This window comes from Lissotriton helveticus, chromosome 7 (genome assembly GCF_964261635.1).
Source record: "Lissotriton helveticus chromosome 7, aLisHel1.1, whole genome shotgun sequence".
Lineage (NCBI taxonomy): Eukaryota > Metazoa > Chordata > Amphibia > Caudata > Salamandridae > Lissotriton > Lissotriton helveticus.
Genome location: NC_136068.1, coordinates 25202347 through 25346525, shown reverse-complemented (window position 1 = coordinate 25346525; position 144179 = coordinate 25202347). Strand labels below are relative to the sequence as shown.

Genomic DNA, 144179 nt, shown 5'->3' with positions numbered 1-144179 from the left:
CTAACTGAGGCACAGGTGAGATGCAGGGTTCTGAGTCAGACTCACTTCCACTTGTATGTTCTGCGTTTATACTCCAGACAGATGGAGCAGAGAAGCCCCTTTCAGGACTGCTGTGTGCAGTTAGCTTTTCTGAAATGTCTGTGATGCCAGCTCTACTCTGCTTGGGGAGCCAGCCCCCCAGGCCAAGAGCTGGAACAGAGAAGGGCTCGAGCCATGCATAGTTCGACCACCTGCTTAAGCATGCCTTAAAACAGGTCCACATCTCTGCTCTCTCCCAGCCCACCCTTTCATGATATGGCCCTAGGCCTCAAGAATAAAAAGTAGACAGTGAGGGCTCAACCTACAGCTCTAAGTAAAGCATGTCAAAGGAAGAGAACTGATGTAGGTGTAAACCACACCTCACACATGTGGCTTTCCTTCCACCAGGTGTCACTTCCTGTGGTTTGGCTTCTAGGTCTGCGGCCGGTGGTGCATCGGCTACAGCCCAGTGGCACACCGCTTCTTTCCAGTTTCCACAACCCTAAGACTCTTTTCTGAATTATATATTCTGAATGTGATTCTAATCTTAACATTATATACATGTAATTAAATGTTCTTGGTGAAACGCCATGACATTTAGTTTAATACATTCCATGTTAAAGAACAAATGTCAACTTTAATACTGAACCTCAGTGAACTTCTAGACATGTCTGATGTACACATGATGACATCTCCTGTACATCTCATGACATCTGCTGGACTTGTCAGCTATACGTCTCATGACATCTGCTGCATTCATAAACCACTGCATGGCACTGAGTCTGTAGGGAGCTCACAAGATCAATCAATCATCCCATTTGATACCTCTCATCAGGCGAAATTCTACGAAGTTTGGGCCTTGCACCTGGCTCTCCATTGAGCAACACTCTGCTTCCTCTTTTCCCTCAAATTTCTCCAAACTGTCAAAGCCTGCTTGCAGGGTCATGTCCCTCCAAAACATCGAAGGTAGAGTGTCAACGGTTGGAAGTCTCTGGCCACAGCCGGGGACAGAAGGCCCAAAAAATATTGGGTAGGACTAGTTGAAGGGAAAGGGGGAGTTGGAAGAGGAGAGTCTGCAAAAATCCATCACAGCTCCGTGTGAGGCACAAGAATTAAGGCACCACCGTATCCAGCCTAGTGACCAAGCTGACAACACACAAGGCTAGGGGAGCAAGTAAGTCCAATCGTCCAATCTTGGAAACTGCCATATAAGAAACACATTGGGCCCTGTGACAGCTCTCAACCCCCAAGGTAAATGACAATGGAAATAACCAAATTATGTGAGAATCAAGGGTAACTTCCAAGATAGCAGCAAAAGAAGCTTTCAACCTGCGCAAAAATAACCCTCCATGAACATGTCATAGTCAAGACACCTGGTGCGGTTAGGGAGGGCCCTACTGCACACTTCATGTTGGGATTAGTAGGGTATACGCTGCGATCACCTACAACACCTAATTACAGCATGTTGCGCTCTCCCTCACTAGGGACGGCAGGATATTAGATGTTCAGCAACAACCCTGGAACGTTAGTTAAGGAACTGAAGGAAGTTGCCCTTAGAGGCCATCTAGGTTACTTACAACCACCTGCTATGCCTTCCAAGAATGAAGAGTCGGTCAGACAGTAGAGAATACAAACAAGTTTTATTAGCAATACTCTGCAGAGGAGTCCAATCTGACCTGCACCCTGAGGGACTGACCCCCCCAACAGTCTGCAACATGTAATGATTATTCCCAAGAGCCTCCATCGACGACCACAGTGAAAAGTTACCGGCCTGGGCCGAACATGGACAAAGGAGGCACAGAAGGATGAGCTACCACCTGCCAGATGTGTACATGCTATCTGCAATTCAAGTTCACTGCGCTGAGTCTCAGCGTCGCCTAACATAGAAGGAGAACCACACACTCTGGAAGGTATGTGAGGACAGAATGGCCTATTCATTAGTAAGTTGGGAAGCAGCCTTGAACAGAAGAGGAATTAATAACGAAGTACAGTGTTCTGTTGAGGCAAGCAAAGCAATACTGAATATTGAGGGCTAGTTTGGACACAGCCTAAGTAGCCTAATAAGGATTACAAAATACAAAATGGAGTCACACTCGCTAACTGAAGCCTGCACATTACGGGGATAACTTAGTGGATTACATAACGTGAATACAAACTGTCAATTTAGCCACACACTGCTAACCTAATATAGCATGAAAAGCGTGCATTACAGGGATGGGATTTTCAAACCTAACAGACCCTCCTTTTAGCATGGGTGGCTAAATGCTTTACTGAGGTTATTCTAAGTGGGGAGAAAGAGAATGCATAGTCATTCAAGTTACAAGGGAGAGTAAAGCAACACATGAGTATCAAAATCTAGTATTCAAAAATGCCCTCATCAATGAGCATCATGTCCTGGATATCCTGCATCATCATAGTAGAGACCTTGTTATTACGTCTTGACAATTTAGGGGTAGGGGTGAGTTTACTCACACAATAGGTGCAACAGGCTGGAAGGCAATTGATACATAAGCAACATGTATAGATGATACCTGCGATAGCTATTTGTACAAGTAGTATCTTCCATACCACATGATGTCAGCAGACCCCAGAGCCACCGTGTGAGGGAGCATGAACCATTATCCTGATGGATATCTGAAGCAAGTCTGTGTAATTTCTGTATTGCGGAGTACACATTGGGGGCGTTGTCAGGAATGTACACACTACAGCTGCTGATGATGACGTGGCAGGATTCGCCCCCATCAGCAAGAATGACATCTAAAACCATCCAGTTTTGAAAAGCAACACGCTCATAGCCTGAAGCTTGACTGTGAGATTAGTCAGTATACCTTCAGTAGTACTAATAACTCCCTCGACTACTCTGGCAAGACGACAAATATTACGACTATTGGACATGGGACCCCAGAATGGCAGAATGCCCTTCATTATGTCAGTAAATTGCTGCAGGGAAGCATCTGTCTGATCTACATCTTCTGGATTGACAACTCTTTTAACTCGATGCAAATGGAGATCCCTACGCTGTAGCCAATGATCCTTGTGATAATTAGACGGTGCAATGTAAACAGGAGGTAAAAGGAAAGAGACATAACGCCGGCCAGACCACCCCCTGGGAAGCCATGTATAAGCCTGTTCCCCACAAATGAAGTATACATTCGGAGGTGTAAGCAAAGGTGGGCTACTAGTAGAGTTTAATCGGTCTGTAAAGTTACAACTGCTCGGACCTACTGGAATGTTCCCTGAGTGTCCAACAAAGAATGTAGCTGTTGCATTGATCACAGGGACGGGCATGGCTTTGTCTTCAGTGATATTTAGTTCCCGGAAACATTTAAAGTATTCTGTAACATAAAATCCTTGGAAATCCAGCAATTCATTTTGTTACCAAGTGACATTCTCATTAGCTTTGAACACTGCTTCATAATCAGACTGTACCATTTTCATAGCTTCAGCATGATAGTGCATGTACACCATAGAAAGCAATTGGAACCATGCCTCACAGCTAACCAAGTATGACAGCGGCAATGACACCAGTAAATCATTATTATGCATCACTGAGGAGAGTAACCCACACACCCAACAATTTGTAGTATTAGCAGTAGGGTGGACCTGATGAAGCATCTGCAGGAAAGCATTCTCAAAATAGGTCTGCCTATGTTTCTCTTTGTGCGGGGCCAGTGTAACAAATAGGTGCTCAGGTGGAGCTGGGGTTGTCCCTATCAAGGGGAGCACAGGATGCTGTTTTTCTAAATACCAGACCACCCCAAATATTGTTAGCGTTACTATGAGGATGACTACTACTACTACTACCCTACTGCCAGTAGACCAACTAGACCACACAGGAACATTCTGCTGTAATGGAGGGGCCACATGGGCTGTTTGTCCTTCATGACTGCCCGGCCAAATGGGTACCTAGGAAGAAACCTAAGGAATTAGAGCCACAAAAATTCAACTAACCAGAGGTGCACAAGTCACCCAGTGTCGTTCAGAGCCTCACTGGTAGGCTCCTATTGTTTATCATTGTGGTGCTATGAAGCACTCCCACGGGGGAGCTGCGTGATTGCAGCTCTTGCTGGAAAACAAATCCTCTTCTTTCAGGATAGGGCACCCTCCCTCATGGGCAAGAACCCTCAATGATCCTGTCCAGTGCCCAGGGCAGTGCACCAGTGTAGCTCACTCTAATCTAATGCAGGCACCTACGCCCTAAGCTAGATTCCTTCCCTGACTCCTGGACTGTTCCACTGATTCACCGTCCTTCTTTCAGGGCTGCAGGTTATACCTGGTGACTCCAGACACTGTCTTGTCAACAAAAAAGGGTTGAAACTCAGGGTCAGATGGGCATTGAGACGCAGAGCCTTGTGCACCAGAAGCAGGAATATCTGGGGCGGCCCTTATCTCAGCGGGACCGCCTCAAGCATGGCCACGTCACTTTCATCATCTGTCTGCACCCACCTCAATTGGGTATCAGAGAAGGGAACAAAATGGGTCACTCGCTCCTCTTCCTGGTCAGCAATGACATTGAGGACCCACCGATTATACAGAAGCGGGAGAGGCCCCTCCGGCCTTCAAGCTTCATTGCAGTTGTGGTGGCGAGCAGAACAAGAAGTGACCCTTTCCACCTTTGTTCCAGACAGTTCTTCCATTGAAAATTCTTTACAAGGATGAAATCCCTGGGCTGTAGCTGATGCCCAGGCCCCTTTGGTACTGGTTGGAGTGTGGCGTGAATCTGTTGGTGGATAGAATGAAGATCTTTAGTTAACTCGTACAGATAGTCTACAAGCAGGCGGTACTCTATCTCGGAGAAGCGATTGGGTCTTGGGATGCCACAGACGTTGGTGGGGTGCCCAAAGACCACCTCATACGGGGACAACACTGTTCTAGAATGCGCTGTAGCCCTGGTAGATAACAAAGCCAAAGGTAACCATCTGGCCATCGCAATCCTGTGCTTTCTTGAATCTTTACTAACTTCAGTTTGAGAGTACCATTGTGCTTTTCAACCAGGCCTGCTGACTGGGGGTGGTTAACTGCATGAAACATCTGCTTAATATGCAAGCCTTTGCACACCAATTCAATTACTTTTGAATTGAAGTGACTTCCTTGTCACTCCAGATCACCCGTGGCAATCCATAGCGTGGGAAGAACTCTTTTAAGAGTGCCTTCTCCATTGCCATGGCCATATTCTCTTTAGGGGGGTACGCCTCGATCCATTTACTGAATGTGCAAATCACTATGGGCACATACTTCAAATAGTGAACTTGTTCCATGTCCGCCAAAAGGAAGGAAGGCGGTGCAAAGTTACCTGCGGGTGTAGGAGTGCCTTTTCCACGATTATGTTTCAGACAAACAATGCAGTGCCTCACTAGGTGTGCGGCTACCTTAGAGATATTATCATTGTGCCATACTGGGTCCAATAGCTTACAGATTCCTTTGGCACTAATACGTGCAGGACCGTGGGCCATGGTCACAACAGGGAGCATGTCTGAATTGGGCAGCAACCATCCCTTTTAAACAGACAGGTCAGTCCAGCACCCATCCTCATCCAAAAGCTGTGTACTCTCCTCCCACATTGCTAGTTCATCTACGGTCACCTCACTCTGTATTTCCCTGACAATTTCTAATGTGTCCTTGAACATTCCATTGTCTGGAACCCACCTAGCGGGACCTGCCACAAACATCTTTTTCATCTTCGATCTAGCTGTCTCCTTAGCTGCCTGATCTGCAAACGCATTTCCCCTTCCAACATCATCTGTCACTGCTTTATGAGCACTACATTTTATTATTGCCAACTTATCAGGAAGTGTCCATGCTGACAACAGTCTATGTATCAATGGGCCATGTTGTATTCGAAACCTGTGCCAGGTCAAGAATCCTCTCTCTGCCCAGAGGCGCCCAAAATTATGGGCCACCCCAAAGGCATACTGCCTGTCGGTGTAGACATTGAAAGTCAGTCCCTCACTCAACTCACAAGCCCTAAGGAGTGCTACAACTCTGCAGCTTGGCCCGATTGGTATGGGATACAGGATGTCTCCACTACAGTGTGTAACGTTGTGTTTGCATAAGCTGCAGTGGTAGTGTCATCTGGTAGTTTCAAACAAGAGCCAACGACATATAGATCCCCTAGGTGGTCAGATAAGGGAATATCAGTCAATGTCTACCAGTCCTTTTGTTTCTTCCTCAGTCTGAAATAAGCAATCATGGGCATAAATTGTTCTTTTCATCCAAAGGGAGAGGTAGTAACGTGGTTGGGTTCAGAGTGGCACAATGTTTGATGATAATGTGCGGAGTGAACAATGTTAATTCATATCCAGTCAGACGCACACTAGTAAGGTGCTGCATCTTTGTCTTATTCAATGGCGTATCCACAGCATGAGGTACCATTACTGTGAGATGGGTATCAAGGATGAGCCCTGCCAATTTTCTGATAGAAACTGCCAATGGAATGGCAGCTCTCAGGCAGCTCAGGAGAGCTCTGGCAACATTATCAAGAATAGCAGAGAAATAAGCACAGGGTCTCTGCTTACCACCAAAACCCTGTGTTAGAACAGAAAGTGCACAAACATCCGCCTCGTATACGTAGAGCACAAAAGGTTTCTGGTAATCAGGAGTACCAAGCACAGGAGCAGAGCAAAGCACAACCTTAAATTGCTCAAAAGCTTTCTGAAATGCAGGCATCCAAGGCAAGGATTCATGCACTTCTTTGGTGGTCAGATAAAGGAGAGATTTCATTAGTAAGGAATAGTTAGGGATCCAGTGACTACAATACAAGTTTATACCAATAAAAGCACGTACCTTGTGATGGGTCTTAGCAACAAGCATATTAGTAATAGCAGCTACGCGTTCAGGTGTTAGTCTGCGACCCTCCTTCGACAGTAGGTGACTTAAATAGGTGACCTCCTGTCGACAATAGTAACATTTTTAAAGTGACACCTTGTGTCCATGGGGTGCTAAAAGCAACAGTAATTTAACTGTGGCCTCTTTACAAACATCTTCAGTGTCTGAAGCCACAAGGAGGTCAACAACATACTGCAACATGGCATTACCAGGGGAAAGTTCCAAAGAATCCAATTGAGCTTTCAAAGCTTGGCTATAGATATTGGGACTTTCTCTATAGCATTTTGGAACACAGCAGAATCTAAAGCTCCTTCCGGCAATTGTAAATCCAAACAGATAGCTGCTATCTGTAAGGACTGGAATGCTCAATAAAGCATTCTTCAAATCGATCACAGAAAATAATTTTGCTGATGGGGGATCATTATCAAGATTGTGGTAATGTCTGGAACCACAGGGTACTGCGGAACCACTATTTTTTCACCTCTCTAAAGTCAATGACAAAGTGGTAAACATCAGGGTGAGCATCAGAAGAATCCAAAGGTGTCTTTTTAAGAATGGGGCTATTACACACATTCACCACTGTCTCCTCAACCACACCCGATTTAATCAAATCCTGTATTATTTGCAGTAAGGCCTTTTCTCCTGCCTGGTATATCTTGCACTGAGGAATGCGTGGCAATACAGCATTGTCCTTAATCTGTATAGAGACCTGTGGGATCTGGAGTAACTCCACATCCATGCCTCCCTTAGCCCACAGTGTACGTGGCACATCTTTGAACTCAGCAGGGAGGGGGGCATCTTTTGCGAGTTATTGTTTGGCAGGGGCCCCCTGCGGTCCAACAGTCATGTAAACGCCGTCTGGAGAACAAAAAATTATCACATGTAACCTTTTTACCAAATCCAATCCCAACCAATTCTCCCCCTCAATTTGACGTTAATAAAAATAGTGAATCAACCGTAAAGGGACCAATAGTCAAAGCAAGTGGTTTGGAGATGGGGCTAACAACTGGCACGCCTGAGAAACCCACAAAACATTGTTTTGGCCAGACAGAGCTGCCCCCGGGACCAGTGAATGTGAAACAGAGCTATTCATAGCCACTGTATCAACTAAAAATTTATTGGTCGTACCTTGTAAATCCGCAGTAACATAGGGTCGGTGCTGTTCTACAGGCACCAGAACTGGTCCCTTGCCCTGTCCCTGGCTATCCTAGCTGTGAGACATCCCTGTCACTTCGTCCATGTCATAGGTATCATGATACTACTGCCTCCCTCGGGGGTCGTTAAAATAGTTTCCACTCTGCCTATTAGACAATGTGTTCTCTAATCGCATCTCCCCACGGCCTCCTCCTCCTCTTCAACGTCTTTTAAAACCCCGACCTCTCGGGGCCTCACCTTTGTGCAATAACTCCAGACACTCATTCCGCCAATGTCCCTCTAGCTTACAATATACACATTTATTGAGCCGAATGGGTGCAGTCAAAGTACCACCCCTGCTGGTCCGAAGCAGCTGCTGGGCCGAACCCAAACTCTTCCTCTTCCACTTCCCCTAGCAACTTGCTGCATCAACACCCTCGTCTTCAAATCCTTTGACTTTTTCTCCACCTTTTCTTTATCCTCATTCTCTCTATGCTCGTAGTACTGTGCGATAGTCAATTTACTGATGGGGATGAGGTCGTCCAAGTACTTTTTGAAGCCTGCAACTAGTTGTAATCTCGGGAAGCAAGTTAATGACAAATCTGTTAACAAACAAACTAACACCACCCTCCTGGGACAGGTCCTGACCACTAAAGTCTAAAAACACCCCTTCAAACCTAGTAAAGAAATCAGATACACTCTCGTCCTTCTTCTGACGACATGCAGTCAACTTATCCCAATCCACTTGTCTTGGTGGGATGAGGGAGTGCATGTAAGTGATAATACACCCGGCATAGGTAGGAGCTCTGCTTTCGGCTTCTCGCCAGGCTTGCACTCCTTCTCCCAAGCCCTGATGTCATCCCATGTGCCACCCAACTCCAGTGCATGATCATGCTTATGAAGCTGCCTCCATATATCAACTGGTACCAGCAGATCGAAAATTAACTCTATATCAGCTAATGTCATCTCTGTGGAGGAGGTTGCCTCCGTCAATTCTTTTTAACATGCAGTAGGGTTTTTCCGAGGGTTCAGCAGCTGGCTCTTTAGGGATAGGACCTCACTCTCTTTCAAGGAGTATAGATCTACTGTTCCTGAAACCGAGCGTCGACTCGTGGTCTTATTACAGTGTCCGTGGAGTCGTGCAGTTCTGGTATTTGAGGATGGTAACTGGGATGGACCTCCATCATGGGATGCTGTGTCCCTATCGTCGGAACCTTTTGGAGCAATCTGCTCCGGTAGCCCACCAATGTTGTTACATCACTAAAAACCTCATTTGGAGCCATACCTGTAGCATATACCCTATCCCGTATGTCATAGATGATCTGGGGTGCAACGCCCTGAAAACACTGCTCCCACAGTCCTATCAATGTAGCCGATATATGCTTAAGAGCATGCTGATATATGAATGGTTCATAATCTTTCATCACACTCCACACATCTTCCACACTATAGATCGGGCTTGGAGCCCACTGAGCCACCTGATTCGCCACCATTTGCTTTTCCTCATCACCCAAAGTAGAACGCACCAAAACCTTCTCCATACCGTCTAGTGCTGCTGCCCAATTCTCATCATGTATTCCACATACAGGGGTCTAACAATTCTGCAGTGTTTGGAGTTTCATACTTGAGGGAGAAAAAGCAGACGAAGAGACAGGTATCATCATGAAAGGAGACAGTGTTGTAGGAGTGAAAGGAGGTGTAGCGGTAGATGTGGAGTCAGTAGACAGAACATGAGAGCTAACGGCTCCCGCCCCTGTTACCGGCGTGAGCAGAGAGGAATCAGGTGGGGCTGGGGCCGAAGCAGTCTGGCTAGAAGCAGAAATACTAGAGAGAGCTGCACCAGGGGAAGAGGTCTGAGATGTTGGAACCTGTGGGTATATTCGCTCAGGAGCATAAGGTGGAGACGGGTGAGAATCCAATAGCTCTTCAACAAAAACATCACCTTCCTCTCTAGTAACATAACATTTATCAGTCTGCATTCGAAACTTCCTATCTACACATCATATGCCTTTCTCTATCTTTTCCCTTTCATAGGCCACTGCTTTCTGTGTTATCGGTTGTGTCTGTCTCTTTCGGGCTCTTTCTCTGCTCCCCTACTCCTTTGTTTTGCTTCCTTCTGCCATACTCTTAAAAAATCAAACATCAACTGCCTGCTCTTTTTAGCGAACAAGTTGTCCTGTAAGAAATTAAATTTTTGCCCATTGAACAAGCCAGTGAGTGGCCATTGTAGCTTAGCATTGTCCATCATATATTTATTCCACATCGTGCTAAACATAATAGGGCCAATACCATGCTTGACGTATACGTCAACATTTGGGAAACCCTCCGGAGGCGCAGGCTGATTTTTTTCCAGTCAGGCATTAGTGGAACAATATCGACATCCAAAACGTCCTAGCTTACTTTAACAAGGTATCTAAATATAGGACACATACGCTGTTCCCAACGGACAAGTATAACATCAGCAAAGAATAATTAAAGAATAGATAATTTATAAGAAATTGTTCAAGAACCAAACCACAGCAACCCGTAGACTGCTCCCTGCAGTCCAGAGAGTGTACCACATTCTAGAAGATGGGCTCTAGCCCGAGACCTTTTCAAGAGTAGATCAAATTACCAATTGGCGTGGCAGATTGTTCGCAAACAGTCCCAGACCTTTTCAAGGGTGGGCCAAATTTCCAGTTGACCTGGTATACTGTTCACAAACACTCTGTGTCTTTTAAAAGGATCCGCAAACCAAGACGGCCCACAGCCCGTACCAAGACACAGCCCGTTGGCTCGTGCTGTTCAAGCAAGGCAGTCCAAAAACTGCACAAAGACAGTCCAGAGACTGTCTGGTATCTTATTCAAACAATATTGTTAGATTTCAAGTTAGTGAGGCCTTTACCTGCAGAAGTCCAAAGTGTGGATTGAGCCTGTCTGTCTTATAGGAGATTCTGAACAGGAGAAGCAGCTCCCCAGCCCCCAGCCCCCACCCCCAGGCCAGCAGACCATTGGCTATTCAGCTACCAGGCAAATCTGGGCCCTCTCCTCACACTTACGCAGGCCCCTTACGGCTTTGCTGGGTGCACCCCACATCATTCTCCTCCATCTTGTGAGATGCAGCCTACCTGTGCCCCAGATTACAGTGAGCAGAGTACAGGAAGTGGTAAGGAGACAGACTAGTGCTGTCTCTTCCCCAAAACAAAAGTTCTTAAAAAAACAATGTTACCTTCCTTTGATTACTGTCTTTGACTGTGGTTGTTACAGTTTAAAATTGTAGTTTTAACCTGCCTGTGATAGCATATTTTATCGACTGTTTTGTGTTTTAAACTTGTGGTTTTCCCTGCCCATGATTGCTTCCATTTAATATGTTGAATTGTGGGATTTGCAGTCCAAACTCTGTAGTTTATCCTGCTCATTCTTGATGATAATTCAGTTTTCCCTCCAAAGTTCTCCTTTGCTCTGTGCTAAGACCTGTGTCTTAACCCCTTCGATGCTGATGACGGAGCGGTTCCGTCATCAGCATCGGTTGGGCTGTGCTGATGACGGAACCGCTCCGTCATCATCACAGCCCTCGGGGGGAGCGCTGGCGCTCCCCCCCTGGGTCATCGATTTTTTTTACCAGTAGTGGGGGTGGCACAGCGTCGCGATCCTGCACCAGAAATGCCCCACTAGACACCAGGGATTTTTTTTTTTAGAAAAGGAAGCGACCCCTTGGGCAAGGGTCGCTTCCAGGGGCCTCATTATTTGAAATAGACTTTTCTGCCCCCCTTGGGGGCAGATCGCCCAATTTTGACCGTGATCTGGACCCGAGGGGGGGGCAAAAAAGCACACTGGACACCAGGGATTATGTTTTGTAATGAAAGGAAGCAACCCCTTGGGTAAGGGCCGCTTCCTGGGGGATGCAATTTTTGTTTAGACTTTTCTGCCCCCTGGGGGCAGATCGCCCGTGTTATGGCGTGATCTGGACCCAGGGGGGGGCAGAAAAGCCCACTGGTCACCAGGGATTATTTTTTTGTTGATAGGAAGCAACCCCTTGGGTATGGGTCGCTTCCTGGGGCATATTATTTTAGTTTAGACTTTTCTGCCCCCCCTGGGGGCAGATTGCCCATTTTTTAGGGGAATCTGGACCCAGGGGGGGGCAGAAAAGCCCACTAGACACCAGGGATTGAGTTTATATTAGCAAAGGAAGCGACCCCTTGGGCAAGGGTCGCTTCCAGGGGCATACAAATGTAGTATAGACCTTTCTGCCCCTCCTTGGGGCAGATCAGCTGTTTTTTTACCATTTCTGGACTCAGGGGGGAATAGAAAAGCCCACTAGACTCCAGGGATTGTTTTTTTTTTATAGGGCGCGACCCCTTGGCCAAGGGTTGCTTCCTTGGGCCCATTTGTTTTCAAAAGTATGTTCTGCCGTGTCTTTATTTGGCCTCTCTGCCCTCCCTAGAGTTGCTTCCAGGGGGCCGACGCTTCTAATGATTTATATTCTGCCCCCCATGGGGACAGACACCCCATATGTGACATACCCTGCGACTAAGCATGGGCGGATTTTGCGAATTGGCAATCCGCGAAATTGCGTATTTACGGATTCGCAATCCGCAAAATCCGCGAACTCTCGCGAATTTGCGGATTTTCTTTTTTTTGTGTTCGCAAGGATTTCTGCCAGTTCGCGAGGATTTTGTACCAGTTCGCAAACGCTAACTTACTTTTCGGGTAGCAACGGTCACGAACATGTTGTTTCTACATCTGGTTCATCACAGCACCCTCTGTTTTACCACTGCCACCCTCTGTTTCACCACTGCCACCCTCTGGCTCACCCATGCCACCCTGTGGCTCACCCATGCCACCCTCTAGTTCATCACTGTAGATTATGGGTGGAAAAGCACACCTGCCCTGCCTCAACTGACATAAATGAATTAGGGGCTGATTAATGTGTTACTGAATTTGAACTTCCTGGCTGGAACCTGTTTCCTTATCTGTAATTGCTTTCTCTGAGCCTGCTGTGAGGGTCAGAGCAGGGTCATAGAACAGTTGCAAGTAGGCAACTGAACTCTGAAGGGGCCCCTCAGGAAGCACTACAGGGAATGGTTACTAATGATAAGATTGAACTTTTGCACCTGCTCAGTGCTTTCAGTTTTGCAAAAATCCAAATATCCAGCAGCATCCACAAAAAGTAATCCTTCCAGGCACTACAGGGAATGGTTACTAATGATAAGATTGAACGTTTGCACCTGCTGAGTGCTTCCAGGTCAAGATCCAAATCAAAGTGACCAGCACATGAAGAAAGCACTGAGAGGAGCCTGCTGGACAGGAACAGGACGTTGGAGACTGTGGGGCACTTCCTTCCTCCCACCCCCCCCCCCCCAAAATGGACTCCTTGCAAAAAAAAGTGCAGGCAAATGTCAACCTGAGGAGTTATTCTGATAAAAATCATAATTTTCAAGGTTTATGCTGCCTGCTGGTGGATTTCTTGTGCGAAATTGCAAATTTTGCTATCTCGCAATTGTGAGATTGTCGCTGCCCGCCGCATCTATGTTTTCGCAAGTGTTTACTCCCGCGAAATTGTATAGTATTCTAGTTGGCAAGTGCGACCAAGCAAAAAAATCCGCTTCGCACGGATTTACGAATTTTCGGTAAGTTCGCGAGAGTTCGCGGATTGCGAATTTACCGAAAATCCGCAAAATCCGCGAGCGGAACGGATTTTACGCCCATGCTTACCTGTGACATAGCCTGTTGTCACGTGTTGTAATGTGTGTTGTTTTTGTTTCTTCTAATGTGTATTGTTATATTTTCTCTTTAGATTGTTGCAGTGTGCGGTTCCGTTACTGGTGGTTCTGTTGTTCTGCTGTTTCTGTAGTTGCATGTGTTTGTTAAGAGACCTTTTTTTGTTCAATTGTAATGTAATTGTTTATTTTGCAAAGTGTGTAGTAATACGAGTATGTTTGGTTTCTGTTTTTTGTGATTGTAAATCATGTTTTGCATTTGTTTTTGTTGTGTACTTCTGTAGATGTAAGTTTTTTTTTTCTTCTTTCTAGTGGGATATCATTGCCTATTTGCTGTGTCTTTGCAGAGTAGGTGCTGGTGAATGTAGTTGTCTCTTGTAAGTGTATTGTATATTTATTCTAAATATAGATATTTGCGATAAAGGCTTATATTTTTTAACTTACTTTGCACAGTGTTGGGGTTGTTGAGTTGTTTGTGCAGACTCCTTTAGTTGTAAGGATAATGGCTGGCCGCCGGATTACTGCTCAGCAAGTTGTTGGAATGCTTTTTGATTCTTCCTCTGACCATGGTCCAGAGACTGATTCTGATTCTGAGCCAGAGGTGGGAGGTGAAGATTCAGGTAGTGAGTTTTCTCTACACATGGCTTCATCTGAAGATGAAGACACTCTGAGTGCTGATGAAGCTACTTTTGGTGTGGATGAAGTGCCTGTGGTTGCGGAGGACATTGCTGTGCCAATAGTGCGGCAAGAGACATCTGGGCTGCAGCCTGGGGCTGCTAGTCTTCCAGTTGGTGTGGTGAGACAAGAGGCAGCTGGGTGGCAGCCTGCGGCTGCAAGACTTGACGTGGAAAGTTCTGACCTCTGGGTTGCACCAGGCATGGTGCAGCCGGCATTGCCTGAATTTACTGGTGTTCCAGGGTGTAGGGTGAACACTGAAAACTTTTTGCCTATTGATTTTTTCAAGTTGTTTATGGAGGATGTGTTTTTGGCAGAGATTGTAGAGCAGACTAATTTGTATGCTGAAAATTTTTTGAGGGTGAACAGTGCCAGCCTTAAGCCCCACGCAAGAGCTACCTGGAGGACTCCCACAAATTTGGAGGAGATGAAAAAGTTTTTTTTTTTTTTGATGGACTTGCTTAGGAAACCATCAATGGCTTCATATTGGTCTACTAGTCCCTTGATAGCAACAGCTATATTTCCGGCACTCATGGGTCGTGATAGGTATTTGCTTCTGCTTCGGATGATGTATTTTGTTGACAATACATTTGCTTTGGCACAAGATCACCCTGATTGTGACCGTCTTTTCAAGATTCGGCCTGTCATTGATCATTTTGTTGATCGATTTCCTGAGATCTTTTATCCTGGGAAAGAAATTGCAGTGAATGAGTCTTTGCTGTTATTCAAGGGCCGCTTGGTTTTTCGGCAATACATTCCTAGTAAGAGGGCACGCTATAGAATTAAGCTTTATACGCTGTGTGACAGTGAGACTGGATATGTCTCTAATTTCAGGGTGTACACTGGTAAGGAATCCAGGATTAACCCCCCTGGTTGTCCGTCGACCTTTGGAGTGACTGAGAAAATTGTGTGGGATCTTGGTCGTGGATTTTTTAACAAAGGCCATCATTTGTATGTCGATAACTTCTACACTGGTGTGCGGTTGTTCAGGGAATTGGCCAAAGTGGACACTGTTGCTTGTGGCACAATCAGCTCAAACCGTAAAGGTTTCCCAAAGAACTTGTTTGTTGAAAGCTTGCTCGGGGACAGTGCAGTGCATTGCGTTGAGAGGAGCTTCTAGCTGTGAAGTTTTCAGACAGGAGAGATGTCTACATGTTGACTTCCATACATGATGAAAGCACTGAACCGGTGACTGTTTGGGGTCAGGTTGCAGAAGCGCGCAAACCTGTGTGCATAATGGACTACAATAAGTACATAGGTGGTGTTGACAGAGTAGATCAGAGGTTGGAACCATATGCTGCTCTTCGTAAGGCTTACATTTGGTACAATAAGTTGGCTATCCATCTTTTCCACTTGGCAACCTTCAATGCTTTTGTTGTGTTCCAGAAATCTTGTCCCCAGTCAAAGATGACTTTTGTAAAGTTTCAGGAGTCTGTAATAGGCAGCCTTGTTTTAGTGGAACAGGCAAGTGTTCCTAGAGTTGGAGTGGTGGAGGATGTTGCCAGATTGAAAGATCACCACTTTCCTGATCAAATTCCTCCTACAACCTCAAAAGACTTTCCCAGTCGGAGATGTAGAGTCTGTTGGCGAAGAGGATTGCGGAAGGAGGTTCGTATGTACTGCCCCGACTGCCCTTCAAACCCCGGGCTGTGTGTACCTGCTTGTTTTAGATTGTACCACACACAAAAGAATTTTTGGGAGCATCCATGAGTGGTAAAGTGAACTGGTTGGTCTTTATTTTTTAAAACTTATTGTTCAGTTTTAAAGTTGGCATTTGTGTAGTTTTTTTAGATTTAGTTGTTGTGTTAGTAGATTTGTATCAATTAGCAATTTGTTTTTGTTTTTCTTTTATTTTAAAAAAAACTAAAGTATGATGTTGGTTTGCGTGTAGTGTCCATTGTCTGACGGTGTGCATGGTTTGGAGCTTGGCTGCCAGTGTCTGTGGACTGGTGCTTGTCTGGCGGTGTCTGTGGACTGGTTCTTGGCTGGGGGTGTGCGTGGTCTGATGTTTGGTTGGCGGTGTGCGTGCTCTTGCACTTGCCTGGTGTTGTGTTTGGATTTGTCCTTGGCTGGTGGTGTGCGTGGAGTGGCGCTTGGCTGGTGGTGTGTGTGGAGTGGCGCTTGGCTGGTGGTGTGCGTGGAGTGATACTTGGCTGTCTGTGCACGGAGTGGTGCTTGGCTGGCGGTGTGTGTGGAGTGGTGCTAGGCTGGATGGTGTGCGTGGAGTGGTACTTGGCTGTCTGTGCACGGAGTGGTGCTTGGCTGGCGGTGTGGTTGGAGTGGCGCTTGGCTGGATGGTGTGCGTGAAGTGGTACTTGGCTGTCTGTGCACGAAGTGGTGCTTGGCTGGTGGTGTGTGTGGAGTGGTGCTTGGCTGGATGGTGTGCGTGGAGTGGTACTTGGCTGTCTGTGCACGGAGTGGTGCTTGGCTGGCGGTGTGTGTGGAGTGGCGCTTGGCTGGATGGTGTGCGTGGAGTGGTGCTTGGCTGTCTGTGCACGGAGTGGTGCTTGGCTGGTGTTGTGTTTGTGGAGTGGCGCTTGGCTGGTGGTGTGCGTGGAGTGGTACTTGGCTGTCTGTGCATGGAGTGTTGCTTGGCTGGCAGTGTGTGTGGAGTGGCGCTTGGCTTGCGGTGTGTGTGGAGTGGCACTTGGCTTGCGGTGTGCGTGGAGTGGTGCTTGGCTGGTGGTGTGTGTGGAGTGGCGCTTGGCTGGATGGTGTGCGTGGAGTGGTACTTGACTGTCTGTGCACGGAGTGGTGCTTGGCTGGCGGTGTGTGTGGAGTGGTGCTTGGCTGGATGGTGTGCGTGGAGTGGTACTTGGATGTCTGTGCACGGAGTGGTGCTTGGCTGGTGTTGTGTTTGTGGAGTGGCGCATGGCTGGTGGTGTGTGTGGAGTGGCGCTTGGCTGGTGGTGTGCGTGGAGTGGTACTTGGCTGTGTGTGAACGGAGTGGTGCTTGGCTGGCGGTGTGTGTGGAGTGGCGCTTGGCTGGATGGTGTGCGTGAGTGGTACTTGGCTGTCTGTGCACAGAGTGGTGCTTGGCTGGCGGTGTGTGTGGAGTGGCGCTTGGCTGGATGGTGTGCGTGGAGTGGTACTTGGCTGTCTGTGCATGGAGTGGTGCTTGGCTGGCAGTGTGTGTGGAGTGGCGCTTGGGTGGTGGTGTGTGTGGAGTGGCGCTTGGCTGGTGGTGTGTGTGGAGTGGTCGCTTGGCTGGTGGTGTGCGTGGAGTGGTACTTGGCTGTCTGTGCACGGAGTGGTGCTTGGCTGGAGGTGTGCGTGGAGTGGCGCTTGGCTTGCGTTGTTCATGGAGTGGTGCTTGGCTGGTGGTGTGTGTGGAGTGGTATTTGGCTGTCGGTGTGCGCTGAGTGGTGTTTGGCTGGCGGTGTGCATGGTCTGATGCTTGGATGGTGGTGTGGGTGGACTGGCGCTCGGCTGGCGGTGTGTGAGTAGTTACTTTCTGTTGGTCACTACACACACTGCTAGTTGAGTGACACTCCACGCAGTCCATCATTTTGTGTAGTTGCAGTGTCAGAAATGTGGGCGTGTGAAAGTGATGGGCCCTTGAATGGCGCTGTCTGCTGGTGTGAGTGCTGTACTGTGATGGGTCCGCGGCAGGCGGTGTGAATGTTTTGTAAGTGTCACACGTACGAAAGGTGCATGAATGGCCTGTAAAGAGGTTGGTGCCTTGATGTGGCTTTACAGTTCACGAGCTGTGAGTCAGTGGTTCAGTTTATCATACTTTCAACTGTACGCAGTGTATTTAATTTTTGTGAAATTACTTGCGAATACAATTGTATGTACTGAATCATCACTCACCCTCATGCCAAATCCAACCAGTATGTGTGTGTGCTTGCGGATTAGATGGCTGTGCAGTAATATTTGTCTTTTTTTTTTTTGAAGTAGGGTGTACCTTGTCCCTTATTGTGAATGTTGTAATGTGTTGCTTTTCCTTCCGGATGGTGTCAATGGTCTGGTGTGTATCAGGTATGAAAGGTGCGTGAATGGCCTGTAAAACAGTTGGTGCCTTGTCGTGGCTTTACAGCTCACGAGTTGTGAGTCACTGGTTCGGTTTTCATGCATTTATTTATTGACAGAGCATTTCATTTTGTTGAAATATCTAGTTAATAAAATGTTATGTACTGAACCATCACTCGCCCTCGTGCCAAATCCAACTTGTATGTGTGTGTCTATGAGGAATAGATAGCCGTGCTTGAATGTTTGACTTTTGAGTAACTCTGTTAAGGTGTACATTATAGTTATAAATAACTTACTAAATTTAGATATTATTGTTAAACCATGGGAGTATATGGTCATGTCTGTCTGGTGAATTCTATTGTCTTTTTTTATCCACAATCTCCTGCAAACTTGAAATTGTCTGTCACAATTTCCATGCAATATTGTCCCAAGAATCGCACGGTCTCAAATTGAAAACTCAATTAATTCAAAACAATTTGGTTTTGCAAGGTGGTTCCATGAGCCCAAGAGCTATTGGCCAGGGCTCGGCGGGCATCTTTGGAAACTACCAAACCCAAACAGTTCTGAAAACCAGACACCCGGGGGAGTCCAGGGAGGTATGGCATGCGTGGGTCCCCCAATGTTTTCCTACCCAGAAATCACTGCAAACCTTACATTTAGGTTAAAAAAACACTTTTCCATACATACATTTTTGCCTGGGATCTCAGTGCCGGCACAAATGTCCTACCACCCAGCGTTCCCCTCGATCTCCCGAGTAAATTGATACCTCACTTGTGTGGGTGGGACAAAGGCCTGTGACTAAGGTGAGGTGCTTAATTTGTCAATCCTAAATACTACAATTTTTAAAAATTCATTTTTAGCCTGTTCTGCTTTGGGGCACCCACACAAGTGTGGTATCATTTTACTTGGGAGAACAAGGGGAACGCTGGGTGGTAGGACATTTTTGCCGGCACGGAGATCCCACGCAAAAAAGTTTGGAAAAGTGATTTTTTTTACCTAATTTTAAGGTTTGCAAGGAATTTTTGCTATAGGTTATTTTACATTCTCCACCGTAAGATTTGGACCTTTTCCTGTTGCCACTATGCCTACCCACGCAAGTGAGGTACCATTTTTATCGGGAGACCTTGGGGAATGCTGGGTGGGAGGAAATTTGTGTGTGCCCAGTGATGCCACGCTTTCCCACGCAAAAATGTGTGAAAAATCTGATTTTTTTCAGCAACAATCGAGATTTGCAAGGGATTCTGGGTAAAGGAACTTTAGAGGATCCACGCAAGCCATACCTCCTTGGAAGCCCCCAGGTGTCTACTTTTCAGAAATGTGTGGGTTTGATAGGTTTCCCTAGATGGCCGTCTAGCACGGGGGCAAAAACCCAGGTAACCCCTCTTGCAAAAGCTGGTGGTATGACAATGTCAAAACCACCAGCTTTTGCAAGAGGGGTTACCTGGGTTTTTGGCCACATGCTAGGTGGCCATCTAGGGAAATCTACCAAACCCACACATTTCTGAAAAGTAGACACCAGGGGGCTTCCAAGGAGGTATGGCTTGCGTGGATCCTCCAACGTTCCTTTACCCAGAATCCCTTGCAAATCTCGATTGTTGCTGAAAAAAATCAGATTTTTCACACATTTTTGTGTGGGAAAGCGTGGCATCACTGGGCACACACAAATTTCCTCCCATCCAGCGTTCCCCAAGGTCTCCCAATAAAAATGGTACCTCACTTGCGTGGGTAGGCAAAGTGGTGCAACAGGAAAAGGGCCAATTCGTACGATGGAGACGTAAAAATTACCTTTAGCAAAACTATCTTATTTTTTGGGGGGGTCACCTGAGCTTTTTGCCCGTGGCTTGGTGGGCATCTTTGGAAACTACCAAACCCAAACAGTTCTGAAAACTAGACACCCGTGGGAGTCCAGGGAGGTATGTCATGCGTGCGTCCCCCAATGTTTTCCTACCCAGAAATCACCCAAAAAAGAAGGTCGTTTTGCTATAGGTTATTTTAAATTCTCCAACGTACAATTTGGACCTTTTCCTGTTGCAGCCACTATGCCTACCCATGCAAGTGAGGTACCATTTTTATCGGGAGACCTTGGGGAACGCTGGGTGGGAGGAAGTTTGTGTGAGCCCAGTGATGCCACGCTTTCCCACACAAAAAAGTGTAAAAAACAGATTTTTTCAGCTAAAAGTGAGGTTTGCAAGGGATTCTGGGTAAAGGAACGTTGGAGGAACCACGCAAGCCATACCTCCTTGGAAGCCCCCGGGTGTTAACTTTTCAGAAATGTGTGGGTTTGGTAGGTTTCCCTAGATGTCCGTCTAGCACGGGGCCAAAATGGTACCTCACTTGCGTGGGTAGGCATAGTGGCTGCAATGGGAAAAGGCCCAATTCGTACGGTGGGGACTTAAAAATTACCTATAGCAAAACTACCTTCTTTTTTTGGGGGGGCACCTGACTTTTTGGCCCGGGGCTCGGCGGCCATCTTTGAAAACTACCAAACCCAAACAGTTTTGAAAACTAGACACCCGGGGGAGTCCAGGGAGGTATGGCATGCGTGGGTCCCCCAATGTTTTCCTATCCAGAAATTCCTGCAAACCTTTATTTTAGGTTAAAAAAACACTTTTCCATACATTTTTGCGTGGGATCTCCGTGCCGGCACAAATGTCCTACCACCCAGTGTTCCCCTTGATCTCCCGAGTAAAATGATACCTCACTTGTGTGGGTGGGCTAATGGCCTGTGCCTAAGGTGAGGTGCTTAATTTGTCAATCCCAAAGACTACAATTTTTTAAAATTCATTTTTACCCTGTTCTGCTTTGGGGCACCCACACAAGTGAGGTATCACTTTCCTCGGGAGAACAAGGGGAACACTGGGCTGTAGGACATTTGTGCCGGCACGGATATCCCATGCAAAAATGTATGAAAAAGTGTTTTTTAACCTAATTTTAAGGTTTGCAGGGTATTCTGGGTAGGTAAACCTTGGGGGACCCACACATGCCATACCTCGCTGGACTCCCCTGGATGTCTAGTTTCCAGAAATGTGTGGGTTAGGTAGGTTTCCCTAGATGGCCACCGAGCCCCGGGCCAAAAACTCATGGCAACCCCCTTGCAAAACCCGGTTGTTTAGTGATAGGTTTTTTTGATGTCGCCTCCTTAGGTTTGGTGCCCTTGCCTATCGCGGGTCCTTGAGCTACCCACGGAAGTGAGGTACCATTTTTTTTGGGAGACCCAGAGGAACGCTGGGTAGGTGGAAATTTGTTGATCCACGCATATTCCAGAACTTTCCACCACAGAAATGTGAGGAAATTGCATTTTTTTGTCAATTTCTTAGCTTTGCAAGGGATTCTGGGTAACAGAACCTGGTGGTAGGTAGTCGAGTCACCCCATCCTGAATTTCCCTGGGTGTCTAGTTTTCAAAAACATATAGGTTTGCTAGGTTTCCCTAGGTGCCGTCAGAGCTAGGGTTCAAAAACTAAAGGTAGTCTCTTTGCCCAAAAAGGGCACAATTTCACTGCGAAATTGAGGTGCGACCACGTTGCGTTTTGCGCTGTTTCCTATTGCAGGCACTAGGCAGACCCAGGCAAGTGAGGTACCATTTTTTTTTGGGATACCCGGGGGAACGCTGGGTGGGTGGAAATTTGTTGATCCACACAGATTCCAGAACTTTTCACCACAGAAATGTGAGGAAAATGCATTTTTTTGTCAATTTCTTAGCTTTGCAAGGGATTCTGGGTAACAGAACTTGGTGGTAGGCAGTCGAGTCACCCCATCCTGAATTTCCCTGGGTGTCTAGTTTCCAAAAATGTATAGGTTTGCTAGGTTTCCCTAGGTGCCGGCAGAGCTAGGGTGCAAAAACAAAAGGTAGTCTCTTTGCCCAAAAAGGGCACGATTTCACTGCGAAATTGAGGTGCGACCACATTGCGTTTTGTACTGTTTCCTGTCGCAGGCACTAGGCAGACCCAGGCAAGTGAGGTACCATTTTTTTTGGGAGACCCAGGGTAACGCTGGGTGGGTGGAAATGTGTTTATCCACGCAGATTCCAGAACTTTCCACCACAGAAATGTGGGGAAAATGCGTTTTATTGTCAATTTCCTTGCTTTGCAAGGGATTCTGGGTAACAGAACCTGGTGGTAGGCAGTCAAGTCACCCCATCCTGAATTCCCCTGGCAGTCTAGTTTTCAAAAATGTATAGGTTTGCTAGGTTTCCCTAGCTGCCAGCAGAGGTAGGGTGCAAAAACTACAGCTAGGCACTTTGCCATAAAAGGGTCCATTTTTAACTGCAAAATTGAGGTGTGACCACGTTGCATTTTGCGCCGTTTCCTGTCGCAGGCACAAGGCCGACCCACACAAGTGAGGTACCGTTTTGATCGGTAGACTTAGGGTAATTCAGATTTGTATATAAACTGTTATTACCAATTGAGTTTTCATGCATTTCTCCCTTCCCAATGAAAGACATTATGTAAAAAAAAATCTTTAAAAAAAATTACCAATAATTCTCATGCTAGTATGATTATTCCCAATTTTGAAAATGTGCAAATATATACTGTTTCTAAACTCTATAATTTGTACCCAATTCAGAAATACATAGGTGTCTTTCATACAGATTTTTCCATGTATACATTTTCCAAGAATAAGTGCTCCATACCCAGTAAATAAAAAAATACCATTGCAAGTTGCTGCTCAGTTTTTGGATCTGTGTTCGTCGGGTTCTTGGTGAAACTACAAGTCCTATATATCCCCACAACCAAGAAGGTCTAACGGATGTAACGGTATATTGCTGTCTAGGAGCTGTCAAAATTACAAGAAGTTATAGGTGAAAACGTTGAGACAAAAGGCTGTTTTTTCAACAAATTTTCAATTATTCCAATATTTAACTGTTAGTTTCTATAAAGAAACCATCATGGATTTAGACAAATGGCCCCTTTCTGAATTCAGAATCCTGCCTACTTTTCGAAAATGTATATCTTTCCAGGATCCATTATTGCTTTCAAACTCATTTCTACCATTAACTGGAAGGAGGTTGAAAGCTCTAAAAATAGCAAAAATAGGCAATGTCCCAGAAAAATGCAAAAACTGTGTGACAAATGCTGGTTCTCTGACAAAAGACTGTCATTCCCTAAAAGCTGAGAAAATGGAGATTTCAGCCCCACAAACTCTTTTTTGAAAACATTTGCAGGGAAAAACCCAGAGGCTTTCATTTGCAGCCCGTTTTTCCCATTTTTCTGAAAAAAACTAAAATGTCACTGTATTTTGGTTAATTTCTGGGACCCCTCCAAGGAAATCCACAAACCCTGGGCACCTTTAGAATCCACATGATGTTGGAAGAAAAGGACGCAAATTTGGCGTGGATACCTTATGTGGTCAAAAAGTTACAGGGGCCTAAGCGCGTACTACCCCAAATCGCCAAAAAAAGGCTTAGCACAGGAGGGGAAAAGGCCTAGCAGCAAAGGGGTTAAAACAATGGCACCCCCAGCCACCATTGTGTGTTCCCAAGCCAGTGAAACCAGCCCCCCTGCCTCCGCACCTCCCCCAGCAACAGGGATATTCTACATCATAGGGTGCTTCTGTGAGCTGTTCAAACTGTGTTTGCTGGGGACTGTGCACTTCATTTTGTGGCCAGGAGAGGGAGTAAAGTTTTATTCAAACAGTATTATTAGATTTCAAGTTAGTGAGGCCTTTAGCAGAAGTCCAAAGTGTGGATTGAGCCTGTCTGTCCCCTAGGAGATTATGAACAGGAGAAGCAGCTTTCAATTCCCTGGCCAGCAAACCTTGTCTGAGGTCGCTAGGACCTTATATGGTCTGCTAGTGGTTGGTACATGTGTACACTGATTGGTGGTTTTATCTGGTGTTTCTATTGGATTAGGGTTAGTGCCCTCATTGGTTGGGTATTTGAGGGTTCTGATTGATTTCTGGGTCTGTGATTCAATCAATGTAGGGTTGGGACTAGGGCTAGGGTTAGGCTTTCTATTGGAAGTAGGGACTAGGGCTTCCTGTGCCATTGGTTGCTTGGACTTGGGTTGGGACTACTGGTAGGGCTAGGGCCTCCATTGGACGTAGAGATCAGGGTTTTTGAACTGATTGGGTGCTTGGACTAGGGCTAAGATTAGCTGTAATTTCCTGGTCTCCTATTGGTTATAGATTGTAGGGCTAGTGTTGTGATTGGATAGTGTTAGGGCTAGGGTTCCCATTGGCTGAAGGGATCACCCGATTACTAGGGCTATAAAAGGCCATGGTTAGGTTGTCTCAGCTAAGCGCGCAGAGGACAAGGGCAGTTGCCTGTTTGAGCCTGTTAAGGGCGGAGAGGACAAGGGCAGTTGCCTGTTTGAGCCTGTTAAGGGCAGAGAGGACAAGGGCAGTTGCCTGTTTGAGCCTGTTAAGGGCAGAGAGGACAAGGGCAGTTGCCTGTTTGAGCCTGTTTGAGACTGACCATGGTCAGGGCCAGAAATGCTGCTCATTAACCCATTTGGCAATACCCAGCCCACACCATCCACATCCACAAACTTATGGTACATATGGTTCTATATATTTATCACTTTCTTCTATTTTAGCATTTCCAATGCACTACCCAATTCCTCAGCCTATACTTCGCTCAATAAATACCCGCTGAAGTGATAAAACCAGATACCTGGCGATTCAAATACATGTTGAAACTGCGCAGGTGGTGTTGCTTAATTACAGCCCAGCTATGCACACCTTGAAGCAACAGGTGAAACGCTGGATCAAGCTCCCCCTCTCCTTAGCAGGGAGGGTGGCAATCGTCGAAATGGTTGTTCTCCCTAAGTTTTTGTACTTGTTCCAAACATACCCATCCCCTTACCCAATAGTTTTATTCGCACTCTTCGATCACACTTTATTAGGTTGGTTTGGGGTGGGAGAAGAGCGAGGGTCAGTTGGGACACTTTGGGCCAGATGTAGGTAATTCCGATTTACCTACTCTTAAATACCAAATCATACCGATTCGGTATTTAAGAGTAGGTAAATTAGAAGTAGGCAGATGTAGTTAATTTTTATTTTTCATTTATCAAATCTGTAAGATTCGGTATTTACCGATTCTGTAAATACCGAATCGGTATTTCCCATTGATTCCTATGGGCCTTGAAGCCCATAGGAATCAATGGGAAATACCGATTCGGTAATAACAGAATCGGTAAATACCGAATCCTGGCAGGGGGAACGGGGTGTCATTTTGAAACCCTGTAGCACCCCAATTGCAGGCTTGTGTGCCATGTGGCACACATACATGCCCTAAGGGCATGTCTGTGTGTCACATGGCATAAGTGTACATGCACATATGTGCATGTACACTGGAATTCGGTATTTTACCACCCAATAGGATTTGGTGGTAAAATAAGAAATCCGAAGGGCCTGTGGCACTGCAAACTGTGCCACCTACATATGGATTAACAGAATCGGTATATTTACTGATTCGGAAAAATACCGAAGTGGTACATTTACAGAATCGGTAAATATACCGATTCTGTAAATTCCGAGCCACCTACATGTCAAAAGCCAAATACCGGTCGGTAACGGCCGAAATCGTCCGTTACCGACCGGTATTTCGCTACCTACATCTGGCCCTTAGACACTACCATACAATAGGGGTGGACTGGGAGTTCCAAATCTTCATATCTACTATTTAGTTGCACAGTGCAGCTATGCACACTCATGGTATCACCCAGATCCATGTGCCTATTCGAAGTTAGAAGTCGACTTGGTTTTCCCGGCTCCACTTCAAACAATCTTGCTAAAAGGGTTCCCAAGAGACCCCGCAGGCATTCAAACAGTATCTACCACCTGTTGGGTTTGGAGGAAAATTGCACGAATAACTGGCGGTCACAATTTATACTCTTTAGCGTTTCCATTACTCAATAACCCTTGGTTACCCATCACCGAAGAAAAGCAAGTACAACGTGCCTTGGTTAAATACTCCCTAGACACTTCTAGTGAGTTATTTACAAACAGGCATGTGTTTCACAGTACAGCGGACATTAGATTTAGCAATGCGTCTTTTATGGACCATTTTCTTCTCAGCAGGCTTCGCAGCACACTGCGGGCGTTGGTTTCTGACTTCTCACTTGAACCATAGTCATTTGTACCTCTGACCTTGTTCATTACGAGCAGCACTGGGGGGGGGGGCATCTAACTTCCAAGTTCTATAAGGCCTGCATGACACTAGTCCTTACTAGAGATGCTAAAATTTGTGAGACCTGGGAACGTGACTTGGGACATCCTATAGAGCAGTGTTTCCCAAACTGTGGTCGGCGGACCCCCAGGGGTCCCTGACACATTCCTGGGGGTCCGCAGGCAGCAGTTTTGAAAGCACTGCAAAGTATCTTGTTTGAATAGAAGTTTTCAAAGAACAATAAAAGTGTCAAGTGCCAGTGATTAAAGTCCCTGCTGGAGAGAGATGAGAGTTTTGTCCAGCAGCAGCTTTGACTTATCTAATGTAGCACAGAGGGTTGATATGCCTACTGCAAAGAACATGTACCATGCATTTTAAAAAACACTATTTGACAAAACTGCTTTTGTCAGACAGATTCTATTGTTAAAGTGCACTTCATAAGTGACAATCGTAATCTAGCACAGTGACCTATAAACTGTCATCAAACAGCTGCTTGCAAACTGCAAGGTACAAGTTTGTGACTTATGTTTTTTCCCAGTCTTCCATTATCCTGATGCTGCTAAAAAGGTTTACTTGGGTGGAAATACATTTTTATTGTTAAAGTCAATGCTAGCCACTGTGTTATGTTCTGAATACTGTGTTTGTTCTTCTCCAGACCAAGCACTCTGTAAAAATGCCTTCCAGTATGAATGACACGTGAGTTCTACACCTTGTAGTCCCCTTTGAATTATGTAAAACATTTTATACACTGATTTACACGTATGATTCACTGTCTCTATATGTGTGTGATGTAAATTGCTCTGAAATCATACAATGGAATGAGAGCTGCTATAAAATATGAAATATATGTGACAGAGGGGATAGGGAGAGATGAGAAACACTGTTGGAGGGTGATAGTGGGGGAATCATTGAAGAACCCCCAAAAAGATTTTCGTATTCTGGTGCATAGTCAGGTCCTCATTTAATATCTTTAAAGCTAATACAATTTAATATATAATGATAAATGTGTTGTAGACTGCACCATTGTTTCCTAAATTTCTTAGGGGGGAGAGCCTCCCAAAGCCCCCTTTGTAGTGGTCAGGCTCACTCACTGCACTTGGTGAGCACCGTATGGGGACTGGTCTGAAATCATTTGCCAGGGCTGCTTTGGGTTTCCAGTCTGGCCCTGGCAGGAGCAGGAGCCTCGTACTGCGAAGTAAAACTAACCAATGAAAAGTTAGTCATGGAGATGCAGCGCCAACCTTCCCATTAACCTTTTTCGATTTCTTGCAAATTCTTTCAATATAAAATACAACAGAAGTGGTGGAGAGCGTGGTTAGCCTCCTTGGCTTAACAACACACTCCGCCACTTCAGAAACGCAGGGCTGCACCAATAGTACAAGAATATGGTGCAGCCCAGTGTTTTCCCTGCATTGGCGCTACACTTCTCAGGGGAAGATTGTTTATGTACAAGAAAGTTCCCCTTCCTGCACATAAAGAATCTTGAAATGTTGTTTTGTCACTTCTATGTGTGCTGCTTAATGCACCACACATTCAAGTTAAAAAAAATTAATTTTGTTTAAAGATTGAAGTATTTCACCTTGTTTTGCCAAGTTAAGACCAGGTTTTGCATGGCCTTAATTTTTGCGCTGCCTCCCATTTACGATGCCCTTGTAAATAGGGGGCAGCGTCAAAATCAATGGGTGTTGCAGGGGAAACAACCACAGCAATACCCACTGCCCACTCCTTTCACGCTAAGCATTGGGTGAAAGGGGGTCTTATTTACAAGGCACCGTTAAGCCATGTTAAGTGGCTTAACGTTGCCTTGCAAATAAGGCGAAGCCCCTATCGCCACGGGAACGTCTCAAAAAGTGATGTTCCCATGGTGATAGGGGCTTGTAAATATGCCCTTAAAATCATTAGTAATTAGAGTATTTGTTTTGGGTGCACACGTGTGTTCATTTTTTTCGAATTAATGTTTTAATGTTTGAAATTTAAATCCTACAAATTGCTTGGGGGTCCCCAGCATCCAGTGGTGACTCAATGGGGGTCCTCAGGAATCAAAAGTGTGGGAACCACTGCCATAGAGGATTCCAATTGGCCCTTATGCTGCACTTAAACAAAGGAAGTCTCCCTGAATAGTCACCACAAACTGATTCATTTTAAGTTCTTATGGAGAGCCTACATGTCCCCCTCCAAACTTAATTCACTTGATCCCTCCAGACCTCACAGATGCCCTAAGTGCGGGACCCTGCATGCTGACTTTTTCCACACAGTTTGGAACTGTGAGAACATTGAGGGGTTCTAGAGAGCAGTGTACAGAATCCTTTCACAGATGATGGACCTGGACATACACCCTACACCTGAAGTGGCCCTACTAGGTGACGTTAGTAACATTCCCAAAATAAATACACCGCTTCACCTCCATTGCGCTCCTACTTGCTAAATTTGAGTTAGCTCTACATTTGGGCGATACATTTGTTCGCACTGCCAAAGCATGGTTAAACAGTTTCATTTATTATAATACTAATGGGGAATTATTTGCATCAACACTTTCCCCGAAGTCGAGGCCAAGGGATATTTGGGCGCTCTTAAAAGACTACCTACAGGAACTTGATGCTGGTAAGTTGTAGACGAAAAACTGTTAAATAAAGTTTTTTTTTTTAAGTCTTCTTTGATTGCAAATTTTTCATTACATTTGGGCAGCCAACGCATTTTGTCCAAGGATGGACTTCTTCAGGGCAAAAAGCTGAGTGAATTGCGATTCAAAATCTCCAGAACTTAAGTCTTCACAGCAATAACCATCCATGAGCCATATATTGGTCCTTTGGATCAAAAAACAAGTACAGTTGTGGTCTATCTAAAGGTCCTTCAATGCAGAATGTCACAAATCCCAATAGGATATTAGGGGAGAAATTTTAGCCCCAATAAGGGAACCTCAGATTCCTAGGAGCGTGGTCCATGAACACATTCGGTTGGGAGTCAGTCTGACTCCGACTGCCGACCATTGAGGATGAAGTTTCTCCCCTGATACCCTATTGAGATTTGTGACGTTCTGCATTGGAGCACGTTTAGCTAGACCACAACGCTACTAGTTTTATTTGACTGTGTGAGTAGCTGTATGGGTGAGTGGGAGTAGGAGTGGCTGTATAAGTGAGTGGTTGATTGTGTGGGTAGCTCAATGGGTGGGTGAGTGGGTGTGTGTGTGTCTGAGTTGCTGAATCAGTGACCAACTGACTGTGTGAGTGGCAGTATGAATGGGTGAGTGGGCGGTTGGGTGTGTTAGTGACTATATTGCTGAGTAAGTTTGTGTATGACTGGCTGTATGGGTGAGTAAAGGGTATATGACTGGCTGTATGGGTGAGTGTTTGGCTGTATGAGGGAGTGTTTAGATAAGTGAGTTGCTGAGTAAGTGACTGTATCGGAGACTGATGTTTGGGTGAATGCATGGGTGGGTGTGTAGCTGTGTTCAGAGGTTGTATGCATGAGTGAGTATCTGTGTAGGCGGTTGTATGGTTGAACAAGTGTTTGTGTGAGTAGCTGTACAGGTGAGTGTGTGTCTGAGTGAGTTGTTATATGGGAAATTGTGTGGGTTTGTGAGTAGCTGTATGCCTGAGTTAGTAGCTGTATGAGCACCTGCACAGGTGAGTGAATGGGTGTGTGAGTGACTCTGTGGTTCTGTGAGCGTGTGTGTGTGGTTGTATGGCTCAGTGAATGGGTATATGAGTGGTTCTGTGGGTGTGTGAGTTGGTGTATGCGAGATTGTGTGAGTGGGTGTGTGAGTGGTTCTGTGGATGATGTCATCACTGATGTCATCAGTGATTCCATTTGAGATGTCATCAGAGATGTCATTAGTGATGTCACTGACTGTGTCAGAGTGATGTAAGATATAAGGTCATAAGCAGGGATTGCGGAGGCATAAGTTATAGTTAGCTCAGGTGACTATAACTGCTGAATGTTCATGGTTTTATATGTTTAAGTGTCAGCCCAACTATAACATCTAAGGTTTTTTTTATTCTATTTTCAAAATATAACGTCCCTACACCTTTGTTTTTTCAGTGAATTTTTATGGTTTTTCAAACGCAGTGGGAAGTACTGACAACCCACCACAATCTTGGAACACTATGCTATAATAGGAAAACAAGCAGTGGCCTCTTATAACATGTGGAAAAACGCAGAGAAAGCTGTGAAAACTTTGAAAGCAAGGAGAAGGTAAAGAAATAAAAAGGGAAATCGCAAGTTGGAAAAACTGGGAACTATAGTAAAGGAAAAAGATGTCATGCAACAATGGGGGTAAAGCAAGGAGAATGTAATACTAATATTGGTAAATAAACACATTGCCATTAAAAAAAATAGGCAAACACTGAACAAAAAAGCGGATAGAAAGTGAGAAAAGGAAACCGTAAAAGTGATATATGAAGAGAAAAGAGACCACTTTAAAAACAAGTGAAATGCAAGTAGAAGCACACACAAAAATGGGGATAAACCAAGGAGAATGCAATGGAAGACTGACAGAAACAGCAATGTAAAAGCAATAAACCAAGAAGTAGTTAGTGACATTAGGTTGAAAGTAGTGAGTATTTGATTCTATGATTGTAATAATTTTTTGGGGTTCCGAGGTACTTCCACAAACATAGATGGGTCCCACTCTATGGGGTTTTCATGACTACACAGATCTACTGCAACGCTCAGCCTGGCACCATGTGACTTTACGGTTAAAGTCTCAGAAGGAGAGGGGGCCATGTTGAGCCCCCGCCACAGATCCACAGATCTCACACGTGGCAAAAAACAGTTTTCTGGTATTGTGCATGCTTTCCCCACATCTATTACACAAACATGGAGTCATGAGAGTTGTAGCCTGACCGTCTCATCTATTTTACATGCAACTTTTCAGCCCCGGGGACATTTCCCCGATGTATAAAATGGCAGCCACAACTTCTCTGCGGAGTTGCGGTCAGGTGTCAAGACCTTGCTTCGACACGTGGAGCAGTGGAGCCACTGCAGGCAGATCCACGCAGAGTCTGTGTCACTAGATACACAAATTTACATTTTCCTTATGCATCTCCAAAACTCCTGAATGGATTTACACCAAATAACAACAAGCTTTTGCAATGCTATAGGTCTTGCATTTGTTAAGGTTATAGCTTTTGAGGTTGAAAATGACAATGTTCTTTTCTTCTTGTTTTCTCTGCAGTGGAGTAATTATATTTGCATAGTGCTATTGTAATTGGAATAAAAAATAAAAAGTAAAAAACATTGTCAACAGCAACAGCTCCTACTTTAACAAATGTGTTTGTTTGAGTATTCACACGAACAACAATTTAAATCGTACTTAGTGATTTATTATAATTTGTTAGTGCGACTCACCCCAATGTAAGGTGTGAGAGCACTTTGGATCACATGCACACATGGACAATGAATTACAAGTATGTAAATGAAATACAGGGTGCTACAAAAGAGAGTTTCAAGATGTAGGGGTTAGTCTTTGCTGGTAAAAATGATATGTAACAAGTGAATGGCTGGTAGAAACAGTAAGTCATGATTTAAAATGTAACACGGTGTTTAGTCTTGTGGATACTAATAAAAGGTTATCTGTCAAAAATCGTAACCCACTTACTGATCCTCATAAAATGAAGCTCATCTGCATGTATGGAATGTCCTTTGGGGGAGACATTTACTATAACACGAATAGAAAAAAGTATGTTGTCGGAGACTACTTTGACTCCGCCCCTTGCAACTCTACCCTCTTTTGTAGCCACACCCTAACCCTAAAACAATGGTTTTGTGGAGTAAATAAAGTTTTTCCAGCACTAAAGCAAAATATGCTTTACCAAACCACCTCAAGCTGTTCGCTCGATCTAGTTACTCTTTGCCTCTGTCCGCCACATCCACTTCACAACGACTGGAGACCGCTCCTTTTTGATCCTGGCTGAATGTCATTGGAAGACCCTACTGCTGCAACTGGAGTTGTGGTAGTGGTGTGTGGCATGTGTACTGCAGACTAAGGGAGGGTGAGGGCTGCCCCAATATGAAAAAAAGCAGACACCACGTCCAGGTAAAAAAACCAGCCTTGGCATAGCCAATAGGTCTCGCCTTTGGGACCGTATAAGTATTTAAATATGCTGCAAAATAGCTTGGTGCAATATGAACTGTTGCATGGCTAAACACTTATAATGCCATAAAGGTGAGACCTATTGGCTTTGCCAATAGTTGTTAGAACTGCCGGTGCTGGGCACGTTAGAACCCGGCCCACTCAAAGCCCTGCTTGATTGTGTTGGGTAGGTGGCTGTGTGTTGGTGTTTTTATGGCTGCATGTGAGTTATTTGCTTGTGTTTGTGTTCTCGAGTGCTGTTTATATGCTGGAATTATTTAATCCACGTGTGCTTCTTATGTGTTCTTGTATGCCTGTAGGTCAGTGCGCATTTTTGTGTTTTTTGTGTGCATGACTGCTTGCATATGTGTTGCAAGTTTGCACACGTATCTCTGTAGGCCTACTGCTCTGACTGCCAAGGAGCAGGTATGTGTGGTCATCGCTGTCCGTGTTACATGCTTCTGTATGCATTCACTATACAAAATCCAAACTGGAGGCCTTTGTCCATGCTTGAAAGCTGCCCTTGTTGTACCTATAGATTGGGTGTGGCACAATGTAGTACTTTCATTTGTAAGACCAGTATTATTCACCTCTAAGCATGGGCGGATTTTGCGAATTGGCAGTCCGCGAAATTGCGTATTTACGGATTCGCAATCCGCAAAATCCGCGAACTCTCGCGAATTTTGCGGATTCCTTTCACACTTATAAGACTATTATACAAAGGACTTATACAAAGGACCAATCTTTAGGGTGGCATTATTAAGGATCTGGAGACAGATGGCGACTGAAAACTCATCACTTTTCATGTTTGTACCGAGACAGGTTTATATGCCTTCAGCCGACAAATGTGCCATTACCACTACATAATATTATCGCATCGCTAAAATCACAGCACATACCCACAGAAACGTTCAAAGGGGGAATTAAAAGGAGCTAACTACTTACAGGGCCATTAGCATGAAATGTCGACAGTTTGATTAGGACTCATTTAGTAGCTTGCAGACGGAAGTAACACACAACAGGCGCTTGGTTTCCCTGGAAATACAAAATAACACTGCATCGCCACCTGCATACACGCCGACTACGTCTTACTCAAACACCAGTAAAAAAAAAAACCTTCACGATCTTGCCAAAGTCTACTTAAAGCATTCGGAGTAGGATCATTTAAAGTACAGCTTCTTCCTCTTTCATGGCAGCGCCGAAACATTACTGGACAAGCACAAGCGCGCGTGCACGCCTCTCGCGGATGCAGGGAGAGGGGAGAGAGGAGGGGGCCTGCACGATTCTCATGCGGGAGCGAGCAGCAAGGCGTGAAAATTGATAACATATGGCGCCAGCTGCTTGCTTCCGCAAGGGAATCGCCAAACGTGCATGCATTGCCATTGAAGGCAATGGAACGCAAGCACGTTTTTGGGTGAAAAAAGGAACCAATGGCTAAAGGTTTCTTTCCTAAACAACGCATGCGCGCTGCGTAGCCGAGACCTAAAAAAGGCACACAACATAGAGGGCATAGCTGGGGGAGGGAGAGGGAAGGGAGAGGGAACAATGGCCTGATGCATAAAAAAGATATAAGCCGCAAGGCACTTGGAGGGCTGAGGAGGCAGGGTCCAGACAGCAGGACTGCAAACGCAGAAAGGCCGCAGGGAAAAGAATATCCTGTATGCACGACAATCCTTTCACAGAACCAAAGCAAGCTAGCTGAGCTCACAAACTGGTTATTTTGACCTAGCAATTCTCTGAGAGCTGGTCAGAACCGATTCGGAAAGACCGAGCGGTTTACAATCCGACAGAGAACATCGTAATTGGTCTGATTGTAAACTGAATGAGGCCGTCGGAAGGGTTCCGACAGAGTCTAGGGGGATCCGACTTTCGGACGAGGCTTTCCGCCCAACATCATAATCAGCCCCTATATAAGCACTTCAGCAACTGGTAAACGTTGACTTGTTCCAAGTGAGTAAAATAAACACAGTTGTAACAATAAAACAAACTCCTAGACTTTTAACTTAAAACTAAAAATGCCACCACCCCAAAAAGCTGACCAAAGCTGTATTTTTGACAAATAACTAAAACAAACATTTTCTCACCAACAGAAAAGGAAAACCCACCTGAGCCAAATCTTGACATCAAACAGAAACAGATGAAACTACTGTGCATCTTAAATCAAAAGCACATATGTAAGTATAAAATATAAAATGTGTTGGAACATGTTAATTTACATTAGCCAACACAATGAACATTTTTAACAAAGAAATATTTTTAAATTATGCTACTTCCTGACTAAATGACAAAAAGAGCTACATATATAATTTCTTCAAATCACAAAAAAGCAAACAATTGCTTTCACAGCTGGGGAGTGGACAGGTACTAAGTATTATGCAATGTAATTTGGCATGTGATATTACGGGAGGACTACAATGGAAAAACAAAATTGCGATGAATGCCAGAGAACACAACTATCCACCACATGTAATTGCAATAGTGAGGCATGTATTTCAAGCTTTAAACCTGGCAAGCACTAATTTCCAAGAGCCCACTACTAAAACTTTTAAAGTCATACTCTCTAAAGTACCTGACCACATTATAGATCAACTACCAGAAATTTCTACTTTAACATGACTAACATCAAGATATGAAAAGCTGCAAGTCAAACCTGTACTGCCCCAAGAAGATACCAATACATACAGATTCCAGAACACAGCCACTACACATGAGGAAGAAACCATCCTCCTACACAACAAATACAATAATGACAGAAATATAAGCATACTGAAAATATCCTCCTAAGAGTATGCCAATGTGAAACGTGGATGATGAGAGGACTTTTATAATGCACTGTAGCAAAGTGAAACTTATTATGATCTTTTAAACCACATCAAAATAAAAACTAACAACTACTCTACACACAAAATGATAGAGGACTTTGAACAGGCATTAATACAAACAATATTTAAATTATACACACAAGCAGCTATTACCACTTCACCCAAAGCATTTGGAATCCTTTGCAAAAATATGCATTATGCGGATAATATGTCACAAACAGCCAGTTTGCCTTCGCAATGGAAAAATTAATAGCTCTGGCATATGTACCTGTAACAGATGCAGCTAACCACTAAAACATTCTAATAGCAGACTCATTTTGCAAAACAACTTAACAAAAATATAAGGTCATTATTACTATATCAGTCGGACATGTATCAGAATGGGAACTGCCTGACTAGTAGTTGGCAGTTCAATCTGACAAATTAGGATGCAGCCACTCATGAAGCGGTCAGAAACTTACATTTTTCCATTGATTTGTCAAACGGTGCCAAAAATATTGGCAATTCAAAAAATGCTTTTCCTGTGGTAACTAGGTCCTAACTTTAACTACCTATTGGTGACCACCAGTAGGTAATATATATACAATGAAAAAACAAATATAGAAGATTAGTTATTGTTAGGAAAACTTATCCCTAAACAAACTAAGCTTTAACTATAAAACTTTAAAAAAAATCCAAAGTTATAGTTAAACCTTTCGTTTACAATTTATCCAACACCTTTAAATTATTGCAGTAGAGGACATCCTTCTACACTCTTGTCAGCTCCCAAACCTGACATCAGAGCTCTATCTCATAGTTATCATTTTGTTGTGGCCCTTTATTGCTGGGGTCATGAACCACCTATCTCCGCTTAAGTGAAGGAGTAAAAATGGTGTAGAATGCAGTTGCCATGGTGCATTGCACCCCACCTGGTTCAAAACTGCATACTCTGGGTATGTATGTTTGATGCCATAGGTCCTGGACATACTGCTGTCAGCTGCAAGATTTCTGGGTGTGTTTCCTGAGGTGCAAATATAGACAAATAAAGATGAAGGATTTTTTTGGCAGCTAATCTCAGGCATCCATGCTGCTTCCTGAATAACGGCTGACCGCCTCCTGTCCTTTTGCAGTCCTCAGTGCTGCGTGGACCCAATCTCCTTACTGTGGGGGTCCCTAGACACTCTATCACTGTTGGGGGCAGGTCTTGATTGTCATTATGGTTCCCCATGACAGCCCTGGTCTGCTCTTTGTGACTCCGCCAATCACAGATGTGAGAAATTAGGCAGATGTTGAGTGGGGAGAAAACAGCCTAAATCCCTGAAGGGGTGAACTACTAAAGTCACTAAATTAAGTACTTCTCCTTAACCCTCTGGTAGCTTTGCACAGAGGTAGTGCTAGTCAGCCTTAACTTAGGGGCACTGTGTAACATATTTATGCAGCACACAAATACCAATGAAAGAAAAACTCAATACAATAATGAAACATAGTGTAAAGGCCTGATTTAGATCTCATCCGCTGAAAAATGTATCCCATAGTATATAATAGGATTTATATTTCAGCAGAAGGGATATCAGTCACCGTTGTGATTGAGTAACTCATCTGCCGAGATATAACCAGGCCATTAATTTTAAGAAATGATTTGACTCAAAATGACAAAAGTCTAATCAGGAGAACCAAAGTTAAGATTTCTTTAAAGCATAATATGTAAAATTGCAACTGCAGACATCTAGTCACGCAAGACGGAGGCAAAGTCAAAAGTTATGGCCGGCAATGATGGGTCGCAGCTTAGATACAAGAAATGGATTGGCCCCAGTCTGTGTTTACCTTCGGACTTAAAAGAACTTTCAAAGAAAAACATCTGAGAATGTAAAGTTCAGCAGGGCAATGCTGCAGCTGATATCCGAAGAGGTGTCGTCAGCATCGGGGAGCCAATGGACAAAATTGCAGTAAAGATTTATACGTTCAGACTTAGACTCCTTTTTGTAAGTCTAACATCTCCAGTGAGATGGTGCTACAGGCTGCTGCTGACGAAGGCTCCACAAGGCAGGATACCCCTTCTGCAAGAAGCTGCTGAATGGGATTTGCTGCTACCATGAAGTTTGGCCAACCATTGATACACCTTGGGTGGATTGACAGGATGGTAGGAGCAAAAACAAAATGGGTGTAGGCCCAGATCTCTGTACTGGATTGAATGTTTGACATTGTTCAGCATTCTGTCCATTATTTGTTCTTTTTACATTTGTCATCCCAAGTGGGAGGGGTATGCCCCGAAGTGGGTCCCATATGATCCATGCCACTTGAGTTAAGCTATCCTGGCTGATATGGGGCGAAACCCCGAAACCTGTCCCAGGATGCTTTTTTCCGGTTCAGGAAGAAACTGGTCTGGCAGTTCGGGCTGGACTGTTCCCATAGGGAGCAGGGTCAAGACTGATTTGCATATGGCTGGTTTTAAACTGGGATGACACGGGGAGCACAAAATGATGGATGTAGGCCCAGATCTCTGTACTGGGTGAATGACATTGGTCAATATTCTGTCCAACAATTGTTCTTCTTCCTTCTTCATTACAGAGGCCACATGCCGTTAAACTAGTTTTTGTTGTTTTAGGATCATGCCCCTTTTGACCCCCTTTACCTGTTCCATCCCACCTAAAACATTGTTAAGAAGACAAGTGAAGACCACACCTTATTGCCTTCTGTTGGCTCTCCACTGGAGCTACTCCTGCCCCAATTAGAGGTTGCATGATTAATAGAGGATTGGCGGGCCCTGTTTAATTACTCATCCATTGCAGTGGTATGAACTAGCATTTACTAAAATGAGTATACCAGGAGGTAACCACAAGCATTTATTAGGATCTCTCCATGGTATACTGTGGAGAAGTGTGGCTCAATGGTTAGAGTGGCAGACCTTGAAGCAGAGCTCTGGCCCGGGACCAGGGTTCGATTACCGCCTCGGCGGATCTCGGGCTAAAATTCCTCTGACCGGATATTCTCGCCTCAGTGCCTATTCTAATCATGGGTCTCACTCTGCAACTCTGAGCAATAGCTTGCGTAATCTCCACAACGGCCTCAACAGCACGAGGATGCCTGGTTTCACCATGGGGGTGCCCAGGAGTGGACACTTCACAAGGAAAGCCAGGAAGGGTTCCTTAGCGGTATGAGTACAAGCGCCGGGAGACCCGGTCCGGGTAGCTGCGCGATATACAAGTACAAAAACATTTACATTTACATTTACATGCTTAACATAAGACACAAGCATCAAGGTCTCTGTAGGGTGAACTAGGGAGAAATGACCACCCAATGCGATTGTACTATTAGCATGGGTTCCCTTGCACGTTGCTGACATCAGATTTTAACACAGAGGTCATATTAGGTGAAGTCAGTGGGAACCGTCCAACAGCCAGTAGATGTGCAGTACAATCACTCTTTTTGCTTTCCTAATCAAATTGGATAAACAGGGCTCCCAGCATGTATATGGAGCCAAAGCCCCTCTCCTGGCAATTCTCAGATATCTCTCTGTCAAGCCAGACCATAAAAAGCTGGCAGTAAAGACCCCGATGGTCTTGCTGCTGGACATGAGGCTTTTTGAAACTGCCCCAGTGAGTTAAAAGATGGATCCAGGAAGATGGGTCTATTCCTTATCAACAGGACGGTTGTAGGGCGGGATGCAACACTATGGACCAGGTATTATAGTAAGTGGCACTTGGCATGTAATGTAATGTAATATTGCATTTATACCGCGCAGCTGTCGCTCCAAGGAGCATCTAGGCGCCACTGTTGACCAAAAGATCTATACCACGGTCAAATTACTTATGGTAGTTTGTCCGGCTCTCACACTAGTGCTCTAGCGCGGATGTCCTGTAAGTTAAAGATCCAAGTTTTCAAAGCCTTTCGGAATTCTACTTCCCGCTCTAGTGCCCGAAGGTGAGGGGGAAGAGTGTTCCAGGCTTTTGACCCTAGAACTGGTAGTGATTTACCTCCTCTCGTGCTAAGTCTGAAGGCTGGAACAGACAGCTGATTAGCATTTGAGGACCGCAAGGTACGCGTAGCATAATACCTAGATATATTTCCCCTTAGGTACTTCGGCCCTTGGGAGTGGATGGCTCGAAAGGTGATAATCAGGATCTTAAACACGACCCTTTTGATTATCGATAGCCAGTGCAAGGTATTTAATGCGGCAGATGCTGATGATCTCTTAGGCCATTTCAACACCAGCCTAGCTGCTGCGTATTGCACCATCTGAAGTTTGTGAGTGACAAGTTTATTGATCCCTGCATATAGGCTGTTACAGTAGTCTATCCTTGATGTTACAAGGGCGACCGTAACCGATTTCCTAGCCGCCAAAGGAAGTAGATCAAAAAACTTCCTTAGTCCCTTGATGATACAGAAGCAGGTCCCTGCTACTGTCAGTGCCTGTTGCTTGTAAGACAGGGCGGTATCAAAATTGATCCCCAAATTACGGGCCGAATTGGTGGTATGGGGTGGTATCTCTGCCTTCTCTGGCCACCACAGTTTGGGGACAAAATCGTTTTGTGGACCCATTGGCATGATCTCCGTCTTGCCCGTGTTACATTTCAAATGGTTCTTCCCCATCCACTCGAATGTAGCCGTCAGGCAACATTTCAGGTTTTCTTCCCAGTCCTGATTATCTTTATCAAGGACCAGGATCAGTTGAGTATCATCGGCATATGCGACTACGTCAATACCGAATGATGATATCAACCTGATCAGAGGGGTGGTATACACATTGAACAATGTCGGGCTCAGACTAGACCCTTGTGGTACTCAAGTCGTAAGTGATTTTTCCTTTGAACAGAAATCACCCAGGGTGACCACTTGTCTCCTGCCACTCAAAAAGTTCTTGATGCATTCCAGGACCTTACCAGTAATGCCAGATGTTGCTAGCCGGTCAATCAAGATGGCATGTGAGACCGTGTCGAAGGCTGCCGACAGATCTAATAAGATTAGGACAGCCTTCTTACCCTGGTCAAGGGCCATACGAATGGTATCGGTGGTAAACAGGACCGCTGACTCAGTAGAGTGCTGTGCTCTAAAGCCTGATTGATTAGGGTGCCAGGCCTCGCTATCCTCAAGGAACTTGGTAATTTGTTTATTTACGAAAGACTCCGCAATCTTACAAAATACGGGGAGTAGTGAGATTGGTCGGAGATTTGATAAAGTGGTGGGGTCCGACAACTGTTTTTTCTGCAGCGGTTTAACCACTGCTAATTTCCATTCTGAGGGGATTTTGGCTGTAGCCAGTGATGTATTTACAATTTCATTAATCGCAGGGTTGACAACATCAACGATCAAGTGTAGGAGCGCAGGGAGGCATGGATCAAATGGTGACCCTGATTTGGCCGCTAGTATTGCCCGATGAGACTCCTCCAAACTGATTGGCCGAAAAATCGCCAACTGGTTCACAGGACAGTTCTCCATACAGCTACCTCCTCCAGACTCTATGACAGGGATGGCAAAATCCTTCGTGAGGCCCTGTACTTTTTCCTCAAAGAAGTCTGCAATGATGTTACAGTGATTCTCAGGGGGCGGGATTTCTTGCACTAATGTCTTGGGGTATTAAAGCTATTTACAATCTTAAAAATAGCTTTTTGTTTGTTGCTTGCAGTTTCTATAGCTGCAGTATAAAATTAGATTTTTGCTTGTTTGATAAGTGCATGATATGAACTCCTTGCTGTTTTGTAGTTACAGCGCTCCTCTTCTCGGTACTCTTTCCGCCACCTACGTTCGGCTCTCTGTACCTCCCCTTGTTTTACTTTGTGTGACTGATCAAACCAAGGTGCTGATAGTCTCTTATGGCCTGAAGGTCATTAACCGAATGGCTGTTGTTTTCTTGATTTCTGTGCTGTTTTTGATAAGGTGGAGATGGCAACACTTATGTCCAGTATGAAGAGAGGAGGAGGCTGTTGACATTTACTCCACTCAGAGAAGGGGGGTACAGTTGGACATTGAAAGGCACTGCCCGGTAAGCAAACTAATCTAGTTACACTCTGTACAATGTTACTGCTAGCTAATGTCTTTTAAAATACTGTTTCTACTTTCTCCCTCTTCTTATAATGCTTACGTCCCCATTATTTAATATTCTCCTTCCTTTGTACTGGTTTCTTTATAGGATGAATCACCATTTGTTGAAATTATTGCAATTTTAGTTCAATATACCAATATTTTTGTTTGTATATATTTTTACATACTAACTAAACATGTTATTTCCAGTCTTAATAGTTAATAATCAGTTGATGTTTAATTACAAAATATAATTGTTTCTGAACAAAATTCATAAGAGGTGATCTTCTGGTTCTTAATAGCATCAACGTTTCTTCTCCAGCGTATAGAGTCCTCTCAGCCAAAGCATCAGGGCCTAAAATGAGGAAACAATGATAGATTAACATTTTCAAATGGAACTCTTGTTTTCTTCAATCCTGACTCTGTGGTATATGGTTTCTTTCATTTTTTAGGTAGGCATAAAATGCAGTTTTACAGGTCACCTAAATACTGCTGCTACTACTACTTCTAATAATAATAATAATACTCATAACCATTATTTTAATCATGTTCATAAAATACCAAGATAAGGTTGGTTGCCTGAAGGGCCATTCACATTCTGAATCAACTTGTAATTAGCATATATAGAGTGTTCAAGGGGTCGGCCTCCTTCAGCCATTAGCCTTGGTGCCAATGTCATTCACAATTTGCATCAGTCTTTTGGAGTGTAAGAATGCGTGTGTAAATGAACATTTTACTGCTTACGGCAGCACAGAGTTTAACTGTCCTGCAGTTTTGTGAGCTCTCCCAGAGAGTCACCTGAATTACACCTCCTTTGTAAACCATTGATGCCTCCATTGTAAACTATTTTGTAAACCATTCATGCCTCCTTTGTAAACCATTGATGCCTCTTTTGTAAACCATTGATGCCTCCTGTGTAAACCATTGGTGCTTCCTGTGTAAACATTTGATTCCTCCTTTGTAAACCATTGATGCCTCCTTTGTAAACCATTGATGCATCCTTTGTAAACCATTGAAGCCTTCTTTCTAAACCATTGATGCCTCTTGTGTAAACCATTGATGCCTCTTGTGTAAACCATTGATGCCTCCTGTGCAAACCATTGATGCATTTGGTGTAAACAATTGATGCTGTATGTGTAAACTATTGATGCCTCGGGGGCAAACCATTGATGCCTCCTTTGTAATCTAATAGTATACATGGTGGTACAAATACATCATGTCTCATGAGCAATTCTCCTTCAATGGTCAATTCATGAGCAATTAGTTTATAATCTTTTATTTTATTATTCAAATTCCTAATTGGTGTCCAAGCATTAACCACTTATCTGATTCAAAACAATATCCTTTTTTATAGCTTCCATCCATTTATTATTACGGATAAACCCCTCACACCCATCAATGGCATTGACCACACACACAACACACTCCTGGACTGACATATTAATTTTTTCATCCACTTCTTCAATTGGTGATCTAGACAACTAATTACCCCTTCTGTTTAATCCTCCAGATATATGTCTAACAGCAAAATGACCTTCCTGTAATCAAGACATCAACCTGATCAACCTTGAAGTAGCAGTTGTAGTTCCTCTACTACAACCGTCAAACATAAACAAAATTGGTTTATGATCTGTTACTATTTCAAAACTTTTCCCCCATAAATAGCTTTCCAGTTTGTTTTATAGCCCACACACTTACCAAGACTTCTTCCCCAATAGTACTGTACTTTTTCTGCACCTTTTAGCCCCCTTCGAAAGAAAGTCCACAGTGTATTCTTTGCCACCCACTACCTGGCTAAAACCAGCTCCTAAGCCTATGCCACTGGCATCTACTGTGATGATATTCCTATCATTGGATCAAATGATTTAAGAGCAGGTGCGATTAAATGGCCTGTTTGATGCCCTGGTAAGCTTTCTTTTACTCTGGTTCAACAAAAATTATGTAACCTTCAATAAAACGTACATGATATTCACTCATTCTAAGAAATTACTTTAACAAACTTTGTCTTTGAAGGTCCCTTCCTTACAGCCTTTATTAAATAAGGTTTTGTAAATTTACATTTAGATTTAGTGAGAATAATACCTCTATTTTCAATTATCTTCAAAACCTTGTTCGAAATGTTGGTCTGTTCTGGTACACTCTTTGCATGAATCATAATGTCATCTTGGAAGGTGTGAAAAACTTGCATGCCCTCAAAAAAGATATTAACAGTCAATAACCTGAGCAAAAAACACACAAGTAAGAAGCAAAAATACAGACCAAGTCTCAGTCCTCAATCTTTTCTTCTTGCTTTATTGCAAGGTTCTGATACATCCATGTTATAATATTCTTAACACTTGTTGTCCAAGCCACAACCCATGCCAACACGTGTTTCGTCTATACGGCTGTAAGCCATAGACTTCATCAGGGCACTAGAAAAGTTATACAGTCATACAATCAGGATGGAATCATAATAGTCCAAGACAATTCTTAAGTTAATCCAGCGAAGAAGGTCATTTCACGCATTAGATCAATCATTAACAGGACCATAAGTTCAGAGGAAGGTCACGTAAGACCACAAATCCTTAATACGGCATCACGGTTGAGAAGAAAATCCCTCCTGTCTTCAGTGGCGTGTAGCCCGATAAAGGATTTGTGGGTTTACGTGACCTTCGCTGGACTTTAATTTAAGGATTGTATTGGACTATTAGGATTCTATCCTGATTGTATGACTGTATTCGTTTGATTAACTTTTCTAGTGCCCTGATGAAGTCTATGGCTTACAGCCATATTGACGAAACAAGTGTTGGCATGGGTTGTGGCTTTGACAACAAGTGTTAAGAAGATTATAATATGGATGTATGAGAACCTTGGCATAAAGCAAGAAGAAAAGATTGAGGACGGAGACTTGAACTGTATTTCTGCTTCTTACTTTTGTGTTTTTTGCTCAGGTTGTCGACTGTTAATATTTATACTACTTGTGGACCTAGGCCTGCATATTTACAGCGCAGGGTGGTCACTGTACGATAACCTTAGTGCATCTGTATACATAGGAATATTTGAATTGCACAAACGTGTGTACTACTTTGCGCGGACTTCCCCTTCTGCATTTCCTTCTTAAGTTTCCCTCAAAAAAGATAGTCTGTTCATTTTTGGAACACACTGGAGCTAATGCTAGACCAAAAGGTAGAAATACACCTTGATACACTCCAAATGATGTAATAAAAGTGGTTAAATCTTTTAAACTTCCAGCCAACTTCGCTCAATGATCAGTAGATAATAAATCAATAATTGAAAAGTATTTTGTACCACTGACTGAATTACACATCTATTTTTTCGGAAGTGGATGACAATCCACTATGATGTTTTTATTTAATGATCTAAATTTGCACAAACTCTAAATGCACGATTTTTTAGGTTTGGCCTGCACAGCGCATTTGGTGTACTTGAGAAATCTATTGTTTTTATATAAACTTAAAAGGGCCTCCTCTCCTCCCACTCCTAGCTTCTCATTGGTTCCTGTGCATGCCACTTATCTTTCCTCCATTTCTATTGGCTGTAGCATATGTTCCTGCATTTACCAATGCTTGTTCTTGTCTGCTTCTTTTATCAGTTTTCCCATTGCCGAAATAATGTTAATATCCGCTTTGGCGGAACTGTATTTCCATAAACTTTTGCCCCTTTTTGCTTTAATATAACAATTTAATACCCGGGGAGATTAAGTGATTTGCATAGAATCAAAGGATGTTGTGAGGCGCTGCCGAGACTCAGAGCGGGATCCCCAGCTCTCATCGTCGAGTTCCTTCTCCTGGACGATGACTGATAAAAACACTCTTTATTCATTACATAGGTGAAACCGATGCATTACCAATGCTTGTCTTTATAGTAATCACTATTGTCGAAACCCACTCTGATAAGTCATTTGGTTCTATTATACCATCTTTTCACATTGTACTTCATAGTTCTTTCTGACTGAAAGTGGTACTTTATGAGTCACTGGTATGGCACTTTCTTATGACTTGATATGATGGGCAAATGCTTTTACGCAACTAATATGTGTGAAACATACCTTATCATGTTGTTCCAACACCTCTTCAAGTAGCAAATCCTGTTCTTTTTGCTCTACACTGAGAATAAGCATATCTCTTACGGGACACCCCGTTGGGGTAGCCGTGCGCTATATAAAATACACTAAATAAATAAATAAAATAAATAAAAGTATGGGATCCTCAGAGACAGGTTTTAGCAAAATACCTAGTTTACCAATATCCTGCTATCCTATTGTATCTCTTCCCCTTACTGTCCCAAACATTTTTATGGAATGTCCTTTGAATTCAAATGTCAATAAAGTATTCTAGCATTTCAATGTCAAATTCTCCAAATGCTTTTGGATTGTCATCTGACTCTATCAATTTCACATTCTTCCACAATCTATAAAATGTATGATCAGCCAAAACTGAAATTGGAGAACCTGAATCAGCCATTATAGATAATTCTACTTTACCTATATGCACTATTACTAATGGACCTTTACATTTTCTTAATTTTGAGTCAACAGTAAGATCAATGTTGGAACACATTTCATCATCTAAATCATCTACTGAATTCACTTTTACTGTGCGATCTGGCCTGGTATTTCTACAAACAACCCCAAAATACCCCGCTTTTTGGCACTTTATATATATTTTTCCAATAGTTGGACACCCTGAATGATTTCCTAAGTGATTTTTTAAGCCACATCTATAACAATTAAAATACTTTTATTGTTATGGGTTAAGGCATGGTTTATCCTGAGGCTTCTTTGGTGCATGCATGCGTATCAGAGTGCTTGGGTCTATCAAGGATGGCTGACTTCCGCTGGCTGCTTTACGTAAAGAAGTCTTTTGAATACTTAGGCACAAAAGAGTTGTATGACAATCCGTCCCTATTATGGCAACCACAAAAGATATAGTAAAATGTACATTGCACTAATAATGGGATAACAGAAGCACAAAGCATTCTATCAATAGCAAGATATGAGCCACTCTGGGAGACGAACCATGTCCATAGGCGGTATCGATCTCTTTTTAGATTTTACACAATACACTTTCTTGTAGCCTTTCCCTATTAAAAACTGCTAGTCCCAGGAGCTACCAAAGTGTTGGTAGGATCAATCATCTGCACAAAATTACTTGCCATTTGCTCCTGTTTTGTCCTTTATATGAGGCCCCATGGCGAGACTTTTTAATACCTATTTTACGGAAATTTAATTTTGTACTGTATCTAGAAGGTCTATGGTACTTACAGCGCCTGGAAAATGAAGATGTTTGTTCGGAAGTTATTAAAGAAAAGTTTAGCACTTTGAAAGAGATATGAACAGGTTTCATAGGGATAATACCCCAGGTGACCACAGTACTATCTAAGCTACATCCCTGAGATGAAGTAAACTGGGATATTATAAATTAGCCTGTTTTATAAGTCACAGCATCGAGCATGAAATCTTAAAACTACAGATTAGAATGTTTAATATCTCAAACAATGATGTCACTAGTAATTTCTGCATATGCATCTTTGAAAAATTATAGTACATATCCAGCGTTGTTTCAAATGCAATGTGAAATTCTGGTTTGTGATGTAATGTTCTTAAATTTCATGCTTTTATGGATTCATGTAAATCCGAATAAAGATTTTATGACTATGATAATGAATTAGAAGATATTTTTACAAAGAATTTGTCTGACTTTTGTTTCCCCTGTACAGTCGTAAAAGTTCCTCCACTTTTTTTGATTCTGTTTTCTTTTTATGAACAACACAAACCGATTGATGTTGTGTATTTACTAATGATAACATTTTTGTAGATAATAAAGATCTTTCAATGACTTTGGTTATGTCTAAGATGTCAATAAGTATTGGATTTCGACATGCCAAAAGTCTTTCATGTATTTTTTTAGAATTAGAGTGAAATCCATAAGACCTCTCAAATACATATCCATCATGTCTTCAAATTCACATGAAGCTGCTAAAAAAAAATACGCAAACCCCCAATGTACTCTTCAATAAGTGCTTGCTCCTGTTGTCTTCACATATTAATAGCTTGCCTTTCCACCATACCATTTGGTGCTTCAATAAACTGTTTTTCCATTCTTTTTCCTACTTCCTCATATTCATTTAAAGGTACCTGCTTCTATGTTTGGTAGGTTATCAAAAAACCCTTTACCTGCCGTACCTAACAAACCAGACATACATGCTTTTTTCTGTTCAGGATCAAACGTTTTGCCATCAATAGCAATTAAATAATTTTCAAATGAATTGTGCCTGTTTTTCCATCTCATTACTGGTTTCCCTGGTGACTGAAGAAATAGTGGTGGTTGATTGAATATATTGGTATTAGCCATGCTGATTAATAACTTGTAGAGGAATGCTATAATAACAATAATAATAGAACGCCCTCTACTCTATAGATTTCCGCAAAATACACTGTAACAATAGCGTGTAGATCGCTGTTGTTGACTGCACTGAATTAAAGCATGCCAATTGCCGTTTTAATTGGCACTATAAATCATGCAGTACAGTTAAACCTTTGTGACACTTTGTGACACTTTCTTTAAATAAAAGCGTGCCAATTGCTGTTACAATTGACACATTAGTAAATGTAGTTTGAGCAGTAAAGACTGGATGGCAGTGTCTGCTCGACAGTTGATATTTCAATAACTTTCAGTTTAAAACACCATTAGAAGTATTCACATTAGGTGTGCAAATCACCATTGTAAACATGAAATGGCTAGTAATAAAGTTTGTAAAATGGTGTGCATATCACAGTGAAGGTACCAGCTGCAATGTAAATATTCCGGTATTCTAAGTTGGCCGCCGGTGCTTTCAGCCGTACACATGGATTTCTCGCTTACAGGCCGGTACTAGAATATTTTTACAGTGGCTCCCGCATACGTCAAACGTTAGGTTCTAGACAACAACGGGCTATCTCATGTGCTGTGCCCGCATTTCAAAAGAGCGTGACAGTTTCCGGAAATGCCTGCCAAGAGCCAACCATGCCAATTGCCACACATACAATGCCGATCTCATTGGTAAGTCCGAAACTGCAACAAGCGCCCATCCCTGCGCTTCGGCGCAAATAGAAACAAGCATTGGCATAGCCAATAGGTCTCGCGTTTGGGACCTTCTAAGTATTTAGTTATGCAGCACAATTTCCTTTGTGCAACCACATCAACTGTTGCATGGCTAAACACTTATAAGGTCCCATAGGTGAGACCTATTGGCTATGCCAATGCTTGGTATGGTTGTGTGTGTGGTTGTGTGTGTGTGTGTGTGTGTGTGGTTGTGGTTGTGTTTGTGTGTGTGGTTGTGTGTGTGTGCTTGTGTGTGTGGTTGCGTGTGGTTGTGTGTGTGTGTGGTTGAGTGTGTGTCTGTGGTTATATGTGTGTGGTTGTGTGTGGTTGTGTGTGTGGCTGTGTTTGTGTGTTTGGTTGTGTGTGTGTGGTTGTATATGTGGTTGTGTGTGTGGTTGTATGTGTGGTTGTGTGTGTGGTTGTGGTGGCATGTGTGGTTGTATGTGTGTGTGGTTGTGTGTGTGCTAGTGTGTGTGTGGTTGTGTGTGTGGTTGTGTGTGTGTGTGGTTGTGTGTGGTTGTACGTGTTGTGTGTGTGTGTGGTTGTGTGTGTGGTTGTGTGTGTGGTTCTGTGTGTGTGGTTGTAGTTGTGTGTGTGTGGTTGCGTGTTATAACTGCTGCACCCGCCATAGCGCTATGAGATCTAAAGCGCTACATAGGTGCAATCGACGAACCAGTCGCCAACATGCTGTGCTTTTAACGCCTCAACCGCTGTGGTTTTTCTGCTGTGGTGCGGGCGTTCTAAAGGGTGGGTGGGGCTGCGTCGGCAGTTGGTCGTGTGCAGCACTGGTGAGGGAGTGGCCGACGGGAGCATGGAAGGGGTTAAAGAGAATGTGCCAAAGGTTTCTAGCTTCCTCATCATGTCCTCATGAAAGCGTCAACAAAAGGACTCCCTGAATGGTGCAACGGACATGAAGCAGCCGCTGCGATCAGAAATAAACACTGTGAACATTGTCCAGTTTCACGTAACATTTCCTTAATGTTCCTTAAGTCACAAAACAGTAATACTAAAAGCATCTCGAAATAAACTATGTTGAGATGTTTCATAAATCACAGCTTTAAGGTTGCTGAAAACCCTGCCATAACACATAAAGTTCCAAATGGAACTTGTGCCCGTAATAAAAGTCAGCCTTGGCCAAGCTTAAACATAGTTTGCAAACAAATACAGAAAGCTGACAAAGACAAGAAGGGAGTGCAAATAATGAAAGTAAAACGGCTACAAGTTAGCGCGTGCCATACAAAGGCAGGAAGCTGGCAAGGAGGGAGTGATAGAAGGGAGGGGGTAAGGGAGGGCCTTAAAACACACAATAAAAGAAGCTAAATGGCAGCTGTGCACGTCACACGTGCGCGTGAGAGCAAGCTGGTGGCCGGCAAAGTAGCACTTTTCTAAGCAGCTACTAAATGTCTCGCAAGTCAGCGCATGCGCTGGCTCAGGCGAGACCTAAAAAGTACATACATTTTGTCATTCAAGCACTTTGTAAACGCCAAAAGTTGACCTTGTTAAAATGCTAGAAAATACTTGCTTTTCTGAAAGAAGTGTTTCTTGGTGGGCCTTGGAATCCTTCTTCTCGGTTAGTGCACAGATCATTGCCAAATTGAGGCGTTTAAAAGATACCGCAGCTCCTTTTAATATTTATAAATTATTAATTTATTTATATCACATAATTACAAAAAATCCCACAAGACGAAAGCATCAAGCAGTAGGGGTGAGTCCTCTTGAACAATACTCCTTCTGTCACCACACATTATAAATACCCCCCAACAATATTCCAAACCCCGTATGACATAAAAACATTTTACACTTTACTCACCGATACAACAGCAAATAAAATGTGAAGAGAGGCTCAGAGCGTGGCCCACATCCTGTGGGATATATGCACAATATTGTCTGACACAATGTTGTTCTGACAAATTATCGTATTATAATGAATAATCTGATGGACAATATTTTAGCACACAATATGCCTTAAGACTTCTCTGTCAGAGACCCCACTCAGAGGTGTGGCAGAGAAGTGAATAAATTACCAATCGGAAGAGTGAAGGGTCCCTGAATCTTTGTTTTCAAAACAAAATCCTGCTGTGGAAGTTTATCATAGAAAATATAACAAATTTAGCTAGTTAACCCAAAAATGACATTGTCTCTTGTTCAACAAAGCTTCACTACAACCACATCACCGACAGATGCATTGAAGGCCATAAGATCCCCGCTGGCAGGCAGGGTAGGCAGTGATCTTCTAACAGGACAGCAGCTAAACTGTCCGGTCTAAGGGTTTAAATGACCCCCAAAGACCTCCTTCAATATATTAACCAGACCTTGCTTAAGATAAAGAAACAATAATAAATTGAAATGGAATATTTCATCTTTTACCTTTTGATCTGCTCGTAGGTTGCTCGGTCTCCATGTTTCAACTCCTGGAAATCAAAGAATCAAGTATTAGAAATATAAAATATTTTAGTAGATTCCCTTTGCTCTAGGCCAGCATCAGATGTTTATATGCTTCATTTATAATAGAGGGTACAGTCTGGGAATAGTATGGCACAGTTTGGATAGGAATGTATACACCAGCAATTGGTGGATAGCTCGCCCACCTTCTTCATGATTCCCTGTGTCATGCAACGGTGATGGATTAAACCCAGATCTGTTGACTGGGTGTGAGTGTTTGATTGGTTCAGATGCTCCATCCATCACCACCCCCTTTTGTACCGCTTTGGCCGCCATAAGTGTGGCAGGGTATGCTCAGACGTGAGTCACTTGCTCACCTTGCCACTGGATTCAAGCAAGCCGGGCTGAAGACGGCTGTAATGCCAGAAACCGGTCCTCGGATGCTTGTTTCCGGTCCAGGGAAGGCATGGCTTGGCAGATTGGGCTGGACTGTTCCCATGAGGCACCGGGTCAGACTCATTTGCATACGGCCGTGTCTGAACTGGGGTGGCAGAGTGGGCTAAAGAACGGTAATGGGTCAAACCCAGATCTTTTGACTGGGTGTGAGTGTTTGATTGGTTCAGATGCTCCGTCCATCACCACCCCCTTTTGTACCACTGTGTCATGCAGAGGCGTGAATGCAAAAAGGACAATAGGCTCAGCTGTCATAACTCAGAGAGACACAGACTCCATGGATCTGGAACAAACAATGCCCCCTATGCCAGGAGCACAGCTGGGATGCCTGGGGCCCTGGTGCAAGCATGGAAAATGCCTCCTTAGGCTGCTGTTAGGGTTGTAAAACACATCATTGTCAGGGATCAGGATCAATGAACTTCTTTGGGCCTTTGGTCCCTGGTGCCACTGTACCTGATGCATCAATGGTAGCTTCATCTCCTGCCCTATACACTTGTGTGAAACCCCCCAGTGTGTCAGGAACATTCAAGCTTTTGTTTTACAAAACTTAGAAAGAAACACCTGACACGATGACCGGACAGACAACTCCTCATTGAGCGGAGACTAGCGTTCTCACAAGCCTTCTGTTAGGTGAACACACACTCAATCATTGCTCAGTTAATCTGAGGACTATGATTTGTTGGGATTTATTGTTTTATCTGCTGACGTTGCCAGATCATGAGTTGGAATTCAGCCATTTATCCTTCCGACACATAATTAAGAGCAAATACTGGTACTAACATCTGCTATGACATGGAGAAGTGCGCTATTAAGAATTCTATTAACACAAATATTAATAATAGTTAGTATTGTTGTTATTGCATATTGTTTCTCCTGTCGGTTAGTTTGCATCAGTTCTTGATTTATGCTCTGCTGATGTTCTCCTCCCTGAGACTCCTCATCTCCCTCTGTAACCTTCAAAGTTGAGGACCAAGAACATCTGCCCTGCCTCTGTTTCCTGTTTCTCTGTCCCTCAGGCAGACAGACTCCTCCCCACAGTAACGGCACCACCACTTCCTGTGCCAGGGATATGCTTCCTGTCTCCAAGGTGGAATACAATAATGACTGTAATTTAAAAGTCATGTGATGTCAGAAGGTCTGATCCTTGTACTGTTTTATGTACTTACCATGTACGCTGGGTCTGCAGCGGAGCCGGGATTCTGTAGGAGAGAGAAGGAAAAGACTTAGTGCATGTAACAAATATAAAACAGGAAGAGAGCATCTGACATCAATAGAGCATCCTGTCCTAGCGGCCCTATGGCTGGAAGGATAGTACAAGAATAAACTGACTTTCACCTCTATAGCACCAATTATACTTCACAAAGCAAGACCTCTCCCAAGTTCCCTGATGTGGAAGTCAGGCCTATCAATAAGGAATTAAGGACAACACTACATCACAAATCAACCGATAGGAACCCGATCCTACATCAAAAAGATCTACACCCTTGGTCTTTGCGTGATCATCTGCCGTATGGCCAGCTGCTGGGGATCAAAGGGAACTGCTCAAGGAATGAGGACTTCAAAGTCCCAGCAACATCTCTGTGTGAGCAACTAAGGGAAAGAGGTTACCCCAAAGAACTCCTGAAAATGCCAAATTGAGGGCTTGATTTACACCAAGGGAATGCGTCTTATCGAAGAAATTCAAGGAACCCATGACCAAATTGGTGTGTGTCTCTACCTGTGGACAATATACAAACCAATTCCGCCAAATTATCCTGGAAAATTGGCACTTGCTCCAAAATTTGAAATGCCCGTTTGAAAGACAACTCTTTGCCAAGAAAAGAGAGAATTGCGCATTGGCCAAAAACTGGTGAGGGTCGACTGTACCTCAAGACCAAAGAAAAAGGACCTATGAGTCCATTGGAATCTGAAACCTATTGAGGGCCACAACATATGTGGGAACTGTGTATCATGTGAAACAACATGCGAAGGATCTTTGTTTGAGCATAATACCATCAAATAGACTCACAAGATGTTTTCGAATTGCAAAACAGAAAATTTCTTTTATGGGATTACATGCCCTTGTGAAAACTGTATATTGGAAAGACTAACCAAGAGATCCGGTTGAGAATAGTCCAACATCAATCAAGAATTTGCATTAAAGTTGCAAATGCTCCAATGGTGAGCCCCTTCATACAAGCAAACTATAGGAAAAAGGTCATAAAATGGACAGTCCTCTGAGTAGTCAAACAAACACCAAGAGGCGGAGATATTGAAAGAATCTTGCCATACAAAGAAGCTTACCTCATCATGAGATTCAACAGCGCTATGTTTGGCCTTAATGAAATATCAGAAATGTATAGAACCTAAAAGAGACCATTTTGGAATGATCATCACAGGAACGTGTTTGTGCCCCTAATAAGATGTTTCACTGCTTCACTAATAAAGGACAAATCACAGGAAAGCCATGGTCATGCAAGAAACTGAGGAAAAATTCAAAGTGCTCAAAAATTCCAATAAAATATGATGGACGACAATTCAACTGAATATGTGCGCTCATGCTTTCAAAAATTATTTGGAGCAACCTCCATTGTTAAAAGACTTTAGTGTCAAGGAATATGTAATGAGCCCAGATGTCTGGACATCGTTCCTGAATGCTCACTCAGCATGATGAAATAAATCAATTGGTGCACTGATAATATTGATACAAAAGGTGTGCACAAGCTTTTGAGTTGAAACAAAACAAATTAATGTTTTGTAAAATGCTCACACGCTGAAAAAACACAACATGAACCATCATGTGCACATGTTTCCAAAAATGATTATGTTAAAAGACTTTATTGATAAGGAAAATGTAATGACCATAGACCCGTGATTACCCTATGGTAGCTTGGCTCAGAGCTCTCAGGCTTATCTAAAGAGGCAATGTGTAAAGTACTTGTGCAATACATACATACACCCAGCAATACAATGAAAATGCCACAAAAAGACTCCACACAGGATTAGGAAAATATAATTTATTTTTATAAATAAAACAGGCCAAAACGACAAAAATCTGATTAGTGGAGCTGAACTTATGCATTTTCAAAGAATCATTCAAAAAGTAGTGCTTAGAAGCATATGGGCCAAATGGGTTACTTGAGGTTTCTCTGGATCGGGGAAAATCCTAAGTTCAGGTTGACTGCGATGGAGGGCAGGCCAGATACAGGACTCACATAGGTCCCACTCAAAAAATACCTTGGATGGAGCAAGCGTCGACTTCGAAGACTTGGTGTGTCTGTTCAGATCCACGAAGGTAATGAAGACTACATTGACAAACCCCTTTATGATGCCGGCACTGCATAGTTGTCAAGGCGCACTGTCTGTTGTCATACAGCCGCATACTCAATCGAAGTGGTGTTGTTGATCGGCTCCTGCGTTGAAGAGCAAAACATCATTTTTTGATCAGCACGAAGTCGTCGCTACATGGTTTTGATGGTTCTGCACATAAGAAGCTCACTTTTAAGGAGCCAGGACTGGATTGGCACCACTGGGCAGAGCCGGACTCACAGATGGCAGAGTTAAGGTACTGTTGCAGATTTGTAGGAAATCTTTGATGGCTCTAACATTTCAAAATAGGAGGCAAACCAGCAATTCTTTGTAGCCATACTGATTTACGTGAGATGGGTCCAGCCCTTGTCCTCAGCAGGAAATGACAGCAAAGCAGAAAATCAGTTATTCCAAAGGAGTAGTCAAGCAGAGTGGAAATTCTTGTACTACAGCAGTCTTTGCTCCAGGCAGAGGTCTTCACAGGTCCAGTAGTATACAGTCATGGTAGAGTCAGAGGCCCAGTACTTCTACCCAGTTTTGCCTTTACAGTAGGAGTAACTTCGAAGAAGGCCTCTGAATGCACTGGTCCCCCTTTTTCCCCAGCCCTGGAAGAGCTATCAGAATTCTGATGAATACAGATGAGTTCTCTGTCACACCCGCCCTTCCTGTCTAGAGAGAAATGCAAAAAAGAGTAGCTGTTATCCACCCCAGACATGCATTGAAGACAGGCTGTAAGGCACACACAGCTTTAAAAGAAGAGAAAGGTCCACTTTCTAAAAGTGGTACAAAAGGGGGTGGTAATGGACGGAGCATCTGAACCAATCAAACACTCACACCCAGTCAACAGATCTGAGTTTAATCAATTACTGTTCTTTAGCCCACTCTGCCACCCCAGTTCAGACATGGCCATATGCAAATCAGTCTGACCCTGTGCCTCATGGGAACAGTCCAGCCGAACTGCCAAGCCCTGCCTTCCCTGGACCGGAAACAAGCTTCCGAGGACCGGTTTCTGGCATTTCAGCCGTCTTCAGCCCGGCTTGCTTGAATCCAGTGGCAAAGTGAGCAAGGGACTCAGACGCGAGTCCCTTGCTCACTTTGCCACTGGATTTAAGCAAGCCCGTGTATCTGCCAGACATAGGCTAAACCAACCTCCCTAATCTATGCTCTTCCTGCACAGAGAGAAAGGCCTATGCACTTTGTTCCATACAGTATCAACATTAAAAACAATAAAAATATGAGTACAATGGATTTGCTATTATGAAGCATTATTTACAGGACTTCATCACTGCCTGCTACTCACCACTGACTGTTCCTCACGATCTTTTCGCTCATTCTCATATTGGGTATCAGCATTTTTGATAATGCTGGGATTCTGGTACACATTTTCATCTGAGACAAAGAAAGATGGAATCATTACTTTTGTGTCACATATGCAGAGTATATAGTATATAATATACAGAAGATAAATTAAGGATAATTTTACCTTTGTTTGTGTCCTTTTGTTTCAGATGTCTCTCATAATGAACCACAATCACTGCCACAATGATTGCAGCACCTAGGAGAACTCCACAGGCCACGCCCAGGGTGGTCTGCCAACAGGTGCAAGGGGCGGGGCAAGGTCTGCCTGTGGGAGGAAGCAGAATGAAAGCAGCCAGTGAGTGTCTTGATTATCTACACTGGATCGGAGCACCTGCAGTGGAGCTGTGGCAATGTTTAGAGTGGGTTGCTGGCCATAACGCCATCTCACTAAAGATTTAGGGATGGTGAAAGAACATTGGCTGTACTAAATGGACATACATGAGCAAGAGCATATGGGCACTGAGAAGAGAAATACATTTTCATAAGTATATGGCTAAATTGTGTGGTAAGGTAATGTCAGTCTTTGTACATCTAAATGATCATCATCAAATTCAACTACTTGGCATGGGAAGCGTTGGGCGTTAATCTCAACCTCATAAATGTTTTGCAACCATCTTGTAGTCAACTTTGTACAAGCTGGTCCATTTCAAATAATCTCAAAAGGGGATTTAACCATGACACTAGTAATTGTAGTATGGTGTTCCCACAACATGTCTCAACTGCCCTCTCAACTGCCTGAGTTAAACTGCCATTTCCATGGTGCCTTACCGAATGAGATTATCCTTCCCACCTACCCTGGGAAATGTACCCAGAGGTGTGCATACATACTTCCAAAACGTTCTTCTTTTCCAAAGTCCAAACAAGACAGAATCCCTTCCTAACTATCAGTTGCCCTCAATGCCCCAATGGTAGAGTGTATGGTCATAGTATTCATGAATAAGAGCTCTTATGACTTAGAATGCAGATCAACAACCCACTGCTACATATCTTGCAAGATCTTCTTAGGACTAGAAGGATTAGAATGCTGCTAATGCCTCTCTTTTAATTACCAAGTAATTCCTAACCCTGCTAGACAAAAGGCAGCTAGCAAAAGTGACGGCTTTCTCTCCTCCTTCACATACCTGCAAGAGAGCATCCCCGTAGGGTCATGTCACTGGCATTCACTGTGACAATGGTTTTTAAACCAACATTGAACATAGGCCCTACACCTGGTCCAGCAATAGCTTCTTTTACATCATCACATACGCTTTGTTCATCTTCACTCCATACATATGGATTGTCCGGCATTGACAGAAGTCTCAAATGTTCAGTTTTTTCTGGGTAATCCAACACAAACCATGACCCATGAAAGCTAATCTTTTCAATTGGATTTGCTGCATTGACAATGATTTACTAACTCAGATATCAGCCTCACCCCTTTTGCTGAAATGATATATTCCAGAGAGTCTATTTCCTGCTCTAATAATTTGGATTTGTTTTTTGAAGAGTTAATACTGAGGTAGCTTACTTGTATAAAACTTGCTCAAAGAGCTCCTTATGCTGTTTACTCACTCTCCAAAAGCTAGCATTCACTGCTTTTTGAAGCCAGATGTAATTTGATCTGTTGGTAATTACTGCTCAAATATAACATTGAGAAGTACTTGCCACCAATCAACATCAAGACCATTTTGTTCAAGCTAAGAAGAGGAACACAGTCTGTTGCAATATCATTGTCAGACTCCCACTGGATTCTCTTGTGATGACTACAGCATCCTCCATAACCAATCCAGACACTTGGATCATTATGATGATGACAATGTGACAAAAAGCAAATCTATAACACGCCTCCTTTAGAAGTGAGCCGATGTGGCGCGTAACGGCTGGTTGGACTACACTTCCCGGCATCTCCCATAGCCAGGCATTAGTGGCCAATCCACATCCATGAATGATAATTACAGGACGCAGATAAAACCCCTAACTCACCCTCAAGCACATCAAGCGGCGTTAATCCTATGGAAAGTATGTTATCTCATGAAATATCAATATCTGTCCCCTCGATTTATAAGTTCTAGATGACAACGAAGAGACACGTATTGAGATCCATTTCAACTTAGTATGAGATATGCTGACAAACTACATATTCCAGCAGTCAATGATGCCATCAGCGAATAATTGAATATTTAAGGAGAGCCAATCACCAATGGTGAATAAGGACAACTGAAGGGAGCAGGGATGCGGCCACCGAATGGAAGAGGGAGACATCGAACATGGACTAAGCAACTTGACCGGTGTCTTTAGACGGCAGGTGGATGTATGAGACCAAGCTTCAAAAAAGCACTCCCCACGCTCTCCAAAAACCCGGTTTCATGGAGAGCGGGTCAAGACCTGAATTCAGCGAGACACTTCTACCTAAGAGTGGACCCTTGAACTAGGAAGATTAAAAACAAAGTCATATTCTAAACAGGCCTTTATATTCAAGGGTGATATCACTTTGTATTAAAAATCAATGATGCGATGAGGGGAATTGCAAGACCATGGCATTCTTCAGGACAGAAACATAGGATTCAGGTGTGGCAGCTGCACATGCTTGTACCACTAATCACAGTAAGGTTGATCTTTGTCAACCCTTAGGGTACCAGGCCTCTAAGTGCTTGTAATAGAACTATAATATATATTTAGGATCTCTCAAATAATCAAACTAGGTAGATCAGGGATATATAGAGTTGACCATCAGCATGCAACACTTGAATGCTTGGTGAGAAAGTGACACTGCACACGTGAAAAACATTGTTTTCATATACATCAGGTTGTGAGACCAGCTCACAATCTTACCCCTTGTTGGGTCATCCCGGCCCCATGGAGGAAGGGCTCACAAACCCCTGCAGTCACACCCTGAAATAGCACTGCACAGGGGGGAGGGAGGGTGGGGGAGGAGAGAAGAGTTGTTTTGTTTTGAGTAAATCAAATACCTGTCCTCATCATCAATAATACAAAGTGGGATCAATATCCCTATACAAATACTCCCTCTTACTTCATCAAGGTGTGTTCCTGTCTGTAAACCTGACTGTGTCCACTACTTCCTCCCGATGTGCAAGGGAATGGGGGCGAAGTCGGTAATTTATCGCACGGTCCAGTTACCATTTCATCACCATATGCAGCTGTAGCCTCTTTAACTCAAGGATGTTGACCCCTCGAGATTTCTGACACATTGGAAGCCCTCGGCCAAGGGTGATGTCCTCCCTGCATGCCACAGAAGCCTCATGTGACACCATCAAGGCAATCCCTGACTGGCGCCTGTGAATCGGGTTTATTGTGGCTGAGGTCTCCTTTTTAAAGGAGCTTTACTTCCATACATAGCAGAGGAGCATTGGGTGACATCATCAGAGCATCCCATTTGGGAGGTCAGTCCTGTGTGGGTACATGAGTCACAGACCCAATTAAAGCTGTAGTCTACTATTGGCAGCACTTCCCCTACACAAGTTCTGGGTTTAATAATACTAAGTAAGAATGATTATAGAAAGACCAAACGTTTGGGCATGCCTATTTTTCCTTGTAAGTTCTTCACACCCAGGGAAGGGACAGAGAAGAGAAGGGAGGAAAACTGCAGGTCATGGCCCCTATAGCTCTTCAAGGATGGACACAGTCGATGAGCACCATAATCAGATCCTTGAAAAAGGTGAGTGGACTCCCACTAGCCTGGGGGGATAATCAACTCCTACCAGTTGTAGCCATGGGATTTCATCATTCAGACCTTTTTCCCCACGTCCTTAGATGTGCACCTTTCATTATTTATGCGTGAACAACTTCTCTGGGATGTCTGGGGGTAGCGGTCAACTTCTCAAGGGCCTCCCTGGTCATGTCCACATCTTTATGTATCAGTTCAAGATAGTGGCTTGTTACTACTCGGTCCTAAAACTGTCCTGCACAAGTACTAGATCCATACTTGTCTCCTTTGTGGGAACCATGCACCCTGTTGTAGCACTTGTCCCTCTTAGAGTAGTTAAGCTCCAGAGATGGTTAGGTTGTCGGTACGATAAGCAGGGGTGCAAGTTGTCCTATCCAAACGGTCTCTGCAGATCATGCAGCTAATCTAATCATATTCTATGTTTCGCCCAAGTGAACTCCCTTCCCAAATTAACCATTTCTTATACAAAATAATCGAGTGCAAATATAAAGGCAAAATATGTTGAGGGTATGAGGGTGCAGATCTTGACTTCATATACTTTGGGGCATATTTATCATGGTTTTGCATTGCCCTTGCACCACACAAGGGAACACAAATGTGATGCAAAACCTAAAATGACATTTAGCAAGCCACACAAGGCCACCTTGAGTGGCCCTGTGTGAATTTGTAAATGTGGAGATACGCAAGGCAGCGCAAGTCAGGCAGGCGTTCTATGGGTGAAGATGGGTGTTCCCATGCAGTCACCCATGGGTTTGGGTGCATACCCAGCTTTACCATTAGTGGTAGACATGGGAATGTGTCAAAATGCTACACCTCCCCATGGGAGGGGTAACGAGTATAATTGTGCTTATTTCTCCTTTTGTTCCTCTTTCTACGTGTGCTGCATTCTGGAACAAACATAGAGAGAGGAAAAAGCCTCAGAGGATGTGTTTGAGCAGGAAGGTGTCCCTACCTGCAGAAAACCAATCTAGTCTACAAAGCAGACAATCCTGCAGCATGGTGCAGTGGGACCCGAGTATGGGGCTAGGCAGCAGTTTGTGTACCAGCGCAGGCACGGAACAGAAATGCACTGTATAATGTTCAATACGGTGCCTGCAAGAGGCACAGGTAACTGCTGCTGTGTTACTTTATTAGTCTTTATTTCGTATTTCACTTGCAATTTTTAAAAGCGTTCATTACTTTTTTATGTTTTAAATTGAACTAGCATCTGCACTTTAAAACACTGATTGCTCTTTGTGGAGGGTTTGACTTGGGGACAGTTGTTACTGATTGGGATATTGCTGCTATTGTAACTAAGTTAAACAAGTGCTATCAGGTTAGGCCATGTTTACTGTCTCACCTGATATCCAATAGTGGCCGCCATCTTGGGTGGCGCACTAGTTGTTGCTTCACTTCCACACACACCTGGCCCAGCTTCCTAATGTGCTCCGGGACGCAGACGCCTTTAGCAAAGACAAGCCCATCTGTGCCCGTCAGCACCCAGCTTGGACCAGGGACCAGGAGCTCTGCCCGATTTAAGCCAAATAGAAGCAGGATCTGCTACTCTGCTGTGGAAATACGAGAACTTACTCTATCAGAAGAGAGGACCTGTATGCACAAATCTAACCCTAAGACTACCAGAATGAAATGTGAAGATTGCAAATTGAGTCTAGCGGGTTCAAACCAGACGGTGACCAGTTACCTACCCTTAGGGCCCGATTCCGATCTTGCTCGGAAGGTCCCCAAACACGATCCGGCAGTAAAAAGTTTGGGCCGTACGCATGTTCTCGGCCCGACTCGTACAGCTGTACGAGCAACCAAGTACAATGGGAGGAACGCAAAATTGCCGACCAAATCATTTCCGGGTACGAACCACTCCGTACATCTCGTCCGTAAGCAAACCGTGCCGTGCAATGGAGGTGAATTCCGACCGAGCCAGTATGATACACGCATCGGACAGCCGGATCAAGCCAAAGTTTCCGGCTCACAAAATGTCTGGGTAGATGCCTTTGGGGGTCCGCGTCAGACACCCCATCACCCGCAGCCTTACGACTCAGATACAGGGGGAGACCCATGGGTCTCCAAAACATAGGCATGTACGGTGCTGATGGCACCGACGCGTACCCACTGTAAGGGGTGCCCTTGTGCAAGACGTTGACTTCTATGGGAGTCCGACAGCATGCAGCCGCATTGTACTCGATCGGTTGGACTTCAGGAGTCTGGCTCGGTCGGAAAACACTCCGGATCCGGCTCGGTCAGAAAGCTTTCCGAGCCAGATCGGAAGCAGGCCCTTAATGGCGAAATTTAAAAACCTTCACTGGCAGATGTTCTTAATCAACTGCAGATCCCTATCTAAACACAGGGGCAGATTTACAAGCCCCTGCGCCTCTTTTACGCCTCCGTTGCATCAATTTTGTGACGCAGTGGCGGCGCAAAAGATGCGCCATGGTGCGGGGTATTTACAACGTGACGCATCTCCCAGATGCGTCACGTTGTAAAGCCCTGCACCAGAAGGAGGCTTTCCATCGCAGGGGAGGGCGTTCCAGCGCAGGAACGCCTCCCAAAAGTGGCTGAGTGGCATCTACAAGATTTCACTCAGTCACTTTTGGGCCCATGCTGTGTCAAAACCCTGCACCTGCTTAAAGCATTCCTGCATATCAGCAGGGATGCACCAGTTATTGTAAATCTGCCACATAGTTTGGATCTATTTAGATCTATTTATGTTATTAGAGGAAGAAAGATCAGGTGCCAAGTTTCTTATGGAAAGCTGGCCCCAGCAAGACTCATTGCCCGACATAAAAATGACACTCCTCACGAGATATGTTATCGTGTGAATAAAAGAGGAGGAAAGAGAGAGGTCACAATTATATACAAAAAAGGAATGAAAGTTAAAACCCACCCGATATCACTTGCTGGGTGTGAAGTGTTGCTTTACCCTTTGGAATTAGCACCTTCTCAGGATTACTAATTTATCAATCACCAGGATCCTCAGCACAATTTATACAATCGCGCCCAAATGTTGTGGCAGAATACAGTCCTACAACAGTCACTTTTTAGTATTAGGAGAGCTCAATCTTCACTTGGAAGACAAGACCTGCAGAACGGTTAGTAACTTCCTTTTTTTTTTTTTATTATTTCCACACTTGTACCAAGTGACAGTATCTATGACATTCATTCAAATCAAATACAATTACAGACAAAAAATAGAAATATCAATTCAGAGATTTCTTAACATTGGGACGGCAAATAATAATTAACACATTACTCCTCCATATGATCTTTGATGACACTCCAAATTAACATACCTAGTCGTTTTTTTCTAACCCCCTTCAGTGCGTACAAACTCCATTCCATTTCATATATGTTATACAGCTTGGCTCTCCAAAATTGAAATGTAGGTGCCTCGGGTTGAAGCCATTCGGTTGCGATACATAAACGCGCTACAGTCATGGCTAGAAATATGAAATATTTATACTTACATAATATATTATAATTTGCCAGATTTTGCCCCCCTCCTAACAACATAAGCGCGGGAGAGATCCTAAACGGATTATGTAGGACATTAGTAATAAAGGTTTCCACGCTAGTCAAAAAAAAGTTAACTTGGGGCAATTAAAAAATCTATGCAGAATATCTGCATCCGCCACGCCACAGCGGAAGCATTTACCATCATATTGTGTGCCCCAAGTTGCCATCCATTTTGGAGTATAGTATAACCTAAACACTGTCTTATATACTTGAGCCTTTAAATTAGCTGACAAGCATACCTCTTTAGCCATCAATATAGTATTTTGAATGTCGATTTCTGATTCTCCCAACTGATTCTGCCAATACATGTTATATTTGTGCATATCATCAATTCTATACTCCATCAAGATCTGATATAGCGTACCAATCCTTTTCCTAAGGCAAATACCCTCCACTAGTTTATTGGGGGTGGGTTTGATTTCCTTCTTTAAATAAAAATCACGCATTTGAAGATATTTAAAAAAGGGGGATTGGGGCAACTTATATTTAACAGTTAAATTTCCATAAGTAGCGAATATCGCACCAGTTTCATATAAGTCCCCAATTTTACCTAAACCTTTCTTTGACCACTCTTTTGCCATCCTATCCCAAAACACAGAGGGAACCATTTATCAGCGCAAAAGGGGGTATAATATGTGATTCTACCAAGCTTTATAAGATTCCGTACCCTTTTCCATACTTTAAAAGCCGAGTCTAGTACCTTAAAGAGTGTATGTTTGTAATAGTTCCCCTCCAGCTCCTTTAATAAACATCCCTTTGCGTACTCCCCTAATAACAAAAAAATATCAATGGAGCTTCCGCTTCTTCCTCAATTGGCTCCCCTGTCACCATAAATCTCATTCTTTGCAGAAAACTTACACAATAATAAAATACAAAATCCGGTATCCCTCGCCCACCCCGTTCCTCTGGTAGCGTCATCCATTTCATTGCACTTCTAATTTTCCCCGGAGCCCAAAGAAATTTCGAGCATGAAGACTGAAGTTGTTGTATATATTTCAATGGAAATTCGGGGGGGCACTACAAAATAAGTACAGTACCTTGGCTAAAACGTTCATTTTAATGATGTTCCCCCTACCGATTATAGATAGCTGCAGCCGCCCCCACCTCTCAAGTGATTGCTTTATTTGTTGATTTATCTCTTGCCAATTAATATCAATTATCTCTTGCATTGCTCCAAAATCACTGGCTAATTGCTTAATCTCTGTTATTGCCCCCCCAGGATCAACTGTAGAAATGGCAATATCGTCAGCATAGGCAAATACTGAATGTGCAATATTTCTAACCATGAATGGTTTGATATGAGGTGAATTTAGCAAATTAGTAATGAAAGGATTTATAAATAAAGCAAAAAGCAATGGGGAGCAGGGGCACCCTTGTCGTGTCCCTCTAGTTATTAAAATCTTTTCAAATCTCATACCCATTGCCACTATTCTTGCATTTGGTGACTTGTATAAAACCTGAATTGTAGTTAGAAAATCATTCCCAAATCCCATCTTTATCATCACATCCCATAAATATTGCCACTCCACACGATCGAGCGCCTTCTCAGCGTCGAGCAATATAAGCGCCAGATCTCTTTTTTCTGCTTCTGCTATATCAAATAAGGTAATAACCTTATTGATATGTGTAACGGTGCCTCTCTTTGGGATAAACCCATGTTGATTTATTGAGACAAGAGGTGTAATTACTTTAGATAAACGGTTCGCATTCATTTTGGAATATATCTTGCTGTCACAATTAAGCAAGGATATTGGACGATAAGATCCAGGTAATTCAGGAGGTTTCCCTTTTTTGATAAACACTACAATTGAGGCCTCATTCCAAGTATGCGGGGCTTTCCCCATTTGTGCCATTCTAATGATCTCCAGCATGATATTTTTCAATTGTTCAAAAAAGAACTTATATACTTCACCAGGAATAGAATCTGGGCCTGCCGCCTTTCCATTCGGTATATTTTTTACTGCCACCTCCAGTTCTTCCATGGAAAAGGGACTGTCTAAAAATTCTTTCTCACTTATTGTTAGTCAGTCAGTCAAAAAACTTTATTCGGTTAATTAAAACCATAAAAGCAATACATGATACAAAGATAATTTTTTTATAAAAAACAATTAAATCATTCCTGCTTAAAAACAAAAGAAAGGGAACGTTAATAAAAAGGAATTTGGTAGATACAGGGAACACCTAAGGATAACAGTATATAAATTTCACCAGAGTATATACTAACAATCAGTTTTCATGAGTTGATAGTGCGGCAGTTCTTACTCTTTTCTGTCTGGTGGCAGCTACTAAAAAACAGGCTACGCCATAAGCGACTGGCACTGAGTTCAACATCTGTAAATATAGTAATGCTGGCCGTACCTGAACGAAATTTAAAGGTTTCAAAATGGGCACAAGAATTTTTTTTCGCAGGACCAAATAGTGCTCACACAGCATAACCAGATGCAAAGTGTCCTGTGTTGAAAAACAGTCGCATGTACAAGGAGGAGAATTTTCTGGAGTACCCCAATCTGTATACGTACCAAGGATGAGATGGATCAAATTAAATCTGAACCTTATGAGCAGAAATCGATGATAGGGCTTTGTGATATATTTTAAATAGGGTTCCATCTCTGTCGTAGTGGAAAGTTGAAAAAGTAATCTGACTGTAGGTTTACTGATTTCAGCCGATTCTCTTTCGCCTTCCAACAGAGATCTAAAATGTTGCTTCACCCACTTTGCATCCTCTTTTTTGAGATGTTGCGGAAGAGAGTACATTTCCGGACGCCCTAGGCTCGCGCATGCCGCTCTAACATATGCTAGCCATGGGATAGTAAGAGCTTTATCTAGAGATATACAATCCTTAAGGATGGAGTGATTTAAACCGATTTCTTCATTGGTCCAGGTTTTAATCCAGCAAAGTACTGGGGACATTTTTAGAAGATCAGTGACGTACCCCATACCTAGTTCATTATGCGTTGAATGTGTGGGGGAAGATTTCGGGAGAGTCAACAAAGCCCGTAAGAAATTATTTTCGGCAATTTGTATGCCTGAGACTGGAACATAGCCCCAAATATCTGCCCCGTAGGAAGCAATTGCCAAGCATTTGGCTCTATAAATCCTGGTCATTGCTTCCATAGGTTTCGAGCCCAATTTTTTCGAAAAGCTCAGAAGTGCTGTTGTTGACCTAATTACTCCATTTTCCTTGAGTTTCATTTGTGGCTTCCAGGTTCCTCTCTCGTCAAAGGTGACGCCCAGATAACAAAAGGAGGGCACCCTTGAAATTGGTGAATTATTGGAGCTGAAAGATCTGATCTTCATGTTTTTCTTTCGCGAGCCAACAACCATAACATGGGACTTGACAGTATTAATTTTTAAATCAAGGGCTTCCATAAACTGGCCAAAATGGTCCAAAAGTTTTTGGAGCCCTATGCCAGTCCGCGCTATGAGAACAGCGTCATCCGCGTATAGGAGGACCGGAATAGGTAGGCCCCCCATACGCGGAGTATCCAAGGTGGCTGTGTTCAGAAGTTTCCCCAAGGCGTTGATGTACAGTGTAAAGAGTAGAGGGGCCAGGATGCATCCTTGTCTGACCCCTCTCCCTGATCTGAACTTTGCTGTACACCTACCGTCCCTTGATGCCCTAACCGTTGCAAACAAATTAGAGTGGAGGTCATGTAAAAAACTAACCAAAGTAGTGTCCAATCCAGAGTTGTGTAAGATGATCCATAATTTTTGACGATTAACCAAATCAAACGCTGAGGATAAGTCCATAAATCCCAAATAAAGAAGCCCCCCCTTCACCACAGTGTATTTACTAATAATTAAATGAAGGTTCAGGCATTGGTCAATTGTCCCTCTATGTGCCCTGAACCCGTACTGCAAGTCTGAAAGGATCCTGCTCTCCTCCAGCCAATCCTCCATTCTGTGCAAAATGACTCTGCCTAGGATTTTAACGGCAGAGTCCAGCAAGGAGATTGGTCTGTAGCAGGCCGGATCCGCCCTATTTCCTTTCTTAAATATAGGCACAATTATGGAGGTAGACCAGGAGGATGGGAAGCCAGCTGTCGGGATAGCATTAAAAACGTTAGATAGAATTTTGGACCAAAATTGTGGGTACTGTATATAGAGGTCTGCTGGTACCCCGTCAGGGCCCGGGGCCTTATGTTTGTTGGTCTCTCTAATCGCCCTTTCAACTTCCGTGGTGTTAAAGTCCATGACCAGATTAGTATGGTCGTGGGTTTTGTCAATTAAGGCAGGGGCTGTAGACTCGTAGATTTTGCCAAAATGGGCTAGCCATCTGTTATCTTCTATGACACAGTCTAAATCCGTTTGCCCATTGTCGGAGAAAAAGGGCTGATTTACAATGGCCCAAAACTTTTTGCTGTCTCTCAGGACTTCCTTAGATAGTAGGCTATTCCATGCTTCCTCCTTAATTTGATTTTTACGATTTTGGGTTATAGTTTTATATTCCTTTCTTAGTTTAGCCACTAAGGACTTATCTCTAGGTTTTTGTTTGATAGCTTTCATCAGAGCACTGTGGACCCTCGAACATTCCTTGTTGAACCATTTATGGGTCTTTATGTTCCCTTGCCCAACCGACCTTCGTTCCAAGTTCTTACTAATCCTAGAGCAGATGTCTTCGAAGGCTATCAGGACCTTAGGGCCCTCTGCAGTTGAGTCCAAGCATACTGCCATGCTGTCCTCAGACTCTTGGGCAATTGCATAAAAGAAATCCTCTGGGACGATCATCTCCCATTTCAGACGCCTTCCCTGCTCTTTAGATTTCAGATCCTTTATGGCTGCCATACTTGACGAACTGTCAGTACGGAAGCAATCTAAATCCAAGGACAAGAGAACAGGATGGTGATCCGATGAAATATGGTCAACTACGCTGTACTCGTATACCTTTGCCAAGACACCATTTGAAACAAATATATAATCTATAACTGTATTGGCGTCTCTTCCAACGAAAGTTGGGGCTCTCGGCTCACTAATGCCCTGGTCGAATTCGAAGAGATTTAGATTCGCTAGAAAAAACTCTAGGTACTCGCCCTCTGAAGTGTGTTCAAAATGGGGAATAGCTTCGGGTGATATCCCCCCGTATCTATCATTAAAACAACCCCCCTCACAGGGGTGTATGTTAAAATCCCCCAGAATAACCAATTCCGAAGGGGAGGTGCAATTACTCCTATAGGCTGACAAAAAATTCGATAAAGAAATTAATTATTTTAATAATATTAATTTATTAACAATACCATCTTCCCATGCAGAGCCAGCTTCTATATTTGGCTGGTGAGTATATAGTTCCGCGTAGAACTGCTGAAAAATATCAAGTATTTTCCCTGGTTCCTCATGAACCATACCGTTCTGATCTTGTAGCTTGGGAATTAAATGGGAGGTCTCGTTCATTTTTAATCTCAATGCTAGAGATCGACCGATAGACTCCCCATACTCATGAGTATGTCTTCTATTTACTAAATATTTCCGCGCTATTTCCTCACTCCATACCGCAGTAATATTAGTCCGGCATCGTGCAACTTTTCCCTCAGAAACATTCAATAAGTTATCCCTCTTACCGATTTCCTTAATCAAATCTTCTTCCGCAATCCTTAAAGAGTTATAAAGATCCCGCATTTGAGAACGTAATTTATTTTGATAATATAGCCCATAACTCAGCGTCTCCCCTCTAAAACAGGCCTTGAATGTATCCCATATTATCTCAATGCTGGCCAAATTCACGTTATCATTAATACATTCTGGTATCCATTTAAGCATATAAGCTCTATACTGTTCATCTAAACACAGCTTTCTATGGTACGGGAAAAATCAGAGATCGATTTGTCTCTTTTACTGTTGGACATTCAATTAAAATTGGGGAGTGGTCCGATGATACCCTAGGGAATAACTGTATCTTTGTCCCAGAATGGATAGATGTAGAAATTAAAAAATAACCCAAACGAACAAATTTCTTGTGTGGAGATGAGTAATAAGTATATCCTGAAAGTGTCGGGTGATTTTTACTCCAGATATCTATCAAGCCATGATCTGTAACCAAGTTATATAAGGCTTTAAAAACACGTGGTTTACGACTGTTATAATTCTCCAGACCAGCAGCTAGCTCCCTAGTGCTTAAATTGATATTAAAATCCCCACACAAGATTAAAGGAGATCTCTAATTCGCAAGTTCAATATTCAACCATTCTAAGACTTCCCCTCATCCATATTAGATCCATAAATTGAACATATTGTGAATTGACCACCCACAGACTTTAATTCCGATATTGCCCATCTGCCCCACTTGTCCGTCAAGCTGCGAACTAGAGTACAGAAGCGTGGTTTAGCGAGAATCATTGCCCCTCTAGTCAATTTGGTTTGTTGAGAAGCGGCAATTAATATATATCCTAAGTCTGCTATAAGCATCCGTTTATCCCACGGTAAATGTGTCTCTTGTAGACAAAGGATATCTGGCTGAATAAAGCGTATTTCAGAGGCTATTCACTTCCTTTTATTAATATTATTAAGGCCAGATAAGTTGAAAGAGCAAATTTTAATATTTCGGGACATAAGATATTGATTTCCACCTCCTTCGACCAATGTTAATTCTAATGAAAAAAATGTGTCCTAACTTAATTACAGACCTGGAATTACTAGCTCTGTACCAAAAATATATCTTCTTTTCGTTTTTGTCACCTGATACAAGCGTGGTTTTCCCCCCTTTAACCCATGTGCCCACCACCTACCCCCCCACTTACCCCCACACCCCCTCCAGGATCCCCCCCACCCCTCCACACCCACACCCCTTTACCGAGGCTGTTGGACTCGCGGTCCTGTTGATGGTAGCGAGCTTCCTGCTCCCTCTGTCGTTTTCCCACAGGTCTAAACACAAGATCATTCTACATATTCATCTTAGCTTTCGTTTTTTTCTTGTTTTTTTTTCCCCATCAACCTTCAATACTCAGACAGCATAAAAAAATCATAATAAGCTAAGAGGAAAAAAAAACTATAAATACTAAAGTGGCCATAGTGTCATTCACTTAGCAAATTTTCATGCAAGTAGGTGATCCAGTTTAACCCGATTTGACAAGTCTAATAGTCTAAGAGTCCTTTATAAACTGCAAATATTCCTTTGCGGCCACAACATTAGTGAAGAACCGAGTATTCTCTTTATGAGTCACTTTGAGTTTAGCCGGGTTCATAATATAGGCTTGTGCACCCTTTGTTTGAAATTGATTCACCAGCTGTCGCAGCTGCCAGCGAGTATCCATTGTATATTTACTGTAGTCTGGTGTTGCAAAAAAAGTAAACCCTTCTCCCATGCTTTTACTGTTTGGTCGAGTATGCATATATATATATATCTTCTCTGGCACGAAAACTGTTGAAGGTCACAAGAAAAGGTCTGGGTTTGGTGGCATTTTGCCCAGATCGAAGTTGGATATTGAACGGATATCTATGGGCGCGCTCAATCTCTCGCGCCCAGTCCCATTTATTCAAATCCGGGAATGCCTTCTGGAACAGTTCCACTATAAACTTACGTGAATCCTGCCCTTCTTTACCTTCAGGGATTTGCATTAGTCTTAAATTATTGCGCCGAGCGCGATTTTCAAAATCGGCCATTTTCCATAGTAAGTCCTCTTTATTAGCACTTAAAGTTTCAGTGACTACTTTCTGTTTTACCAGTTCGTCCTCAATGTTAGATACTCTGGTTTCAACCTCAGTAAATCTTTCCCCAAAGTCAGACTGTGACTTTGCCAGTCTCCGGATAGAACTTTGAAGTTTTCGACAAGAATTTTGAATTTTATGACTTTCTTGCTCAGTTTTGTCCATATGGCTCAAAATTGTCTGATATATCGTGGCTAAAGTAATGTTATCCGTCAGGCCTTCTTGATACCCTCCGACGGCCCCCTCTGTCATAGACACATCCCCTTCACCCCTCACGGTAATCGGGCTACCTTCTGTGTATTCACCAACTTCATCATCATCAGCCTCACTCTCAACTTCCTCCATACGCATTTGCTTACAGTACTGTGTGACCAAGTCTTCACATGATGAGGCTGAGTTTTCTGACACCGAGTAAAAATCCACTGATTCTTCCTCATTAGCAGCAACTGTATCCAACTTTGCAGCCAAGCCTTTTTCTACTGTGATTAAGCCATCAGGAGGATCTATAGCGTTGTTCTCCAATAATCCGGAGCTAAACTCACCATCTGTCATGGTGGGACCAATGCTTTCATTTACGGCTGAAACACCAAGTGGTAAGGTACCATTTTGTGGCGCACCTATTGATACTTGCTCTTGCGACTTATCGTTCAGCATTGCCTCCTTTAATACCGACGTGGTGGGTTCTCCCGTATAGTTTTTCAATTGTGATACTGATTGTGAACTGCGCGCCGCTTCCTTTTGTTTTTTTTCCTCTGCCGCCAAAAACAGGGTAGAAATTGTTTGTTTAACTGTGCCAGGAATTTCAGAAACTGCCCCTGCCCCCGGTTTTTTTTGCAAGAGCCCCACTCGAGTCTTTCTCACCTCCACATGCAGTAACGGTAGTATTTGCCTCCTGGTCTCGTTTTTTGCGTGTGCCTTTCGGGCCCATAACGCCAGAAACTCCTGTGACTCCTCTCTCCACACAATCTCCAGTGAAGCGGCGTTCACAGCGTTCACAGCGAAGCCAAGCTGCAGCACCTGTGTGAGTTAACGCCCACCAGGCTCGGCTGAGTCTCGCCAACGTTGTAACCACTTTCAGTATCGGCGTTCTCCTCCTTGTCGCACTTTACAATATTCTCCAAAATCCACTGGAAAGGTAAAAAGCTACTCGCGTTCCTTTCCGTTCCAAGTTCCAAGTTTATATCACTACGTCAAAAACACCAGCGTTCTCAAAATGTATCTCGCACCGCCGACAGCTATCCTGGGCCATAGACCTGTGGGTCAGCGAGAGAGATCAACTCACACGTCCGACACGTCCAGCCGTGCGGGCGCCATCTTGCCTCCTAGTAACTTCCTAATGATCCCTGTGGCAGTTCAACTAACAGTGCGAGTCAATGGTCCTACTCATTATCAAGGGCATTTACTCAATCCCATCTTTTACCTGATTTAATCATTGATAAACCCCTTAGACATTATATGCTCTGACCATAGAAGGATTCTGTTTCAGCAGGCTAAACTCAGCCGCACACCAGAGGTGCATACCACTCCTAGAGTTTGTCACAACTGGGCATCATTGATTATAAAAGAATGGGAAAATACGCTATCCAAGTCGATTCCTGTAATGGCCGGAGACATAACTAAAAGATGCAATAGTTTTAAAGCATGGATCCTGAATGCCGCTAATCTCCAGGTGCCTGTGAAACAACACATATCTATATGCACAGGAGGGAAAGCAAATGAGCTTTAAGAACAAAAAGAAAGAAAAGAAAGAGTATGGAGTACGGAGAAAAAACTATGAATGCTCAAGCAAAAATAACTATAAACAAGCATTTACAATGCAACGGTTTCGCCTTTGCCAAAGTTAGAGCTATTAGCATTGTAAATGACAAATTGTTTATTTATGTGTTGGTTTTGAAAACAGATAAATAAATGGCATTGTCATTTACAATGTCAATAGCTTAATCTTTCATGAATAAAACTTTGTTTCTTTCCATTGGATTACTTTGATTGAATTGTCTGCAAAATTATTCTGCACATAGGAGTGCTCAAGAGCGCCACCTTACACCTGTGAGTTTTTTTGTAACATAATATATGTATCAGGTGTAACATAGTCCCTCATACAGAAGATGAAACAAAAATACTCCTGTGGCTGATCCAAGATGTGTCTGATAATATTTCAAGCCAATGTCTGAAGGTTCTTGAACCAAAGAAGCCACAAGCAGAAGGAGGCTGAACCAAAGCCATAGGGAGTATGTATAGAATATATGTTCAGCATGAATGATAGAAGTGTCACTACACGTCATGCCCAATTAAAGTGTATTCTGTATGTCAGTAGAACTTAATGGCCATGTACACCCCACTTGCTTTAGAGGAATCCTGACTACCTTTTCTACTGAAGTTACCACACCCATACAAAATCCTGTAAGACTTTCCGAATAGTCTATTGCGCGTTTTAAACAGCACCATGAGTTTTAATTGTTTTTTGAAGCAAGATATTCCCTATGATACTTCGGTCTATTTCTTAGGACCAATCGACCACTTTTCTTACTTTACAGGCGCCCTGGAAGGCTGCCTGCTGCACATTCTGTTCACAAATTCTGACCACAGTGAAATCTTAAAGCTCTCTTTTCAATGGCCTCAAAAACATTTAAATGAAAACATGCCTGAGAGAAAGTTTGCAGGGGGTAGAAGGTGCTAAAATGAGGACAAACAGATTTAGAGCCTTAATCCCCTGTGCACTTTAAATTGTTCGCAGGTGTGCCTAACACATCAATAATTAATCTGTTCCCTTCCAGCTGGCAGCAACAGACCAAAAGAGGGGCACGCGCGGCGCACTCAGGAAAAGCATGCAGCAGAACAGACTTGTATGACACATAAAACGTAAACACGCGAATAAAGACTAATTTTGGTTCCAAGAAGAAGCTTACCCTCATTAAAGGTGACGGCCTCGTGAAATGTAGTTTTCTTTATAAATAGGCACCGCTGGGAGGGTGGCATACATTCCTACACAGCTAAGTACCCAAGGGTTGTAGTTATTTCGTGGCTGCTGCTGGGTTCTCTCTTCTAGACGATCATACACCGAGACAAGTACCTCACCCATTAAACAATTTAATTAAACAAGAGCATAGGAACGCCAGGGTGTACCACGAAGCCAACATGTCCTGCGTTGCTAGAATCTAAAAGAGCAGCAACTGCTTCCTCCTCAAAACTGGTATGTGCACTGCAGATAATGAGGGTGTAAGAAAATACCTCCTGCACCTGTTCAATGTGTACCTATTTTATGTTCGTAAAACGCACTTGGGATATGCCAACATAACTGTTCAGCCTACAAGGTCGACTCCCTCCCAACAGCCCGGACAAAAAACACCTGCTCCCAATGCAATCATTTTCTTCACAAAGTAATGCACAAACGCCAAGCGATAAAAGAGAAATCTTAAAATCATGGAACATGGGGGACTTTTGGCAGAGTAAGGACTGCACATTATCTTGATGAAGCAAAGAAAATATCGCATCGCGAGTTGCTTGGTCATGAAACCTCGCCCGTGTGTAATCAATTAATAATTTGTACGTCTTACTTATGTATTTTTCATATCCGACCAAACTAGATGAAGCTTGCATATGTGTATTTCTAATACGATTAATTCAAGTCGTTAAAAATGGCCACCGCTTGTATTTAGTTACTGCGCGTGCGTCAGCCACACTCACGTGTCCTGACGTGTCTGCAGGTTTGGAGGGAAAATAATGCGCATGCGTAATACATAGCTTGAACTGCTCGTGCAGTTGCTCTTGTGCCCGTGTATGTGTAGCTAACATTTAAACTGCATAGTATATTTTTATAGTGATAAGTTGAAAGTACAAGACCAATGCTGTGTTTTCACACCGTTATTTCTGTGTATTAATTTGTTCTCGCTTACTTTTCATGTGCCGCGGGGAATGGGGGTCTGGTTGAGCCGAAAGCCATCTTGGAGGTCCTTTCCGCGCATGTCGCGCCGGCCTGGGCAAATGGCAACCTTGGCTGGTGGAACTCAGCCAGCTGGCAGGGATGGGCAAGATGCTCCTGAGAAACTGACCTGCGAACTCAGCAGGACGGAGTCATGTGTCCTTATTCTGTAACAATGTAAATTGTCATTGTATTTTTGCTGGACTTTCTAATGGGAACCCCAATCTCGCTAGGCGGTACCCAGATATGTAAATTAAGTATCCAAATAGTGTGTTATGATTGGTGTGTTACCCAAATCCTACCTTAGGACCAATCCAAATTGAGGGATTCTGACACTTTGCAACATTGGGGGGTGGTACACTGTCCCAAAAGAGTATAACTACCCTGGGTTCACCTAGGGAAATTGTCCGACTTGTCTGAATAGCTGACCTGTCACTGACCCAACGCACTCAATAGGTGACTGAAGATACAGAGCGCTGCGGAGCACTCTGTCCGAAATTGACCATAGACTAAGGTTTTACTAAACCTTAAAAGTGCTGGCGGAGCACTTTGCTGGGAGTTCTGTGGTAAATAAATAATTAATTACCTGTACTATTTTTCAGGATACTCATACAAATAGATAGCTCAATAAATAAGAGTCAAGATACGAGGTAGCTAGAGTTGACAGGCTTTAATTAAGCATAAAGGACTGGAACAGGACAGCCTGTACGGGGATGGGATGGCAGGGCCCGGCAGCTGCCGGGGCAGGATCTGGGAATGGCTAGCAAACTTTAATAACAGTGCACAATATTTATAGTTAAACAAATACATTGTATTCAATACAGTAGGCGTAGCAGTAGGCGGAGTTTGTAGCAGTCGCGAAAGATAAGGCATAAAGTGGGTAACAAGAAGGCGTGTACAGGGCGTATACATAGACATGTGATGCAAACGTAACAGAATATGTCATAAACGGGGCGGAAACATGGAGGGGGCTACCTGAGCAGCTGGGACCTCTAACCTAGTGGTGCGCGCAAACTGACAATGACGTGTTACTAGGGAGAACTGGGGGGCTATGACTTCTGCGCTGGAAGAGGAGACGAAAGTCTGGAGTGTCAGAGCGACATGTACCTAAAGCCTATCTAGTATCTAGTGTTTAGAGAACATGTTGATAGAATCCAAAAGTTATCAGGGCAAAGGCTAACAGACATTAAGACTGGTGCATGCATAATCCTATATGTAGTGCGTGTGCGAGGAATATTCTATAATACTAATACAGTATTTCTCTTACATGGAGACATAAAGGCTAGACCATGACGGAAACTATTGATGCGATTCAGTAGCTTAGGAATGCAGAGAAGGAGGGCTGGACTGATAACTAGAAACATAACATACTCTTGGCAGACTAGGAGGCAGAGCCAGGCCGAGCCGGGCACTGTGAGGCATGAAAGTAAGCTAAGGGTCAGGGATACAGGTGGGGGCTGTATCGCTCCTCGGAGAGGGTTCAGGAAACAGGAGTTGAATCTGAGTCCGGGCCCTTTTGAGGCCTAGAAACGGGGACTTTTCAATGAATTAACGTGCACACTGTAAAACGTGGCAACGTAGCTTTACATAGGCCTGATATTCGTTGTATTCACGAGAACTGGAAACTGGCATACTAGAGATGGACACAACTATAATTGCGTCTTTAATCGATCATAGGGAATACATGCATATCGATCATGCACATATGGCATAACATGGGGAACACGTAGGCACATATAACATGGCAAAATTTACCTTTCCACATTCCCTCCTTGTGCCCTACGTTTCCATCAGGAAACATCTATATTCATGATACCATCTATCATTTCATACAGCATCATTTGCTCGTCTCGAATTGTCTTGGAACGGGACTTAGGACTAGGAATACAAGAGGTAGCACAAATGCCGCAAATCGCAGGGCCACATTGTATACAGAGGCAGCAACTGAATATGATCGCTACTGCAATACCTAGAAATGACAATACTTTCCATCCCCAGGCAGATATAATACTCCAAAGCCAACCGGACCATGTCCAGGTGCCTGGATTCTGGTGTAACTGATGGGCAATTTTATGAAGTCTGGTTATAGCTGAATAAACAGACGGCGCGTTATTAGGAATGAAAATGCAGCAACTAGATCCGATGACTCTACATGCTCATCCTCTATCGGCCAGTATGACGTCAAGAACAAGACGATTTTGGAGCACGACAAATCTCATAGCAGATTGCTCTTCGGTTAAGTTACCTAGAGCAGAAGTAGTCTCATTCACTACTGCTTCAAGGGTTCTGGTTAATCTACGGATTGACTTACTATTCTGGACAGGGCCTATAAAGAAAAAGAAACCTCTATTGAAATCTGTATACTGTTCTAGAGCAGTTTCAGTTTGATCGATAATTGGGGACTCAATCTCCCTTCTATGTCTGACGTGTACTAGATGTGTGTTTCTGTGATAATCAGATGGGGCTAGGAAAACTGGTGGCAGTAGGAAGGCAATATAACATGTTCCATCCCAATCGAGGGGCAGACGAACATATGCGGTCTGACCACAAACAAAATAAGAATGACGTGAAGCTTTGAAAATAGATTTCCCACTGTCACTATACTCGACAGTAGTAGTACAATCACTATGTCCTACATGTGCGGAACCACTATTTCTGACACATAATTCGCCTTTGACTGGTAGTACTGAAATAGCAGGTAAGTCTGGAGTAGTATCAGACTGAACATTCAGGACCATAAAATTCGAAGAATAATTACCTAAATTATAAACTTCATTTTCTAGATCTAACCCTGTTCTATGGGAGAGACCTTGCTTGTCTGGAAAACATGTTCTATTCAGAAGGGACATATCATTTGAAGATGACGTTAACGTGGACCATGCTCCACACGAACCATTATGTGAAAACGGATAAGGAAAGAGTGGCAGAACTCCCTTCGGTGTCTGGAAAGGGGGGAGTCGACCACACACCCAACAATTGGTAGCATTGCTAGTCTGGTGTGAATAGTGTAACATTCTGATGAATGTGTTATTTCTCATAGCAAGACGATAGGATAACTCGTGAGGAGGCAGATCACTAAATGTGTGCTCTACTGTAGCATTAGAAAACTTATTTACATGAGAAATTGGAAAACATAAATGCAATGCATAACTTGTGCAGGTAACCATCAAACTTAAGAACAATAGAAAACTTAGAAAAACGATACATCGGATAGAGTTTTGACTAACTCTCTCACTATGGGGGTCTATCTCATACATGTCAGATACCTGTCTAACCGTTTCACCCGAGGGGGACTTAGACAATTAAACTGGCTGACTTATTTTACTAGACCGGAGTTTTAATTTATACTCCTGCTGCGGAGTTTTCTCGAACAGAGGAACTTTCAGTTCGGGATTGAGAATAATGTCTGAATTAGAGTCTGGTTTTAGGCAGTCTTTAGAAAAGGAACAATCCTTGGAAATGTTCTTGGCAAAAGTTTTGTTACGGAGTCCATGGAATTTCTTGACATGAGACAGATGGACCCAACCCTTGCGGCCCTCCAACTTCACAGCCGTACGGGTGGTCAGAAGGACTAGTTTCGGTTCCCTCCAGCGAGGCTCCAGCGGACTTGAACGATCAAAATTCCGGACCAACACGAGGTCGCCTGGAATGACCTCATGTGGTTTCACTTCGGTATTGTCTGGAAATGCAGCGGCAACCTGTGAACGACAAGAGTGTAGGGCAGACATCAAGGAAGCTAGGTAATCTGTCAACATATTACTTGAAACATCTGTAATACTACGGGGTCTAGGTGTACCCCACATATTTGGGGGGCGGCCGAATACGACCTCATAAGGGGACAGACCTGATCTGGAGTGTGCAACCATGCGCATAAAGAATAAAGCAACTGGCAGGGCAACTAGCCAGTCTACACCTTTCTCTTGACATATTTTGGCAATACGTATTTTCAGGGTCTGATTATGTCTCTCTACGAGACCGGCTGCTTCTGGATGGCGTACACAATGGAACTTCCACTGGTACCCTAACAAAAGGGAAACATGCTTCATTAACTCAGATGAGAATGGCTGGCCGTTATCAGAATACACGACCCTAGGGAGTCCATAACGGGGGAAGAATTCGCGAACCAACTGCTTGGCAGTGGTCGCTGCTGTGTAATCTGGAACTGGATATGCTTCTGTCCACCTGGACAAAGCGCATACAACTACAAGGACATATTTGAAACCTCGACATCGCTCCATCTGAATATAATCCATCTGGAGGACTTCAAAAGGGTGGTCAGGGGGCTGGAATCCACCTTGTTCCACCGGAACACTTTTACCTGGATTGAATTGACAACATATCATACAAGTACGGACTTTCTGCTTGGCTGCAGCTCGTAAATGCTTGTTAAACCAAAGGTTCTGTATACTATCTAACATGGCTTTTTCTCCTAGGTGTGCTGGACTATGTGCGGTATTGATAATGACTTGAACCATAGAGTCGGGGAGAAACCATGTGGCTTTTCCCTTCGTCAACCATCCCTGATCTGTCTGGACCCCTCCTTGTTCGGACCATTTCTTGATTTCTTCAGGAGTAGCATGTAACTGTATGTATATGACATCTTGTGTAGGGTCCTTAACTGTCATACATGTAGTCGGATCTGGAGTGGATATCTGTGTTTTGTTAACTGGAATGTCTGGTGTCTGAGCTGTAAGCTTGGCTGTTCGATCTGCTAGATCGTTACCTTGGGAAATAATGTCAGTAACTTTCGTATGTGCTTTGCACTTCATGATAGCGATAGCTGTCGGTAAATGTATTGCATCTAACAGAGCTTGAATGAGGAGACCATGCTGAATCTTGGTTCCATGAGAAGTCATGAAACCTCTCTCCTGCCAGAGTACTCCGAAGTCGTGTACAACTCCGAATGCGTAACGTGAATCTGTATATATGTTTACTTTCAGGTTCTTGGCACGTATGCAGGCTTGGGTCAGAGCAACTAGCTCTGCTGCTTGAGCAGACAGGGTGTCAATACGGTGTGTTTCAATAACTTCAGTGTCAGTAGTCACTGCATACGCGGCTACTAGTTCTCCTGTACTCGTTCTCATACATGAACCATCCACATAAAGTGTCAGGTCAGGATCAGGTAATGCAATGTCTGTCAGGTCTTGTCTTGGCTTAGTCATAGTGTTAATGACTTCCACACAGTCATGTGTGACAGGATTTGAAGTAACTGACGGTAACAGAGTAGCAGGATTTAGAACGTTGCAGCGTCTGATTTCTATGTGTGGCTGGAACAATGTCAGTTCATAACCTGTTAAACGTGCAATGGTCAAGTGCTGAGTCTGGGTTCGGTTTAAAAGAACTTCCACGGAGTGTGGAACTTGTACTGTCAGAGAGTGTCCTAATACTATGGAATCACTTTGTCTGATAGCTAGAGCTGTAGCTGCAACTGACTTGAGGCACGCAGGCAAAGCCTGGGCTACTGGATCTAGTGTGCTCGAAAAATAAGCACAAGGCTTGTACTGTCCGGCTTGATCTTGTGTGAGAACAGATAATGCAGTACCATCATGTTCTGTGACAAAAAGTGTAAAAGGCTTACTGTAGTTCGGTGTAGCTAGAACAGGTGCTTGGCATAAGGCTTTCTTTAACTCATTAAAACTAAGTGTATGTTCAGATGTCCAAGGGAGAACAGTCGATACGGCTGCCTCCTGTGTCGTTAACTGTATCAGTGGCTTTGCTAGAAATGCATACTGAGGAATCCATTGTCTGCAGTAAGAAGTAAGGCCGATAAAAGCACGTACCTCCTTCTGTGTCTTGGGCTGTGGAAGACTCGCTATTAACTGGATACGGTCTGGTGTCAACTGCCTACCCCACTTGGACAGTAAGTGGCCTAAGTAGATCACTTGCTGGACACAGAACTGGAGCTTCGAAGGGGACACCTTGTGCCCCATCTCGGCTAGAAAATACAGGACTGTAAGTGACGCTCGCTCGCAAGCACGCTCAGAACGGGCTGTGATCAGTAGATCATCTACATACTGGAGCAGGGCAGTGTCAGTTGGCATGTGAATATTGTCTAGTTGTCTCTTAAGTGCTTGACTGTAAATACTAGGACTTTCTGTGAAACCTTGAGGAGCTTGTGTGAATTTATAGCTCCTTCCATTTAAACAAAAACCGAAAAGGTACTGGCTATCTGGATGGATCGGAACACTGAAAAATGCATTCTTGAGGTCTATTACTGTAAAAAATGTAGCTTCAGAATCAATAGCTGTCAATAGAGATGAAATATCTGGGACTACTGGATACTGGGGTATGATACATTTATTAAGTTCTCGAAGGTCAATCACTAATCGATATACTGGAGGTGCATTTGGATCAGTACGTTTCATGACTGGAATGATAGGAGAATTACATACATTGGAGTCAGTTTCTACAACCACTCCTTGAGCAATGAGTTCGTCAATAATTTTGGATAAGGCTGCTACAGCCTCAGGTGGCAATCTGTACTGTCTGATTCGTGGCAGGACTATACCTTGCTTGAGAGTCACACGATGGGGTGTGATTCGCATAAAACCTACATCAGTTGGACCTTGCGCCCATAAATGCTGCGGTACATTGGACAATCTTGGATCAAAATCTCGTAATACATAGTGACCTTTAAAATCCCTTAAAAACAAGCGTATTCCTTCTGGGGAACAGCAAATAACTGCACCTAATTCTTTCAGTGTTTTAATGCCTAACAAATTTTCTGGACATGACTTCGTAAGTAACAAATCAGTAGTTCGGGACAATGGACCAACTTCTATAGTAACTGGCTTTGATATCTCGTTAACAATAGGTTTTCCTGAAAATCCAAGGGAAACATTTCTAGAGCCTGAGAGCGGAGCCCCTGGAACCTCGTCATGACTGATAGTAGTCCTACTTGCCCCTGTATCAATCAGAAACTTTCTGTCTTTCCCTAATACTTGACTATGTACATAAGGACCCTCTTGATCTACAGGTATCTCGATGAGGGGCAAGCCTACCTCCCTCTCTAGGCTGTTTCATGAATACGGTTGATACTTTGGATACTCTGACTGGGCATACTGGTACATCTGCTGTGTAACATGCTGTGTTGCAGCAATAGGCTGCGGTGCTGGAACTGTCTGTTGTGCATTCTGTGGCTGAGAAGTCTGTGAAACTTGCTCTTGTCTAGGCGGACGTGGTCTTTCTTTAGTTTTACCAGTGGCTATATTGTGTTTCAGAACTGCACACTCGTTTATAAAATGACCTGGCTGTTTACAATAATTGCATGTCCCTTTAACGGGAGCTGCAGGATGACTGACTTGATTCGGACCCCTCTTCTGACTGTCTTGTGGAACAGATTGTGCAACTAGTACTTTCATTTTCGTGTCTTTCATACGTCTCCTTTCGTGTTCTTGCTCTTCCCTGATTCTATTCTGGTGATACTGGAGCATCTGGAGCATCTGGGATGGGGTACTAGCTTGCCAAGTACTTTCGACTTTCAAAACTCGATTTTTAACTTGTGGACTTGAATTCTCGACTAGTTTAGTAACAAAAAGATGAGGGTATGACTCGCTACCTGTCTTCAAACCACTGTTGATCATAAAACATTTCTCGAATCTAGAATAAAAATCACTAGTGTCTTCATCCTGTTTCTGTTTGCACGCTGAAATTGCATCCCAATCTTCCTTTTTCGTGGCTAATAACCTTGGCAAAACTTGAATCAATAACTCTGGAAAATTCTTTACATTTCTCTCCAAGACCGGTACCTGGTACTCGTATCTTGTCTTCAGCTTCTAGAACTGCCCAATCAATCTTTTTCTCTCCCACCTCCCATTCTTTTTCCTTGAGTTTCTCATATACCCCTGCGGGCAACAGGACCTTTAACATTTTAATAATATCTGGATATGTGTATTCTCCCATACGGAGCATGTCTTTTAATTCTCGATGGAACCCTGCTGGATATTTGTCGTGACAGGGAATTAATTTCTTCATCTCTAAGAGTTCCATCTTGGTGATAGGGGTGTAAACAAACACTCGTTGCATTTCACCATCTTGTGTCCTAACTGGATGTACTTCTCGTAACGGATGCTGTCTATCTATGTAAAATGGTTTACTTTCTGGAGGTGAGACGTGAACAAAATGCGGGTTCAGAAACGTTCTATATTTGTGGCGCTGTTCTAGAATGACACTAATTAAATCGGTACCTAAACCTTTCCATTTATACTGGAGTAACTCGTTCAGGACATCATGTAACGGACCTGGATCAGAATGTTGACCCTCATACAGTGCAATGAGGTGCTGGATCATATACATACCCACCAGTCGCTGCTCGGCTGGGGGCAGTTTCAGAAACATTTGTGCCACTATTTCGTCTGGAAAAGTGGTAGAATCAGTAATCCATCGGACTGCTGATCGGGCTAGTTCTTGTTCATGCATAGTACTGAGTTCACTATAACCGATACGTGATTTCAGAATGTGATCGGTAACTTGAAATACTTGTTCTAGAGAACCTTGTTCTGGTGCTGGAAGATGAAAGACTTTCTTGTGTTCCGGACATGAATGTCGGTCTGGAAATCTAGATTTACCTACATACGCTATTCTGGCGGTATTCTCGTCTTCTACTTCTTCGGTATCAGAGTTGCTTTCTTTCTCGTTTATTTGTGCTTTACTATTGTCGTGTAACCTTATTATTTCCTTACGTATTTTCTTGTACATACTCTCTATACTACTGAGTGTCTTGTGTCTACCCTCGGCTATATTATCACTCCACCTTGTCAGAACTTTCATTTTGGTCGGATCTTTAGTCGGACAATCTTGTTCCCTTATTAAACAATTAATTAGAAACTTTAACAACATGAGCTGGGTCTCAGCTTTCCTGAGAGACATGATTTCGCCAATACTTTCTGGATCTTCGCCTGTACGGATGAAGCGATACATTCTGTCTAGATCTCCTTTCATATTCGGTAGGGTGTCCAAATACTCGGTCACCCGTCTTACGCGCAATGAATATAAAACCATATTATCATCGCCTGGGACTGGATCATAACAGCATTCGGTAAGAGCTCGCCTGATTTCTGCGACGGACTGATATTTGGGCGTACGCTGTAACGCACGTTCATGTAACTCGACTAACGTTATACGTTTGTTTGGCGGCGGGGTACCAGGAGGACCTCCTCCCGCGGCCCCTAAACTGGAATCGTCGACTGAAACTCTTCGTGCTGGCAGAGTGACCGATGTAGCGGGTACATGTACTACGGGCTGGACCGGGGGTACCGTAACAGGTGCTGTAACAGGTGCCCCGGTGGCTGGAAGAACAGGAATTACATTATTTACTGGAGCTGGCGGAGCAGGATTCGTATATTCTGGGACTGTGTCGTCCAAATAGGACGAGAGAAAAATATCAGCTGCGGTCGGTTTGTGACGTAGCTTAATCGGAACTAATGGCGGCGGAAAATTACATGGTGCTTCCGGGGTTGCTTTTGGCAAGCCCTCGGCAAGAAGAGGATACATACCCTTAATGAGGGCATTTCTCTGTCTGTCTGACTGTTCGGTTTTAACTCGTTCACCTACTTCGATTAATTCCCTTTCTTGGGCTCTTTCTGAGGATTCCCTACTTAATTCTGACTTTCTGATTTCTTTTTCTGTTCTTTTATGAGATTCTTTGCGCCATAACTCGATGGCATCTTTCTGGGACTGTCTGGCTTTCTTTTTCCATAATGCTTCTTCTACTCGCATGATGCACTCGGCATCCCATGTTCCTGATACGGGCCATCTATACTTTTCCTCTAACTGTTTGGTGTATTCCACCCATAAATCTAGATACAATATGGCACTTATGCCATGCTTTTGATACATGAAATGACCTGGACTGTCCTTAGGCGGGACAGGAACTGCTTCTTCGAGCAGACCTTTTCTAGTTTTTAACTGACGTAACTTAGAGAATAGAGGCATGACTAGACTGGAGTCTGGACACAATACAATACACAATGAACACAATAATAACTGTAATACGAATCATTCATACCACGACATTGAAAACACATGGAATAACATTTTAGAATAACAGTTCGGACAGAATACTACCTGGAATACTGAAAACAGAATACATGAATTTCTCGAGAACAGAACTGACTAGAGCAGAAACTAAGAATGACTGGATGCACTGCTAAAACAGTACGAAACTTACCGGTCTCATAAAGAGACACGTCAGGACCCGCATCCACCTAAGTGGACACTTCGTGTTGGATCTGTGTACCCAAACCCACGGACCAGAGACAAATCAATTGACCCTGTCTAGATACTACCCCAGCAACGGTACTCACCGGGCAGCAAGAACGGAAGGCTTCGGACTGGACTGGACTGCTACGACGACGGACGGACGAACTTCGGACTTCAGTTACAGGTGGGCCTCCGGATACCTCGGACCTTGGACTCTCGGCTTGGGCTCTGGTCGGGACTCGCCGCGTTCCTCCACCGCCTCGTCTGGACGCTGGACCGCAACCTCCGTCTCCTCCGTGGGCCTGAGGGATACTTGAAGCAGAAATATCTGCACGTGCACGGTATGGTTCCGTCACGGCTGCAGAGGATCAGGGGGCCTGCGTGGCTTCTCCGGCGCGTGGGGAAAGGGCAAGTCCCTATTCGGGCGCCATTATGTGGTAAATAAATAATTAATTACCGGTACTATTTTTCAGGATACTCATACAAATAGATAGCTCAATAAATAAGAGTCAAGATACGAGGTAGCTAGAGTTGACAGGCTTTAATTAAGCATAAAGGACTGGAACAGGACAGCCTGTACGGGGATGGGATGGCAGTGCCCGGCAGCTGCCGGGGCAGGATCTGGGAATGGCTAGCAAACTTTAATAACAGTGCACAATATTTATAGTTAAACAAATACATTGTATTCAATACAGTAGGCGTAGCAGTAGGCGGAGTTTGTAGCAGTCGCGAAAGATAAGGCATAAAGTGGGTAACAAGAAGGCGTGTACAGGGCGTATACATAGACATGTGATGCAAACGTAACAGAATATGTCATAAACGGGGCGGAAACATGGAGGGGGCTACCTGAGCAGCTGGGACCTCTAACCTAGTGGTGCGCGCAAACTGACAATGACGTGTTACGAGGGAGAACTGGGGGGCTATGACTTCTGCGCTGGAAGAGGAGACGAAAGTCTGGAGTGTCAGAGCGACATGTACCTAAAGCCTATCTAGTATCTAGTGTTTAGAGAACATGTTGATAGAATCCAAAAGTTATCAGGGCAAAGGCTAACAGACATTAAGACTGGTGCATGCATAATCCTATATGTAGTGCGTGTGCGAGGAATATTCTATAATACTAATACAGTATTTCTCTTACATGGAGACATAAAGGCTAGACCATGACGGAAACTATTGATGCGATTCAGTAGCTTAGGAATGCAGAGAAGGAGGGCTGGACTGATAACTAGAAACATAACATACTCTTGGCAGACTAGGAGGCAGAGCCAGGCCGAGCCGGGCACTGTGAGGCATGAAAGTAAGCTAAGGGTCAGGGATACAGGTGGGGGCTGTATCGCTCCTCGGAGAGGGTTCAGGAAACAGGAGTTGAATCTGAGTCCGGGCCCTTTTGAGGCCTAGAAACGGGGACTTTTCAATGAATTAACGTGCACACTGTAAAACGTGGCAACGTAGCTTTACATAGGCCTGATATTCGTTGTATTCACGAGAACTGGAAACTGGCATACTAGAGATGGACACAACTATAATTGCGTCTTCAATCGATCATAGGGAATACATGCATATCGATCATGCACATATGGCATAACATGGGGAACACGTAGGCACATATAACATGGCAAAATTTACTTTTCCACAGTTCGCTGACCCAATCGGGGTTCTGATCGATAGCTGCAGAGAGGGTGGAGCGCAGGTGTTGCTTCCAAACTGCGGGTGCTGGTCGTGTCCTGGTGGTCCTGTCCTGATCCTAATCTGAGGGTTTCCTGTCCTGTCCTGGGTGTCCATTCTGCACCTGCTGTCCATTGAGGGGTATTCTTCCTTGAGGGTTTCCTGTCCTTAACTGACCCGTGGCCAGGGTTTGGTTTTTCACACCAGTCTAGCTAAATATCGCTCCGAATCTCTTGAAACTGCACCTTTCTATTTTTCTGTCTTTGCTTCAATAAAGACATATCTTTGCATATGATAAGTTTTTCCATGTTTTCCGCAACTCATTGTATCTCATGAAGCGTATGCATTTATTTTCATAGCATGTTCCTATGTTACCCTTCCTTTTACAAATCATTTCCTATTTGCAGTTTATATCTTGTTTGAGTTGTTCTATACATTTTTCTCACTAAACTGAATGAAGAGATTTTCTGAAGTTATAGCGATTCCTATTTTTCACGTTAAACCGAACTGTTTAGATTTCTAAGTTTTCCCATTCCATAGTATAAATGATACCTGCCCTAGTTAATTCTTCATCACCCCTGTCCACTCTTGTATGATTAGTTTACTAGCTTAGCAGGTTCCCAGTCGCATTTCTCTTGAATCCAAATGGTTTGTTATCTTGCTTACTGACTATCTGCTCAATGTAAGTTGGATTTTCACACTGATTTGAACTTTATATACATTTTATAAAACTTCTAGTTGTCCGTGGTCATTTCATGAAAAGTAAAGGTCATTTATTGAAGTGTATATTATTTTGCTGCCTTTCCTTTTACAGCTAGCTCCCTGATCCATTGTGGTCATAGGTACCCGTAAAGGTGGATGGTAAGTCGGGTACACTAGAAATTATAGAAAGGGAACTCACAATTATTGGTAGTAGATTGTGACGTCATCCGATCAATGTATCTGGTGATTTGAAATATATGGGCCCGAAGCCGGAAGTGGCGAAATTATTGGTCGGGTGACCCGCGATCTCTAGCAGTAATTTTCTGGTAGCATCGAGGATGGTTAGGGAATAGTTAAAGGTTAGGTAGGAATAGTTAGTCTAGCTAAGTCGGAAGCTGCTAGTATATTGATGCTGCTACAAAAGCAGGCACTTCAGGAGATCTGATCAGTCACTTGAAATGTTTGCTTTGAAAAATTATGAAATGTTTTAAACTGTTTTTCTTATTGTTGTATTGATATATGTATTAACCTATTTCGTCCGTAAATTGTTAAATGTTTGTTGGGAATCCCCGGGGAATTGAATAGCGAGTGGTGAATAGAATCCATTCGTGTTGAGGTCACCTGCTTTAAGGAAGGTTGGTGCAGGTAAGGCACAACTGGAAGCACTAACTAGGGTTTTTCCGAATGCATGTTTGAATAAATGTAAGTAACGAGGTTCAGTGGCAAAATTCCCATTGTGGCATAAACCTATTTAGGGTCACATCGGAAGAGTAGCAGGTTCATCGGAGCTTGGGTGAAAGCAAAGGGGCTCGCTGGTGAAACCTTAGTCTCGGATATATCCCGGTAAAGTGGATGAGTCGAGGGGAGTAACAGGTTCTCTGATGCTAGGGTGAAGGGTAGGCAGAGAAGATCTATCCGTAGTAAGTGAAAAGTAAATGGAAGTAGTTTACTTGCAGTGAAAAATTTCTTTCTATTTTAGACACTTGAGCATGGTGGCGAATGTGTAATTGTTGTAAAATAACCAAGCACTAAGCACTTTAGAAAGAAAGAAAGTTTCCGTTACCTTGTGAAGGAGGGAGTCAGTCGCGAAGTCGCTCTGACGTCACTCCGAGCTGCGCTGGGATTGGTAGACGCAGCGGGCTGGTAGCGGAGCTGGAATTGTAAAGGAGGGGTGAGCGCCGAAGCGTGAGAACTGTCTCATTGGTTGAAACCTTTGGTTGAAAGAACCCATTGGTTGAAATTCTTTGAACTCGTGCACCCATTGGTCGCACGGAATTACAAGACGCATTCTGATTGGGAGTAATTTTGTAAACAAAGTTAAGCGTAGGAATCGTATGTGGCACTCGTACAGACCGCATACTAGACCCGATCCAAGAGATTTGGGATTTGAAAGAGATCAGTTTAAAGGCATAAAGCACGACATTATGTACGGAAACAAGCGAAAGTTGTCCCTTGTAAATAAAGTAAAGAATTATTTCAAGAAAGAGAAGCAGATTAAAACTAGAGAAGGTGTTGTCATTCCACCACCGAATACTCCCGCATCTTTTATGATGTTCGATAAAGGGTACAACACATGTGTATGGTTGGAAAATTGGGCGGAATACACGAAAGATGACGGAGTATTGGCTTTTCCGTTAGACGGAACATTTAACAGCAGGATTTTATTTAATTTAAGAACCCGAATGAATGAATTGCATCCCAGACCGAGACTAACGCAGTATGAGGCATTAGAGGAATGGGAGATTGAGGCTTTCGAAAGAGAAAAACCCCGAATGGACAAAGGTCTGACCAAATGGTACCCAAAGCTGAAACAAGAAACCAGGGATAAAAAGATGAAACAGTGGAGACAGAGCATGATTGTGGAGGGTCTGTTTCCCATGATGCCAGCATGTAACCCTTCAGCGGGAGAGAAAAGGACAGAAAAGTGTAAACATTGGGGGGCCCATGGGGAGTCAGACGATGAATTATTAGATGACATATTCACCAGAAGTCCGCCCCCTTATAATGAGGGAGCCCGACCTTCCAGTGCAGGAGATAATCCCCGACGTTCCTCCCTAAAGGAGGAGGGCAGATCCCTAGGGATGGGAGGAAGTTGTCAGACACCGCCCTATTTTGAGAATCCCGGACCCGCGGGGTGAGGGATATATATCCCCGAGTGCCCGGGAGCCAGGAGGAAAAATATTCCCGTACGAAGGTCTTTTTCCCCAGACCTCTTTACGAAAACGAAGAGAAACCATCAAGTTCAGGACTGCCCTTTTTACAGCCTCCATATGAGGAAGAGCGCAGGTCCTTTAGCACCGGAACCTTGTTCCCAAAACCCAATTATGGCGGGGGACCAAGTGAAACGCATCCTACTGCCCCGAGCTTTACTCCTCAATTGACCCCACAGATATTACATGACACAACATTAAGAAGGATACTAGTCGAAAAGGAGCAAGAGGCTCTAGCCAAACAGAGAACAGAAATAATACAGAAAATCTCCCAGTTAAATACCAGTCCTGAGGCTTTGACTATCCCGGTAACTATTGGACCAGTGGTTCCGTTATACGGGAATAATCAGGGAAGTCCAAACCTTCTAGTTAATACCCCAATCATGGCACCACCGAAACAGGAACCCATAATCATAGATGATCAGTCCAGTGAGTGCGAGTCTGAAGTAGTGTTCCTGGACCTGCCAAACAAACAGACCGGAAAGGGAATGCAGAAGAGGCATAATCCTTTTGATACGAAAGAAATTAAATTAGAGTCAGCGTCAGGTACCAAAAGTGTCTCTCTGGTAACTCCGGAAGAAATTGAAAATTGGAGTCGCGAATTAGAGAAAGAGACTCCGCAGACGAAGCCTTTAGACCTCTACAAACTGAGGATAGAAATAGAAGAATTAATGGCAGGAAATGTAGGATTAGACCGACTAAATACCTACTCTGAAGAAGAGTTGCTGTTTATGTGTAAAAGCCTTACCAGAAGTACCAGAGTGCTCCACGAAAAGCTGACAGACACCGCAGCTAGTATGGGGGTAGATATTTCAAAATCCAAGCCCTTGCAAAAACCGTACAGAGCAGATTTCTCAGACAAAGATATAGAGCACCTGAATGTGTCAGGGAAAAAGTTGCAGATTAAAGAATTGTTAACGGTGCTGCAGAAATGGGGAGATGTAGAAAGATGGAAAAGCAGATGGGCACGAAAGAAAGATGAGGCTCGATCCAGACAAGCGACCCCTGAGTTCCCTTTGAGAGAAATAGACAAACCCGAGCAATTATGCCCCATGCGAGAAGTACCAGGTGGAAAGTATGTGCATGTTCCCTGGTCCAGACAAGATATTGTGTCCTTTACTAACGATTTCCCGAAATTGCGCGAAAAACCAGTTGACTGGTACAGGCAGGTGGAAAGGTTCGTAAAGGTGCAAAAATGTCTGTGGAAAGATCTGGATGGGTTTTTCGACATTGTGGTTCCGGTAGATCTGGGGACCGAGTGTAAGATAGCCATAGCCTGGCCAAGTGAGGAATACACGAGAGATGTAAAAACAGGGGAACCATCGAAGGAAGTGATGAGAAAATATGAGCAGGTAATTCAGCATCTGAAATTAAAGGTGCCAGCAAAGGAAACTGATTGGACCAAGATAGATAGAACCACGCAGGAAAGAGACGAGACAGTGCACGCCTATTATGAAAGGCTGTTGCAGGTATTTAAAACATACAGTGGCATAGATAACATCGAGATGAAAGATATGACACATTTTATTTACAGGTTTGTAAATGGTTTAAGACCCGAAATTTGTCAGTGGATAAAAGATAATAAAATCTGTTGGCACACCAAAAAGATAGACGAGGTCCTACGGTATGCAAAATACTGTGAGGACGAGATGGCAGAAAAGAAAAAGGCTCTCAAGGAAAAGGTCATGTGGGCTCAAGTGAAGATCGCAGAGCAGCAGGAAAAACAATTGAGTAATATGACCAAGAACACTCAGAACCAAGGTCCTGGGGGTGGGGGAGGAGGTAAGCCCCGGCCCAAAATGAGCAGGGAAGAGGTTATGAAGAAATTTCCCTGCCACCAGTGCGGAGAAATTGGACACTGGCGAAACGAGTGTCCTTACTTGCCCGATGATAACCACAAAACACCTGATTTAATTCCACAGACGCAGAATGAAAAACAAAGAAAGACCCAGCAGCAGGTAAAAACGATCCAAGTGCCCAGAGCGCCAAAACCTATTTTTAAGGGAAAATCACCACAGGGTGATGACGTAGAAATCTGGGGAGGGAATGAAAATAGAAATGCAGCAACTTCGCAGTATTTACTGAATGACACTTTCTTCTGTGACGACCAGTACTGACGGGGCCTGAGAGGGGAGGACGAGGAGTGCGTACTTGGCGCTTCCTTGCCGGTGGACCAGTCGGGACCATACATTGAAGGAAAGGTTGATGGAAATGATGTCACCTTTCTGTTGGACACTGGTGCTACCCGTTCTACTGTAAGAACAGTGGACGTTCCAAACCTACCCCTCTCGGGATAAGCAATCCAAGTAGTGGGTGTATCTAACCAACTGATTAGTACACCCGTTACCGAGCCCATGGAGATCTCAATTGGAAACTTCAAACAAATGCACAGATTTGTTGTCTGTTATACCAGTCCGGTAAACTTACTGGGACGTGATTTGCTGTGCAAAATGAATTGTACCATCTTTTGCACACCAAAGGGCGTCGAAATTCAAACTCCAGACGAAGACGGTATCTACAAGCTAATGTTAATTAGACCTGACTCAGAAATAAAACGACTGACTATACAGGACTTACCTGAAGAACTCCAGCAGACAGTGAAGCCAGAAGTGTGGGACTTTACAGGAAAGGATGTAGGATTAATGAAAAACGTAGACCCCATACAAATAGCCATGAGAGAGAATGCAGTGTACCCCAATACCAAGCCTTACAGAATGAGTGCAGAAGTGAGAGCAGGTGTTGCCATTGAAATACAGAAATTGCTAGAAGCAAACATAATACAGGAAGTGATGAGTAGTCCGTGTAACTCACCCATTATGGGCATCAAAAAGCCTAATGGCAAGTACAGAGTAGTTCAGGACCTGAGAAAGGTGAACAAGATAGTGGTTCCTTGCTGCCCTATTGTCCCGAACCCAGCAGTGATTCTATATCAGATCCCCTGGGATGCTGAATGGTTCACTGTGATAGACCTATGTCATGCATTCTTTTCGATTCCCTTGCACCCAGACAGCAAATTTCTTTTCTCATTTGCTTTCAACAGTCACGTGTATGTCTGGAATAGGGTCCCCCAGGGGTACACAGAGAGCCCCTCTATCTTTAATCAGATCTTGAAAAAATGTCTTGAAACTTTGGTCTTACCTGGAAAGTCCGTTTTGTTCCAGTACATTGACGACCTATTGGTGGCGTCTAAAAGTCATAGGGACTGCGTGGTTGACACCATTGCCCTACTAAATCACCTGAGTGAAAAGGGACATAAAGTGGCCCCTGAGAAATTACAGTTCTGTTCGAAATCAGTGAAATATTTGGGACACCAGATAGAAAAAGGCATCAGAAAAGTTACCTCAGAGAGAGTCAGAATAATTCAAAATATGCAGTTACCCCGTACTCAGAAAGAAATCAGAATGTTCCTGGGAGTTGTAGGTTACTGCAGGCAATGGATTGTGGGATTCGCAGTTCTTGCGAAGCCCTTGATTCAAATGACAAAAAAGGGAGCGAAAGACCCAGTGGAATGGAATGACGAGAGCTTTACCGCTTTCACAAAGTTGCGTAATTGTCTGTGTACAGCTCCTGCTCTAGGGATGCCTGATTACTCCAAGGAGTTTGGCCTATTCTGTGACACTCGTGACAATTGTGCATTGTCAGTCCTGACTCAGAAACATGGCACGACCAGAAGGCCTGTGGCTTATTTCTCTGCCACATTGGATCCAGTGGCTGCTGGATTACCTGGATGTCTGAAAGCAGTAGCTGCAACATGCACCAGTTTAGAACAGAGTGAGTCCATTATAATGGGACATCCTGTAACTGTGTATGTTCCACATGCAGTTGTGATTCTATTGACCCGAACCAAAACTCAGTATCTCACCCCTAGTCGGCTGACTAAATATGAGAGGATTCTCATGGGTGCTGCAAACATTGTCATCACCAGATGCAATATTTTAAACCCCGCCACTATACTCCCTGAATCAATGGTAATGGAAGATAAGGGAAATGATGAGCATGACTGTATTGATCTGACTGAGTTCAGTACTAAACCTCGCCCAGACATTAAAGAAACTCCTTTGCCTGTACACGACGAGGAATGGTTTGTGGATGGTTCGTGCCTAAGGCATGAACTGGGGGGCCTAAGTGCTGCCTATGCTGTGGTAACGTTAACGAAAATTGAAGAAGCATCCTATTTATTTGGAGTAAAGTCTGCACAAGTAGCTGAATTGATCGCTCTGATTAGAGCTTGCAAATTGGGAAAAGACAAAAGAATAACAGTGTATACTGACAGCCAGTACTGTTATGGGGTGGTGCATGACTTTGGCCAGTTATGGCTACAAAGAGAATTCCTGACTTCATCAGGTACCCCCATTCGAAATGGAACAGTGGTTCAAGACCTTTTAGAGGCAATCCAGTTACCAAAGGAATTGGCAGTGGTCAAGTGTATTGCTCATAAGAAAGGCCTTGACCCTGTATCTTTGGGAAACGATTTTGCTGATCGAGTGGCAAAACAATGCGCCATGGAACAGATGCGAATAAATCCGAAGCGGGGTGGGACTGGAAGCAGCTGCCAACTTAGGATGTTTGAAGAAGTGCCTACATGGGATGAAGTGAGAGAATGGCAGCATGTGACGCCCTGGGAGGAGAAAGAGAAGTGGAAGGAAGAAGGTTGTAGACCGAGACGTGAGGATGGTGTCATTGTGGGCCCGAATGGTATGGCTGTGTTACCCAGACAACTACTTGCCCCAATGGCCAGACTGATACATGAAGGATCACACATTGGTAGGGATGCCATGGTTCTGGTATTTCAACAGACTTGGTACAACAAGAAGTTCAGGAAGGTAGCAGAGTCCCTTTGCCAGAGGTGCTTGCCATGTCAGCAGTTCAACGCTGGCAAGAGAACAGAAGTTGAACTGATGAAGATTGGGAGATCAGGGGGTCCCTTTGTAAGAATGCAGAATGATTTCATCACCATGCCACGTTGTGAAGGGAAGCGATATGTCCTTGTCATTGTCTGCCTATTTTCAAAATGGGTGGAAGCTTTCCCGACTCCCCAGAATGTAGCTAAGTGTTTACTGAAAGAACTGATACCTAGGTTCGGGGTTCCAGTCACTATTGAATCAGATAAAGGCCGACATTTTCAGAATGATGTAATCGACGAACTCTGTAAGGCCTTTGGAATCAAACAAAAGCTTCACTGTGCGTATCGTCCAGAGGCTTCTGGAATAGTGGAACAAGTAAACGGAACTATCAAAAACAGACTAGCAAAACTGTGTGATGCATCTGGCTTGACCTGGGTGAAGGCCCTGCCTCTGGTCCTGATGGGGCTCCGGAGTGTTCCAGACAGAAAGACAGGCCTGAGCCCCCATGAAATCCTGATGGGAAGAGTGATGAGACAAGCATGGGTACCAGGAAGCAAACTGTTGAGTATTTCTGATGATTTGGTGCTTGAATACTGCAAGAGATTAGGTGACCAAGTGCGTTATATCTCTTGCCAGATCGGAGACGACGGCATCCTCAATCCAACGACTCCTCTCCACCAACTGGTCCCTGGTGACTGGGTCAAAATAAAGAAGCATACTCGGAAGAGCTGCCTGGAACCAAGGTGGGGAGAGAAGCGCCAAGTGATCCTGGTAACAACGACAGCCGTAAAGTGTGCAGGGGTTCCACATTGGATACACGCCAGTCACACCCAGAAGGTATTACCAGACGAAGAGCCTGAAGAAGAAGGAGAGGGCCCAGCAGGGAACTCTGCGGAAGCAAGACCAGAAGTAGCTGACGACATACAGCCCAGTACCAGTCAAGCTGAGAGATCTGCAGACGTTGGTCCAGGAGTAGTTGATGACGAACTGCCAAGAGTCCAGCCTGCCGGAGAGATCCAAGAAGCTGGTCCAGAAGTAGCTGATGACGAGCTGCCGAGCATATGGCCAGAAGAGTGGATACCATTGATTGATCTCACAGAAGATCCCATCCGAACAAGAGAGCGACTTTGTGAAGGTAGAGAGTGGACTAGTGAGGAAAAGCAAGGCACAGGCGAAGAACCTCAGACTCTTGAGATTCACATCAAAACTGAGGAAGGAGAAGGTCAGACAGGGACAGAACAAGTGATAGATACTCCTCCACTGACTCCTGATGTCGAAAAGGGACAGACTAGACATAGTGTAATAGTTCGAGCAGAAGAAAATCAAGAGATCGAAGTGCTCGAACAGGATCAGATAGGGTTAGAAGAACGTGTTCAGGAAACAGAAACAGACACATTCGAAAAGCAAACTCAAAATTCTCCTGAACCAAGTCAGATTAGTAACCAGGCAGAAGAAATAGATGCCAGTCCTGGAACTAGTCAGATAGGAAGGGAAGAAGAAGAAGCAGAGTTGCCACAAACGAAAGAAAATAAAAGGGCAAGAGAAGAAAACGAAGTCCAAGTGCCAACAAAAAGACTTAAGAAAAGAAAGCACATTGAGCCTGGTTTTGTAAAGAAATTGAGCCTGAGGATAAAAACGGTGGAAGAAAAACGTGCAGAAGCAAGGAGAAGTGCTCGCATAGCTGAGCAAGAAGAAAGCACTTCCAAAAGAAGGAGCGACCGAATAAAAAGACAAAACAGAAAGTACAAGTCTCCTGAATGGACACTCGTGTTGGAAGAACTTGAAGATCTTGATATAACTGACGTAAGCGACGGAGAGCCCGTCCCTGAGTATTCTGCCGAAGAAGAAGACGAGCCACCGTGAATTTGCACAAAGTAAGCTACTTGTGTAAAGACACAAAGAGGGGTCGAGAAACTTCTTCTGAGCCGAAATGTCCGATTCAAGCGTGAATGGTAGACCTAGTCGCAGCTGTTGCAAAACATGCTGCAAGGTATGTGTATGTAGTATAGTGATACTGATATTAATTTGGATAGGACTAACAGTGTTCATTCCCTTTGCAGTGAGCAAAAATACTAATATTGACCCTACTGAAATTGTAAATACTGACAATGAGGAGCCGACAACACAGAGTGTAGCCAGACATGAAAGAGCACTGAAACAAACAAAACGAGACCTAGGAACATCAGATGAGGGAGGACTACATTATCACGAGGTTAAGAACAAGACACATTTAAATGTTTTTGCAAACTTGTTAATACACTATGTAGAGACTATGGAAATTGAGGATTGCTATGTCTGCATGAAGCTACCTACCTCTGTAGCTGAAGGCGTGACATACCATCACTTACCCCTGACTTATGGAATATCCTGTAGCATTTTAGCAAGCTTGTTTTACAAAAGAGGACCGTTACAGTACTATTACTCTAACAATGACGTGATCTTTTCTGAACTTCCTATACGTGGGAACTTGAATCCTGTACATACCAAAAGTGACGTTACTCGCTACATGGGCGAATACTTTCTGACTATAGGTAATATCGACATAGGTGATGCACACAGAGATCACTTGACTTGTTCTTTGCGTGAGCAGGAAAAGATGTTCCTGAACATGGCAGAGAAAAGAAGAATAAAAATACAAAGAAAGGCAGATGACGAGAAACAGAAAAGGCCAAAATGGGCGGAAAACATGGAAGGCACCTCAAATGGTGGGGCGGGACCTGCTCTGTTGCTGGATTTTGAAAAGAAAGGAAAGCTATGTCTTCACCGCGAGAAGACTAGCTACTATAATAACATTTTCATTGGTTCCAGTGAATGTGAACATAATTACAAGGTAATTGGAGGATGGGGTTTCACAAATGGGTCAGAGCCTGTGTTTCCTGGAATTTATTATGTATGTGGAGACAAGGCTTATTTCAAATTGCCGGATCACTGGTATGGAAGCTGCTACTTTGGCATTGTCTTCCCGAAAATATACCATGTGAATGAAGTTGCTGGAAGCAGTGAAAATACTAATGGCTTAGTGCGTAGTAAAAGAGAAAGTGTAGGTGAAATAATGGGTAGTATTTTCAGTGCACTGATACCTGGAGTGGGAGTGGTTCTGAACACTCACAGAATTTGCAAATTGTCCACCATAGTGGATGTGTTGTCTACTGACACAGCTCATGGATTTCTGCTGGTCAATACCGAAATGGTTGCGATCAGATCAATGGTTTTGCAGAACAGACTTGCTCTTGACACCTTATTAGCAAAAGAGGGCGGAGTCTGCCGGATGTTGAAGTCGCAACATTGTTGCACTTATATTCCGGACAAAAGTGTGCAGCTCAAAAGATATGTGAAAAACATTACTAATTTGGAAAAAGAACTCAAACCACTCGAGGTTGATAGTGCCTGGAAGAGACTGGTAGATGGTCTCTCAAATGTAGGTCATTGGCTTGCTGGCTTAGGTAAAAGCTTATTGTTTAAGGTACTGATGCCAATTGGAATTATAGGTCTTATCCTATTTTTCATATTTGTCTGTTGCAAATGTCGTAAGCACACCAGAAAGCATCAAGTGAATGCCAGAGGAGTGAAACGAAGTGTGGATGAGCTCGAATTAGAAGAAATGAATAATCAGATCTATAAAAGGGTGAAAAATTCTCACCCTACCAAAAGTGAGAGAGAAAAGCTGGATCGCTTGCTGGAAGAGATAGAGCTGTATAAAGTGTGATAAGTTGGCATCTGGTTCTATTATATTTTTGTGATGATAGTAAATATCATCAAAGAGGGGATTGATGAAGCAAAGAAAATATCGCATCGCGAGTTGCTTGGTCATGAAACCTCGCCCGTGTGTAATCAATTAATAATTTGTACGTCTTACTAATGTATTCTTCATATCCGACCAAACTAGATGAAGCTTGCATATGTGTATTTCTAATACGATTAATTCAAGTCGTTAAAAATGGCCACCGCTTGTATTTAGTTACTGCGCATGCGTCAGCCACACTCACGTGTCCTGACGTGTCTGCAGGTTTGGAGGGAAAATAATGCGCATGCGTAATACATAGCTTGAACTGCTCGTGCAGTTGCTCTTGTGCCCGTGTATGTGTAGCTAACATTTAAACTGCATAGTATATTTTTATAGTGATAAGTTGAAAGTACAAGACCAATGCTGTGTTTTCACACCATTATTTCTGTGTATTAATTTGTTCTCGCTTACTTTTCATGTGCCGCGGGGAATGGGGGTCTGGTTGAGCCGAAAGCCATCTTGGAGGTCCTTTCCGCGCATGTCGCGCCGGCCTGGGCAAATGGCAACCTTGGCTGGTGGAACTCAGCCAGCTGGCAGGGATGGGCAAGATGCTCCTGAGAAACTGACCTGCGAACTCAGCAGGACGGAGTCATGTGTCCTTATTCTGTAACAATGTAAATTGTCATTGTATTTTTGCTGGACTTTCTCATGGGAACCTCAATCTCGCTAGGCGGCACCAAGATATGTAAATTAAGTATCCAAATAGTGTGTTATGATTGGTGTGTTACCCAAATCCTACCTTAGGACCAATCCAAATTGAGGGATTCTGACACTTTGCAACATTGGGGGGTGGTACACTGTCCCAAAAGAGTATAACTACCCTGGGTTCACCTAGGGAAATTGTCCGACTTGTCTGAATAGCTGACCTGTCACTGACCCAACGCACTCAATAGGTGACTGAAGATACAGAGCGCTGCGGAGCACTCTGTCTGAAATTGACCATAGACTAAGGTTTTACTAAACCTTAAAAGTGCTGGCGGAGCACTTTGCTGGGAGTTCGCTGACCCAATCGGGGTTCTGATCGATAGCTGCAGAGAGGGTGGAGCGCAGGCGTTGCTTCCAAACTGCGGGTGCTGGTCGTGTCCTGGTGGTCCTGTCCTGATCCTAATCTGAGGGTTTCCTGTCCTGTCCTGGGTGTCCATTCTGCACCTGCTGTCCATTGAGGGGTATCCTTCCTTGAGGGTTTCCTGTCCTTAACTGACCCGTGGCCAGGGTTTGGTTTTTCACACCAGTCTAGGTAAATATCGCTCCGAATCTCTTGAAACTGCACCTTTCTATTTTTCTGTCTTTGCTTCAATAAAGACATATCTTTGCATATGATAAGTTTTTCCATGTTTTCCGCAACTCATTGTATCTCATGAAGCGTATGCATTTATTTTCATAGCATGTTCCTATGTTACCCTTCCTTTTACAAATCATTTCCTATTTGCAGTTTATATCTTGTTTGAGTTGTTCTATACATTTTTCTCACTAAACTGAATGAAGAGATTTTCTGAAGTTATAGCGATTCCTATTTTTCACGTTAAACCGAACTGTTTAGATTTCTACGTTTTCCCATTCCATAGTATAAATGATACCTGCCCTAGTTAATTCTTCATCACCCCTGTCCACTCTTGTATGATTAGTTTACTAGCTTAGCAGGTTCCCAGTCGCATTTCTCTTGAATCCAAATGGTTTGTTATCTTGCTTACTGACTATCTGCTCAATGTAAGTTGGATTTTCACACTGATTTGAACTTTATATAAATTTTATAAAACTTCTAGTTGTCCGTGGTCATTTCATGAAAAGTAAAGGTCATTTATTGAAGTGTATATTATTTTGCTGCCTTTCCTTTTACAGCTAGCTCCCTGATCCACTGTGGTCATAGGTACCCGTAAAGGTGGATGGTAAGTCGGGTACACTAGAAATTATAGAAAGGGAACTCACAATTATTGGTAGTAGATTGTGACGTCATCCGATCAATGTATCTGGTGATTTGAAATATATGGGCCCGAAGCCGGAAGTGGCGAAATTATTGGTCGGGTGACCCGCGATCTCTAGCAATCTAAATAAAAGTATTTCTTTCACACGCAAAGAGATTGGGTGCAGGTTAAATATAAAAGATATAAACCTCGTTTTCTCGTAAAAGAATTAGCAACATTACACCTCAAAATTCAATCTAGCTTTATAATTTTTAAAAAACTGTTTATGTAATTGAGAATACTTGCGTTTTCATTGATACGTGTTTGAGAATAACCGAAGTACTTCAATACAGGGGGGGTATATGTATAAATATATTTAAACATGTTTTTGGAATGTATCACACATGTGCGTTCTCAAGCTTAGGTACGAGCTTCATGCAAATAATACCACAAGTTAATTCCATTAACACCAGCGCTATGATCTACTTGGGTCCACCGAGTCCTGATAATGTCAATTGGAAACATCGCAGAAAAAAATTACGTGAAAACTAAACAGAACAAGACCCAAAAAAACTAAAAAATTACCTTAATATAGCTTTCTAGACAGAAATAAATCATCCATATACTTTAAAGAAAAATATAAATCTCACACTGTCAAAAGTAAAAGTAGCAAGAACGTGTTTTCAAAATAAAAGTGTCGAGGACGTACAAAATATATTTGATCGAGAACCGTCATTTTTGCACAGCCATACAGTCAAGTGTAAACTATATAAATTCACCAACATCATTGCACATAAATGTCCTGTTTAAAGTTTTCTACAAATAAAACAGCTCACAAAAAATTTCCGAGTAGCGCAAAGATAAAATTAACGAGAAGCGTGTATACGATATGAAATCCTAATGTTTATGACACACCTTTGAAGAACTGCACGACCCTCTGTTTGTATGGGGGGAAAAGTTATATAAATTGACTCATGATTTCTCGCAGGATTAAAGCTCTGCGAACATCAGTTCTGCGTATGACGAAGGTCACCAGTTACCTTTTTCACAAGGCCATTTAGTTCCCAGGGTTGCTTTAAGGGCTGGGTGAATAATGAGCATTAGAATAGCCATCCCTCCTACGCTCATCCCCTCCCTAGCCCCCCGTGAATACAATCCTCTTCCTAGGCACAGTGTTAATAGCGCACAGACTGTCATTGTGCCCACGAGGGTGGTGTGAATTGATACATAAAGCATAGCGCCACGGGACAGCGTTGGGGTGCAGGGCGATGGGTGGTCACGCAGACAATAGTTATTTATGGGTAGGATTAGTACTGTTTTTGGTACCTCGCGCTCCCGGATGTTGTTGCTGGTGACGAAAATGCCGATACCGATGGGGATGAAGATTAAGCCGATGACGAAAAAAGCAGGTAGCACGGTACCGGCTGTCAGGATGGGCTGCCAGGCGGGCAACCGCTGCTGCTTGAAGGCAGTATTATCTGGCTTCTTACTCTTTGAAGCCACCCAGGACCCGGCGCCCGAGTGGTGCCCGCCGCCGTCTTCCTCCTTGGCGTTGTAATTCATGGCCGGGCGGCAAGTCGAGTCTACTGTCTGACTGAAACAGAGACTCTCCTACACTTCCGGGTTTCTCGCCGCCACTGGGTTCCTCCTGGTAACCACCGCAGACGTAAAGCTCATAGGAAGTGACGACACAGCAACAAAGCTACAAAGCAGCGAGCAATGATTCGTTGTTGAACGAACACGTTTCTTGTGTGTTTTTCCTGACTTTCGTGGGCGTGCCCTGGTTGTGCCGGATAGCTTGGCGATGTAAACAAGCGTTAATGTGTGTATTTACTTTTGGTGACTTACCTATCAAAATACCTGAACGCTTGTCCCTATTTTCAGGCATATTTTTTTAGATTTTGGTTAACGATGATTTTATCCGCAAACTGAATTTCGAGTTGTAAATTGTATTTATATTGCGCTTAAAATCTAGAAAAACAAGTCAGGTCCCGGGCCGTGCTGTGATTGGCTGACGTCACGGGGTGTCCCGGGCCGGCAGCCAATCACAGCGCGGCCCGGGAAATGACGTCACTGGGGTGTCCCGGGCCTGCAGCCAATCGCAGCGCGGCCCGGGACAAAGGGGCGGGGCTTAAAAAAGCCAGAGAAACTCCCCCGAATCGCGTTTTCCCCGAGAAAGCGCGATTGACAGCCTCTGTCTCCCAATGGCTAGCCTCCATTTATGGAGCTAGCCAATGAGAGACAGAGGCGGGTCATCGATCATATATAGAACTCAATAGGTTTTTTTGCGCATGCGCACTACGTGCGCACTTGCAGGCAAAACCTAAAAAGCTATTAAGATGTACTACTATGCTATCAGGGAAGCAGGAGTCAATTACTTTGCTAACAAAATACAAAATGCGTCAAACTCTGCAAAAGAGCTATACAATCTTGGTGAATAGTTTAATGCATTCCACAGACACAAATTCTGACACCCCCCTCAGAACCACACTGCAAATAATTGGCCAATTTCTCCTAGAAAAGAATGATAAATACTATTCTCCATACTCTAGGAGAACATGAAGAAACTATCATACCCCTAGAACAGGGGGATGAAAAGATGAACACATCCCTGAGATGACAATAGAAGATACTCAAGCCATTCTGTCATCTCTCAAATCAGGCTCCCTTCAGGATCCGCCCCCCCTGGCACAAGGTCCAAGGGAGGATAGCCAGTTATCACCATGTTGACTAATATGTTCAATCAGTCATTAAAAACCGGTGAAGTCCCACCAATGTGGAAACAGGCCACAGTGAGACCACTTTTGAAAAAAAACAATGGCTGACTCATTATTATGTGAGAGCTAAGCTCACTTTTACCAGGTCTAGGTAAAATCCTGGAGATATTTGTAAACAAACATCTTTCTTTATTCCTACAGTCCAATGGAATACCTCACTCCAACCAAACAGGCTTTAGAACAGGGAGCATTACAGAGAACGCCCTCCCAGCTGCTACCGGAGAAATTAGGGCAATTTTAGACATGGGTGGCACCGCCAAATAATCTTATTTAATCTAAGTGCCACAATTTACATGGTACTGCACCCGACACTGATCAGAAGGCTAGATGAAGATGGCATTGGGAGCACAGCTCTGAAATGGCTTACCTCTATTCTTCACAATTACACCTTTCAAATACAGGTTAAAGATAGGCAATCTAACAATTTTTCCCTCAAGTGCGGTGTTATACAGGGCTCATTCTTGATTTCCACCCTATTCAATTTATGTGTCACCCCTCTAGAAGAGATTATAAAATCCTATGATATTACATGAATCTCCTTTGAGAATGACACATAAATTATTATTAGCCTTTCTGATCAAACAGAATAGACCTCTTTTCTTCTTAACTACTGTTTCAAACACGTAGTAGACTGAATTGTAGCTAGCAGCTTGAAAACAGAGGTGATGTTAGTGGGTAACATCCCACTAGGTGGATGGAAATGAACTAGCCAGCTGCCCTGGGTAGACATCCTACCCCCAAAACAGAGGTTGAAAACTGACAATGAAAACCCAGGTAAAAAAAAAAAGCTTGTTTCGGTTAACTTTGACTTCAGAGATGGCTACCAGCCCCAACTGGCAGAGTGGTCGTAGGAGGCCTGGTGATATCTCGGCTGGACTATAGAAACTCCTTATACCTTGGAAGCCCTAATTCAATCTTGAAAAGAATGCAGGTCGTCCAAATGCTGCAGCATGTATCGTCTTAAAAATACCCAAGTACCAATCTGCAAGGTCAGCACTGGTGGCCATGCACTGGCTCCCCGTGGACAAGATAACTCATTTTAAGACTTTATGCCTTGTACATAAAGGTATCCACAAAAACAATTCTAGTTGGATCCAGGACTTAATTACCCTTTACAGCCCAGTGAGGTTGCTATATTCCACTAATCAGCTGCTAGTCACGGGTTGTTCTTTTCCTTACATCTCCCCAAAGCTTTAAAACTCTTACCCGCTACAAATTAGACAAAAGCAATCATAGTGAATCAACATAAACTAAATTTCCATAAATATTTAACAACTATAGTTTATCACTATAATGTATATACATCTTTAAAACCTAAAAACACAAACCCTGCAGCCCCGGAGCCCTGAAGCCCTGAAGCCCTGGAGCCCTGGAGCCCTGCAGCCCCCGAGCCCTGCAGCCCCTGAGCTCTGCAGCCCCGAGCCCTGGAGCCCCGGAGCCCTGCAGCCCCGGAGCCCTGAAGCCCTGCAGCCCTGCAGCCCTGGAGCCCTGCAGCCCCCGAGCCCTGCAGCCTCCGAGCCCTGCAGCCCCTGAGCCGTGCAGCCCCCGAGCCCTGCAGCCCCAGAGCCCTGCAGCCCCGGAGCCCTACAAGGGCAGACGGGGCGGGAGCCTTCCCGTGAAGGCTCGGGTGGGCAGCTGGGAGTTCTTTTGGTCCCAGCCATCTGGTCGCACCTTTCCCCTCGGGCATCTGGTCGCACGCAATGCTTACCTATGGCCGGTCTTCCCTGGAAGTCCCGATGAGGTGACATTTGCCTCCCCGATCCCAGCGAGGGCTCCAGGAGGTCCGGCGCCTCCGCACCCTGGGTCCCCTCTGTCACTCAGTGCGCGCGGGTTCCAAGAAAGGGGGATAGCCTCCTCCGGATTACTAGGGACAGGGTATGCCCAGACACTCCTCCCGGGCTGGCTGTTCTCTTCCGGGGACCAGATGGGATATGCCCCGGGCATCCGGGGCACCTATCCCCAGGCCAACGGCATGGCAAAGTGCCCCGGGACGGGCTCCACGGGTCCCGGGCAGTCCTCCCCCGGGTGTCCGGGCCCGAGAGCTCCGGTGGTCCTCCCCGTGCCTGAGGCCCAGCCGGGTTTCCCGAGCCCCCGAGTCCTGCGTGGGCAGGCAGAAGCCCTACCGCAAAGGCTCGGGGTGGGAAGCTGAGAGTCCTTTCGATCCCGGCCATCTGGTCGCACCTTTCCCGTCGGCCATCTGGTCGCACGCAATGCTTTCCAATAAGGGCGACCTATGGCCGGGCTTCCCTGGAAGTCCCGATGAGGTGCCATTTGCCTCCCCGATCCCAGCGAGGGCTCCAGGAGGTCGAGCGCCTCCGCACCCTGGGTCCCCTCCGTCACTCGGTGTGCGTGGGTTCCAAGAAAGAGAGGTAGCCTCCTCCGGATTACTAGGGAGAGGGTATGCCCGGACACTCCTTCCGGGCTGGCTGTTCTCTTCCGGGGACCAGATGGAATATGCCCCCAGGCGGCAAGGGCTCCCATCTCCAGTCCAATGGCATGGCAAAGTGCCCTGAGATGGGCTCCACAGGTCCTGGGGATTCCTCCCGCGGGCCACCGGGGGCTCCCATCACCAGGCCAACGGCACGGCAAAGTGCCCCGGGACAGGCTCCACGGGTCCCGGGCAGTCCTCTCCTGGGGTCCAGGGGCTCCCATCTACAGGCCAACGGCACGGCAAAGTTCTCAAGGACGAGCTCCCTGGGTCCCGGGCAGTCCTCGCCCCGGGGCTCCCATCTTCAAGCCAACGGCACAACAAAGTGCCCCGGGATGGGCTCCATGGGTCCCGGGCAGTCCTCCCCAGGCGTCCGGGGCTCCCATCTCCAGGCCAACGGCATTGCAAAGTGCCCCTGGACGGGCTCCATTGGTCCCGGGCAGTCCTGCCCTGGGCCCAAGAGCTCCGGTGGTCCTCCCCGTGCCTGAGGCCCAGCCATGGTCCCCGAGCCCTGCGTGGGCAGGCAGAATCCCTACCGCGAAGGCTCGGGTGGTAAGCTGGGAGTCCTTTCGATCTGGGCCATCTGGTCGCACCTTTCCCCTCGGCCATCTGGTCACACGCAATGCTTTCCAATGGAGTGACCAGATGGCCGGTCTTCCCTGGAAGTCCCGATGAGGTGCCATTTGCCTCCTTGATCCCAGCCAGGGCACCAGGAGGTCGGGCACGTTCGTGCCCTGGGTACCCTCTGTCACTTGGTGCGTGCGGGTTCCCAGAAAGAGGGGTAGCCTTCCTCCGGATTACTATGGGCAGGGTATGCCTGGACACCCCTCCCTGGGCTGGCGGTTCCCTGCCGGGGACCAGATAAGCTATGCCCGGCCAACACCTCCCAGGCATCCGGGGCTCCCTCCTCCGGCCCGCGGCATAGCAAAGTATCCGGGATGGGCTCCATGGGTCCCTGGCAGTCCTCACCCGGGTGTCCGGGCCCGAGAGCCCCGGCAGACCCACCTGTACCTGAGGCCCAGGAGCCGGGGTCTCCGAGCCCCCGGGAAGCCGAGCCCCCGAGCCCTGTGTGGGCAGGTGGGAGCCCTACCGGAAAGGACTCGTGCAGGCAGATGGGAGTCCTTTTGGTCCCGGCCATCTAGTCGCACCTCTCCCCTCGGCCATCTGGTCACACGCAATGCTTTCCAATGGGGCGACCTTCCCTGGAAGTCCTGATGAGGTGCCATTCACCTCCCTAATCCCAGCCAGGGCTCCAAGAGGTCAGGCACGTTCGCTCCCTGGGTCCCCTCTGTCACTCTGTGCGCGTGGGTTCCCAGAAAGAGGGGTAGCCTTCCTCCGGATTACATGGGGCAGGGTACTCTGGGACCCCTCTCGGCCTAGCCTCATCCGGCAGCTGGACGGGCCAGGATGCCGCCCCAGCCCTGGGTCCGTCCCTGGGGCTGCCGCATGGCAGGCTGCCCTGGATGGGTTCCAGCGGGCACCGGGGAGACTCCCACTGATGGGCAGGGTCCCAGGGCCCCTGCGCCTGGGAGCCCTGGTGTCTGGCAGGCCCGGGTTGGCTTACCCTGCGCCGCCGGGCCTGGGAGCCTCGGCTGGGTCCAGGGGCCCCGCCGGGCCCCGGGTCGGGTGCTCTGGCCCTGGGCCCTCTCCCCCTGGGCTGCCACGCCGCCAAAGGCCCAGGACGGGGTCCATCGGTCCCGGGCAGGCCTCCCCGGCTTGTCTGGGTGTCCACGGGCCCTGGGTCGGAGGGCCTGTCGGGTCCCCCTTGCAGCCTCCAGGGCTGGGGCCCTGGGCCTCCGGTCACCCAAGCCCCGGCGCCCGCTCGCGCTATCGGCGCACAGAGCGACCAGTTGACTTCCCTTTCGTGCCCGGCCATCTGGTAGCACCTATCCCCTCAGCCTTCTGGTCGCATCTATCCCTACGGCCATCTGGTCTCACCCAATGCTTTCCTATGGTGCGACCAGATGGCCGAGCTTCCCTGGAAGTTCCGATGAGGTGCCATTTGGTCGGATACTTTCGCGCCTTGTGTCCCCTCTGTCACCTTGAGTGCACGGATTACAAGAAAGGGGGTAATTCTCCTCTGGATTACTAGGGAGAGGCTCAGTCAGACCTCTGTGAGGCGATTCTGAAACAGGGGAAGGCAGCACCTGGGCCTGCCCGCCGAGGCTCCCAGGGATCTGGGTACGCACCTGCCTCTCAGCCCCTTGCTGATGGTCCTTTTTCTCCGAGTTTGCTCAGGCAGACCTCTGTGAGATCCGGCCATGCTGAGAGGGGGAAGCCAGTACCGGGGCCCGTCCGCCGGGGCCCCCAGGGGCCCGGGTACGCACCTGCCTCTCAGCCCATTGCCAATGGTCCTTTTTCTCCGAGTTTGCTCAGGCAGACCTCAGTGATGTCCGGCCATGCTGACAGGGGGAAGGCAGTACCAGGGGCCGCCTGCTGGGGCCCCTAGAGGCCTGGGTATGCACCTACTTCTCAGCCCCTAGCCGATGGTCCTTTTTCTTCGAGTTTGCTCAGGCAGACCTCCGTGAGGTCCAGCCATGCTGAGAGGGGGAAGGCAGTTCCAGGGCCCGCCCGCCGGGGCCCCCTGGGGCCCGGGTACGCACCTGCCTATCAGCCCCTTGCCGATAGTCCTTTTTCTCCAAGTTTGCTCAGGCAGACCTCCGTGAGGTCCGGCCATGCTGAGAGGGGGAAGGCAGTACCGGGACCTGCCCACCGGGGCCCCCAGGGGCCCAGTATGCACCTGCCTCTCAGCCCCTTGCCGATGGTCCTTTTTCTCCGAGTTTGCTCATGCAGACCTCCGTGAGGTCCGGCCATGCTGAGAGGGGGAAGGCAGTACCAGGGCCCGCCCGCGGGGCCCTGAGGGGCCCGGGTACGCACCTGTCTCTCAGCCCCTTGCCGATGGTCCTTTTTCTCTGGGTTTGATCAGGCAGACCTCTGTGAGGTGTGGCCATGCTGAGAGGGGGAAGCTAGTACTGGGGCCCCCCCACCGGGGCCCCCATGGGCCCGGGTACACACCTGCCTTTTAGCCCCTTGCCGATGGTCCATTTTCTCAGAGTTTGCTCAGGCAGATTTCTGTGAGGTCGGGCCATGCTGAGAGGGGGAAGGCAGTACCGGGACCCGCCCGCTGGGGACCCAAGGGGCCCGGGTACTCACCTGCCTCTCAGCCCCTTGCCGATGGTCCTTTTTCTCTGAGTCTGCTTGCCCCGGCAGCAGGCAGGCAGGGGATGCTAAGGCAGCATACCCACTGCACAGGGTGGCCTGCCAGGGGATGCCCCGGCGGTACTCTGATCGATTGGGCACTTCCGGTCCGTTTAGGGATGGACTGCTTGGCCAGCCTCGGCTGTTGTTTCAAGCAAAGAGCTTCCATCCCGCATGGACCGTCCGACTCGAGGGAGGGCCTGCCGCATGGCGGTGGGTCATTCACCCTACCCAGCAGAGCGAAGGCCGAGCTGCCCTGGCAGCTCATGCCCCCCAGTGGTCTGACCCGAGCGGAAGAGGTCGGGTGGCACCAGGCCCTTGGATCATTGCATTGCATCCTCAGAGCATTGTGTGAATCAGGGCAAAGTAACAACTGAAGAAGGAATGAAGTAAAGTGAGAAGGGAGAGAAGAAGGGCACTTAGAGGAATGAGACATTGCAGTAAATCAGAAAATGGAGAAGACATAGTCTATGAAGGAGGAAGGAAGTTGAAAGATGCTAAATTCATATCTCCAATTTCAGAAATGGTTTAAACCTGGAATAAGGAGGCTTGGAGTCTATTAATTCATTGCGTACTTACCATTTACAGTTACAGCGACAGAAGCCTGTGCAGAGAGGCCGGTGACTGTGTTGTCAGCCATACATGTGTAGTTCCCATTATCTTGACAAGACACCTTTTCAATGATGTATGTGTTACCAGGTCTCTTTAGATCAGTATCATAGAGACGCCACTGGTACTGCGGTGATGGGAAGGACTCTGCAGTGCAGAATAAAGAGAGTTTATCGCCCACCTGTAACCAGTGAGAGCCTGTTGGACCAATCTTCACGTCCTCCGGCCCATCTGTCAGGGAACACAGAGAGGGTATGGGAGTGTCTTTACCAAAGAAAGGGATGGGAGATGGTAGAGAGGACTCTCAGATTACTTACAGGCAACTATCAGAGTCTGGGGGTCACTGGCACTGCTGCTGAGGGGGTTCATGGCCACGCACTGGTAGATCCCAGAATCATTTCGGGACACGTTGGTGATGGTCAGGGTTCTGTTATCAGGAGACGGAATGATATTTCCAGGTACAGCCAAAGTGATATTAAAGTACCAGACGATTGTGACAGCCACGCTCGAGGTGTTGCAGGTTATCACCGCAGGACCTGTCTTCACCAGCTGTGCGGGCTCAGAAGTCACTGTGGGTTTAGTCACCCGCTCTGCAACCAAAAAAAAAGAGACAGGATTATATTGTTAGCAGTGGACTGGTAAAGAACAAGGGGAGGACAAAACTCTGCCAATGTATTTCCCACAATTTCAAATAGGTTTTAAGTTTATATTAATGGTGACATGATCTCCAAAATAGGGTAACCAAGATTCGTAATTCTAATGGCCCATCCGTAATTGAAGCCCAAAATCCCTTGTCCACAGTGATACTACTAAACTGAGATAAAATCATGAACTTACTACTTTTGGTATTCACAGGAGGCATTTAGTAGTACTAAAGTTAGGACTCCTAACTTTACTACTACTCAATGCCTTTTATGAATACCGAAAGTCGTAAAGTTAGGATTTTGTCTCAGTTTAGTAGTAGTAAAACTCACCGCCCAGCCCGGAGCTGCTCGCGACCACCTGAGGCGCCTGAGGGAGCTGAAACCCGTGACCGCGGCGCAGGCTCCTCGGTGACAGGAGAGGGCCGCCAGAATCCCTGACAGGCTGTACTAGGTCCGACTAGGCCTGGAAGCCGTGATCCACATCCCGTGACAGGGGCCGACGGCCGGGTCCCGGGCCACGCCCCTGCCGCACACTGATTGGTCAAGCCCCCGTCAAGCGAGCCTCGGATTGGCTCGGGGGCTCAGAGTCCGCCAGTTCTGCCCGCCATTGGCCAGGAAATCGAGACTCTAGCCGGCCGCGCTGTTATTGGCGGGCGGCTCCACACCCCCACAGGGCCGCGACCTGATTGGCCCAGGGCCCGCAAGGCACACTGAGGAAGCCCAGAACCACGTCGGGGCTGGGGGGAGGCCTCGGAAGAGCGCCGGAGCCGCGCGGGCCTCCCCGCTTCATCCTGATCCCTGGTGAGGCTGATAATACCTGTGAGGGGGGCTCGGGAGTCAGAGCGAGCCCTTCCCCCTCTGCCAGCCCGCCGGACACCGATGCAAGGGCTCCTGTGGGAGTCAAAGAAAACAGGTAAACCCCCCCCTGGGGAGGAGGGCGGTAGGCCCGGAGGAGGCCCCAAGTTCGCCCCTCCCCTGGGGATGACTGTCTTGAGCCCCGTTGGAGACTGGAGAGCCCCCAGGGAGGCTCTAGTGACTACCCCACCAGAAGTGTTAACCCCTTATTGGGGAGTAGTGGTTGCTACTGTGGCCTGGTTAAGTGAAGGGGTGCTAGTGGCCACAAGGAAATGTTCTATAAGCCTGAGCCCAGCTTCTATGTTTAATGAAATGCACATGTTTGTACCTGATGCTGGGTTCCCTTTGCCTAATGGAAGGTTTTTTCCTCTGCTAATTAACTGTTCTAAACTTAAAGAAAGGTCTTTCCTACCTAAGGAGATATTGCCTGGCCATGATGAGATTTTTAGCCTTGAAAAAGGTGGTGTTCAGTTTTATGCAAAGTAGTTGCTGCAAGGGTTCACCCTGATTAATGAAATGTTTTTCTCTCATGTAATGTCCTGCTGATTCCTGCTGCCAGGAAATGTTCATTGCTAAGTGATGCCAGGCCTACAGTTATTTACTATTTAATATTTATGTATTTATGTATTTATGGCCGAGCAATGAAGAATATGCGCTCTTAAGGGAATGTAATGAGTTACTACTACTGTGATGCTTGATTGCTCTGATCTTGATCTTAGATAAAACTATTTATTTGAATCAAACATACTGGTGTGGCCTCAGTCTTTGCGTGCACTTATTGTCTCAGTGGATGTGTGTGCTGTGTAGTCGCGTAACACCTAAGCTTCGGGTACCTACCCACTCGAGCTAGGTTACCCCTGGGAACCTGGTGAACCCAGTTACTACATTTGTTGCCGAGCGGTGGGATCAGGACCTGTGACTATACAGCACCCTCCAGTGGGACAGAGTGCGCTGCAATTAGACTAGACACCTTTCATGCGTGCAAGCCTACACAATTAACCCCCACTGTCTAACCTGAGTGTGTAGAGACCTGTTGTGACCTAAACCTGTTACCTATGTCCTAGTGCTTTTCCTTTAATTTGTCAGGGTCCCCACCTGTCAAAATGGAGTTCCAGCTGGCCAACATTGAAGAGTATACGGTGGTGCAGTTAAGGGAATTTTGTCAGGGGATGGGGGTGCCGGTTGGGCGGAGAGCCGCAAAGGAGGAGCTCCGTACTGCTTTGAGGGCATGGGTAAGGGCCCACCCAGAGGGGAGAGGGGATGGGGAACAGGAGGGGCCGGTCACACAAGAGGAGGCGGGTGCTTCAGGAGAACTAGACCTACTAAACATTGATGTGTCTGAAAATGTGTTGCCAGGAAGACGTTCCAGGGCAAGTAGTAGTGGGTCTAGAAGGAGTACGTCGTCACAGGAATATGAGGACAGGAGGGAGGAGAGGCAATTGAAGTGGGAGCTTGCCAAGTTAGAGCACGAGAGGGAGAGAGAAAGATTAGCTTTGGAAGAGAGGAAGTTGGTGCACAGGCTTCAGCTGAAGGAGTTGGAGCTGAGAGCTTTGCAATTGAGTGCGCCAGCAAGTCCCAATGGTGGCAGTGTACCAGGATCTCAACACGAGCCTAGATTTTGGTTACCCTAGGAAGTGATAGCGACCTCTACTCAGGGGGATGACATCGCCAAGTGGTTGGAGGCGTATGAAGTGGCCTTGACAGCCCATGGGGTGCCCGAATAACACTGGGGAGGTGGCCTGTATCAGTACATACCTCCCAATGTCAGGGACACCCTCCTGTATCTCGATAAGGCAGATGAGTTCAGATATTCCCTCATGAAGGGGGCGTTCCTTAAAAAGTTTGGTCTCAACCCCGAAAGGTACCGCCAGAATTGGGTGGATTTCTTTGATTATGCCTGTAAAGCTCTTGATGGTTGGGTGCGTGGCAGCGAGGTGCATGACTATGAGGGCCTGTACAATTTATTTTTGAGAGAGCACCTCTTGGATAAGTGTTTTCCAGAGCTGCGCTAACATCTGGTGGACCGCAAGCTGACTGATGCCCGGGAGCTTGCGGAGGAGGCGGATACTTGGGTTAGCATCCGAGTGTCACACAAGGGCCTCGGGGAGATGGTCCGAAAGGCAGACAGGGCGTCCCCCAGAAGAAAGAGGGGGGAGATAAAAAGAAGAAGTTCTCACGAGGCCCAAAAACTAGACAGTTTGGGAGAGGAGTAGGTACCCCAGCTCATTCCAGTTCCCCAAAGCCCACTTACCCTGACAAGAGTCAGCAGCCAAAAGTTGTCCGGTGCTATGAATGTGGGGAGGTTGGACACTACAAGGGAGATGCCCAGTGTCGCAAATGACCCCCAGACCCCACAGGTGGCAAGAGTCCCGGGGTGCCTAGTGTAGCACTTGGGGTGCAGCTGCCCCTAGATATGGAAGGGGAGTGGACAGGCCTGACCCTGGTTTCACTTGGGGATAGAGAGATGGTCCCAGTGACGCCCTTACCATCTAAAACTGCTAAGTACCCGCAGAGGGTGAAGGTCAATGGGGAGGAGGTGGACGCTTAGGTGTTAAGCGACTACACAGCACACACATCCGCTGAGACAATAAGTGCACGCAAAGACTGAGGCCACACCAGTATGTTTGATTCAAATAAATAGTTTTATCTAAGATCAAGATCAGAGCAATCAAGCATCACAGTAGTAGTAACTCATTACCTTACCTTAAGAGTGCGTATTCTTCATTGCTCGGCCATAAATACATAAATACATAAATATTAAATTGTAAATAACTGTAGGCCTGGCATCACTTAGCAATTAACATTTCCTTGCTGCATGAATCAGCAGGACATTACATGAGAGAAAAACATTTCATTAATCAGGGTGAACCCTTGCAGCAACTACTTTGCATAAAACTGAACACCACCTTTTTCAAGGGTAAACAACTCATCACTGGCCGAGCAATATCTCCTTAGGTAGGAAAGAGGAACAAATCCGGTGTGCACGGGAGACACAGTCTTTGCAGTTGAAGGCAGGCAGGTCCTCCGTGGTTTTTGAGGTTGCTGGCAGCAGGACATACCGGGGTTTGTAATAGCAGGTTTGAGGTGGAGACAGCCCCGTAGGGCTGGGGCCAAGTCAGTGGGCTTCATCCTCTTGTTATCTGTAGCATGGCTGTTCAGTCCTTCTTCTTGTCTTGTTTGGATCTGAGGAAGCACAGTTTGAGGAGCCCCCTAAATACTAGATTTAGGGGCGTTAGTGTTTAGGTTAAAGGTAGGGACCAATGGTTTCCTTCCTTGAGGTGAATACACCCCCCAATTATGCCACTCTCCAGTGGGAGGGGGGTATATGCCTCACTCTGGTTGGCTGGGTCTCCCCATCTGCAAGATGGTGGAGACTGAGAGTTGTGCTTCACCCCGCCTCGCCCACCTGAGGGGTGGAGTTGGCAGAGGTGGACATACGTCTCTCCCTCACTTGGTTTTCCCATCCAAAGTGGGAGTCAGAACCAGTGGGGACCAGTTTTCTGGGAGCAGCAAGAAGCCCGTAGAAGCTCACAAAGGCAGCAGGCCTATGAAGATTCCCTTTTGTGGACTCTGCCCATCCTGGGGGAGAAGGCTTAGCACCTCATCCCAGGATGTGCACTGTTTCACACCCCTGAGAGCAGCAGGCTCTCGCCCTGGGGTCCAGAAACATGTCTGGTGGTAGAAGCTGAAAGCAGCCACTCAGTCTGGACACTAGTAGTTAGTCGTTTTTGAAGGGGCATCTTACAGTAGGTGTGCATTTTACATTACCCCTTGCTTGCTCATGAAGGCTCCCGGCCGTCATGTGTCACGGTGGGCGTGTGCGGAGGATGGTCAGGGGCCCTCCGAATTCTATCCACTATTCAAATCGCCTGTACAGCACAAACATTTGCACTGTATGCAAGGGGTTAAATCCCACACTGGCATCGGAGTGGGTTTAATGTGCTCAGAAGTTTGAAACCAAACTTCCAAGTTTTCTGTGTAGCCTTTATGGTGCTGTGGAGTTCGTAATGACAAACTTCCAGCACCATATATTCTTAACCCCTTCGATGCTCATGACAAGCTCAGCTCATCATGAGGCACACTGGAGCTGTGCTTATGACGAGCTGAGCTCGTCATGAACAATGAGATTCAAATATAAGTCCAGCACCCGGGGGGAAAAGTCATAGCAGCCAAGGTGTTAATGGCAGCACTGCACTTACAATGTCTAAGAATGGACTTAGACACTGTAGGGGTACAGGGTTCATGCACCTGTACCCTCACCACTGGCATAGTTTACCCAGCTAGAGGGGTGACCGATCTATGCCAGGGCAGTGTGTTGTAGGCATTGCAAAAAGGGATGTGTGCCATGTCGACTCTACACTTTGTTCTGCACAAAGACACTCAGCCTGCAAAGGCAGTGTGTGAGTGAAAAGGTGCAGGGTCTCTAAGCGTGGCACAAGAAGTGATGCAGCCCTTTGTGGCCTTCTCTGGTCACAGTGCCCTGGGTACCTGGGGTACCATTTACCAGGAGCTGACCTGTGGCTAGAGATGACAATTGGGTTCAGACTTCAATGCAGTTTTAGGGAAAGAACATAGGCCCTGGGTACCTGATTAGCAGGAGCCCAGGGCACACTCAGTCAAAGAACATCAGCAATTCAGCAAAAAGTGGCGGAAAGAGGGCACTTTCTCACAAGGTGTTACATGGGTGATGAGGTTGGTGTTCTCATGCACTTCCCATGGTTTTTGATGCATTCCCAGACTTACAGGGACTTGTAAACCGGGAAATGCTCCAAAATCTTACACCAGCCCAGGGAAGGCATAATGAGGAGAAATAGCAATGATAACAAGGGTACTCCGAATTTTGTTTACGGTCAAGAGGTGGGAGTAGCAAGTAGCAAAACAAAGCAGGAAAAACCTCTTACAGTGACCTAAAACTAGTCAACAATATTGGCAACCAACTCAATTATTTATACAGAGGGTGCATCTAGAGACACATTAGACTTCTCTCATATTTATTGTTTTTTTATTTAATCTTCATTATGCAAAAACATTTCTTTTGTATATATATTTTTAGATTTTTCAGCAGTTTTCATTTACATGACATACATACATAATACATTTAAATAACGATTCACATCCAATTGTTCAAGTGCATGATATTTACTAAAATAGATGTTCTAAATAGAACCCCTTTTCCCAGCAAGTGTGAGCATTCATTCTAACATACATACACACCCTTTCTCACATACAAACAGTGACAAGATACATAAAAATTTGCAGGCTTTATAATGAAGTGTTATTGTTGTCCAATACAAGACTCCTCGTAATGTAGTCTCAGTCTGTCAAAAATCAGGAAACAGTACTTGTAGAGTCGTTGTGATCTATCTTTGTATTATTTTACACCTTTAGTTTTTATATGATTTCAATTTATCATATCCGAGGGTCTTTGTATGCATACAAAGACCCTCGGATATGATAAATTGCTGGGAAAAGTATGTATGTATGTCATGTAAATGAAAACTGCTGAAAAATCTAAAAATATATATACAAAAGAAATGTTTTTGCATAATGAAGATTAAATAAAAAAACAATAAATATGAGAGAAGTCTAATGTGTCTCTAGATGCACCCTCTGTATAAATAATTGAGTTGGTTGCCAATATTGTTGACTAGTTTTAGGTCACTGTAAGAGGTTTTTCCTGCATAATGAGGAGAAATAACTTTATTTCTCCTCGGTTTTTCTGCAGTACACATAGAAAGGGGAAAACACCTCTGAGGATATTTTTGTGAAGGAAGGTGCCCCTTCGTGCACCAATGGAGAAATGACATGAATGGGCTGTATTAGATACATACACTGCTTACTTGCTGCGCTGCCACGTGATACAATCTTCATGAATAAGGCCAGAATGTCTGTCCTGTAGGTTCACCTAAATGGGAATTACTTTAGCAACTGTACCAATGGGTGAAAGAGGCTGCAGCATTGTGCATTCTATATTTGCTGTGCAGTGGGCTATTCCAGAATGTGAGGGACAACTCAATAGAGATATGGTTAAAGTTGGTTGCCACAAAGCCCCTTTCTCTGCATGCTTTGTTTTGTATTTTTTGCATTGATATCGTAAGTGTGTGGAGATCTACAAAGGGAACATTCTTTGAAGAGTTCAAAGTATTGCTAAAAACTGCGGGAGGCACTTGGACAGACCTGAGGAAGCGGGGTAAGCGGCACCTGAGACCGCCACCACACCGGGGACTACAACTCCCATCTCCAGCACCGCGGAGGTTGTGCTGATAAGCGAGGCGCTGACCCACGGCGTATTGCTACAAACTGCGGGAGGCACTTGGACAGACCCGAGGAATCGGGGGAACCGGCACCTGAGACTGCAAGCACACAGGGGACTACAGCTCCAGCGCTGCGGAGGTCGGGCTGAAAAGCAAGGCGCTGACCCGCAGCTCAGGACGCGCACGGAGACGCGCACAGGTGAAGCCCAGGCCAAGGGAGGGTCTGTCCAAGCCATCCGAGGCCAGACGAGGCCGGGCCGGGTCCCCTCTCTAACTACTGCATCTACGTATGATAACAGGCTTACTCCCAGGCCAGCGTGGGGCACCTAACATTCGATGTGACCGGTGAGTCTGGAGGTAGTAACTGGTGTAATAACCCATAAATATCATATCCATCTGGCCCCTTCTGACTAACACCTTAAAAGTGAGAGCACCAGGCATCAAACACATTTTGAGAGTGGGGCTCCCAGCTAATTGATGTTGAAAACCCCACAATGAGTATTAGAAGTGTTAAGGAGGGATCAAGCTGAATCCACCCCACAGTTGGTATCGAAAGGCCTTCATTGGATACATCAAACCCTAAGTAAAACATGAGCGCAGGGAGGGATGGGAGCAAATCAAATATTGATGGCAAGAAGGGTCTCATGGGTGGGGCCCACAAGTAAGCACTGGCAGGGGGATTGTGTGGTTGTGAATTTTAGTAGTAGGCACGTAGCAGGTTCTATTTTAACACATTTAGGCCAGATGTCCCCAAGTATCTCCAATATTGTTCCTTTGCCTCTGTGTTATTTTAATAGGCCGCCCAGAACACAGAGAATGCAGCCACAGATCTGCATACTACTGAACAGGGTATGAACCTGCACCAGAGAGATAGTACTAGGGGCATATAAGATATGAAACACCAGAACCGTTTTGCACCTCTATCTGACCTAGAGGACTGTGATTGACTTCAAGCCAACCACCCTTATGCTGAAGGTAAACTAGAGGGCCAGGCACTCCCAATTGATATCAACTTTAATGATATATCGTCTCATTCCCCACTGGGACCGAGGGCACATAGGGACAATCTAAAAATTGCCCCATGGAATGCCGCAGGACTATTTCTTAAGCTGAGTGACAATGGATGGTTGAAAGAGTGGCAGGATCACCGGGTAGTGTGCTTTCAAGAAACTTGGGCTACAGACTTGGTTTATGTAAATGGTTACAGCTCCTTTCAAACCAAAGCAATTCCATCTTCCTCAGGGAGGGCAAAAGGGGGCTTATTAACCTTAATCTAGACAATGTGGAGTAATCATAACCCAAACTTTTATATATTACTGTTGGAAATACCGCAAGAAGGGATATGGCTGCTAGTCAACTACTACAATAATAGATTTGGACCATTGATGCATCTGCTGGTGGGGGAGGTTGAGAAAGAGATCACTGCAATACAGCACAAGACCAAAAGGGTAATCAATAACATAATATGGCAGTGGGATTTTAATATACACCCCTGTTAAAATAAAGTACTCCCTACATGCGGCGGGGTGGATGCAAGGGGTAATCCTCCAATCCATCATTTTGCACATGATGAGTATGGGGATAGATTAAACCAGGCGGTCACAGAGTTAAACATGGACATGGTATGTCAGGATATTGAAGGGACTGGAAGCATCACGAAAACATTTAGGAGAAACAGGGTGGATATTCTGTTAACCCCTTCTTTAAGCCGTAGGGTGTGTAAGGTCAGCTGTGCTTTTAACATCTATAGTGACCATGCCATAGTTTCTTTAGAGATGAACTCGGTCCGCAAAGTGAGACAGAATATTAGAAATGCTGGTAACACCGCAGCAGTAAGAAGAAACGGGGTCCAGTGAAAATGGGTAAGATAAACAAATTCAAGGTTACCCATGAGATAGTCTCTTAATATGTGCTTGAACTCGGAAGCGATCCCTTCTGATGTAGCTCAGGCTTTTAGTGGAATCTTGGGAAACATTAAAAGAGCATTATCACTAAGGGCAAAAAATAGCGCCAAAGACGAAAAGAAAAGGTGGGTTGACATTGCCTGTATAAAGGCAAGGGTTGCTCTCCATAGAGAGCTTGAGGGTTAAACCTAGAAACCCGGTCCATATAAATAGTCTGCGCACCTCGTATAAATGATGAAAAACAACACAGGGTCGTGGCTCAGACCCAGTAAGGCTAAGCCCAAAGTAACAAAAGAACAACACAACTGCCAATACTGGACCTCACTTCCTAATATTTATGTTGGACTTTATGAGTGAAACAGACCGGTCCGTTTTTTTGTTTGCGTCACTAGTTTATTGTTTCATTTTTTCACTAGTGGAACATTATTTCTTCATAAACAGATCATCAACTTATTGTGCATGTACAAATATAAAACATTACACTTCAATACAGCAACATTTCAATATACAATACAAATACAGATTTACAGCACATCCAACTCACAATCTGGCCAATCCATTCATCCTTCCCTCTTACAACAAAACAAACACTTTGGTCCTATTGTCAGCAATAGATTATCTGTCCATATAAATGGTTTTACATTTCTTAATTCACGATTTTATTTGGTCAGAAAACTCATTCGGAAGCAAAAACCCTGATATCCAAACAAAATTCTCTATGTTTTCCAATTGTCAATATGAACCAAACCAGGTTGACGCGTTTCCAACCCCCAATTGCGGGGTTCTCCTCAGGACCAACAGTCTCTTATTAGTATGGAACGCAGTCCCTTAATAAAGGTGATGTTGAGTTGACACAGGTCACAAGACACTCAATTTAATTATGTAGCTGCATTTCGCGTCTGGGTGTAGAAAGAGTCACCGCCCAGTGGTAAAATATACCTTGTGGCGCGGGTTTTTCGAGTCACGCGCTTCACTGCATTCGTTCGCTCCTCTCACCATGTTGGGGGAGTGTAATTGGAAGAAGGTACACTTCTACCTCAATAGACCTCGCGAACCCGTGTCCGCACTAGAACTAAGAAAAACAACACAGGGTCGTGGCTCAGACCCAGTAAGGCTAAGCCCAATGTAACAAAAGAACAACACAACTGCCAATACTGGACGTCACTTTCTAATATTTATGTTGATCTTTATGAGTGAAACATACCGGTCCGTTTTTTTGTTTGCGTCACTAGTTTATTGTTTCATTTCACAATCTGGATATCAGGGTTTTTGCTTCCGAATGAGTTTTCTGAACAAATAAAATCACACAAAGTCATTTGTAATTGTGGCAGTGTGGGCAAAAGAGAAATAAAAACAAGTTTTCATGCGGAGGGGAATAAAATCGAAGTGGTAGAATCCTTCTCGTACCTGGGTATCCTCTTCGATAGAGACCTCTCTTGGAAAAAACTAGTGGAAGGCAGGAAGCGGGTCATGGAGAGGGGCATCACCACACTGAAATCCTTCGCTGAAAAACTCGTGGCCAAACTGCTCTCCACGATTAAGACTATTTATCCGGCCTGTGTAAAAGCATCTGTATCTTATGGAGCCCACCAGGTAGGTCGCTCCCCTCCGCACAGCACCGCCTGTGCCTCCCTGCCCCAGCTGCCGCTGCTGAGGAAGTACGAGGCCCTCCACCACCCGCAGGCTACCACCTGCGCCTCATCCCTGGTGGCCAGTAGTGGGCCGTAGGTAGGGTTGTTCATCCTCCGCTTTATTGCTTTTCTTGTATTGCCTGTATTTTCATTGTTGTGTCTGTGACTGCTGTTGTCTGCCTTCCCGAGCTGCCTGTACGTGGTCCGTGCCACTTTTTCTTCCCTCTGTTTCCCTCGCTGTCCCCGTGCTCTCTCTGCCCGGTCTTTCCTTCTGTACCCCTCGCTGCTCCATGTGTCTCTGCCCGGTTTTCCCTTCTGTTCCCCTTGCTGCCCTGTGCTTTTCTGCCCGTTCTGCCTTCTGTTCTTAGCTGCCCCTGTATTTCTGTATTCTGTATTTTGTCTCTGTGCTACTTGTTTTTCCGGTATTTATGTGCCCTTTTTGCCTTCTGTTCCACTCGTTTTTTGTGCCCTCCTGCCCTCTGTGCCACTCGTTTTTCCCTAGTTTTTGTGCCCCTTTTGCCTTCTGTTCCATTCGTTTTTTTGGGTATACAACCATTACAACGCAACTTTTACCACGCAGTGCCTTTACGACGCAACTTTTACAACGCAAACCATTACAACGCATTGCGCTGGGGGGCGCTCTAGGATAGGGAATAGGTTTAATTTAGTGTCCAACACCTTCCCTACTATCCACAGGGACTGGAGTTGGAATAGTAAATTAAACTATTCACTATCCAGCGCCCCAAAGCACTATGCGTTGTAATGGTATGCGTTGTAAAACTCACGTTGTAAAAGCATGCGATGTAAAAGCATGCGTTGTAATGTCATACATCCGTTTTTTTGTGCCCTCCTTATGACTCGTTTTTCCCTCGTTTTCGTGCTCTTCTGCCCTCTGTTCCACTTGTTTTTTTGTGCCCTTCTGCCCTCTGTGCCACTTGTTTTTCCCTCATTTTTGTGACCCTTTTGTCTTCTGTTCCACTCGTTTTTTTGTGCCCTTCTGCCCCGTGTCACTCGTTTTTTCCTTGTTTTTGTGCCTCTTTTACCATCTGTTCCTCTTGTTTTTTGTGCTCTTCTGCCCTCTGTTCCACTCGTTTTTTGTGCCCTCCTGCCCTCTGTGCCACTCCTTTTTCCCTAGTTTTTGTGCCCCTTTTTCCTTCTGTTACCTTCGTTCTCCCTCACCGCCCTCGCGCTGCGTCCCCTGCGGCCCGCCCCCCTGCCCATTAGCTGCCCCCGCCTCCCACCTCCCAGCTGCTCCTCCCTCCCACCTCCTCATATAGGCCAGGAGAGCAAACCTTGACCCCACCAGGTAGGTCGCTCCCCCTCCACACAGCACCGCTCCACGTCAATTATTTGAAAAGTAGAATGCTGTGAATATGATGTATAATTGTTATGCTTTTACAATTGATTTGCATATACATTTGTGAATTGTTATGAAGATACAATAACACACAATTGCATTATTTAGGATTTATCTTGAAAAACTGTTTAATAAATGTGATAATCACTATCATATACAAATTTTATTGTGGTAAAACATTTTTACATTGATTTAAAGTGCATAGCACCAAGTGAACAGTGCATGATTAGGTGGGCCACCACTCACCATAATTTATTTATTCAACACCCAGGATTGACTCCCCTGAGTAATCATAGCACCAGTGGAAGAACCTATATAATTGGTGATTATTATTTTGCTTAAATTGGAGTGCTCCCCACAACCCCCATTACTATTACTTTTGACTTCTGTGCCACCCATTTTCCCCTTCATTTTGTGCCCCTTTTTCCTTCTGTTACCTTTGTTGTCCCTCACCACCCTCGCTGCTGCGTCCCCTGTGGCCCCGCCCCCCTGACTGTCCATTCGCTGCCCCACTTCCCGCCTCCCAGATGCTCTTCCTCCCACCTCCCCATATATGCCGACCGCTGCACGGCCGCGCCACTGGCACTCTGAAGGTGCGCCTAAGGCAAGCCCGTCTGCTCCCGCCCACGCCTGGACCACACCCAGCACCAGAACCCCTGGACTCCGCACCCACCACGACGACTGCAGCCACTACAACGCCAGCACTCTGCATTCTCTCAACTCCGGATGGAGCCACACCTGCTTCAAGGCCGCCCCGAAACGCACACATGGCCCCTTCACCTGCCAGAACTGCAGCTACACCAGCCTCAGAGCTGACAAACCACCTGCCAAGAAAGACCCCAACCACCTCCGATGCATACTACTGAACACCCGCTCCGCATGCAAGCATGCCGTCGAGCTCTGGAACCTGCTCGACACAACATCCCCGGATATCGCCGTCCTGACAGAGACCTGGTTTACCGACTCCTCCGCACCCGACATCGCCATAGCCATCCCAGACAGCTACAAGATCACGTGCAGAGAACGCACCAACGGAGTCGGAGAAGGAATGGCCATCGTCCACAAGAACAGCATCAGGGTCTCGACTAGCACCAATGACGCGCTCAGCACCGTCGAACACATGCATTTCCAGATCCAAACAGATGCTAACTCCACCCTCAGAGGCACCCTTGTCTACCAACCCCCCGGACCCACGCCCCCAGTTCAGCAACTCCATCGCCGATTTGATCAGCACGCACGCCCTGACCTCCACCGACTACATCCTCCTCGGAGACCTGAACTTTCACCTTAGGAACAACAATGACAACAACTCCACATTCTGATCGATAACCTCACCAACCTCTGACTGAAGCAACTCGTCACAACGCCCACCCACTCCGCCGGACACACGCTCGACCCCGTCTTCTCCTCAAGCCCGCACGTCTCCGTCAGCCATACCACCGAACTCCTCTGGAGTGACCACCGCTGCATCCACTTCGCCTTCCAGAAACCCACCACACACCACCGCACCCAACAGATCCCCCGCAGCTAATGGAGCAAAATCACCGAAGACCAACTACACGCAAACCTCGCTCTCAGCCCACCCACCGAACCCTCCAACACAGACGACGCTGCCCACAGCCTCAGACGCTGGATCAAGGACTGCGCCAACACCCTCACCCCGCTGAAGAAGCCCCCCACAGAGACACCAGCAAGAGGGCCAGCTGGTTCAACCCAGAACTCCTAGCCTCCAAGCAAGCCTGCCGGAAACTAGAGAAGAAATGGCACAGTGAACAAACTCCGGACAGCTAATGCAGCACACAAGGACGCCACCTCATCAGGGCGGCCAAGAGGACCTCCTTCGAAGACTGCCTCGACAACAACGCACACGATAGCAAGGAGCTCTTCAACATCGTGAAGGAACTCTCCAACCCCAGCTCCAACAGCAACCACATGCCGCCATCGCAAGCCCTGTGCGACCCCTCGCCACCTTCTTCCACCGCAAGATAGCAGACATCCACGACAGCTTCAACAGCCAGACAGCCCCAACAGACAGCAACACAACAGACCCTCCGTACACCATTGAACACAACGCCCTGCTAGCCTGGGCCAGCGTGAGCATTGATGACACCATCAATACCATGCGCACAATCCACTCCGGCTCTCTGTCAGTCCCATTCACGCACTACACCTTCAACAGAGCAAGCAGCTCCATCGCACCCCACCTGCGCAACGTCATCAATCTCTCCCTGGAGACCGCGACCTTCCCAGAGATCTGGAAACACACCAAGATCAACACCCTACTCAAAAAAACTAAGGCAGACCCAAGAGACCTCAAGAACTTCCGTCCCATCTCTCTGCTCCCCTTCCCGGCCAAGGTCATTGAGAAAACCGTCAACAGACAGCTAACCAGATACCTCAAAGAAAACAGAATACTTGACCCTTCCCAGTCAGGGTTAAGCAGCAACCACAGCATCGAGACTGCCCTCATCGCCGCCACCGATGACATCAGGACCCTGCTGGACAACGGCGAGACCGCAGCACTCATCCTCCTAGACCTCTCTACTGCCTTTGACAACGTCTGCCACTGAATACTACACGCACGCCTCCACACCGCAGGGATCCGAGACAAGACTCTGGACTGGACCACCTCCTTCCTCTCCGGCAGAACCCAGAGCGTCCGCCTCCCCCATTCCGTTCCAAAGCCTCCGAGATCTTCTGTGGCGTACCCCAAGGATCCTCCCTCAGCCCGACACTGTTCAACATTTACATGGCCCCGCTTGCACACGTAGCCCGACAGCACGACCTCAACATAATCTCCTATGCCGACGACACTCAGCTGATCCTCTCCCTCACCAAGGACCCCATCACTGCCAAAGCCAACCTCCATAAAGGAATGAAGGCCGTCGCCGACTGGATGAAGACCAGCCATCCAAAGCTGAACTCAAACAAGACTGAGGTCCTCATCCTCGGTTCCAACCCTTCAGCCTGGGATGACTCCTGGTGGCCGACAGCACGGGGGGCAGCTCCGACACCCACCGAACATGCACGCAACCTGGGAATCATCTTCGACTCAACGCTCTCAATGACCAAGCAAGTCAACTCCGTCTCCTCCGTCCTGCTTCAACACCCTCTGCATGCTCCGCAAGATCTACAGATGGATCCTGACAGATACAAGAAAGACAGTCAACCAGGCACTCGTCAGCAGCAGACTCCACTACGGAAACGCCCTCTATGCAGGAGCCCTGACCAAGCTCATAAAACGACTACAACGTATCCAAAACGCCTCGGCACGACTGATCCTCGACTTACCACGCCACGGCCACATCACCCCCCACCTGAGAAACCTGCACTGGCTCCCCGTCAACAAGAGGATATCCTTCAAGCTCTTCACCCATGCACACAAGGCACTCCACAAGACCGGCCCAGCCTACCTCAACAGACGGCTCTCCTTCTACATCCCCAACCACCAGCTACGCTACGCTGACCTCTCACTCGCCACCGTCCCGCGCATCTGAAGAACAACCACCAGTGAGAGTTCCTTCTCCCACCTTGCCGCCAAGACATGGAACACCCTCCCCCTGAGCCTCCCACAGACCCAAGACCTGCTGACCTTCAGGAGGATACTCAAGACATGGCTGTTCGATCAGTAGCCCCCCCCCATCACCTTGAGACCCTCGCGGGTATGTAGTGCGCTTTACAAATGATTGATTGATTGATTGATGGAGCAGGAGTATGGGGGGTGGCAAACCCCACTGCATTGCAGACAGTTGAGAATAAATATTTTAAATCCATAGTAGGTCTCCCCTCATCCTTCGCAAATTGTATACTACACATGGAGCTAGATATTCCTTACATTGCTGAAAAGATTAAGGTGGCTCCATTACTCTTGTGGTATTCAATATGGAGGAGGGAATCTGTACCGCTCATGCAGCTAAAAAATAAAGAGCTGCCTAGACATGGACCACTGGAAGAGATCTAGGTGGCTGAGTTATGTGGAGCACACTTTTAAAGAAATTGGGCTTCCGTAAATTTTTAATGATCGGCTTCCATGTAAGGGATTATCCAAACAGAAGGTAATTGATGGCTTTTTCCGGATGGCAGAATATAAGAGCTCTAAATCTGAGGTGGGGAAACACGCTTTGCGGTCATACCAAGGCAATACACCTGTGATAGAGGGAGGATTCTCGTACCTAGCAATAGCAAATATCCCACAGCATAGATAGATTTTGTTAAGGTTTAGAACAAACCTGATAGTGTGTATGCTAGGCAATCCGGAAAATTGTTTTAGCATTAATGATTTGAGCGTTTTCCCGTGTGACAATGTATCAACTCAATCTGAGATACATCTAGTCCTTTTCTGTACACTATATAAAAAGGAAAAGGAAAGCCTACCTGATGCCGATTTTAAATAAGATGAGGTTTACACAATGTCGGGTGGCCTTATACTTTTTAAAATCTTTACCAGACCCGTTTGTCTGTTTCTCAATGGCCTCTTTCTTATAGGCTTGTTTGAAGAAGAGAAAGGAGTTGGATATGTGTTCTGTGAGATGTATTCTGAACAGTAATTGATCTTGTGTCTTTTCTCTTTGTTGTGTGTTAATTTGATATGACTGGATTTTAATGATGGTATTTTATGAAATTGTGATGTGGATGTATTTATTCTTTTATGATCATTTTAAATTTTTATTGAATAAAGAGTTTTGATGATGATGATGATGAGTTCAAAGTAAATTAACCAGCAGAATAGCCACATTATGTGAATGTTGAGCTCCTCCATTATAAGTTTAGATAAAATACCGCCCCGCCCAGTAAGCTACTGGTTTAACACATATATGAGTACACATGGTCTGCATGTTCTCAGTTACACAATACTAGTGCAGTGTGTTTAAAGTTCTTCTTTGGGTCTAGACTGGTATGTGTTCTTCTTCATGAGGTATTCTTCATTAGGATTGAGCTCAAACAATCTATTTAACATATAAGTTAACATTAAACGGTGTTGTATACATATCAGTGTGAGCTGCTGTGCATTTTATGGCACTGAACGTGAACCTTGTTCCCTAGAGGATGGCAGCCACGTACAGAATTACTTCATGCGAGAGGGTCAAGTAGCATGTCAATGGTCAAACGGAACAGTTCAACCTCTCCACATATGTTACAGAAAGTCCTTAGATAAACCAGGGTAAAATGCCACATGAAGAAGAGGAAGAGGAAACATTGACTCCCATGGCAGTGATCGAGCACTTACCGTAGACCCTCAGCTGTCTGGTGGTTGTTACCTGGGGTGCACCACTTAGTGTCACACTCACGGTGTAGTTTCCGGTGTCATTCGTCAGCAGGTCTCTGATCTCCAAAGATCCGTCTGGGCAACCAGTCTCCCGACCTGTGTATTGGGGGCCATGGAGCTGAGATGGTGGTGAAACTAAGTGAGTGTAGATCATCTGTTGAGTATCCGCTACTGTCCCTCTGTACCAGACAAACCTCAGTAGATTCACATTGACCGGGGCAGTGAGGGTGGCCATCTCCCCCACTTCGGCATTAATCACTTCTGCAGCTGCCCCTTGAGTTGAGGCCATCTGAGTCCAGACAGCGAGACAGACTGAAAGATAAAGGAAGGTATGAATCTACAGTTCAAAATCATCATTTTAATCTCGTAAAATTACTCAACTACAGACATTAGTCTTGTCGTTTGTACTCATAGAAAAGGATCCCATTTGTGCAGCAATGTGATTTGTGCAGAGGTATGTCGAAATATTAGGAAGGGAGAGGCCATGGCGGTAGGAAACACTAATGGACAGTTTTATGAAAAAGTCAGCAGCAAGATATCTTGCTGTGTTGTGCTGCATGACAGGGAGAGTTACTTATAATGGAACAAGAGGTCCCTTCCCAGAGAAACGGACACAACGTTCTCTATAGAAAACAACATAATTTCTATAGCAGCCTAGAATAGGGTCATATTCATAATGATTTTTAATAAATGTTTTGAAAAAAGCACAAAGCCAGAGGTCAGCTGAAGAAAAGTTCAGGAAGAACTAAACAAATTATATACATATAAATAACTCAGACATTTTCAGGAAGGTGCCATGAATATTAAATTAGAGCCACATCATGCTGTATCATGCCCATGCTATTTATATCCCAGTAAAACATTTGTAATAGTCTTGGTGCTTTAAAGTCAACAACGTTTTGATCCCTCATTGAAATATGGGGATCATCATCAGGACTTCTAATGTATGCCTGAGGAAAGAAATGCCTGTCACAAGAAAAAAAGAAAAACAAGGGCAGAGGGGGAAGGAAAAAGAAAGAGAGTGAAGGAAATAAGGAGAGAGAAGAAATGTAAAAGAGGGAAGGGTGTGGGAAAAAGGTGATGAAACAAAAAATAATTCAATAATTTGCTGACTGAAAGAATAAGAATGTCTTGCAATCCATGTATATGCCTGGAAAGCCATCGTGCAACATTGTTTGTGAAAGTGGGGTACACCCAAAGAGTAATTACTTCCAATGCACTGCCGTGGACAGAATTAATGGCGTGAGCCTGGAACAATGGCCCAGCCAGCTGCAAAAAAATGGAAATACAGAGGTCATGGTAAACCAGCTCCTACGTGTCTTCCCAGTGAGGTGGATGGGGTACCTGTCATGACCGCCTCGGAGCCCACAGAGAGAGGGCCTTGCTTCTCTTAGTGACCAGCCTATACTTGCTGAATGGCATGTAGAAGGAGGAACCACCAAGAAGGAGTTATGTAGGGCACAAAGGGAGTGTACAACCCTTGAGGGCATGAGGAAATAGGGTGAAGCCCAAGCAGCGGGTGATGTCTGTGGGAGTTATCACATTTACTGGGAAGACAACCTCCTTTACAGTTAGCCTAAGTCTCCTGTGCATGAGACAAGAAGGGCCTGGGGGCCCCCAATGCCACAGGGCCTTCTTACTTGAGCTGGCCCACAAAATTCTCCTGGCTGGACACCTAGGCCAAGACAAAACCTTTGCAAGGCTTGTCCCACAATTTTATTGGCCCAGAATCAAGAATTCTCATATGTATTCTATAGGACTTTTGTAACCTGCCAGGCCAGTGGGAAGACAGGACAGAGCTTGAAAGCCCCCCTCAATCCCCTTTCTGTCGTTGTTACATCCTTTGAGTGGGTGGGTATCAACATTGTTTGAGCTATGGAGCCTCAGACTGCAACAGGCAACAGTTATTTCCTGGTGGATCATGCCACTAGGTATCCAAAGGCAATCACTCTGAGGACCCTGACTATACCTGCAGTGGCAAAGACTCTGCTGGAGATTTTTACCCTAGTAGGTTTCCCCAAGGTAGTTGTGGCTGACAGAGGCACACACTTAAACCCTAAATACACGCAGTTAATGTGGTAGAAGTGTTGGGTAACCTACAAGATCTCAATTCCTTACCATCAACAAACAAATGGGTTTGTTGAGAGATTCAACAAGACCCTGAAGGGAATGACTAGAGGCCTACTGTGGCCCTGGGGAATAATTGGGGCATCTTCCTGCCATGCCTGGTGTTAGCCTACAGTGAGGTACCACAGAAAGGAGTGAGCTACAGCCCCTTTGAGCTTCTTTCCAGGCACCCTAGTAAAGGAACTCTGAGTTTGGTCAAGGAAGGGTGGGAGAAAACTTCCAGGAAGATTACCCAGAATGTAGTGAGTTACATGCTGTCCTTCAGTGTGAGAAGTTGGCCTGGCATATGATGTCCACTATTCTAGTGGACACCTTACACCAGTCCAAACGACCCCTTATTGATGGCAGGTTCTGCAGCATTGTTATCCTGATTGGACCCAAAGAGCCTTGGCAACAGCAAACCACGCAGAAAGCAAAGGTTGGCTTTGATGAAGACCAGCAAGGTTTGAGGGACTCACCTTTTGGAGGGGGGTCAGGGGATGCCTGGAGAAACCAGGAAACCCACCAGTCAACAGACCAGGGTTCGTGAAGGGGCCTGAGCAGAACTGCTAGGAGTGGGCCCACGGAACAGTCGTGGAGTGTAGGCCCACAACCTTCACTGCAGATGATGCTCAGGGCTTGGACTACAAGTAGCCCTATGCATAACTTTGGAAAAGCTTGAGAAGTGGATGCACTTTCAAATGTGCACGGTGTCCAGGCGTTCTGGTTCCACATCATTCGTGAGGGCTACAGGTCTCAGCTTTGCTGGGATCGCGTGTAGGCCTCTGAGAAGTTTTGAAGTCTGTGTCCTGAGTCACAGATGCTTTGGGGACCGGCGGGAGCCTCGGAAATGCAGACCGGTAAGATGCTTGTTTGAACAGGGGAGTCACTCCTTGACCCCAAGGGAGATTCTTCCGTCTTCTAGTCAAAATAGAATGCCGAAGTTCCAGGATATATGTTGCAGAGTTTCGTCCAGGTGTAATCTAAAGTCTTAAGGACAAGGCTCCTATACTTATGCTAAGTTTAGGGGTTGGACTTACTCTAGGGTCCCACCTATGGCAGGACCCAGGGAGGGGGTGATTACACCCCTTTCCCTTTGTCCAGTTGTCCAGTTTTACCCCAGAGCAGGGACTGCTTGCCCTTGCAACCGGTTTGAACTGGGGTATGCACAGGGACACCAAGTGTGCCCCCATCACTGTCTGAAGAGCATTTTATAAATGCAACCATGAATGCACCCACCTAGCCCCAATACAGTAAAGCCTGTCTGGGAGGTGGTTACACCTCCCTGTGACAGGAAACCTATTGACCAGGCCTCTCCTGACGGAGTTTCGTCCAGCAGCAGGAGGTCAGACCTGTGGCTGCAGCATCCGTTTTGTGATGCTGGGGCTCTTCTAAACTATTACCGGTCGGGTAAGTGTGTACATGTCTTCTCCCTCTAGGGTGGAATTCTACCCCCGCAGCCAGGACTGGCAGGGGGGGAGTAGGATTCCAAAGTGTTTGACACCAAACACAACATGTTTCGATGCAGCCATTCCAAAGTTAGCATTTACTGCAATAGTATATGGTCTGGCTGCATCACAGAACAGCATAAGAGAATAGATTCCGAAAGCTGCGGAGGGGTCCTGCTCCTGCATGGGCAACCTCTCACACAAAACCAAGCACTCTGCTTCCGGGATTGTTAAGGCCTGCCATGGGAGTGTCTTATGGGTTTATATGTGTCTGTTATTAAGGTAGATATAGGTAATCTATACCTTAGTAAGGGGGCTTATGCCACCTTACCCAGGTTGCAGTAGCAGACCTGTGGTGCCATTTTGGAAGGCTTCCCAGGGGTGGCATAATACATGCTTCTGCCCCTGGTAGGCCTCTGGGGTGCCTATGACCTTGGTAACTAAGGTACCATATACTAGGGACTCACAGGGGTAACCCAGTAACCAATCTGGAGTGTACCTAAAGTACATGCAATCAATTTAGAGAGGAAGCAGCTAGGCTGGGGTCCTGAATAGTAGGGCCCCAGCTAGACTATAGTCTGTTGGATAAAATTTGGGCCAGCATTATGATTGAAATCTCTAAAAAGCTAGAGTTGGAGGTGATAGAACCCTCCAGTAGCCCCTGTTCAAGTCCTGTGGTTCTGGTACCAAAAACAACCCCACCACGCACCACACCAGAACTGAGGTTCTGTGTGTATTATAGAGGGCTAAACTCTTTTACAAAGACTGATGCTCATCTCAGTCCCTGAGTTGACTAGCTTATTGACAGGTTAGTGTCTGTCCAATACCTAAGTACCTTTGATGTCACATCAGGGCACTGGCAGATCGCAGAAGGTTCAAGGAGGGTTCAGCCTTTCCCACTCCAGACGTCCACTAACAATTTTGTGTGATACCCTTTGGACTCTAGAATGCCCATGCCACCTTCCACAGGTAGCTGAACAAAGTACTTGCTGGTATGGAGGCCTACTCAGTTGCATAACTGGATCGCATTGCAGTTGAAAGGACCACCTCTTTCACCTCCATGAAGTGCTTCGGGCTCTGCAACAGGCAGGTCTGAACATCAAGGCCAGTAAGTGCCAGATACAGCAGGTGTCTGTGGTGTACTTGGGACAACTAGTTGGCAGGGGTAAGGCGCGGCCCCCCCAGGCGAAGATATAGACTATCATGTCCTGAGAGTCCCCCAAAACCCAGACTGAGGTCAGAGAATTCTTGGGCCGCACTGGTACCACAGGAGGCTCATCAAGCAATATGGCACTATTGTTGCCCCCTTGACAGAGCTGACTTCTAGGAAGCAGCCCAGAAATGCAATTTGGACAAAATCATGCCAAACTGCATTTGACTCCCTGAAGCAGGACATGTGCACAGCTCCTGTGCTCAGGGCCCCTGACTTCTCCAATGAGTGTATCATTCAAACAGATACCTCACAACGTGGCATTAGTGAAGTTTTGTCAAAGCTCAATGAGGAGTCCCTGGACCAACCAGTAGCCTTCATCTCCAGGAAGAAACATCTCAGAGAACAGTAGTGGAGTGCTATACGGATAGAGCTCTTACTGTGGTCTGGGGCATGAAGAAATTGAGGCCATGGCTGTTTGGCACTGCCTTCCTGAATTAGACTGAGCACAGACCCCTCAGGAGGCTCATGCAAATGAGGAGTGAGAATATAAAATTGTTAAGGAGGTCCATTTCCCCACAGGATATGGGCTTCATGGTGGAACATTGACTACTGACCAAAGCTGGCAGTCTATCAAGGTGTTTCTGCCTTAGTGATGAGAACTCCATAGAGGTTTGGTATATCTCCCCACTTTCAGCTGGGGCAGATACTTGTTAGTCCTGTCATCCTTAATGTGGTCTCTCTCCACACTTTTTCCTGCTTATCTCCACTTTGTGCTGTATCATTTTGTTGGCCTTAGGACTCTGGTCACTTTACTATTGCTGACCAGTGCTAAAGTGCATGTTTTTTACCATGGTGACATTGGTGTATACATGATTGGCAAATTAAGTTTACTTATAAGTACTTTGTAAAGTGGTAGACCATATACTTAAGGCCTGCAAATTAAATGCTTCTAGTGGGCCTGCAGCACTGGTTGTGCCACTCACACAAGTAGCCTTTCAAACCTGTGTCAGGCCTGCTATTGTACAAACTGTGTGTGCAGTATACTGCCACTTTGACTTGGCATTTAAAAACACTTGCCAAGTGTTAAACACCCATTGTATTACACATTGGTGGCCGTATGTTAGACCCTAGGTAGCCCTAAGGGCAGGGTGATGGTTAACTAAAAGGTGGGACATGTACTTTTAAGTTGTTCATGTCCTGGAAGTGAATAACAACTAAACTTTGTGTTTCACTACTGTGAAGCCTACTCTTCTCATAGGTTAGCATTCTGAATTCCTTAAAACAAATTTAAGCTATAATTCTTGATTAGAAAGAATTAGCTAGGTCATGTTTCATATCTTTGGAATAATAATGAGAAATCCTTGTTAGTGATTGTTAGACCTGACATCATTGGCGTGAGTCTCCCTTCCATTTTGGATGGATTGCCTCCTCTGTTTTGATATGTTTTTGCTGGATTTATGCTTTGGGCACTGTGCCACTGCTAATCAGTGCCACAGTGCAAGTGCTCCCTATGTTAAATTGATATATTCATTGGATTCCATGATTGGGTTATTTGCTTTATCTGTTAGCCCCTAGTACAGTGCACCATGTGTGCCCAGGGCTTGTAAATCATATGCTGCTGGTGGGCTTGCAGCACTGGTTGTGCCACCCACAGGATCAGCTTGTAAAGTGTGTCTCAGGCCTGCTATTGCAAGGCCTGTGTGCAGTCTAGCACTGCCATGTCGACTTGACCAAGTGCACCCACTTTCCAGTCCCTAAACCTTCCTTATGCTTCATATTAGACACCCCTGTGGTAGGCCCAAGGGCAGGGTGCATTGTAAGTATAAGGTAGGACATGCTCTGATGTGTGTAGCATGTTCTAATAGTGAATTACAGCCATTTTCGTTTTTCACTATTGAAGGCTACCTGTTCAGCTAGGCCAGAATGGGCAGTTAGATTATTACATTCTTATAATCGTAACTGACTCAGGGAAGACGGTAGAAATTCGGTTTTAGTATGCCTGAACTCAGAATAATAAAATACATCTTTTAGTGAAGTTTATTTTAATATTCTGTGTTTGCAAATACCACTTTTAGAAAGCAGGTGATTGCTTGCCTAACCATTTGGGCCTACCTCTGCTGGGTTGTGTATTCCTTGTCTGGGTTTGTGAGCGACAGGGCTGGGGGATTCCAGGAGACAGGCTGGGGCAGCCCAGTGGTGAATAAAGAGATCTGCATCTAGGTGGGAAGAGGAGTTGCACCTGGGACCTGAATAGGGCTGGGCCTTCCCTCTACACTGCTGGCTCCACCCCCTGTGGCTTGTCTGATGTCTCTGCCCTGCACTGTGAAAGGAGAGGAGGAATCATGTCTGGAGCACTCTGCTCCAGAGCTGTCTCTTCCCTCCCTGTGCTGGCTCCACCTCCTGTGGGGCGGCTGATGTCTCTGCCCTGCACAGTGAAAGGAAGAAGAGAGTAATGTAAACAAAGTGCTCAGGAACTGGGTTGAACTAGGCAGAGGCCTCTCTGCCTTCAGAGAACAAAGGATTTTGGGGCATAAATATTGGGACCCTGAGCCCAAGAAATTAGATCACTTCTGGAATAAGAAACCTTTCTGCCAAGGAAAAGAACCAAGGAAGCTGCAGGAGTTTGGACTGACTCTCTGCCAGCGTGCTGTTTGCTGGGTTGGCCTGCAGTGTTTGCTTTATTGCCAAGGGAAAGGAGAAGGAACTTTGTAAGCACTTTCATCTACAGAATATTCTCCAAGGGCTTGAACTGTGCTTGCCTCCTGCTGAAGTTTCAGGGACAAAAGATTTCACTTCTGGCTCCCTCCTGAATTTCCTTGCTGGGAATTCTGACTCCAGACACGTGCTGCTGGGAGCTGGAAGCGTGATGCATCGAGGAGAAGCTTGTCGCCGCCGCAGCTGAAATCATCACAACGCCGGAGAAGCGAGCCTTCGTCGCATCTCCCTGGAAGCGTGTGTTCATCGAATCTGTCTGCTGTCGCATCCACGGAGAAGCGTGACGCCATCGAGAGAGTCGCCATTGCATCACCGGAGAAGCAAGTCACAGGGCCAGTCGCGGCTCCAAAGTACAGAGTCGTCGCAAGGCTGCCAGGGCATCATCGCATCGTCATCGCATCGCTGCATCAAGGGCGCCATCTTCTCGCATCGCAACCGGATCATCGCATCGCATCAAGGCACCATCTTGCGCACCGCAATGGGCCCGCAGGCCGAGAATCTACGCATCACCTCCGCACCGGGAAGGCTCACGACGAGGTCCCTACTCTGCGTAAGCATTGAGGAAGGATGCAACCGTTCCCCCGGGTTACGAAACCAATGCATCTCCCCTTTTGCGAGCCTTTTTTTCACTCTGCGTTACGCATCCAGGTACTTTGTTGAGAACTTTGTCGTATTTACCAACAACTTGACCTAAGAGACTTTAATCATCTTTTAAGTAATCTTAAGTGTAGTATTGTGAATTTTTGTCATTTGTGATCTTGTGTTTAAGTCTATATAAAGAATACTTATTTTTATAAACCCTGTGTTATGTCCATCTGTAGTGTTATCACTGTATTACTGTGTATATTCACAAATGCTTAACACACTGCCTCTGAGATAAGCCTGTCTGCTCGTGCCAAGCTACCAAGGGGGTGAGCCGGGGATATTAAGGAGTGTAATCCCCTTATCCTGACTTAGAAGTAAGGGTCCCTATTTGGACAAAGGTGAATACCATTGCCAACTAGAGACCCCCAGATCTAACAGTGATAAAGTTGGATTTAGCATTATTATTTTAAAAATGCCACTTTGAGGAAGTGGACACTTCTCTGTTCTTAACTTTGCTCTGTGTGCCTGCAGGTTGTCTTCAATACACGTCAGCATTGGGTAACATCTACACTTTGTGCATTCCCTCTTGGCAGTCACAAACACAGGAAGGGTGGGTGTGACAGAGTACTCATCTGCATTCTGATAGCTCTTCCTGGGTAGGAAGAGGGAGCTGACACTTACATCTGAATAGACAGTTTCTGTGTCTCCACAAAGGGCTGAATACTACCCACAGAGAGCCTGGCAGACAAGGCTGGCATGAAAGGGGTCCTGCACACTTCAAGGGTCTGCTTTGACGTCACCTTCACTTCAAGGGCACATTTGGTTATAAGTACTGGGGCTCTGACCCTACCAAGACAGTACACTACTGAACCTGTGAAGAACTCTGCCAGGAGTAAAGACTGCTGTGCTATAAAGAATGCCACTCTGCTTGATTGACTGTTCTGCTCTGCCATCTATTATGTCCTGCCCTGCTTAGTGGTGCCAATCCCATTGTGGGCCCTTGAAGATTATTTCTGCTGTCCACAAAAATAAACGTAAACTCAGTAATGACTTTGTGCCAATCGGAACCGGCACATTGCCCTTCGACGCCAACCAGGGAGCTGATCAATGACATCGCCTCGATGGGCTGTGCAGGATAGTGCAGCTCGACGACGACGCAGCACCTGGTCGTAAAGGGTTTTGGAGCTGAAGCCTTCATCAACAGAGCAAATTGGCACTGATGCTTCACCCCCATCCACTGGATCGGCGATGATGTGGCGCTCCCTCGACTCCTTTCAGCGAGACTTCCACATCAACACTTGCTCCATCCAGGGTACTTTATTAGCAGGACCTGTCCACAGCCTGCCCTCCATCGCTGTCCACCTGAACTTTGGTTTTACATCAGTCTAGAGCAACCTAAAGTAACCTTTTAGTGCTGTTGACGTCTAACCACTATTTTTGGTTTATTCTTTAACAGTCATCACTCCGGTTCGACGTATTGAATTTTTCCCATTTTGTTCTTGATTTTCTCATAAAATTATTCTCTAGTTTTCTAAACCTGTGTGGAGTATTTTTCTAGCGTTACCATTGTGTTACTTTGTTTGTGTGTTACATTAATACTTTACACATTGCCTCTTGAGATAAGCCTGCCTGTTGTGTGCCAAACTATCAGAGGGTGAGCACAGGTTATCTTTTAATGTGTATCTAGCTTACCCAGACTAGGATTGTGGTCCCTACTTTGAGAGGGTACATATCTCTGCCAACTAGAGACCCAATTTCTAACAATCAGCATAACTGTTGCCAAGTGTCACCAAATCCTTTCTAGATTTGTGGGCAGTACATCTCATTACATCAGTTCCTTTTGGGTTTGTTATTGCTTTTAACAAATCCAAAATATAAGCAATGTTCTTAATAGGCACTCCAGAAGATGCCGTAAAACTCCTATGTGACCAAAGAAGGCGAAAGTCACACATAATTCCAAATCCACATCGGTTATCTGTATCAATTGTCACACCCAAATTCTCTAACAAACAAAAAGATCCTATCAATGCAACACACTTCTCCACTTGTGCTGAAGTTACATTCAGCAATGAAGAAGCTTTCAAGGTCCAAGAAACAGTGCACAATATTGATCTCTCAAACAAGAACCATCAACAATTAATTTCAGAATAACCATTTCCAAAGGAGTTTCTTTTTATGTCTAGTCTTGGTGTTGTGCACCTCTCAGTCACCTGAAGACAATCATGCTCCGGTTCAGTTTCCTTTAAAAAAAACATTTGTAATTTTGTTATTGAGGTATTTTTTAGCAAGGCACATACATAAATCCATATACAAATGATTATTCAGAGATTTCATAGTGATAAAATAAGCATTGGAGTAAAAACCTATACATTAGTAGCAGCATTTTTTTCATATACAAGATTTCAGTTAATTATTGCTTCAGATGCCCCAACCTCTGCCTTCCACCGATAGGCCGTCGTTTCTCCGTAAAGGCAGCCTCTCGTTGGAACTTGCTTCCCCGCAGCCTGCGATTGGAACCCTGCTACCTTCGCTTTCGCAAACAACTTAAAACGCTGCTTTTCCCCAAATAAAGAGTTCCGCTCCTCCTCTCTCCCCTCTTAGCCAACTTACAGTTTATAGCGCGGGGATGCCCTCGGGTCACCAGGCGCTCTATAAATCCTTAAATAAATAGATTGGAGCCCATACTGTTTTCCCCAGTTTTTGGGGCTTTCGGCCCATTCTTTCATAGATTCCTTTTTCCAAATTAAAAGTGGAAAGAAGTCAGGCAAGCTATTGTGAAAAGGACGGGTCTAACCAGTCTGTGGCAATGCTGATTGTGGCCACTGCCATTGCCAGGAACTTAAAGTATGGTTGGGTACCATCTGATCCTGAGCTACTAAACCCCAGTAGCATTGCATCTGGGGTTTAGACCACGTTCACCATCAGGGTTAGCTCTAGGTACTGTTTTATATCTTTCTAAGGGCATCCAGCCATGGGCAGGTCGAGAACATGTGCACCACATCTGTCCTGGAGGCTTAGCAACGGGGGGAACTGATACCCGCAGATGCCCCCCCACTTTGCTATTTTGTCTGGCGTGTAGTACAAATCAAAAATCGTTTTAAAATGCTGCGTCTGTAGTTTTGATGAGCAGAGTATATTGTGCCCCATATATATAGAGTCGAGGAAGCTGGAACTTTTTATCTCAAGCCTTTGGTCTGGATTATCGGCCTGTCTCTCTAGGTTATCTGGCTGCATGACGATCAGCTAGCTATAGATTTCCTGATTGTACACTCTTCTTCGTCCCTTAGCAGTCCATCATCTGGTGTTCCTGGCTAACCCTTTTGTGCCCCCTGTTAACTACGTACCTGTAGGTACCTGTATGAAAAAAATCTTTCATGTCTACCCCATTTCTATCTTGTATCTCTGAAAATGACCTGAATCCAGTTACATCAACTAAGTCTCCAATCGTGTCTACCCCTTCCACTGTCTCATTGTATTATTGTGAACGACTATTGGTACTGCTGGATTCATGTATAGGGGTGTGTAGTAACGTATTCTCCCTCTCCCCATATTTCTTTTTATCATCTTACAAAACCTGATCAGCTGCTAAAAAAGTCTTGAACCTCACTTTCTTGTAGTAACTAGGCTTGGTAAACCTTATATAGAGATTTTTTGGCATCTTTCCCTAACGGCAACTCATAGATATCCGATACCCTTCACTGATTCCGGGGATCAAAGGGATTTCCCCCTGCTAACCCACACATATATTGCTGGGATGATGCTAGGTGATAAAGTCTAAAATCTGGGATAGACACTCTTGCTCTCTCCCTTGGGAGAAACATGAACTTCAGGGTCCGCTTGTCTTCCCGTGTGGCCATTTAAATCTATTTACCATCCGCTCTAGCTTCTTAAACCACACTGTCTCGAATATCAGGGGTATTGATCTGAAAAAGCATAAAACTTTAGCCCAAAAATATTTTTCACCACATTACAGCCGCCTATCAATGATAAGTGGAGATTATTCAGCCGGGCAAAATCGTGTGTTCCATTCTGAATGACAGGGGCTAGATTCAACTAAACGATTTGCCCTATATTGGGTGAAATATTTACCCCTAAATACGTTGCCGACTGGGCAACCCAACGGTCACTCAGCCCAAGATATTCATTAATTAAAATGTGTGTTTTATGTTGATTAAGTGAGTACCCTGATATTTTTCCAAAGGACAGTGTTTCTTTCATTATTTCAGCCAGTGCTGACTCCAGTAGGGATGTAGTGACCGCAAAATCATCTACATAACCTAAGATCTTGGTTTCAAACCCACAAAAGCTTATTGGTTTTATCCCGGGGTTGGCATCAATCCTGTGAATTAGAGGGTTGATATAGCAGCCAAACAATAATGGAGAACAAGGGCAGCCCAGCCTGGTCCCCCTATTTATCTGACATTCGTCAGTTTGTCCTCCCGCCAATATGAGTCTAGCTGTAGGAGAGGCATACAATATGCTTAAGGCTTTAATAAAACCCATTCCAACCCCCAGCTGTTCAAGAGCAGCCAACAGAAAGTCCCAGGCAACCCTATAAAATGCCTTCTTCGCATTTAATAATATGAGTGCCATAGGGTCTCCCTGCGACTGACTCAGCATCAAAAAGCATGATGAATCTTCTGACATGGTCTGTGGTCTTCCTCCCAGGTATGAATCCCTGCTGCCTCAGCGAGATGACTTATCCACTGACTGGGCTCAAACGATTCACCAAAAACTTAGAATATACTTTGGCATCTATATTCTGCAACGTAATTGGTAGGTATGACCCTGGGTCTATGGCTGACTTCCCCTTCTGCAAGAATACTACTATTCTAGCTTGTGCACAGGATTCTGGGGAAGACTCCCCCATCTGTACCTGACAGAGCATGTTTGAGAAAACCCAACTGGAATTCGGTCCGGCCCTGCTGCTTTTCCTGCTAAAAGCTCACTAAACACTCAATGAGTGGGAAGACAGCTACCAGAACTTCCTGATCCTTTGAGGAGAATTTCTCACAACCGTCAGAAGCTAGATATTCACTAATTGCATTCTCCTTGCTGTCCCTCTCAGAATCATATAATTTCATAAAAAACCTTAGAAATTCCTCTCGAGTTCCCGGAGCTGTGGCGACCAGAGTCCCATTCTCATTGTGAATTGCTGTTATCTCGCTCCGCACATTTTTCTGTCTGGTACGCATTGGTGACTTTGAATTTCTCGTAATCAATAAAAATAATCAAGAATCAACATTAGTAACCTGGACAACATCTTCTGCTGCTAGTCTTATTATACAATAACATAATCTGTTTTTGGATTAAGGAATACAAATATCAACCCCCTTCCAACCCTTCTATCCTAGCCCTTTTGGTTCATCAAAATTACAAAATAAGGAGCAAATAAGAACAGATAATAATAAGAAATACTCAATACTAAAAAATCCCTTAGGTATGAACAATGGGCATGTCTTAAGATCATTATAGGAGAATAAAGGAGACTTATTAAATACTGTAATATTGGGTTGGCTAACAGCAGCTCTACATAATGTCAGGCAAGATTGACACACTCCAACCGATGTTCCTTTAAGGGGGTCAGCAATGAAAGGATTAGAATATGTCCTTGGAACATAAATGGTGTTTAAGCAAAGATTCAGAACAAGCAATTATTCACCGTGTGCTGTTTTTAAATCATTTAACTACAAGAGATTTTGGCCTTAGTTCCTTTCAGGTTGGAAGATTATAAGGGCTAATATTCGTTGGCCAAGAAGTAATTATGGCAGATCAGTGGGGGTTTGGCTATTTTTATATCAACTGATCTAAATATGGAAAGTGACATGGATGTGCAAAGTTAAAATTGTCAAAATATGTAACAAGGAACAAAATATAATTAAATCTCTTGTAATAATTAATGTATATATTTACCCTGACACCAGTTCACGAAGAACAATCGTTAAATGTTTGATAATTATGATATTGCAGCAACTGGACAATGACATACAACCCGAGATCATCATTTCTGGTGACTTTAACATGAATATGTTGTGGTCCTATGTTAGAGATGTTGAAATACAACAACAAAATTACTCATGGTCAATCCCCAGTTTTTCACCTACAATGGATTCGAAGGAACGAAAGAATGAAAAAACGGGTAAGACTTTTGTAAAAGAATTGGAAAATATAGGCTTAAGGGTGCTAAAAGGGGGATTTCCGTAAGACTCACCACCTGCATGGATGTATCTAATAGGTGATTATAGGTCCAGATTAGATTACACCATAGCATCGTTGAACTTATTTCACAAAATTGTGTCATACCAGATAGAGAGAACAGATAGAAGTGACCACGACCAGCAAATAATAGAGTTAAACCTAAACGGGGTAAGATATGAAAACTATATGACACTTTCGGGAGAAATAGTAACAGTAAATTACAAGAAACTTTATTGTTCAGAAAACATCAAAGATTCAATCACAATTAGTGTGCAAGCAATTGTTGAGTCATATTTTGAAGGAGAGATTTCCAATGTTATTGAAAAATGGTCCCTCTTAATTTCCAGTCATTCCCAAAAATATGGTAATAAAGGTCAATGGAGAAAAAAAGCCCCATGTTCTCTGTTTAAAATATCGTCTGAATGTCATTTATTAAAAAAAGAATGTAATAGAACCCTAAGATTGGTTAAGAAGTACCCAGGTAATCACATTTTTAGAGAAAAATGTAAAACGATAAATACAGAAGTAAGGAAATTGATCTGGAAGGATAAAATGCAAGTAAAACAATTGTTATGAGCTAAAGCTTTATATACCTGTAAAAGGAGTAATATAAGAGTCTTCTGAATTTTAGTTAACAAATTGAACAGAGCTAGTGGGAAAGCTACTTCTTAAACAGTAACTGAATCTGAATGGGTTTCGTTTTTAGATATGCATTTGAATCCTATTCCAGACAAGGTATTCCACTAATTGTAGTAGAAATGGAGTAGGAGGAGAAAAGAATACTAATACAATAATGATAACGGAAAACCAAGTATGCAAACTTATAAAGAAACAGAGATCTAATGGTGCCCCGGGCCCAAATGGGATTCCCGCTGAGTTGTATAAGGTGAAAGCACTATATTGGTCGACCTATTTAACAAAAGTATTTATTCATGCTCTTCAATGAAGATCAGTCCCAGAGTCTTGGAAGGGATCTATCATTCCTCCTATTTATAAAAGTGGGGCTTGGTCTCTCCCAGCCAACTATAGACTAATCACGCTCCAAGCTATTGAAACTAAACTGTTTGCATCAATTTTGCTTAAGGAATTATTGGACTGAGCAAATGATAAGCATTTAATTCCGCCGAACCAATCGGGTTTTGTAGAAGGTCAAAGGACGGCAACGAACATTTTAACATTAGGAATTCTAATGGAAAAATATAAAATAAAAAAACAATCACTATATTTATGTTTTGTTGATTTTAAAGCTGCCTTTGACTGTGTGGTTTGGCAAATTTTATGGAGGAAATTGTATCATTATGGTACTAGTCCCTGCCTTTTAAATGCAATTCAAATGTTATATATTGAAACCTGGACAAGAGTCCGACTTGGGAAAGGCTTTCTAGGAAAATTAATACAACTCAAGGCTTAAAGCAAGGGTGTGTTTTAGCTCCGTATCTATTTAATATATTTTTATCTGATTTCAGGCCTGCAATGACGATGAGTTAGCAGACTCACCAAAGCTGGCAGCGAAACAAATATCGAATTTACTATATGCTGATGATGTTGTCCTGCTAAGTCAAACAAGGATAGGTGTGCAGAGATTAATAAACAAAACATTGATATATTCAACAGAGAATAAAATGACAATAAATGAAACAAAACCAAAAGTAATGGAAGTCAGCACCAAAAAACTGAAGTGCAGTAAATATAAAGGATACCTCCAAAAGCAGGAGCTAGAAAAAGTTCAATGCTATAAATATCTTGGGATACTGTTTGATGAGAATGGATCTTTTTCATACCATAAAACAGAGATGAAGAAAAGAGCCAACAGTTTACAAGGGGCCTTTCGCTTACTTCATAGCTCCTTGGGAGGTCCAACTTATACCCCATTAATAAAATTAATACAAGCAAACTTGCTCCCTAGCCTTACCAATGGAAGTGAAATTCTTTGTGGTTTGGATTCTACATTACTAAATAATGCTATCACAAAAACTTTAAAACACTTATTACAACTTCCAACAAATGTATCCCTTCCTCATATCAGGCTGGAATTTGGCTTCTGCAACCAACAACATGCAAGAATGGGTCAGTATGTGAAGACTTGGAAACAAATCAAAACCAATATTAATAATCCAATGTGAGGGCTACCGTGGCAAGAGATGTAACAGAATGAAAAATTGTCATTCTACAAATATCTGCGAAAGGCTCTCGAAGAACTGTCAATTGTTGAGATTTGGAAAATGTCCTTAACGGCACAAAGTTTTAAGAAAACAATTAATAAATCAGTAAAACAATTATCCCTTTTGAAAGACAAATAACTGTTTATTAAGCAATCTCATGCATGGATGTTGGTGCAGGAATATCCAAGACTTAAGGTACAAATGTATTTAGAAATACCATGGTCAGTACAAACCAAGAATATATTTATGAAAGCAAGATTCGGCAACTTACCAGGCTTAAAACATGCAATGCCTTGGTTGAGACCAGCTATGCCGACTCCCTGCAGACTATGCAAGATATGGGATGAAAGTATTATTCATTTGGTTTGTATATGTGCAGTAATGATGGCGGAAAGAAAACGATATCTGAAAAATTGCTTCATTGACAGAGGTATTTGTACATTTAGAAATGCTATGGTAGTTTGTTTTAGACCAACAGATATTAAAATGAACGGCACTATTACTACATTTTTGATACTTACAAAAAAGAAACTGGATGCTTGTGAACTGAGCCCAGTAAATCTAGAAGTTCAAAATAATTAGGGATACAATTCTGTACCATATTAATGAATGTGCACATAAGTAATGAAATAATTATTGTCTCTATCCATATTAAGCCTTGGAAAAATGATGGACAGATGTAATGTTTATAAATTATATTCCAGGACCTTTTGAGAAAATTACTTTGAGACTTTTCGAAATTTTTGAAATATTTGTTTGTTAAATCTTAACTGGTGTGTTTTTAAAGATTGTTCTGATTGTAAGATTTTTATTAATCATGCAATAAAATTTATCATTAGACATTGGTGACTTTGCAATTGGACTAGGGGAATGACCTCTGCTTGGTAAACCTGAAAACCTGGCTATATCAACTCCAGACCGATCTCTTTTCCAATCCTGCTTATATGCTTCTAGCATGGGGACTTACCTAT

General features: G+C 44.8%; 1 protein-coding gene across 1 annotated transcript; it reads right to left on the bottom strand.

Moving 5' to 3' along the window:
- Window positions 1-50765: 50765 nt before the first annotated feature.
- On the bottom strand, window positions 50766-127130 carry LOC144768897 (cell adhesion molecule CEACAM6-like). The gene is made up of 7 exons (XM_078652910.1): window positions 126803-127130; window positions 109248-109520; window positions 108897-109161; window positions 56009-56145; window positions 55826-55914; window positions 52404-52436; window positions 50766-50813 (listed from the first exon to the last, which is right to left on the bottom strand). The coding sequence occupies exons 1-7, from the start codon at window positions 127128-127130 to the stop codon at window positions 50766-50768; spliced, it is 1173 nt and encodes a 390-aa protein (XP_078509036.1).
- Between the last annotated feature and the right edge of the window lie 17049 nt (window positions 127131-144179).

Coding starts and splice junctions, on each gene's coding strand:
- LOC144768897 (XM_078652910.1), bottom strand. CDS start 127,130: ATGGCCTCAACTCAAGGGGCAGCTGCAGAAGTGATTAATGCCGAAGTG. Junction 56,146..108,896: donor GCTGTAACTGTAAATGGTAA/GTACGCAATGAA, acceptor TCCCACAGGCAG/ACCTTGCCCCGCCCCTTGCA. Junction 55,915..56,008: donor ACAAAAGGACACAAACAAAG/GTAAAATTATCC, acceptor TCTTTGTCTCAG/ATGAAAATGTGTACCAGAAT.